This window comes from Camelus ferus, chromosome 10 (genome assembly GCF_009834535.1).
Source record: "Camelus ferus isolate YT-003-E chromosome 10, BCGSAC_Cfer_1.0, whole genome shotgun sequence".
Taxonomy (NCBI): domain Eukaryota; kingdom Metazoa; phylum Chordata; class Mammalia; order Artiodactyla; family Camelidae; genus Camelus; species Camelus ferus.
Window position 1 is genome coordinate 67,791,975 of NC_045705.1, and position 143,770 is coordinate 67,935,744.

The 143,770-nt window shown below is 44.1% G+C and overlaps 1 protein-coding gene across 20 annotated transcripts; it reads left to right on the forward strand.

Moving 5' to 3' along the window:
- Positions 1-541: 541 nt before the first annotated feature.
- PPP6R3 (protein phosphatase 6 regulatory subunit 3) lies at positions 542-115,105 on the forward strand. Of its 20 annotated transcripts, none has more exons than XM_032490036.1 (26): positions 590-670; positions 14,046-14,108; positions 21,368-21,465; positions 48,950-49,182; positions 53,635-53,821; positions 57,042-57,179; positions 59,760-59,825; positions 61,995-62,107; positions 64,849-64,962; positions 72,342-72,471; positions 74,538-74,690; positions 76,709-76,858; positions 78,003-78,067; positions 80,399-80,514; positions 82,189-82,274; positions 88,546-88,632; positions 93,156-93,253; positions 94,945-94,999; positions 95,732-95,862; positions 99,526-99,647; positions 101,008-101,161; positions 102,597-102,703; positions 104,089-104,239; positions 109,578-109,595; positions 109,864-109,983; positions 112,583-115,105. In XM_032490036.1, the coding sequence occupies exons 3-26, from the start codon at positions 21,418-21,420 to the stop codon at positions 112,605-112,607; spliced, it is 2,667 nt and encodes an 888-aa protein (XP_032345927.1). In that variant the 5' UTR covers positions 590-670; positions 14,046-14,108; positions 21,368-21,417; the 3' UTR covers positions 112,608-115,105. The 20 variants fall into 20 exon arrangements, with proteins under 20 accessions (XP_032345933.1, XP_032345938.1, XP_032345924.1 ...); XM_032490032.1 differs by having other exon boundaries at positions 591-670; positions 112,881-115,105; XM_032490035.1 differs by having other exon boundaries at positions 591-670; positions 93,174-93,253; positions 112,881-115,105.
- The last annotated feature ends 28,665 nt before the right edge of the window (positions 115,106-143,770 follow it).

The window sequence follows — 143,770 nt, forward strand, 5'->3', positions numbered from 1 at the left end:
ATGCGGGCATCGATCCCGCTACCTCTCACATGCTAAGCGAGCGCTCTACCATTTGAGCTAATTCCCCAGCTCCCGACGACTTCCGCCGCCGGAAAATATTGTGGCTCACATCATCACCGGCTTCCTCCAGGCCCTCCGACCAGCCTGCCCGCCGCTCTCGCTTCCCCATTGGTTCCCTTGCAGCTCCTAGCTCTACGGCCATGACTGGTTTGGCTCAATTTAGTTTTGAAAAGCACTGGCTATTGGATTGGTCGTCCGAAGCGTCCGTCAAGCGGAGGCCCGGCTGTTGCTACGGCGTAGGGGGACCCGGCCAGGTTTCTCTCGGTTTCTGATTTGTTTCTCCAGACTCCGGGGTCCTAGAGGTTCCGGATCCGTCAAGTCCATGGGAAAAGAATGCACTTGACTGACGGGGTCTCTGATCCAATCACAGTGGGTGCAATGGGGACCGCAGGGTGAGCCAATAGGTTGCAGGGGGCGGGAGAGGAAGGCCAATGAGCGCGGATCTGGGGGCGGGGGCAGGGCCGTGATTGGCTACGAGGCGGCCGGAGGGAGGGCGGGGGGAACTCAAGGCCTGCTTGATACGTCCGCCATTTTGGGCGCTTCGCTGATGGTGTCGGTGAGCGCGTTTCCCGCCTGAGCGCAACTAGCGGCGAGTCGCGGGCACCTCCAGGTAATGGGGGAGGGGGCGGCGGAGCGGGCTGCGGCGCGAGGTGCGCGGGGTGCACGGCGCGCGGGCGGCGGCGGCGGGGCCCCTCTGCCGGGCCTCGGCGGCGCGGGGAGGGAGCGTCCCGGCCCCCTCCCCTCCCCCCCGGAATTCGCCGTTCGGCGGCCGGGGAGGCGCTGCGCCGAGGCTCCTCGGCCCGTCCCCGCCCGCGCCTGTCAGCCGCCGGCTCGCCCGCCACGGGCCGCGGGGGCCCCGCCGGGCCGGGCGCTAGGGCGGGACGTGGGCCGGCGGCGAACTTTGCGCTCTAGTTGAGGTCCGCGGCCTTGCTCGGCGGGCGGGCGTCCGGGGCGCGCCCCTAACCGGGCCGGGCCCCTCTCGGCTCCGCTCCGCGCCGGCCTGTCCGCCCCGAGCGCCGCCCGGGCCCTGGAGAACTTCTCTCGGCGCGGGCCCTGGAGCGTGTCAAGTTGAGGCGGCAGCTCGCCGGAGACTCGCGAAGCCCATTGTTGGACTCCGTTCTCCGGAAAACAAGTTCTGTGGGTTTCTGTTCATTCGCCGCAGTCATCGGAATACGCCAAAACCAGCTCGGAGTATTTAAATCTCCTTCCGAGCGATTTTTTGACTCCGGTGTTGCGACTCCAACGTAGACCTGGTCACGAATGCCTCCCTGGCGAATATGAGCGAGGGGGGTGGTCCTTCTTTCGGCTGCAAGGACCTCCCTCTTAAAGAAGCCCTCTCGCTGTTAACTCGGAGGGGGTCTCCTAGCTCCTGCTCGCTGTGATCACAACGGAAACTTGGTTGTAGGTGGACAGAATGAGTCCGTGGATGTACCTGTGTGTCCTGACGTTTCAACCTCAGAGCTTCGTGTAATTTTCTCGGTACTTAACAATTTCTCTGTGGGTAGGCTGGAGCTTTGTTTATGTTTTGCTTTTATGGGAGGAGCACTTGGTAGTTGTTTCCTTTCATCCTCACAGCACTTGTTAACGTGGCCATTGTCCTAGTTTGTTAATGTGAAGTTTACTTTGATTTTGTCCTCAAGGTCATGTTGCAGGTAGGCAGCAAGTGGGAAAGGGACTCCAGATTTCCAGCCACAGGGAAGTCTCCTAAGTGGTGGTGGTGGTGGTTGCGCTGTCTTGGCTCTCGAGTTAGATAGCCTGGATTCAGATCTCGGTTTCACCACTTCTAGCTCTGTGACCTTGGGCAAGTTACTCAGTCTCACTGCTGCTTCTGTAATGTGGGAATAATCATAAGTTAGTCGGAAGTAAATGCGTTAGTACGTGCAAAGCAGCTAGAAACGGTGCCTGGCACGAAGAATCAGCTTAGTAATTAGCGGCTGCTGTTAGTTTAAATTTGCTTCTTAAATGTTTAAATATTATTAGGAAGTCAGGTCAGTATTTAAGTCCTGGCTTTGGGTGACTGTCTTTAGAAAGTTCTGTATTTAGGAGTCATTTGGGCTGAGAAAATGAACTGGGACTTTAACTAATTTTTTTCAGGAGAGGGGTGGTTGAAGAGTCATTTAATTACAAACGTTTTCTGGAGTATTTAGTGGTGGTGCCTCAGAATTTTAAGAGATAGTTAAATAATGAAAAGCCCATCAGGACCCCAGTCGAATTCTGTTCCCGCTGTACTTTTGGATCTTACTTAATCAGTGTGATTGGCTCCCAAATCAACGACTCCAGAGTTTCTCCGTGTACTCCTAGGTTCTTAGTGAGATTTGAAGGGTTACTGTGGATTGAGATACACTTCAGTGAAGATAGTTTGGGGAGTAACTCTTTCCTGGATGGACACTTTGGAAACTGTTTTGCATTTCAGTATGTGTGATCAGGGAGTCTAGAATATCTAACAAAATGCCATCCACTCAGTCACACACATGCTCACCATCTTTTAGTTCCTGCCCTGAGCTCTTCCCCCTGTACTTGAAACCATCCTTGCTCTTCCCCTGTATTACTTGTTTGGGACCTGGCCTGCTCTGTTGCACTGGGGAAGTGTTATTTTGATAGACTCAATCTTAAGTAGAGATGAGCATCTTGCTGGTGTAACTTACTCAAGAACAGAAAGAAGATTGTTTTAGATTAGAAAACTAGCTCTTGTGTAAGGTATAGCAAAACAAAAACTTGCTAGTTTCAGTTAACTACTTGGGAATTTGAGAATCAGACCACAACAGAAGACAAACAGGGATAAAATTAAGGCTTTAACAGAATGAGGTTGGCTTAGCCTCTTTAAGATACAGTTTTGCATCAGTTTGGTTCAGAGTTAATGTGCTTATTACAGATAAAAACATCTTTTTAAAAATACTGTTTGTAGGATTGGTATTTAGTTTATTTCTATGATAAACTTGTATCTTTCCATTTTATATTTTAGATATTTGAGAGAGCCTGTGAGTATACATTGGTCTAAAATTTTACAGTATTTTATTACTCTTAAGAATAATGATAGTGACAGTGAAGTTCTTCTAATCATCTGCTCAGCTGAAACGGCATTGTTTATTTCATAAAAAGCACAGGAAGCTGTGGTTGGTCTTCCTCAGAAGTCAAGATCTGAGCCCTGGTGTGGGCTGAGTAGTGTTCGCTACTTTTTCTTAGGTGAGATGGACAGAAAATACAGACCTGGCCTTTTGGTTTTAAGCACTTTTCTTATTTCTTTCCTTTCTTAAGGGAACCTCAAATGATTGGTTTTTGATTTACTCTAGATCAGTGGTTCTCAGCTGGGGGATGATTTTGCCCCAAAGAAACATTCGGCAATGTCTGAAGACACTTGCTTGTCACACTTGTGGAGTTGGTCACTGTACTGTTGGCTTCTAGAGGGTAGAGACCAGGGATGCTGCTAAACATCCTATGGTGCACAGGAAGGCACCTCACACCCCCCGACAGATGAATTCTCAACCCCAACTATCAGTAGTGCCGAGGGTGAGAAACCCTGGATAAATGCTACACTGGCCTACATTATAGTCATTTGGGATACTGTTTAAGACTGTGGGTGATGGACCCCACCTCTAGAAATTTGTGATGAGAGTTTTAAAACCTCCCCAAGTGATACTGAAGTGCAGCTAAGTTTTGGAACCACTGTTCTAGACCACAGATTTTGGGGACTACTGCTGGGTCAAGGAATCCTTTGTGTTGTCTGTGAACTCTGTCTATACCTAGATCCTACCTTGGAGATTACTTAGTAGGGAAAGATATGTGTATTATTATTTTCAGATGCCCTAAGACTGAACTTTAAAAGAATTTTTAAATGAATTTGTTCTATAAAGTAATTGAGAAACTTATTTTTCTGTTGCTTTATGAGACTACATCCCATATTGTGCTGAAACTTAGCACTCTCAGGTATTTAGGTTGTCTGTGCTAAATAACCTCATCCTGCTGTGACTTTTGAGTTTTGTATCTTTTGCCCTCTTCCAGTCAGTCAGCTGTCAGTTCTGATTTTAGATGCCAGCTTCATCATCATCTTGAAGGCCTGTTTCCACAGAGCCCTGAATCAGTTTGCCAATTCTGCCCTTTGAAGACAAGAGAGAGGCAAGCTCTGTGCTTAACCTTTTAACACAGTGACTCTTTCTGGCTAGTAAAGGGGGCTCCTCTGTGCCCCGGACCCTGACCCAATTAGTCAAGTGTTTTTCCTCCTGGAGAGGTGAGGCGCAGTAGAAGAGAGAAGAGCAGAGGTCCTTTTCTCATACATACTTAGAATTTAGATGATCTAGTTTATTGAATGGAAGAATGTTAGTATAAAAACTATACACATTTTCAGCAACTGAATGTTAAAATCTGGACATATGAAGGGGAGAAGAGCAGGAAGGCACTTTCTAATCCTTTGTCCTTAAATTCAGCCTATGGCCATGTTGGAAATGACAAGTGACCACTCCAATCTTCTAATCTTCATTTATTTGATCAGCAGCTATATTGAGTCCTTACTCTGTCAGAAACTGTGTTAGGGATTCACTCACGAACAGGCACTTAAGGACTTGCAGTCTGTAGGGAAAGGCAGCTTTGACAAGCAAGATGATGTCCTATTGGCTGTGAGACCAGACAACACAGATTGTTAGACTTGTACATGATTTAAATAAGTTTGTGACTTTGTGAGAGGCCCTAGAGGCTTCAGAGGAAAGAGCTTATGTTTGTTGGTTGGGTGGTTAAGATTGCCAGAAGTTTCTTGCCGCGGAATAAAATTGTTACACTTTTGTTTTTCCTATGTATTAGTTACTTTCACTTGCCTCCTTGGTTTGGTGTGTCTTAAAAAGTAATGCTATTCTTCCCCAGCTGGTGAAGCTGGTTAGTAATGACAGACAGAATCTACCTCTATTGTCTTTGCTTCTTGTATGTTCGTCAGTCACTGGATCTAACTTGCACTGTTGACTGGTGCAGTGAACCTAGACATAGTGAGCACCCTTGAAATCGATGGTGCTTCCTGTGGGAATGGGTTTCCTCTGCTGCAGTCTGGGTCTAGGTTGACTGGAGATTTGTTTTTGTGGCCTTTTGACTTTGGCTTAGATTTAGTTGCCTTGGAAACCTCTTTCTTTCCCTTTCCCTCCCCCTTTATTTTTCTTTACCCGGAGAGAAGAGAGAGTTACTAGTCGGATCAATGCCCAGTTTGTTTCAGGTTTTGAATGATTATGAACTGACATCTGGATACCAGGCAGATTGGCTAGATGGTAAAGAAGCAAGCAAAAGGGAATCTTGGCAGTACTTGAAAGGCTTCTTACCTTAACTAGGACACTTTTTTGTTACAGACTTGGCAAAGATCTGGGTTTGCTCTGAGCAGAGGAGGTTTACTACTTCTCACTTCTAGTTGACTAGTGTTGACCTGTTTTATTAAGTATTAGTGAAGACTACATGGTTGACTGATTTTATGCAAATAAAGTTTGATACTTTCTGAACATCTTTTTACTGATATAAGGAGGCTCTGATTTTGTACTTCTCAGCAACTCTGGAGAAAACTAGGGTATTATTAGCTCTAAAATTCTTACTGTGGGAATATGTATTGACTTAGAATGTTTTATGTGCCCCAGAGGCTGACTACCATGAAATCTGGTGGCCCAAAGAAAAGATGAAGGAAAGTTTTTTGGTTTTTTTGAAATGTTAGGAAGCAGAACTAAAAAGGCTGCAGAAAAATAAAAATAAAAAGGCTGCAGAAACAAAAGTATGACTGAATGTTGAGTCAGACTTGGAGAGAAAGCTGTGTGGATTGCTAGTCGGAGCCTTGAGTTCTATGTACCTGGTTGTAAATCCGAACTGTAATGCTGGTAACAGAGACACTGACAAGAAGAGAAAGGGGAGCTTGCCGGAGAATGTGTGTCCCCTGAGACCCTGATCAAGGCACGTAAGGCAGCAGGTACATTAGCCACTGAAGCACATTCCGGGATGGCTTTGCGTAGTCAGTAGACATTGGTGGACCTTGATGAAATCTGGGCCTTCAGTTCCCAGATGAGGCAGTGATGGGAGGAACACTGACAGATTGACTTGATTGGTTGTTTGGGGCTTCCTTTCATGAGAATCAGTGGTTTTGGAGCTGGAACAGAACTTAGAGGTCATTGATTATTAGAGAAAAATTTAGGTCGTGCTAGAGAATGGACCTGTAGGCAACAGGGAAATCTCAGTCCCTGGGTGGTTCCTTAGGGTTTTGGTGGCCCCACCAGACCATAATTCCACGTGTCATTTGTTTCAGTAGTGACATCACAGCTGAAGCTCACTGAGAGTTAAGAGTAAATGGTGAACTTTTTTTTTGTGGTATAGTACATGTCAGTTTTTGCCATTGTAGCAGATGAAGGCGTAGTGTCTCCTGGTTCTCTTTGTTGGTGTAGAGATACACAGGGTTTCTGTTGCCTCTGAACTGTGGGCAGGTCTCACTTGCCTCTGTTGCCTGTGAGTGAGACCCTGTACCTTTCTGTTTAAACAACATCCTTTGAACGACCCCCACTCCTCTCCGCCAACTATGGACCTCTTGTCCTCGATTTATTATACTCCTAGATGGATACAACAGCTATGCATTTGGCACCTATTATTGGCATAGTCTTTTAAGCTAAGGGAGTTTTCACAGATTAATACCTGTTCTCTGTTCTCAATTTGGAGTGCCTTGTGGAGGTTAAGAGGGCACAGGATCTAAAATAGCTGACTTTGAGTTCTGGCTCCCAGTCTTCCAACTGTGTAATTATAATATTAGATGACATCTGTTTTTTAGTTTCCTTATCTATGAAATGAATATTAAATTTAAATTAAATAGCACAATGCCTAGCATGCAGTAGTATTTTAATATTGTTACTGTTATCAGTCTTCCTAATAACAATAGAAGTATGTTCAGAAATGACTCTAATATAAGTTGTAGTGGAATACCCTAAAGAAGTGAAATGGAATACCATGGTATCATAGAGGACCTGAGAGGTCTAACTGCCTGCTTTGGGGAAGTATAGGGTGATGGTGACGTGGGTCAGGGGAGGTTATGGGGTTAGGTTTTCCCCCCACATTTAGATTATGTTACATAGATTTTACCTGTATAAGTGTGATAATATTTTCTTAGTGTGGTGAGAGAAGAGATCGTAAATTTTGTTTGCACTTTGCTTTCTAAAACATTCATCTTTAAAGTCTCTTTCCAGAGCTTACGACAGTATCAAAACTCTGCTTTGGAGTCCCTCATGTTACATAGAACCATCATTTTTCAATGTACTGTGCTTTTGGAGATAATCACACATGCCTTGCAGGATCCGTGTATTTTAGGAGATGATTAGGTCTTTTAAATTTTGCTCTTACTTTCTTTACATATTTCGCATTATAACCAGATGTTTTTCTGTAAAGGTCTAGTTGGTAAATATGTTAGGCTTTGCAGGCTGTGTGGTCTCTCTACTGACTGTTCTGCTGCTGTAGTGTGAAAGCCGCAGTGGGCAACATGTAAACAAATAAAGGTGTCTGTCCTCTAATGCAGTCTTATTTACAAAAACAGGTGATTCTGCTGGGTTTGGCCTGTCCTGCTGGAAACTATTTTTTATTTTAATTCTTAGTGAGATTATATATTCAAAGAGTATATACCAGCATGTGTAGAGATGTTTAATGTTAAAACCAACAATCGTGTGCGCATTAACCAGCGCATTAAACAGAATGTAGTCACTGCTTTTGGCTCCCTGTGTGTCCTCCCCTGACCACTCCTCCCTTCTCTGACTTCCCCAAGGCAAGCACTACCCTGCACGTATCATTTTTGTTTTACTTTATGGTGTTGCCATCTGTGAATGTATCCATATATAATGTAACTTAATTTTTGCATGCCTTTATATAAATGCAATCATTTTGTTCTGTAACTCACCCACTCCCCTCATATTGTTTTTGAGATTAAGTTATTCAGATGTTTTGAGTTCTTATGTTCTGGGCACTAACACATATGTTCCAATGCTGGGTGTATTAGCAGTGAGCACAGAAGACATTGTCCCTGCCCTCTGGAACTTACGTGTTACTGAGGAAAGACAGTTAACAGGTCAAAGATACAGCAGTCCTGTGGTGAAACAGCTGGGAGCAGAGTCAGGCTGGGAAGTGGGTGGATGGCGGCTGTTTGCAGGTTGAAATGAGGTGGTCAGATTGGACCTTCCTGAGAGGGGCCCGTTGAACACAGGAGGTGAGGGACGGAGCCAAGCCATGTGGTACAGGTCGGGGTGCGGCAGGGGGGTCTGATAGAGTCCAGTGTATGTGAGGTGCTCAGAAGAATGGTACCTGTTGTGTTGGAGGGACAGGAGAGACCAGCCTGGCTGGAGGGAGAGCCAGAGGGAGAGTGGCAGGAGGCAGGTCACAGAGGGTAGCGATGGGGTGGGAGCCAGTCACACAGGCCATTGTTGGGATTTTGTCTTTTTTTTCTGAATGAGATGGGAAGTCATTGTAGTGTTTTGAGCAGAGATGTGGCATGAGATCTGATTTATGTTTTTTAAAGGTCCCTCTGAAACTGTTAATAGCTGCCCAGGGCTGCCCAGGATCCAGCAGAACAGTAACGGCAGCTCAGACGAAAGTGAGAAGTGGTTGGTTGCTGGGTGCATCTTGAAGGTAGAGCCGACAAGATTTGTTGACAAATATGGAACACGGCTGTGAGAGCTGAGTGAAGGGTGACCAGGGATTTTTGCTTGCTGTGGAAGGTGGCGGGAGGCACGGGCTGTAAAAAGAAAGATCACCAATTGGGATTTGGACCTGTTATGTTCGTGAAGATTTTAGAGAGCGGACTGGAGGCATGTAGGATTAAGGTGTTTGAAGTTGAGGGGAGAGGTCTGGGTTGGCGATAAAAATGTGAGAGTCTTCAGTGTCTTGATGATACTTAAAAGTCCTAATGTTGAGAGGGCAGTGAGGAACGAGGGCTGTGTTGGCAAGGAAGGTGAGGAGGGGCAGCTCTGAGGTAGAGGAGAGCCAGGTGAGCCTTGCATCTTTGAAGACAAGGGCAGTGTTGTCATGGGAGGGAGTGGGGAGGGAGGACTGCGCCAGGGCTCGCTGCACAGTCAAGTGCAGTGTGGGCCCGGGCTTGTCCTGTGGCTTTGGCAGCACACAAGTTGTTGATGATCTTGACAAGAGCGGTCCCTGTACGTGGGGCAGTAAAAGCCTGAAAGGAAGGGTCACTGGGGTAGAGAGGAGAGGACGGCAAACAGAGAAAGCCCTTTCGTGGGCACTTGTCATGATGCTGCAGGGAGATTTGGGACCCGGGGAAGGTTTTGTTGAGTGGCAGAAATTACAGCATTTTGTAACACTGGTGGGAAATGGTTCTGTACAGAGTGAACAGCTTGAGGAGGTGGGAGAAGGGGGCTCTTGCTGGGACCATGTCTTTGGGAAGGCGTGGGCCCAAGTGATAAGTCCATAGGCTCTTCCTTGGTGAGAGGAGGGAGAGCAGAGTTGGGGAGCTGGGAGAGTGGGAGCAGCAACGTTTTCTTCTTTCCCTCTCAGTGAAATAGGGAGAAGCCACCAGTCAGTGAAAGTGAGGGTGAGTAGGGGCAGGTGGGGTGTGAGGAGACAAGAAGGTCTGGAGTGTCCTATGGGAAAGTAAGCATGTGAACGGATGAGCAGCACGGAGTGGCCTCCTGAGGGGAGCCATCCTGGGTTTAAAGTGAAAAGAGCAGTTGTGTTCTTTTTACTGGAAGCAGAGTAGGCAGTGTTGCAGTTGTGTGGGAGTTGTGGTTTTCTTGAAAGAAAAGTGGCAAAGCAGGAGAGGGTCAATGGGGCGATTACAGTGGTGAGGCGCAGAATGGAAGCTGGGAAGGGAGGGAAGTGAGGCCATGCTGATATTGAGTTTTGTCCACATTGATGTGTGTGGCTGTAGTTTATTCATTTTCATGTCTGTGTTCTACTTCAGGCTGAATATCTCATTTTAATCTTTGTCCTAGCATTGGAGGATAGGATGGTTTCCACTAAACAGGCAGAGAGGCTTTGAACGAGTGCAAAAACAGCTCTCGAGGGAATAGAGCCTGGAGAGGATCGGAATTGCAGGGTAGCAGGACCTGTATAGCTTTCACTTCAGTGATGGTGCAAACTCTATTCCAAAATAGTTGGACCAGTTTACCCTCCTACAGGCATTGTTGTTCTGCATCCTTATCAACTCCTGGTATTGTCAGACTATTATATTTGCCAATTTAGTGGGTGTCAACTTCCATCTCATTTTTAAATTAATAGCTTTATTGAGATATAATTCACATATCACTACAATTTACTCATTTAAAGCATAACATTAATAGGTTTCAGTATATTTACAAAATTGTGTAATGATTACCACAGTCTAATTTTAGAACATTTCATCATCCTAAAAAGAAACCTTGTACCCATGAGAAGTCACTCTCCATTTCCATTTAACCCCTAGGCAACCACTAATGGACTTTCTATGGGTTTGCCTATTCTGGACATCTCATATAGGTGGAATCATCCAGAATATGGTCTTTTGTGACTAGCTTCTTTCACTTAGTGTATTTTTAAGGTTTATCTGTGTTGTACCATGTATCAGTATCAGTACTTCTTTGAATTTGATTGCTGAATAGCATTCCATTGTATGGACATACCACATGTTATTTATCCATTCAGCAGTGATGGACATTTGACTTGTTTCCACTTTTGGACTGTTATGACTAATACTGCTGTGAGCATTTGTGTACTGGTCTTTGGATGGACATATGTATTTCTCTTGGTGTATACTTAGAGGAGTGGAATTGTTTGGTAGTGTAACTCCGCTTTTAACATTTTGAAGAACTACCAAACTATTTTCCAAAGTAGCTGTACCATATTACAGTCCCACCAACACTATATCAGGGTTCTAATCTCTCCATTTACTTACCAACATTTATTATCTTCCATTAAAAAAAATTGCAGCCATCCTAGTGGTTGCGAAGTGTGGTATCTCGCCGTGGTTTTGCTTTGCCTTTCCTGAATGACTAATGCTGCTAAGTGTATTCGTGTGCTATTCGCTCTTTGTATGTCTTCTTTAGGAGAAAGTCTATTGAAATAATTCTATGCCCATTTTTATTAATTCATTTATTTCTTCATGGTTTCAGTGTTCTTTTTTTTCTGATTTCTTAATGAAGTTGAGCATCTTTTTGTCTGTTTGGATTTCTACTTTTGTGAAATACCTGTGTCTTATTTTTTTCTATTCAGTTGTTTGGGTTTTCTTATTTGTAGGAATTCTTTCATATTCTGGGTTTTATTGCTTATCTGTGTGACAGGTATCTTTTCTCCGTTTGTGACCTGTCTTTCGCTGTGTTTATGGGATTTTTTAAAAAGTGTTTCATTGAAAGCATGGAATAAAAGAGCAAAAAAGGGTCTTAATATCTTCTAATCTTTTTTCTAGTCCTTATACTACCCAGGTGGAAGAGGAAATAGATTTTTGGCTTACAGATAGTTATCTTTTAAAAATTAAAAAAATTTTTTGTTAGATTTATTTTTTGGTTACTTCATAGTTTTTGTTGCTGTTGTAAATGATGTTTTTAGGTTAAATTTTCAATTTGCTGGTAAATGGAAATGCAGATGACTTTATATGTGGCTCTTATATTCAATAACTTCTCTAACTTAGTAATTTTCTCATGGACTTCTTTTGTGTAGATAATCGTCTCACCTTTGAATAATGACAGGTCATTTCTTTCCAGTCCTTTTACTTTTTATGTCTTACTTTCATCTTACTGTGCTGCTTCCGGGCAGCCATCACCAGTGGGCAGTGTGAATGGTAATGGCAGGCCTCCTTGTCATGTTCCTGGTTTAAAAGGAAAATGCTTTTATTTTGCATCATTAAATGTGTGGATACTTTTTTATTTTCTTAACAAGTTGACGAAGATTCCTTCAATCTTCGTTTATGGAGAATTTTTTAAAAGTCACAAGCAGGTATTGAACTTAATTGAATGCATTTTCTACATTTATCGCCATGATGCTAATACAGTTTTCTCCTTTAATCTGGTGGCGTGAAAAATTGCTCCCAAAGGAGCAGTTAACATTGGAATTAACTTTATACTCCTGGGATAAATCCAGCTTGATCATGACATACTCTTTAAAAAAAACAAAAAACTTTTGTCTTGTTTTCTTTTTGTCATGTATTTTTGGTGTTTATTTTACTTGCTAATATCTTAGGATGTAAGTATCTATGCTCATTGGTAAGATTGGTCTCTAATTTCCCTTTTTTTGTATCAACCTTGATGAATTCTGCTTTCAGGTCTAATAAAATGTTATTCTAGTCTAATAAAATGAGCTGTAGTATTTCCTCCTTTTTATTCTCATAGAGAATTTATGTGTAAAACTGGAATTGTCTGTTCCTTCAGTGTTTGTTTAAACTTGCCTGTAAAACCATCAGGGCCTGGTGTTTTCTGCCTGAGATTTTAAAATTATTGATTTGGTTGCTTTAATATTTATAGGATAATTAGAGTCTTTATTTTTTCTTGAGTCACATTTGGTAATTTCCATTTTTCTAGATTTTATTTTGTCTGCATTTTCAAATATATTGGCAGAAAATTCTAATTTCTTATCTTTTGAATCTACCTGATTTGTAATTAATTACTGATGTTTATCTTCTGAAAAGGATGCTTAGATCGTTAATTTTCAGCTTTTTTTATGTACATAATTTGTACACATATATGTAAATAAAGTAGTAATTACCCTTTAATTACCACTTTAGCTACATCTCAGAAGTTCTATGTAAAATTTTTCTTTCAGTTCTGAATATATTCACATTTTCATTTTGATTTCTTCTTTGACTTAGTATATTGAAAAACCTTGCTTTCTGTATCTTTTAACCTTTATCTTTGTTATTGATTGCTAACATACATTGTGCTAATAAAATGTGCTCCAGTGTGATTTTAATTTTTGAAATTTGTTGACGCTGTTTTTATAGTGTCTATTTTGTGGCAGATTTTTATCAGTATTCTGTGTGTGTTTAAAGATAATGTATGTTTCCAATTTTAAGATAAAGTTTTCCCATGTCTATTAGATGAAACACATTAATTGAATTAACATTCAAACTAATCCTTAACTAATATTGTCTGCTTGTTCTGTCAATTTCAGAGAGGGGTGTTGTTAAAAATCCCATTATGATGGAATATTTGTCAGATTCCTGTAGTTATCTCAATATTTTTGCTTTTTGCCTGTAAGTTAGAATTATTAAATTCCCAGTGACTTGCAAAGTTTGTCATTTCTGTAATGAATCTTCGTTTTTAGGAATATTTTTTCCATTAAAGTATATTTTGTCAGATAATGGCATAACTGTACCCAGTGACTTTTAGTTAATGTTTGCCTGATATGTATTTTTCTACCCTTTAACTATCAAGTTTTCGGTTCCCTTAATGTTTTAGGTGTGCCTTTGAAAGCAACACATAGCTGGATTGCATTTTTATAATTTGACTGTAAGCTGATGAGTGAGTCTGTTTATGTTAATTGTGATCAAAATATTTGGTTTATTTCTCCTATGTTATTTTGTGCTTTCTAACTGGTCTTTTCTCCTGTTCTTTTTCTTTTCTTGCCTGTGTATTGTGAGATTTTTTTCCCTTCATTCCTGTTTGCTGTTTTTACCTACACCTCGTAAGAGATTAGACACTTCTTTTCTTGGTAATCTTATATATTTCATATTTAATTTAGGGCCTAGAGCTATTTGATATCTTGCACTCTCATAAGAATCTTTGATTGCTTTTAGTCTTAGACTCTTCCTAATTTTTATGCAACTATTGTCTCATTTTTATTTTGCTGCCCTTAAAATCCCATAAATAGGTCATTTTTTTATACTGTCATTCTTGAGAGACAGTTTTGCCTAATACCTGATTCTAGGTTGATTTAACAATATTTTCTTTTTCCATTGTTGCCACTGAGATTAATTAGAGGTTAGCTGTCAGTTGTTCCTTATCCACGAATCTGAGATATTCTGTACCTAAAGCACTATTCATGTTGGCCAGTCTAGCAGATAATGTTTACTCTTTAATTTTTAGGTTGCTGGTCTTATTTTGGATTGCTCTTTGGTGTCTTGCTACTTCTGAATAATCAAGTACCAGGTATTGTTTTGGATATTTTAAAAAACTTTAAAAATTACAAGTAATAGAAGATGTTCATTTTGTTAAGAGCTGGCAAATATGTTTTTTTCCCTCCTTTAATGTGGAGTGTTTCTGTGTTAATAAGGGATTTCTTAGAGATTTTCTTCTCCTTCAGATTACTTAGTTCATTTTTATATCCAGAAATGGGAAAGATTTCAAGGAAAAGTACTTTTTTAAAATGGTATCATTTGATTACTAGAAAACGTTTATCTGAACCTTAAATGTGACTCCAGCCACGTATAGAAGACCAAAAGCAATCTGGAAAAAGGATGTGGATCAAAACAGATTATGAACCAAATTTGTCTTTGGGAAAGAAAGAGAGTGGAATTCAGCATTTATAATATGTGGCCTATCCTGAGGGAGAGGAGGAATGGTTTTATAACTTTTTAATATTTAAAGTCTTTTCTTACTCTGACTAATAAGTGAAAAGAGGCAATCAGAAACAAAAGAGGCATGGAGGGACATAATAATGGCCTGTAGGCTGGGCTAGGTTGGAACTCCCTTTGTGACACTGTAGTTAGCAGACCATATCAGTTGAGGAGGGTTAGGGGGTTTGGTGCCAGCGCTGCTGATCCCAGGAGCAAAGAGTTAATAACTACTTTTAGTTTTGTCCCAGGAATTTTCAATGAGGCGAAGGAGTTTGGAAATGTATAGGCATTGTAACTATTGTATTCAAAAAATAAAGCTTGATAATCTTCTGGGGCAATGAGGAAAGAATGAAAAAGGATTGTAGGGGCACAGGGTAGAGAGAGAGCTGGTTTAGCATAATTGTTGTGAAGACTAAACATTCCTGGACATGTTTGTGTTTATAAACCCCCAGAAAAAAGTAGAGTCCATTCCTGCCATTAACTGTATTGTAAAGTTTTCTGGTTCTTGGAATGAGTTACTTTTTTTTTAAAACAAACTTTATTGTTGTTATTATTTTTGGAGGGGGGTAATTAGGTTTATTTATTTATGTTTAGAGGGAGTAGTGGGAATTGAACCCCAGACCTCGGTGCATGCTAAGCGTGTGCTCTACCACTTGAGCTGTACTCCCCTTCAGCTCAGTTAGTATTGAATTGCCTCTTGATTAGTGTGAACCTTCAGCAGCCTGCCTGTGCTCACCTACCTGCCTTACACTGGGAAGATGTAATTGTGTCTCTTCCTATTTTGCTTGCCCAGTCCTGTTATTACAGTTGTTACTTGGGCTTGATTCATTACTTAGATTATTTTAACTGTTTTTACCCCAAGAAGGCTCTTCATATTTTATATGAAGAAGGAGCCACTGGGAGGAAGTGAAGGAGGGAGACGTCTAGCCAGAATGATTTCGAGAAAGGGTCAGTAAGTTGATGAGAACTGAATTGGAATTTTGGTTTGACCACTGAAGTGATTTTGGGCAAAATGTTTCACTTTCTGAGCCCCAGTTTCTTCGTACACAAAATGGAAATAATGTTAAAGTTCTCCTCTCTTTTCCATAGAAAATAACTGGGTAATTTGAATTTGTAAGGGTTTTTTTTCTTGCAAGTGTATTAATGTAGAAGTCACAAACTTTCACAGAAAAAGTGATTAAGACTAAGCTGACTTTATTAATGATTAATATCTTATTTTATTAACTTTTACTGGGTTTGGTTTTGAAATCTTGACTGATGGTAGAATATTGTGAAATTTTCTTTTTTACTCGATTGCCATTTTTCTGTTTAGAAGTCTTAGTTTAAAAAAATTAGTCAATATGTGATTGTATTTGCTTTGAAAAAACAGTAAAGTTGATAAGACTAAAATCTCTTCTGATCACATTCCCCCAGTCCATTTCCACCTTATGCTGTTAATAGTTTTGTCTCTATTTTCTTGATTTTTTTTCTCTGTGTTTGTATACTTACATATGTGTTTATAAAAACTATATAGTGTTGGAAATAAACACTTAGTAAAAAATCATTCATCACTTTTCATGGAGTCCCCTGCAGTACACAGACATCTGCCCTTTTAATTGCTGTATACTGAAGGTGTACTTGGTAGCCATTTCCCGTAAGAGTGAGCTTTAGATTTTTTTTTTTAAATCACAAACAACTCAGCTTGCTTTCAGTTTGGTATAATAAAGCACTTTGTTCCTAGAAGCTGTTAGAAGTATAGTGTTTGGTACAGAGGTAGGTAAAATACTAAATATAAAGCTGGAGTCTTTGCATTTAAAGTACACCTGTAAGCAGTGAAATGAAACTTTTTTTTTTTTGAAGTCGTTGCTGTTTTTCTCCTTTTCAAATGGTGACATTGTTTTTAAGCTCTACTATAAATGAACAATGATTTAAGAAATCTTTACTGTTTTATTATAAAATACGCATAACAGAATTTACATTTTAACCATTTTTTAAAATTAATGAGCTTTATTTTATAGAGCAGTTTTAAGTTCACAGCAAAATGAAATATAGTAGAAATCATGCAATATTATGGTCTTTTCATACTGGCTTGTTTCACTTAGTAATATACATTTAAGGTTTCTCCATGTCTTTTCATGGCTTGAGAGCTCATTTCTTGTTAGTGCTGAATGATATTCCATTGTCTGGATGTAGCACAGTGTATTTATTCACTTGCCTACTGAAGGACATCTTTGTTGCCTTCAAGTTTTGGCAGTTAAGAAAAAGCTGCTGTAAGTGTCTGTCTGCAGGTTTGTATATGAACGTAAGTTTTCATTTGAGTAAATACCAAGGGGCATGATTGCTGGATTGTATATAAGAGTATGTTTTGTTTTATAAGAAACTGCCAAACTGTCTTCCAAAGTGGCCATATCATTTTGCATTCCTGCCAGCAGTGAATGAGAGCTCTTGTTGCTCCACAAGCTCATCAGCACTTGGTGTATCGGTATTTTGGATTTTGGCCATCCAGCAGGTATAGTGGTATCTCACTGTTTTAATTTGCAATTCTCTGATGATATATAACATTGAATATCTGTTCAAAAGCTATGTGTGTATCTTCTTTGGTGAAGTGTCTTCTTAGGTTTTTGGCCCATTTTTAAATCAGGTTTATTTTCTTATTGTTGAGTTTTAAGAGTTCTTTGTATATTTTCAGTAACAGTGCTTTATCAGATGTATCTTTTGCAGATATTTTCTCCCACTCTGTGGCTTGTCTTCCTATTCTTTTGACATTTTCTTTTGCAAAGCAGGTTTTAATTTTAATGAAGTCTAACTTATCAATTATTTCTTTCAGGAATCATGCCTTTGGTATTGTATCTAAAAAGTCATTGCCACACCCAAGTTAGTTTAGGTTGCTATAACACAGTACCATAGACAGGGTGGCTTATAAACAACAGGAATTTATTTCTCACAGATCTCAATCAGGGTGCCAGCATGGTCAGGTTCTAGTGAAGACCTTCAGAGTTTCAAACAGCCATTTTCTCATTGCATCCTCACATGGCAGAGAGAGGGTAAGAGCTCTCTGGGGTCCCTTTTGTAATGGCACTGACCCCATTTATGAGGGCTCCACTCTCATGACCTGATTATCTCCCGAAGGCCCTACTTCCTAGTACTATCACCTTGAAGGTTAAGATTTCCACATAAGAATTTTAAGGGGACAAAAGGTCCGTTGCACAAGGTCATCTAGGTTTTCTCCTGTGTTATCTTCTAGGAGGTTTATAGTTTTGCATTTTACTTTCTAAGTCTGTGATCCATTTTGAGTTAATTTTTGTGAAAAATGTAAGGTCTGTGTCTAGATGCAGTTTTTTGCATGTGATGTCCAGTTGCTCCAGCACCATTTGTTGAAACGGCTGTTCCAATATATTGCCTTTGCTTCTTTGTCAAAGATCAGCTAACTGTGTTTGTGTGGGTCTGTGTCTGGATTTTCTGTTCTCTTTCGTTGATCTATTTGTCTATTTCATCAGTTTCATAGTCTTGATTACGGTAGCTTTCTAGTAAGTCTTGAAGTTGAGTAGTATTGGTCTTCTGACTTTGTTTTTCCTTCAGTAGTGAATTGGCTATTTTGGGTCTTTTGTCTCTCCATATACTTTACAAACTATTTATTTATTTACTTACTTACTTATTTTTTTACAAACATTAGAATTAGGTTATCAGTACCTGCAAAATAACTTGCTAGTGTTTTGATTGGGTTTTGTTTGATTAGAATTGTTCATGATCTTAGTGGGAAAACTTTCTCACCATTGAATATGATGTTTGCTGTAGGATTTTTGTAAGTGTTCTTTATTAAATTGAAGAAATCCCCCCCTGTTTCAAGTTTGCTGAAGAGTTTTTATCATGAATGGGTGCTGGATTTTGTCAAATGCTTTTCCCGCCTCTATTGATATGATCATATTATTTTTCTTTAGCCTATTGATGTGATGAATTATATTTATTGATTTTTTTAAGTGTCAAACAGCCTTGCATATCTGGGATAGATTCCACTTGATGTATAATTCTTTTTATAGCATTTTGGATTTTATTTGCTAACATGTTGTTGAGGATTTTTACATCTGTATTTATGGGAGATACCTGTTTTTCTTTTCTTGTAGTTCTTGGTCTCATAGAATGAGTTAGGAAGTAGTCCTGTTCCTACCTTCTGGAAGAGATTGCAGAGAATTTGTATAATTTTTTCTTTAAATGTTTAGTAGACTTCAACAGTAAACCCATTTGGACATGGTGCTTTTTGTTTTAAAAGATTAGTAATAGTTAATCCAATTTCTTTAAAAGATATGGACCTATTCAGATTGTCTATTCTTAATCTGAGTTGTGACAGATTGTATCTGTCAAGGAGTTAGTTATCCATCATGTGTTATTTAGAGATGTGATATTTAACTTTTACGTACTTTGGATTTTTCCAGGTATCTTTCTGTTACTGATTTCTAATTTAATTGTATTGTTTTCTGAGTACAGACATTGTATGTTTTCTGTTCCTTTAAATTTGTTAAGGTGTGTTTCATAGACTGCATTCTATCTTGGTGCATAATCCACGTGCATTTGAGAAGAATGTGTGATTTGCTGTTGTTGGATAAAGTAGTCTATACATGTCAATTATATACAGTTGGTTGATGATGTGCCGTCGAGTTCAATTCTCTTTACTGATATTCTGCCTAGTGGATTTGTCTATTTCTGATAGAGGAGTGTTGAAGTCTCCAATTATCATAGTGACTTAATCTATTTCTCCTTGCAGTTTTATCCATTTTTGACTCATGTATTTTGATGCTGTTGTTAGGATTGTTATGTCTCCTTGAAGTATTGACCCTTTTTTATGTTGTAATAACTCTTTTTCATTGACAACATTCCTTTCTCTGAAGTCTCTGTCTGAAATTAATATAACTACTCCTTTGTTTTAATTAGTGTTAGTACGGTATAGCTCCATCCCTTTACTTTTTTTTTTTTAAACAGTATCAGTTTATTTTTAACTTTCAACGTTAATGCCATCAATTGAGAATGTTTCATCTTCATTAAGAGAACTTCAGGAAATAAAATGCTGAGGGGGGAGTCCATCCCTTTACTTTTAACCCATATGCATCTCTGTACTTAAGGTGGGTTTCTAAAACCCAATCAAAAATGGGCAGATCTAAATAGACATTTCTTCAAAGAAGACATATAGATGGCTAATAGGCACATGAAAAGATGCTCAACATTGCCAATTATCAGAGAAATGCAAATCAAAACTACAATGAGGTATCACCTCATACTGGTCAGAATGGCCATTATTAAAAAGTCCACAAATGATAAATGCTGGAGAGGGTATGGAGAAAAGGGAACCCTCTTACACTGTTGGTAGGAATGTAATTTGGTGTTGCCACTATGGAAAACAGTATGTTGATTCCTTAAAAAACTAGAAATAGACTTACCAGATGATCCAGCAATCCCACTCCTGGGCATATACCTGGAGAAAACTCTAATTTGAAAAGATATATGTACCCCAGTGTTCATAGCAGCACTATTCACAATAGCCAAGACATAGAAGCAACCTAAATGTCCATTGGCAGATGATTGGATAAAGAAGATGTGGTATATTTAAATAATAGAATACTACTCAGCCTTAAAGAAGAATGAAATAATACCATTTGTAGTAGCATGGATGGTCCTGGAGATTATCATACTAAGTGAAGTAAGTCAAATAGAGAAAGACAAATATTATATGATATCACTTGTGTGGAATCTAAAAAATAATACAGATCAACTTGTTTATAAAACAGAAAGAGACTCAGAGACATAGAAAATAAACTTATGGTTTATTCCCCAAAGGGGAAGAGGGGAGAGGGATAAATTAGGAGTTTGGGATTAGCAGATAAAAACTACTATATATAAAAGAGATGAACAACAGGGTACTACTGTATAGCACAGGGAACTATATTCAATACCTTATAATAACCTGCAATGAAAAAGAATATATATGTATAACTGAATCACTGTGCTGTACACCAGAAACTAACACAACATTGTAAATCAACTGTATTTCAATTGAAAAAATAAATAAAGTGGGTTTCTTGTAAGACAACATATGATATGCCTAGGTGTAGGTTTTTGGGTTTTTTTTTTTTTTTTTTTTTTTTGCTTCGTGTTCTCTGAGATTCCTGATCTGTGATTTGGTGTCTGACATTAATTTGGGGAAATTCTGAGTCATTAAATACTGTTTCTGTTCCCTTTATCTTTCCTTCTGGTATTGCCATTATGTGTATGTTACACCTTTTGTAGTTGTCCCACAGTTTTTGAATATTCTGCTGTGCCTCCCCCAACTCCCCAGTTTTTTTCGTTTGATTTTCCATTTTGGAAGTTCTAATGTCATATCTTCAAGCTCAGAGTTTCTTTCTGCTGCTGTGTCCAGTCTACTAATGAGCCTATCAAAAGCATTTTTCATTTCTGTTACAGTGTTTTTGGTCTCTGGCATTTCTTTTTGGTTCTTTCTTAGAATTTTTCTCTCTGTTTATGTTACTCACCTGTAATTGCATATTGTCTGCCTTTTCCATTAAACCTCTTAGCACATTCATCATAGGTTTAAAAAAAATTTCTGATCTGGTAATTCCAGCATCTCTGACATATATGACTGATTCTGATGCTTTTTCAGTCTCTTTGAACTGTGTTTTGCCTTTTGCTGTGCTTTGTAATTTTTTTTTAAAAGACAGACATGATACACAGGTAAAAGGTACTGTGAAGAACAGGCCTTTAGAGATGTAGTGGTCAATTGTCCAGGGAGGGGAAGTGTTCCATAGTCCTATGATTGAGTCTTTTGATGAGCCTTTGCCCCTGAACATGAACTTCACCAGTGCTTCTCTGCTTTTTTCCTTTTCTTAGGTGGGACAGGATGGCTAGAGTGGCCTGGAGTTGTGTACTTGCCTTTCCTCATGCAGAAGGTTAGAGGGGGCTGGAGTTGGATTTTTCCCTTCCTCCAGGTAGGTTAGGTTCCGGTAAAACCCCAGTGGGTTAGGCTCTGGTAAAAGAGTTTTTCTTGAAGGCAGGCTTTGTTAAGAACAGAATGTTCTGGTGTATTTCAAAATATGTTCCTTTTTCCCTCCCAGAAACAAGAGGGGAAGGGAAAAGTCTATCTACTCACCTACTGAAGGACATTTTGGTTGCTTCCAGGTATTGGCCAGTATGGATAAAGCTACTTTAAGCATCTGTATGCAGGTTTTTGTGTGAATGTAAGTTTTCAGCTCCTTTGGGTAAATACCAAGGAGTGGGATTGCTGTATTGTATGGTAGGAGCGTATTTAGTTCTGTATGAAACTGCTAAACTCTCTTCACAATGCTTGTACCATTTTGTGTTCCCAGCAGCAATGAATAAGAGTTCCTATTGCTCCACTTCCTCCTCAGCATTTGGTGTTGTGTTTTGGACTTTGGCCGTTCTGATTGATCTGTAATGGCATCACATTGTTTTAATTTGAATGTTTCTGATGACGTAATGATGTGGAGCATTTTTCATATGATCATATCATTTTTAATGACTATTTCATTGGATAGATAAAAGAACCTTGATATAGACGAAATCATTGCTATTTAGGTTCCATGTATTTGTGGATGACCTGGATTTTTGTCCTATGGTGGTCCCCACAGTGTCTTGTGACCTCTATATTTAGATATTTCTCTTTTTTCTGGTATAAACTCTTTGGACATTTTTATATATAAGACTTTTTACTCAGAATAAACACCTTAGGATGAACTCATAAAAGTAGAGTAATTGGGACAAAGGACTTACAGATCTTAACACCCTGTGATATCTGAGGCCAGAAAAATTACCCCACTTTATACTTTTCCCAGCAGTTCCAGCAAGTTTTATATTGATATATATTTAAAATCTTTCTTATTAGGGGAAAACTTTTAACATAGACAAGCGTAGACTAATATAATAACCCTCAGGTACTCAGCTCCAAATCCCAAATACCCAAGACCAATCCTGTGCTACTTCAAGCCCCACTTCTCCCTTATATTGTTACTATTTTAAAACTCCATTGAATTGTAATAGAAATACAGAGAACTACACCCATCATAAGTGAATTTTCACAATCTGAAACCCCTCTGGGTAATTAGTGTCCCAGATATGCCTTTGTCCCCTTTCAGTCATGCCCTCTCTGCCAGGGCAACCAGTATCCTGATATGTAACTGCATTGATTAGTTCTGCCTAGTTTTTTTCCTTAAGTAAATAGAATCTTATGGTATGTTCTTGTGTCTGAGTTTTTCTCTTGGCATTGCTTGTGAGATTGTCCGTGTGCTTGCAGGCAGTTGTTGACTATTTGTTCTTGTTTTATGTGAAATTTTATTGTATGAAATTATTTTGTTGTTGATGAACATTTGGATAGTTGCCGCTCTGGGGCTACTACAAATAGTGCTGCTCTGAGCATTCAAAGTTTGTGTCTTTTGGTGAACGTATGCATGCATTCCTTTGGGGGGATATACCCAGAAGTGAAATTTCTAGGTCATAGAGGTATGCATATATTTGATTTTGGCTGCATCTACTAAAGTGATTGTACCAAATTATACTTCCACTACCATATCCTCTTTAGTAGCTTGCATTTTACATCCTTTTCATTTTAACTACACTCCTAGCTGTGTAGTGATAACTTATGATAGTTTTAATTTGCACTAGTGAAGTCAAGCACCTTTTCGTGCTTTTATTGGTCATTTAGTTATCCTTTTTAAATGAAGGGTAATATTTAAGTCTCCTGTTCTTTTTTCTGTTGCATTCTCTTTTTCTTACTGTATTAGCTCTCTGTTGCTACATAACAGTTGTCCCCAAACTTAGTGGCTTATAACAACAATAAACATTTATTATCTCACAATTTTTGTGGGTTAGGAACTTGGGAACAGCTTGGCTGGGCTATTCCAGCTTGGATGTCATCAGCCTTCTGAAGTCTTGACTGGAGTTGGAGGGCCCTTCCCGAGGTGGCTCATTCACATGCCTGGCAAGTTAGTCCTGGCTCTTGGTGGAAGGCCACGGTTCCTTTTCATGTAGGCTTTTGTCAGGGATGCCTAAGTGTCCTGTCCTCAGGACATGGTGACTGACTCCCCCCCTGAGAGAGTGATTTGAGAGAAGGAGCGCCAGGGGGAAGCTATCGTTTTTCTGACACAGCCTCAGAAGTCACATGGCATTTAATTTTGCTGTGTTCTGTTTGTTAGAAGAGAGTCACTTAAATCATCCCAGCTTGGGGAGTTATGTTCCACTTTTTGAAAGAAGTGTCAAAAAAATTTGTGGGCTTATTTTCAAACACAACTTTTGGTAGGATTTCTTTTGTGTTGGAGGTGAATCTTTCAGGAGATATAGGCATGGTGACTATCTTTGTCTACTCTGTGGGTTGTCATTGTGTGAGGAAGAGGAGTTAATATTAATGTAATTCAGTTGATTAATTTTTCATTTATTGGTTAGCCCTTTCCATATTCCTTTGAAGAAAATTCCCAAATGCTTATTGTTTCTTCTATAAACGTGTCAGTATAGATCTTTCAAAGATAAACTTTTTGTTTTAACCATAACATAACCACAAAACTGTAACATCTAAAACAAACTCCCACACAGTAGTTGCTTAATATTATCCAATATCTAGTCAGTGTTGAAATTTCTAGTTGTCTCAAATATGATAAATTTTTAGTAGAGTTTTTTAATTTTGTCAGATCAAGATCCAAATAAGGTCTACCAATTAATACTATCTGCAGATTCCCCAGTTGTCACTCTTCCTCCCACCCGCCTTGCCATCTGTGTGTGAAAGACCTGGATATCTTGTTCTGCAGTGTCCTCACAGTGCTCTGTGTTAAGTAGGTAGCCATGGATTTTTCTCTCTGGGCCGTAAACTTTGTTGCAGTCTCACTGGTGTTTATTTTTCGGTTGTGATCTGTCTCTAAAGGTTGAATGTGGACCCAAATTGAAATTTTTAAAGGGCTTCCAACCTAAATCAGGTAGAAATTCATTCAGATCATAGTTCTGTACTTAAAATATAATAATGTTTGCTTTGAAATGTACTCTCTGTGTGTTTGGGGCCATCTGAGAGTATATTTTCTGTTTTCTGTAGATCACACATTGACTGAAAGCCTTTCCTCTTGAGGAAACCACACCCCCTCTGGTAGTTTAAATGTTGCAGGGCATAACATAAGGTGGTCTGACACCTTTTGGGGGGGTCCAAATCCCTCTCCCCAGTTTTTTTTTACTTGATGTATGGTTATATATGTACAATGTTATGTTAATTCAGGTGTACAACATAGCGATTGGACATTTAATTGCATGACAAAATGATCGCCACCCACCTCTTATTAATAACCATGTTAACCATCTACTTTTTTTTTTTTCTCCTTGTGTTGTCCACTAGCTGACTGATTTTTTGAGTTGTGATGACCAGTGTTTTAAGGGTTGATGACTCAAAATCTTTTTAGGCTACCTTGAGTTTCCAGTCTTCCTCAGTTTCTGTTTTTCCCTTCTAATAGAAATTTTAACAATAAAGAATTAGAAAAATTAATGATGACATGATTAGAATGAATGTTAGAGAATTAAACAAATCATTTCTTAAAATTCATATATGTATAAATTTAAAAGGTCATTTTCTTAATACCAATTGTATTCAAAAAGTGTGGTTCAACTTCAAGTAAGAAGTAAATTTTCAAAAAAAATTTTTTTTCAGTGTTTTATTTTTAAGTGAGTATACATAAAGGATACTGATTCATAATTCATTCAGCAAATATCTGGGTGCCTGCCCAGTACCAGGCTGGTGCTTCTAGGCTTTGGTCATAAATGGTTAAAAAGATGGCCATGGTACTGGTGACTTCAGTGAATCACAACAGTGTCTCAGTAGAGATACAATGCAAGCTACATGTGTAATCTCAAATTTTCTAGTGGCCTCATGAAAAAGAAACAGGTAAAATTAATTTTAATGTATTTTATTTAACCCAGTATTCCAAAATATTGTCATTTCAACATAAAAATTATCAATGAGATATTTTCACTTTTTGGGGAACTAAATCTTTGAAGTCAAGTATGTATTTTATACATACATACTTCTCAGTTTGAACTGGCTACATTTTATATGCTCAGAAACCTTATGTGGCTACTGTAGTGGACCACATAGGTCATGGTTATCATCATTGTTATCATTGCTCACATGGAGTGGCAGGGGACGCTGACTAGGAACCTAAGTAAACAGTGGCTAGAAGGACCAGAGGAGATGCAGGGAGATGAATTAGGAAGCTGTTTCTGTCCTCCAGGTGGCGGCAGAAGAAGATGGAAAATGAGAGATACTCAAGAGGTGGAGTTGGCAACATTTTGATGAATTTGATGGGGAGGGAAAAGAGGAACCAGGCTCTGTCTTTCACAGCTGGGTGTGCCTTTTCTGGGATGGGGAAGACTTGGTGAGGAAAAGGTTTGGTTCGTGGCTGGTATATGGTAGAGAGCAGAAGCTCTGTTTGGGGGATACTAGCTTTAATGTGCTTGTGAGACATCCAAAGGGAAATGTCTGCTAATAGTAGGATACCTGTGTTTGAAGTGAAGAGGTGGCCTTAACTGGCTTAATGAATTTGAATCTTAAATGTGATTATGGAGGTATTTTAAAAAACCCATGGAAATGGCTTCATTTATTCAACAACCCCCTTTTTTTTTTTAAAGTCTTGTTGGGTCTTGTTTTAGTTGCTGCAGCCACAGCATGAATTGAACAAGTGTAAATTGACACTTCAGCCAATGTCGTGAACTTGAGAGTATACCTAAATAGTGTCCACAGTCTGGACCCTGTGGGAACTTCTACCTTAGCAGTTGTGGAGAAGAGACAGAGAGTGGGGGCAGTGAGGAAACAAGGAGAGATGAGCTTAAAGAAGCCAAGTAAGGAGAATGTACCAATGAGGAGGACGGTGCCATGGTCTGCTGTACTGAATGCTCCGGAGAGCGAGTTTAAAACGAGGATAGAAGAGTTTCATTTGGATTTAGCCCCATCTGGAGGTCACTGGTGACTTGAAAGGTAGTTTCAGTTGAGTGGTACAGATAGACACCGGATTAGAATGAGTTGAAGAGGGAATGGTTTGAGACAAAGGGCTCCTTTTCTTACTTTTAAATAACTACTACAAATCATTGAGAAGACAAGCCCAGTAGAAAAATGGACCAAGGATATCAACAGAGAGTTGGCAGATAAGTGAAGTATAAATAGCTCTTAGACCTATGAACAGTGCTCCTAGGAGAAAAAGATGTTGTTGGCCAGGGTGTGAGGAAACAGGCATACATACCTCCTGTGCCGGTGGGAATACGGGTAGGCGTGGCCCTCGTGTAGAGCCATCTGGCTGTATGCATCTAGTTAGAAATGCATGTTGTTCACTCCAGCAGTTCTACTCCTGGAACCCTGGCATTTTTGGTGATAGTAAAAATTGAAAACTAGATGATCATCAGTGATGGCCTGGTTAAATGAACTGTACTGTAAAGTCAGTATCAACTAAAATGTTTTATTCTCCAAAAAGTAGAATTTGTTTTTGTTTTTTCTACCGTGCTATAAACCAAGCTCTTTGAAGAGTGATTTTTTTTTCTCCCTTCTTAAAGATTGAGAAAAATATCAGTGGGTCTGGTATAGGTCACAGAAGGTATTTGGAAATACGCTTTTGAAGAGCGATGTTAAGCCTGTCATTCTGTCTTGACTTTCTGCCTTTTAACACACTTTACGTAAGTTACTAGTCTATATTCCCTTGTCCAGATACATGTTAGGATTCTTTTTAAAGGACTCTGTCCTCTTTTATATGTTTTGGGTTATACACCACAGGAAAGATGGGTATAGCATGTCTTACAAGCTTCGTGGATGAATTCACACCCCAGTTTACCTTATTGCACCTAAAAGTAACTAGAGCTCCTATCACGAGAGCTTTTACTTGGTTTGGGTCACTGACAAGGCAAGCAAGCGTATGTTGTTTGAGGGCCCTAAATGGAGCAATGGTGGTTAAACTGTAGCTGTCTGACGTCAGAGGAAGACTTTCGTGGTCAACTTTCTGTGAGGGAAAGGGACAGGACAAGCCTTTGTAAGCTGTATGTTCTCCTGTCACCTATATTAACCTGGTTTTATTGACCTTTCCATAGTTTGGCCTTCTTCGGAGAAAGTAGCATATTCAGTTGTGGACTTACAGCAAAAATGAAAAACTTGGCACACCCACATAGACCAAATCAGTCTGAGCAGAGTACAGTGACAATGTGTAACTTTAAATTCTTTGTCGTTGGCACTCTCTACTCGAAGATCTTGTTTAAATTTAATTAATTTCATTTAAGAGCTCGAGATTGTGGTTATTCATTGATTCCTTTTTCTTTCTTTCTTAGAGTACCCTGGTTTCACTTCTATTTTATATTTCTTCGTAGAGCCCCAGGAAAGAAGTAGTTGAGGATTTGAAGCATCTTAAGTGATCATTTAGTCTAATCCTCTCATTTTACAAACATGAAAACAAGCTCAGAGAGATGAGGTTACTTGCCCAAAGGCTGACTGAACTGAATCAGTGTTCTCTTCGTCTTCCTCTTTACATCTGGTGAAGTGCGGGTTGTATGATACCCTGCATCATCAGGTTGAGGTGACCTGCCATAACTTCGGGGTGAGAGTGGATTTAATTTACATTACAGCAGTTCTGGTGAAGACTTTTAGGTTATGTGCTGCACTGCTTTATTTTTAGTCATGGAGACAATCTAATAGAACTGTTTTTACACTTTTTGGTTGAGAAAGTTGAAGCCTAGAGATGTGAGCTTAATTCATCAATGATTATAGACCAGAAATGTTTATTCTGTGCTTAGTTTTAAATGTGGGTCAGAGAGGTGCTGTTCAATATAATGATTTATCTGTGCTCACTGTGGCTATTAAAATGAAAAGAAATTTGAAAATTCAGTTTCTTAGTCTTACTAGCTGCGTTGGAGGTACTCAGTGGCTGTGTGTGGCAGGTAACTACTGTGTTGGACAGTGTAGGTCTAGAGCATTTACCTTAAAAATTTTTTTTTGAGAACTTTACAAGTGTTAGTGGGGGACACCAAGGCTTACGAGTATAATTCGAATTGCCTACTGGAAATCAGGTCTGTGTTCAAAAGTAGGAGAAAAAATTGCTCTTGGAGCTTATGACAGTGCTACATACAGCTGGTTGTGACTGTGGGCCTTTTCTCGGTTCACATTTCATCCATTCTTTAGGACAGTAACCAAGAACCTATATGAAGGGCTTTTTGTTTCCTGACTTGGAGGTGTCTTGTTTTGCTTGTTGAAAACCTCATCCTTGGGTTAAGTTTTCAATGAATACATTTATTCACCTTCATGGTACTCAGCATGTTTTTCAGTCTCTGTACTTTTATTTCACATATTAATCACTTGGTTACCCAGATGCCCTACAAAAAGTTGGATGTCTTTCTTGCTGTTGTATTCTAGATTTTGGAAGTTTCAGCTTTTACATCAAATTCATTCTGGTGTATACCATGCATGGCTGAGCTAGCTAGATATAGCTTTTGCGATTGGAATTGTTTAGTCTTTGGTACCATTGCTATGCATCTTTGTACAGTGTTGTTGTAACAGACAGATTGGTTCTCTAGGCTTTACTTTGGATGCTAATTGACTAATTTATGATTTGGCTCCATTTTAATAGCAATTTAGATTGGGTTGGCTTGATGCATGATGGCAGTGGATTTGAGTGTCCATTAGGGTGCATAGCCAGACGATGATGTAATCCAATCAGGTGCCAAAGTTTTTTACTTAAAGTACTTTACATACATGATTTTACTTTAAAAACGTGGTAGTATGGATTTACCTTGGGTATTCTGTACTTTAAAGAGTTGTCTTTTTGCATTCTTGGCAGAGTAATTTTTGATTAATTCTTTAGAAGCCTGGGTATTCTTGCTACCGTTTGTGTTAAATTGATTGGTGTTTCTGAAATTACATGTGTGTATATGTGTATATATATTTATATATATATATATAGAGAGAGAGAGAGAGATACCTCTGAAATCATCCAAATGATGTTACTTATTTAGGTTGTTTCTCCCAATTATGAGTGTTCATGCACTCATTTCTGGTGATTTTTGTATTCAGCATTTTGTGGATTTATTTTTTAATTTTTTAATTTACAGTGTGCTAGGCACTGAGGATAAAATGGTGAACAAGACCTCCTAGAGAAGGATTATCTTCCATCTCTTTGGTCTTAGGTCTTTGAAGGTGTGTGAACACACTTGCAGAAATAGGATCATTGAGATCCCCATTAAGATAATGCTCTGACTGAGCTGGTCTACCTTAGGACTCATGTTAGTAACAAGTAGAGCTACTTGCTTTTGTGTGTCCAGGCTCTAGGGTGTATCACCTGTCAGTAACAGAGAGGTTGTTTTTAGTTGTTTGTGTCTGACACGTGGTGTAAGAGGAAAATATTTTCTTGCATGCAATGTAATAGCTGTAGCTTCCTCTTGAATTTGCATCAGTAAACAGTATCATATAATTTATATTAAAAATTCATACTAGAGCATAGGGGTCAGGTTATTTTTTCTCTTTTCCCCAAAAGTGAGTTTTTAGAAAAAATAAATTCAGTGTTCTTGAAAGGATTATTTGGAGTAAATCCTTTCTTACTAGTCTCAACTATAAAATAGGAATAATACCCAAGAGGATTGATAGGCACCTGTATAATACGAGCACAAAGGGTTTTTGTGGGTAGATGGTCGTTCTTGCTATTCTTGAGTTTTGTGACTAAGCAAGTGCATGTTTAGATACCATTTAGTTGATAATATGTTCCTTGGCTGTTTTAGGTTAAAACAGCCTCATTCTTGACTGATTTTTGTAATTATGCTCTTACATTCTCTTTATTGGCCTTAATCAAAGTCAGTAGTATTGGGAAAGAGGAGACCCTATGTGATAGGGTTAATGTTGTATGGCTGTTGAGGAAAATGTGGCTCCTTTAAGGAATGATTGGCAATAATAAATACAAAAGTAGAAGTATATTATCTTCTTTTAAAAAAATACTGATTTCCTATTTTGAGGGGGTCCCTTTGGATCCATTTCCTCTGAGAGAATAATCTATTGATAACACTACTGCAGACTGAATATTTGTGGTCTGTCCCGTCCCCCCCTCTCCCCCCGCCACTGCCTCCCCTGCCAGATTCATATGTGGAAGCCTAATCCTCAGTGTGATGGTATTGGGAAGTGATTAGGTCATGAGAGTTTAGCCCTAATGGATGCGATTAGTGATCCCAGTGAGTTCCCTTGCCCCTTCCTGCCATGTGAGGACACAGAGAACAGGCAGCCATTTATGGACCAGGAATGGGGTGTTCACCAGACGCTGAATCTGCAGATGCTGTGACCTTGGACTTCTAGTCTGTAGAACTGTGAGCAATAAATTCTTGTTGTTTATAAGTCATCCAGTCTGTGATACTCTGTTACAACAGCGTGAATGGGCTAAGACATCACCTAGTAAACCACATAATATATATTCTTTATTAGCATATCTATATTTCTCCTCCTTTAGCTTGCACGACGCTGTGCTTTTGCTGCCACTGTCTTTCAGTAGTCTGCGCTCTGGCCATGCCCCTTTCTCATGTTTGTCCTTTAATTACGGTGTAAAACTTAACAGTTTCCTGGAAGTTAAATACTTGGGGAGTTCCTCCTTTTTCAGCTTCTGTATTCTTTGGGAAGAAACTTTCGTCATCCTCATGGATTCCACCATCATCTGTATATTTTAACTTTTAAAACAAACATCTCTTTCTACCTTAGGTTTTTTTCCAGTGGTCTTATGTCATACTTTGTCTGGATACTGTCAGTTAAATTCTTTCTGGGCTAGGATCAAGAACTCTTTGTTTTCATTTCTTAAACACTGCTTTTCTAATTTCTTCTGCAGCGTCAACATCATCTCAGTACACACAGGCTTACAGCAGAATATTTTTTTTTCCATTTTACTTTTATCTCCATTTATTATTTCACCAATTCCTGCTTAATTCTTTCTGTAATTTAACTTGCCGTAATCGGTAGCCACTGGCACCGTATTTAAAGCTTTGATTATTTTTATATTAGACTCATAAATTTATTGAAATTTGAGAGTTTATTTAGTTCAGCTCTTTTATTTTGTAGATGAAGAAATGGGTACTTAAGTCAAATGACTTGTCTTAGGTTGCACAGCTAGTGAGTAGCTGATGTTATAGTTCTTTGGTCTCAATACTTCCGGTCTAACATCCTTCTTAAAAATTTACTTAAAAATTTTTTGGGGTAAGTTTTACATCTGCAGTTAAGAGTGAGCTAGTTTTAGGATGTTATGTAAGACGAACAGCATTTCTTAGCCACCCTACCGTCTTTCCCTGCTTCCTGAAGGTAACAGTAATACTTAGAACTCTTTTAGCCAGTTAAAAAACACATATTTACCTCCATCTATCTGAAGAGCATTTTGGAAGAGTTCATACTTGTGTGCATGTTTGCTGATTTTTCTTAATTTTCAGCACATCTGTTGATTTCCTCCTATGTGGAAGATAAGGATTAGCTTTCTCTTCACCCCTCACTGCACCCTCCTCCCCACATCCTGTGTTCCCCATCTTTCCAAAATAGGTTTATAGCAGTTTTGGTTTAATCAATACTTATCTTTATCCATTATGACTCTGGATGCTATTTATGGTGTCAAGTGGTAAATTGCAAATACTTTTTAGGAACAACTTTCGGCTTTCCTTGGAAATGTATCTTTTTTTTTTTTAATGTAGTAATCACTAATTTGGGCTCAGACTTTTAGCCAGTTACATGTTCAGGTATTTCGCTAGCTTTATCTTTTTGAAGTTTTTACCTGCTCCAGCTTGGACTGCTGGCCCTCTGCCCAAAGCCTGGGGGTTCTTTTTGCCTCCCTCCTACATTGAATTTCATATTCCTCTTTCTCTGTTGTTCTCCCTCTTGTTTAGTGGAGCAGCCTCTAGTAGTCTTCTGTGAGAAAGGTGTGTGGGAGGTAAATCTTTTAAGTTTTCTTGAGCTTTTCTTAAGACTTTTCTGTGCTTCTTTCTGGGCACTATTGATTGATAGTTTGGCTGGGTATAAAATTCTGGGTTGGAAATTATTTTTCTTCTGTATTAGTGTGCTAATGATTCTTGATGCCTTTTAAAAATAGTATCACATTTTTATTTAATGGATACTTTATCTTCTCTTATTTCTGAGGATGTTAATCAATTTTTCAAATGTACTCTTTTTCTTGTACAGTCTTTCCTCCAACCTGCATTTTTCTGTTTGTTTTGTTCTCTACCTTTCATGATAGAGGCTTTCCTGAGATGTCTGGTAACCCTTGGTTTTTGTTCCTGTTTAAAAGTTGGGATATGCACACACTTGGCACATAGAGTTGAATCATAGGAAATTGCCATTCTTTCCCAGCTTTGTTCACTGTGAACATGCTTAGTTTTCAGATATTCATTTCTGTGTAACACCCTCACTAAAAAGGAACCAAGGTTTCTTGGAGAAATGAGTGATTTTAGAACTGGGACAGAGAATGTACAAGATGAATCTGGAACATGTTATGCAAGGAAATAAGAAAATGCTCAGAAAATATGAAAAGCATGTAGGCATCTGCTTGAAGGGGTTACCACTGGCCAAATTTGAGATAACTGGAGCATCAGAATGAATAGTGATATTAATTAATAAAATAAGAATCTGAGTCCATACTGTTAATAAATTAAAGGTAATTGGGGAGAAGCAGACATATCTTTACTAAATTTACAGTGTCAACTGATTAGTGCAGAAGGAACAGTAGATTTACAAAATAAAGATCATTTTATAACTGTCAGTAACAATTGATTCAGATATTACCAAAGGATACTAAAACTGTTGGGTGAATATTTTAAGAACACAATCTCAAAATATCTTCCTACAGATTATTTACTAGTTAATTACTGAAGGAAAAATGGTTATTTTACAGTGGAGAAATATTGCAAATATCATCTTAACCAAGTGATCAGAATTATCACCAACAATGGGACAAACTGACATCATCTTGCCTACTTATGTGGTACTGTAGGAAAAACAGATCTCCTTTATGTGGTATTACTGCTAGAAATTCATACCTTGTATTCTTTGAAAATGCCAGTGAAATGAAAGACAAAGAATTGCTTGAAGAGATAATGACATTCGGTGTGATACATGATCCGGGATTGAGGTGAAGTGGCATTGCCGTAAGGGATGTTATAGATACATGAATTGGCAGAAGTGGAGTGTGAACTATATGGTCTGTATGGGACCGTTAATATGTTAACTTTGTGACTTTGACATGAGTACTGTGGTTGTGGTAAGAGAATATCCTTGTTCTGAAGAAATACAAAGTGAACTATTTCAGGGGTTAAGGACATGATCGCTGCAGAAACTCAAAACGTTTGAGGGGTGTGTAGAAGGAGAGAGGGGTCGTACAGCAGCAGAGATAGTGATTAGTTGTGAATCTGGGTGAAGGCTCTGTGGGAGTTTCTTGAATTGTTCTGCAAGTTTACAATGAAAAGTTTTGTTTTGTTTTGTTTTGTTTTGTTTTTTTAAAGATTGGAGTAAGAGTGGTTGGTTGGAGGCTGATGAGTGTGAGCTTTTCAGCAGAGTGACTAGTTGAGCTCCTTTGGTTGGGAAGTCCCCAGTGTCAGGATTTTCCTGTCACTTTTTCTTGAAGTCAGTGATTAGAAGACACTTTGAGTCTTCAGCCTGGAACGTCAGAGTTCAGTGGGCAAATCTGGCTGAGGGTGGGTGGGCATTTGGGTGTGCCCATGTCTCTGTGCCCTTTCTGCAGATCACACGGTCCCTCTGTTTTTAGTGTGGCAAGCCCATCTTCAGCTTTGCTGGCGTCATCTTCCTTTTTGGCTTCCTCCTGTCAACTGCCAGTTTTGGGAGGGACAGGAGAAGGCAAGGAGATTGAGGGATCTAAGGGTTCATTAAATAACTTTTTCTATCAGTATTCCTTTTGCTCCCTTCTGGCACTCCTCTAACTTTGTTGGTCCTTGGGGTTGTGCCTTTAAAAAGCAAGACAGAACAACCCAAACAGTCCTTTTACTGTAGTTTTAGAGGCATTTCAGTGTGTTTAATATGCACTCTTTAACCCAGGAGTACTGCACTTCATTTTGTTTTGTGTCTACCTTTTGGTCTTGTTTCTCACATTCTCACACTTTAGAATAACCACATTTCTTATTTGCAATAGTGTTAGACCCACTTTTCCCCCTAACTAGTCTAAGTGAAAAGACTGAGCAATTAAACAAAGACCTTTTTCCAGAAAAGTGGATAATGTCTCAGCATAGTTGTTAGAGCTTAATAAGCACCTGGATTTGTAATGCTGTGAGCATGTTTGATAGCTGTTTTGTCTTTTGGCTTCCTTGGATGGGAGTGTGCGGCGTGGTGAGGCAGGCAAGTTGGTACAACTCTGCTGGGAGCCTCCGAGGGTCTGTAAGTGGGTGAAGTGGGTGGTCTTGGCTGAGGGGAGAAAGGATTGCAAATCTGTTGCAGGCCCTACAGCTATTCCAATTTAAGTGGGGTGTGTGTGTGTGTGTGTGTGTGTGTGTGTGTGTGTGTGTGTTATGTAACTTCATCAGATTTTAAAAGGGAGCTGGAACGCCTAACACAGAATGGTTGTGTTGGGACTAGAATTACCTATGACATTTAGAAATGCACTTTTTACACTAACCTTTTAAGTTGGTCATGTCTAAGGACTGTGGTGTCACATAATCTGTTCTTAGAATTTAAAGGAAAAATTTAGGTGATCGATTACACTTTTTTCAAGTTTTTGTTCAAAAAACATTTAAATGGTGAAATGTTTTTAGAATCAAATATTCTCTTTATTTTAAGCTAGGTTTGTGACTCTTCTTGTTGATTTTTGTTTCAACAAACGGTTAGTATTGTTTATATTTGGTAGAATTTTATGGAACAAAAGCATTAAATGAGCAGCATTTATTTTGAGATGCCTTGTAGACTGCATCCTCCTAGGACTTCTGATTAGTATATTGTCCATGTGTGTTGGAGTCTTTTTCCACAGTATTTAGTTATGAATGAAGTGCCCTCAAAAACCGTTTAAGTTTATAGTCTTTTCACGTGTAGCATTTGGTTAATTCACATTAGAGACAAGATTTGGCTACAGCTAGGACTTCAGTGAACTTAACGTTCTGCTCAAAATTCCTAGTAAGTTATGATTGTTTAAAGGTATTACATGAGGCTACTTGGGTGCATTTAGAGGGAGATACCTTTAAAATTTGTTTTAGTATTTTAAAGTATGGTAGCCTTGCAGTTAACTCTATGTTGGATGAGAATATCATTGATGTTTTCATAAGATAAAAGATAAGTGTATGTATTTTTTCTTATTTATTCACTGATAGCACTCTTATGACGACTCTGTTTCTGGGTTATTTTAGTAAGTGTAGGATAAAAGCTTTAGGTAGAGGGATGACAGTGCCTTTTTCCTCTTGTCACATAGAAAAAAATTCAATTAACTAGAACTTTTCAGTCCTCTGAGGTACAGTTCTGTGTGGACCAGCGCTCATCAGACCAAAAGAGAACATGTTGTGATATGCTCTTTTTTTTCTTCATAGGAGAGCTTCTGTTGCATGCCCACCACCCCACTTTATTCCTGCTAATGTGCTAATGCAATAAATTGGAAGACAACTGTTGCCAGGATAACCTGTAATGGGCAAGGAGCCACAGAGAAGAAAACATTTCTTTTAATTTTTAAACTTGGTTTGAAAGGTAAGGTCATCAAGGTTATGAAGTTTTCTTCCATGAGTTACATCAAGGAAAGCAGTTTTCTGTCATGAGACTAGGGAGTCTAGGTGGACCAGATCTAGCTCATCTCTGAGCCAGATACCACATGGTTCTGTGGCACTGTGGTATTTTTAGGAAGTTAAACGGCAGCCTCTGTAGTTTGCTCAGGTGTGTCTTGGAATCTGTAGCACCCATGGGATTCCCAGTTTTCCATGGGGTGGGGGGTTTAGGGGGTGGACTGGGCCTTAAGGACCAGACAGGCCTTGCAAGCTAAAGTAGCATGCCAGAGAAAGACTGCTAGCAGAGACCCAGCGCTGCTTCTAGGTCATCTGGCTCGCTCGCTAGCTCGCTCGCTCTCTCTCGCTCTCTCTCTCTCGCTCTCTCTCGCTCTCACTGTCTCTCTCTCTCTGTGTGTGTGTGAGTGTGTGAGAGAGAGGTTTTTGTTTTACACTAGCCAAAGGGCATCTGGCTTCTGGCCAGCCACCTGACTCTTGAGTTTTAATTGCTATCAGTTTGGAACTCTTCACTGAAATTTTTTGTTTGTTTGCTTGTTTGTGTGTGGGGGGGCAGTAATTAGGTTTATTTATTTATTTATTTTAATGGAGGTACTGGAGGTTGAACCCAGGACCTCGTGAATGCTAAGCGTGCCCTCTACCACTGAGCTATACCCTCCCCCACTGAAGTTTTTTTATTAAAGACCAGAGGTTTACTTTGCATATTTGACTTTTGGGTTGGTTGGCATTTAATAGATAGTGGCCCAGTAGGACCTTTTTGGTAACACGCACACATTCTTAATCCAGTTTCATTTGCTCCACAGTATCTCTAGGAGGAGGTGGGCGTACACCATTTAATCATCTGCCTTTCAGGCTTCGTTATCTCAGGAGATACTATAGCTGTTCTGTTGTAACAGCTCTCAGTTTGTAATCCCCTGGCCAGCATCTTTCCTAGGCGGTATACCACTTTGTATGTGGTCTCTTCCACCTCCACCCCTTTGTGAATGACTCTCCTCAACACCCCCTTCTGCTTACACAGTCAAGTGCCAGCTCTTAATATAGAGGTTCTCATCTAAATCTTCTGACTTGTCAAGCTTTTATCTCCATGTTATTCTGTATAAATCCTGACAAGGAGAATTCCCTTTCAGTGGTCATTCACCTCTTGGCACCTTGTCGCATGTAGGTTTTTTTTGTTTGTTTGTTTGTTTGTTTTTTGGCTAATGGAGCCCAGTTCTTCTTTTTCTCCACCATGGGGTATGCTCTAACCCCTTGGGTAGGGCCTCTTTTGTTGCTGTTGTTTGGTTTGGTTGGTTGGATTTTTCTATTTCTTTGTTTGCTGATTTTTTGTATATAGGAATCTTAAGTGTATGCAGTCACCTCATAATTTTTCTGTATGACTTAGCCAGTTAGGTAATCTTTTATGGTATCTTGATTTCAGATTGTGCTTGCATTTATAGAGCCCTTACTAAGTGCCAGGAATTGTACTAAGTGCTGTTATATTTTCTTTCTTTTCATACTTTTTTATTTTATAATACATCAGTACATAGTCTGCATAGGTGCATAGTTTAAATAGTCAAATGGTATCACAAGATTTATAACAGAAAATGACAACCATCTCCTTCATCTTTCCTATCCTGCCCCCTCCTTATCTACTCTCTAGGAGCTGCTACCTTCATCTTTTAGCTGTTTCTCATATTTATTTATTTCCGCATTTCTAAATCATATAATATGTATAGGTAGCAGTTTCTAATCTGTCTTACTTCTAACCATGAAGGTGAAGGTTTAGCTCTTATGTGCATAGCTCTTTCCCTCTCTCATCTCCTAACATAGTTAAAGCACAGCTTTGGTTAAGATCGGTAATAAAAATTTGTATATTTTGGTTAATTAGTCCCTAAATCTCTGACCAAATTTTTAAAAAATTCTTCTCAACATGGTAACATACCTCTGGCAATACACTTCCTTGAACATGTCCTTTCCAGAGCCCTCTGCCTCATGGGTTACTCCGGACTGGTTCCTCTTGACTTTCTCTGTAGCTGCAGGTGTCCCCCTTCTGGGAGTCGGCTGTGTTTCTGGGTGTGTCTTAGCCCTGGTCTCATGTTTTCTGGGTCTTCCCTCACGGCTTATTGCCGTGCTTTGGTGAAGCCTATTCTCCAGCAGCTTCCTGAAGAAATAAATCTTTCAGACCTTCCATGTCTGAAAATGTTCTTTTCTAGAGTATTGAGGAAACTGATGTCATTTTGATTTCCAGTCCTTTCATAAGTATTTTTTTTCTCACTAGAAAAGTTTAAATACTCTTCTTTATCTCTGATACCATGGACTTTCACACTGTCTTAAAGGATCTTTTACCCCTCAGTGTGATGGCCTGTGCAGGTCCTAAGAGTTAGTCGCATCTTTATGCTCTGAGAAAAAAACATTTTTATGATAAGAGAGGATGGTGGTAGATTATGATATGTTCTAAAATTTCTGTTACTTAGATGTTGGACTTCCTGAATTGTTTCTCCATTTTCTATCTTTTCATAAAATTTTTGGCCTTCTCATTGACTGTTCCTTTTCTTTGTCCTCTGTTGTTGTTTTAGTAGAGCTTCTGGAGAAGTGGGGAGTTGTGTGGGTTTCAGCTCACTAAACATCTGGAAGTTTGCATAATCCTTTTTCTGTTTTCTTGTTGAGACTCCATGTCAGCCCACATGTCACCATGCCTTTTATATCAAATAGACTTTGAAGAAATTCATAAAACAACATGGTGATCACTTAGGATAGCCTTCTTCTCCAGGATGGAGAGTTCTCTGCCCTTGTCCTTGTAGAGAATCATCCAGGCTCTGCCAGAGCGCCTCCAGCCTCAGGGCCTTGATGTGTTCCTCACCTTTGTCAGGTTTCTGCTTCTGCTGCTCACAAATGATCTGTACTTTTCACTCTTTGGCTCTTTATTCTTGGGAGCTATACATGGTAGTATAAAAGAGCTTTAAGATATTCAGAGCTAGTTATCTTTTCCTCCAAGTGGCGAGTCCTTCTGCCACCCTGGTCCTCTTTGGGCGCTGTGCGGTGGGCAGTCCCTCCATCCTCACCAGAACAGGGTATGAAGCTGCCTGGCGTGAGGTGACCTGCGCAGGGAAGAAGGCTGCAGCAGAGTTAGTATCTCCCGTGGTCCTAGACACGATTAATCTGTGGCTGCGGTCTGAGATAACTTGCTTATTAGTCACAGCATAATATAACTTTATGTTGAGCTTATAATTAACTAAAATCTTTGAACTTGTTTCTTTCTTCACTTTAACAGTTTATTATGCCTGGCCTAGTGCCCCCCCTCAACCCCTCAATATATTTTTCAGTTTTTATTTTACTTCAGTCCTTTATTTTAAAAGGACTTTGCAATTATCCATGTTAAGTAAATTTCTCTTGGTTTCATCATATCAAACAGTTTTTTGAATGCTGATTCGCTCTTGTTTTCTGTGCATTTTGACAAACCTGTGGCATCCTGGCCAATCAGCTGATAGCCACTGGCCCTCAGAGCGAAGCTGCTCCCTTGTCCCCAACCATTCTCAGGCTGAGCTGCCCAGCCGGCTTGTCTGTCAGGTGACTCTTTGCCCTGCACACGAAGACCGGGGGTTCCCATTCGTGAGTGTGTCCCAAGATTACATTAGGCTGCTGTGGTTTCCCTTCTGCAGGCTGGCCTAGGACCGGCTTGTGCTCTTGATTACTGCTGCTGTGACATTTGCTCAGCCACTGTCCCTGCACCAGTCCTGTGGCATGCACTGTAATGGGAAGAGTGCAGACTTCGGAGCTCAACAGATCTGAGTTTGGGTCCCAGCTGGCTAGGATATTTACTAGCTGTGGTCTTTGGTAGGTCATCTGACCTTTCAGAGTCTTAGTTTTTTCATCTGCAAATGAGAGCAAAACCTTGAAGGGTTGTTTTGAGGTACAGATAATGTATCTAAAAGCATCAGGCCCAGGGTCTGGCATATGATAGGCACTTAATAATTGTGAGCTGCTGTTAGTCATTTTTCTGCCTTTAATAGAAAGTTGCTGTATCAACAGTTACTGTTACTGTGGAACAGCTAGAAGAGACTGAAGACTTTTTCATAAGGAGCTGTAGAGACCTTGAGCACTGCTCACTTCTCATGTGCTGCACTGCACTTTTGTTCCTGAGTAGAAGCTCAACAGTTCATGAACCTGCTTTTCCTTTTCTTGCACATACTGGTGAAACATTTATGAAGGAGAGCACTTCCTGGAGGTTACCAGTTTATTACTGCTGGTCTAGGGACTGTCGAGGTAGCCCTGAGTGCTTTATGATCATACATGTTCGGATTGAAGTTTGTTGGACAAGGAAGATTGAAGGTTAAAAAGAAGTTGGGGGAGGTGCTTTTAAAAGATTTTTGTGAACAACCTGCCACTTCTGTGTTCTACTAAAGAATTGGTTATAACTCCAAATTAACCAGGATAGTTAGGTCATTCTTAATCTGAAGCCTGTTTCTTACTGGCCTTTTTTCAGAGGATCTCAGTATGTCTAGTTTGTATCTGATTTGGAAAGGCTGTTCTCTTTGGGCATCTTGTCTGTAACAGGTGTATGAATACACAAGTGGCCACTGTCACTTGTTTCAAGTTGGTTGACTCAAAAACTGTGTATGACTTGCTTTTACTTTGTGAAAATGTGGGTGAGTTGGATTTTCCAAGTCTTTCCCCTACCTTGTGTTAGTATAGAATTCTCTTCTAGCTGTGCGGTTTTCACCTCATTCTTGGCCTAGATAGGACCTCCCTGTAGTTTTAGATTAGAAACTGTTTTGGAGTGTTTCAGATAACAGCCGTTCTAATCACATCACGTTTCCTCTTGCTCTCCAGTTACATGTCACTTCTTTGTGATGTTTGAGTCAGATTTGTTGACAGCTCATAAGAATTTTCTGGTTGGACTTTCATCAAGCTCTCTTACCCATGCCATCCCTTTCAGCATGTGCGCGCGTACACACGTGCACAGAGTAGACACTTAGATCTAGCTGGGTTTTCCTTGTGTTACTGCTTTGATCTCTAATAAGGCTCCTGGCGAAAACCTGATTACCGTTGTGTTATCCTCATTACTTGTCCTTTTTCTTTCCAACTCCTTAGTCTCACTTTAAAAAAACAAGCACAAAAACAAAACTTCATTCTCAGTATAAATAAGTCATACTTTGCATATACTTGTATTGACGTTTTTGAAGTTGTGGAAATTATTCACACAAATTCATGTACATTTGCGTTTTCATAATGAGAATTTGTAGAGGAACACTTTATGTACTTGCTTTAGTGTGGACTCCGGGACAAAAGTGAGGCTGGCTTTCTCTTGATTGGCAGGTGGCTTTTTAAATGTAAAAGCGAAGTGGGCGATTTAAGATCTCATCTCTCCCTGTACATAGCATCTTAGAAGTGCATTTGGAGTAAGCCCCAGGGCATGGGTAGGCATTTGCTTTTTGAGGGCCTGTATTTCCCAGGTAGCTCAGAATTCTAGAGGCAAGGCAGAGATTTGTATCATCTGATACCGAAATACAGGTAGGAATGAAGAAAACATGAAGACTCTGAGGAATTTTGTTTGAAATTGGAGGGGGGATAGTAATTCAATGTGAAATCTGTCAGGGAATAATAATTTTCAAAATAGAGGCTGTTGCAGGGTCTCACCGTCTTCTGTGAGTCCTTAAAATGGTCTCTGGATCTCTTTCTGTGGCCCATCCCTCTCCAGCCCCTCGTTCACGTTTCTGACAGTATGCAGACCGTAGGTCTGATCTTGTTGCTGTTTGTCTTGCCTTACCTGACTCCACTGTTCATGTCTTAGTCTGGCGTGTGGTACCTGCAGTGTCCCTCCCTGGTGCTCTTGTCCCCAGCACTCCCTTCCCTATCCTGCATTTCAGTCCTGTTCAAATATGTAGCCATTCCTAGAACAGGTTTAGTTAGACCTCTTCCCTCTCTTGGCCTCTGTGGGAGTATGTCCATTGAAAATGGGCTTGCCACAGCTTAAATTTCATCTCCTTCAATGTTGTTCCCTCCTACTTCTATTCAGAATCATTTCTTTCTGTATACTTTGTTTCGTCTTTGCTATAGCTATTTGAATGTACGTCTGTTGCAGTTAGAACTCACTGGGTCCTCTTTGCTCCTGCAGCAAGCCTGCGCTGCTCCACTGTGCACTCACGCATGGCTGTTTGAGATGTGGCCTTGTGTTGCCTGACCGTTTCCTAGTGCCCTCCCAAAGGCTCTTTCTTCTTGTCATCAGGACCGTCTCCCTGCTGTGAATTTCCTGAAGCTACTGGGTCTACCTGTCGCCTGTGCTTGCAGGCTTACTTCTGGCCCAGAATACTGCTTGCTTCCAAATCAGCCTAATGAACCTTACCTATTTTTCAAGGCCTAGCTCAGGCCTTGTGTGTAATGAAGTGTTTTCTGGCCAGTCTCCCCTCCATTGAGCTCCCTTTCTACAGAACAAGCTTGGAGTTTGCCTTTCGTTTTCTGTGTTTTCTCTTAGTGTTACTGTGTTCTTTGGGGGCAGGCACCATTTATCGTATTACTTCTGCGTTCGTCGATACAGTGTGTATTAGTGCTTTGAAAGTACCTGTTGGTTAATATAGTGCACAGTAAATGGATTTGACTCTTATTTACTATTCTCAAGAAAAACTGAAATAGCAAATAAGTTTCATATTAAAACTGGGAAAGAGTCTGTAATGTCTGGGTGGTAGAAAGTTGATTGCTTTTAACATGTTCTTCGGAAGAAGCAATTGCAGAGCAAATACAATGACACTGTCTCTGGGTTTGTACTGCCCTTTACTCTAAAGAAATTTGTTATCTATAATAGACACTCTGATACTTGATTTGATTAGTCCAGCCTTTGGGTGGGGGTGAGGGGGTGACTGAGTGAAATGGATACCTTTACTAAGAATGGAGAAGCAGATACCGGGTAGGCTTCCCGGGCCTTTGTGATCATTTTCCATAGTACTTAAAGAGAACTGCCTGCAAAGGCCAGCAGTTATTTCTTCTCTGTGTTCCATGTTCTGCCTCTTCGTGTGAAAATTATAATGTTCTCCTAGGCTTTGAGCTTTGCTGTTAGGGGGAATAGTTTATCGTTAACTTATAGCACAGAGGTGATCTCCCTTTAGAGTGGCTCTGCCTTTTACTATTTATAGATTCTTTCCTCTCTGTCCCCTTCCTAGTGGTGTACTGCTTTCAGTGAGTGAGCAACCACCAACCCCTCTTGGGCTCAACAGTTCCCCATTTGGGTCTTGTCAGATGCTGCCCAGCTAAGTTCCCTGCATACCTGAATCCAAGCCCAGGGGTCCTGAGACTCCAGGTGTCTGGACACTGGCAGGAGTAGGTGAGCCAGTAAGAACAGCCTTTCAGCAGCTCAGTTTGCTCAATACATCTTGTTCTCAGGCTGCTCATAAACTCAGCCAGAGGTTTGGGGTAAACATGTCTGCTGCTCGTGGAATAAGCAGGTGGTTTTGAATCTAAATGGAGACTGTGAGGACTCAGTGTTCTCCAGAAGAAGGGGGGAGTTTAGTTTTTTTGTTTGTTTGTTTTTACATTAATCAAACATCACTGTTTCCCAACATGCTTAAGTGACCTAGGCATTTTTTTTCTTCTTCATAATAGTTTTGCAGTAACTTAGAAAATGAAATAAATTCCCAGAGACATGCACCTGTTTCAAAATTTGGCCAAGTATGTCTATACCAGTAGTGAGCCACTTGTGGCCCTCCTGATTTTAAGATGTAGCCTTCTCCGTTATCACAAAGTGAAGAATTTGAAAACTTATCTTCTATTTCTATATATATTCCTAGATATTAGAGGCTAAAAACCAGTTCTAGTATTTTTGTGACCTATTTTTTTAAACTGACGAATGTCCAACATATACACAAGAATAAACATGTTTCTCATGTATGTTTATATTTTAGAAGGAAGGAAACATGGCCCGTAACCTCTCCCCACTCACTCCGTGTCGACTCTTGTGTGGGAAAGATGATGATTAACTCCTGACTTTGGCTGTGGAAGGAGATGGGGAGGCTATTTTAGTACCAGGAGAGAAACTTGGCATCATAATTGTAGCAATCATATAATTAGAGCTGTCATGGCCACATGTGACTCTTGAGCACTTGAAAAGTGGCTGGCGCAAATTGCCACGTGCTATAAAATGTCAGAGCACCCAGATTTTGAAGACTAGTATCTAAAGAATTACATGTTGAAGTAATGATGTTTAGATGTATGAGGTTAAATACACACTTAAAATTAATTTCGCTAGTTTCCTTTTTACTTTTTGGTGTGGCTACTAGAAAATTTAAACTTACATGTGGCTCACATGGTGCCTCGAGTGTGATTTCTGTCAGCGCCAGCTTGGGCGATGGGTGGAGCCAGTGCGGTTCCAACAGTGGTGAGAGGAGGCCTCGAGGCAGTGCTGCAGGCGGACTTGAGGTGTGTAGGAATTTGAACTCGGGCAGTGTGTTTGCATGCTTTTGTATAAGGTCATGAAAAAATCTTTATTACAGATATTCCCTTCATGGCACATTTTAAAGAAATAGTATTAAAAATTTATAATACATTTTGTTGTCTTAAAGTGTTTCCCACGTGTTCTCTTAGGTGGAAGCAGTGGCTTCTTGTTTCTGTAGTTTGTGCTCCTTACTTTAGGTAACTGCAGCTGTTTAAACTGGAAGCATGTTACACAGGTTACTGCAAGACTGGAGCATGAGAGGAAGTATTCACGTAGGACATGGGGTCTGGGGATTCCAGTGGGGCAGGTTATAGAATGGTATGGATACATTCAGCTGGCTTCCTGGGTGCGCGCGCGGCCATGCCGTCTTGTGGGGTCCCCACGCCCAGACACATTGGCTTGAATGCTTAACATTGCTGTCCTGAGATTCTTCATAATCTTTGAATCTTTTTTTGAATCTTTGAATCTTTTGCCCTGGGCCCAGCCAGTCCTGGATATCACAGTTGGGATAGCAGTGTGTAGACTTGGGGTTTTGCAGAACACCGTTTATCCTACTTGGATAGAAAATTGCCAAATTTAGGCAGAGTTAGGAGTAGGGGATTTTGAATTTTAAATTCATCGAAGTTCTTCCTTGTCATTTCCAGTTTCCTGCTCATTTTTGGTATGACCATCAGCGGTTTCTCTCTCCAGAGTTCCAGTGGTTTGTTTTTCAGTGTGTTCATGGTGTCATTTCTTCTGGGCTCCTGTTGGAAAGTGATATGTTCTGCTCTGCTTCTGTCACATTGAAAGAAAACCCACTAATGTCAGTTTATCCACAGGGAGCTTCTGAAATAAATAACACAGTCATGTGTTTGCATGGTATGCTTTTCCTCTATTTCTCATGGTTATGTAATTATTTTGAATATACTTACTGCAGTTTATTACAAATGATCAGCAGTGGTTTAAGCCCAGGACAACAGCATCTGGGAACTTGCTAGAGATGCACAGTCTGGGCCTGATCCCTGCTTTCCTGAATCAGAGCGTGAGACTGTGTTTTAATCAGACCCCTAGGTGTTTCCATGCCCATGAAAAGTGTGGGGAGGCGTGGTTTACAGCTTGCCGACTCCGATGTGTTTATTGCACAGGAGGTTCCAGTTGCCGAGTGCCTGTGCGTTCCAGCTACGAGACCGGGCCTTTCTCATCAGCTACTCACAGCCCATTTACTTGGTGAGAGTATTGAGGCTAGAGAGGGGAGGTAGTTTTCCTGAGGATGCAGGACCAGCCAGTAGAGGAGCTGGCATTGGAATTCAGGTCTGTTTAGATGCGTAATAGTCCTACCAAGAGTTGAGGAGAAAATGATGTTTATTGGTTGTAGGTGGTTTACATAAACCACAGTTGGGCCTTGTGGGATATGCTCTACCAGCAGGGCCTTGGCGTAATCTACAGAGGGCATATTCCACGGAGGGACAGGCCTTCTCATACCTGCTGCAAATGATTTAACCACATCCCCATACCAGTTCCTGTGTCAGAGAGACAAGGTAGCACCTTTTCTTTCAGAAACAAAGTGACTCTGCTTGACTGCTTTTGAAATAAAAGTACTGTGGCCCAGATTTTGCTTCCAAGAAGGAAGGTATTTTAGTAATTTCGGAGGACCTTTAATTAAAACAGTTGATCTAAGATGAGTAAATTTGTGGATCCTTTGATTCTATCTTGTGCATATATGGTGGTAATTTACACTTGTGGGGAAGGCAGAGCATAGCAGAGGTTGTCACCTCCGTGGTACCAAGTAACGGTTAACTCCTCCCACGTCTTCTTCAGCTCTTTTGGAGAAAACCCTATTTTCAGGCTGCCTAATCCAATTTGCAAAATAACTCTAGGATTTTGCAGAAAGGTGGAGGATAGTTCTGGTTTTATCGTTTTCCCCCTTTGTCAATATTGATTTAAAAGGCTATAATTTGGTTTGTAAAAAATTGTATTTCCTCTTATCTCTAAATCCTTCTGAGTGCAGCTAGGGTAGCAGTTTTAAAGTGTATTTGTGTTTACTAAAAATGAGCTGTTGACGTTCTGACTTTTTTCAGTTTTTCTGAGTATCTTAGAGTAGTTACAGTATTAAAAGAACTCCATTCTACCTCCTGGCCCTGGGCAGTTGAACTTTGAAACTGTTAGTTCATACCTAGCTTGATTCTACTTCAGAGGGCACAAGTTAGGGCCAGGCCAGAGGTAACTAATTTACTAGTGCTGTTCGTTTTCAGTCCAGTTTGCTGTTTGGCTAAAAGATAAAATACATAATGTTTGCTTACGGAGTCTACTGTGGTTATATTTTATTTTTAAGTTTGTAGTACACCTACCCAATTTAAAGAAAATGTACTGTGGAAATGTATATTTCAAAGTGTTCTGATTTAAAAAGGTGCTATTCTGATTTAGGATAGTGGAAAGTAAAAGGAGTTTGGCATTTTAAAAGATAGTTGCTCAAGAATTCCTTTTCTTGTGTTTAAAAAAGTATAATAAAACAAGAAGTTGTGGGCTCGGGAGATCAGAGGAGCTGGTTGGTCAGGTAGGCCATCCTGCTGGAGCACCCGGTCCAGGTTGGGACGGCTCATCGTAACACAGCCCAGGGCAGCCTCTCAGGTCAGCAGGCAGCTTTCTTACACATGGTGACCTGGGGATGGAGGCACCTTCCATTTTTCAGCTCTTCTGTCCCTTAGGGCCCTTTTTGTCATCAGCATCCAGCCACATGCAGGGGAGAGCTCATGAAAGTTTTTATGGCTCACAGCCTATTGGAAAAAACTTTGTCACGTGGTCATACTTACCTGCCCAAGAAGTTAGGTACGTGGTCTAGGTGAGTGCATGAGGGAGAATGGGTCTGGTAGACAGTCCCGCCTGGCACCACGTGGCTGCATCCCTCCAGGCAGGCGGTGAGGGCTGGGGGGTAGGTGCCTGTGTGGGTGCAGAGATAGCAGAAAGGAATGTTAGTGTTAGTGGGTACTCTTTCCTCTTGAGCAAGGGACGCTAAACTTTTTCTGTAAAGGACCAGATAGTAAATGTGCAGGCCACATATGGTCACTGTTGCATATTCTTCTCTTTTCCTTAAATAGCCCTTTAAAAGCCATCAAAACCATTCTTAGCTTGCAGGCTGTGGGCTTGATTTGGTCGGTGGGCCATAGTTTGCCAGCGCCTGCTGTTATTTCATGACTACTAATTATCAATTTTTTCCTGTATATCCAGTATGTAATAAGTTACCTTTATAAGGCTAACATTTTGGAAGTCTGTTTTTATTTGAGACAGATATGAATGATTATATCTCAATCCATATTTTAGAAGTAGACATTCATAGTTTTCACTTGATGGGTATAAGTGTTTATCTTATTTATAATTAATCAATAGTAAGGGCTCAATATCAAATTTGCTTTTGTGATTTATTAGTATTATTAAGTATACCTTGCCTTTATATGTAGGATTACCAAAAAAAAAAAAAAATAGACCATGCCACTTTAGATGAGACCTAATTTAAAAAGACTTATGGCTAAATTATTAACTATGTCCAGTTTTCTGACTTCAGGTGGAGAGACTATTAGATTATCAGAAATTTGTGTTACAGATCAAAATAAGTGCATACTGATCTGATAAAGCTGGGGTGTGTGGGAAGGTATTTGAATACCCCTAGTAGCTTTTCAGTCAGTGACTTTGCAGAAGTATTTAAGATAAGTGAACTATATTGTCAGTCTGTAGTCATCCTAGTATTGAATTTTCCATGATCAAGTTTGAAGACAAGGTAGAAGACTGAAGACAAGGTGAATAATTGTTCTTTAAAGTGATTTTGCTATTTCAGTCTTTAGTTTTCTTTGTTAAGAATGGCATAGGTTTTTTACCATTTTATGGCTTTCAGATTTTCAGCTGTGAAAGTACTCAGTGGCTAAAAGTGCTGGTTCGTGGTGGTTATTTATTTAACTTTTTAGCATTCTAAAGAATATCTCAGTGCTTGTCATTTATTGCTGCAGATATTAGTTTTATGTAAGAATGTGTTTTTCACCCTCAAGAAAGGGTTTATTTTCTTCCTTTTTCCCAGCATTAAATTCTTAGCTACATATGGATGGATTAATTTTATAGGCTAAAATCATCCCCAGTTTTAGCTTTCTTCTTTCAGCATTTTCAAGTAAAATTTTTTGTTATCAATAAAAATATTTTCTTTTCTAAGAAGGGAAAAATCTTGCCAATTTTACTTATTTAGAAAGTGTTTTATAGATTCAGTATGAAACTTGTTTTTCTTATGTGACCCAAGTTTGCATTTCAGACTAAAACTAAATGGAAATTTGAAAAATTAATATGTGATGTTGAAATTTTATTTGAAATACTCTTTGCATTTTGTTTAGACCAGCATGTTTTGGAAATTTGATCTTCACTCATCATCCCACATAGACACACTTCTAGAAAGAGAAGATGTAACCCTGAAGGAGTTAATGGATGAGGAAGACGTCCTACAGGAATGTAAAGCTCAGAACCGCAAACTTATAGAGTTTCTGTTAAAAGCAGAATGTCTGGAAGATTTAGTCTCATTCATTATAGAAGAACCACCTCAAGACATGGATGAAAAGATCAGATACAAGTAAGAAAATTCAGTCTTCTGTTTAGGGTGGGACTAAAGCAAAGTGGGGGTAGAACCTGGTCATTCTTGTTGGCCAGCAGCTCTGCAGGGCTGCCCTAGACAGTTGCAGAACGTTAACGTGCTTAGGGGCGCGAGGCTCAGGGAGCAAACAACCTATTCTAGAACTAAGTCCAGTGAAGTCACAGGATTTGAGAAATGAGTGTTCTAAATTTCACCAGAGTGTTTTGTCTAAGGGTGAATTGCATTATAAACAGTGATGAAGTGTCTTAAAATAGGAGGACGATCCAAGTAAGTATTTTCTCTTCTTTACAAATAGGAAGAGAGTGATTATGTGACTACCCAAGATCACATGGCACATCTAAGCCAGAGCTTGCTTTATGAATGGCTTTGCTGATAGAATAAATTCTGACCTTTTGCTAACTGAAAATAAGGGTATGGATTTTGGTGAACATCAGCATAGCTAAATTTGAGCAGCGAACACCTTGGGTACCTACAGTGGCTCTGTCTCCATCACTAGTTTCATCAGCTTCTAACACTTTGCATTCAGACCCCTGGAAATTCTTTGTGAATAAATACTCTTATGTATTTAAAGTATTGGGGTTTCAGTTAATTATTTTTCGATCTTCAACTCTATTGAAATATTTGGCTCCCCTCCCCACCTGAAAATAGAACCAATTCAGGAACAGAAAGTGATTGATTATGTGTTAAATAAGCTTAATGGACTAGGAAGAATTATGGCTTTTAGTAGATTCTCCTTTGCCTTTTCTCCCCTAGTCTGTCCCTCCTTTCAGGTATCTTTTCATTTCTTTGTGGGGAGAATTTTGCTGTCAGAGAAATAATACTTGTGAATGCTTTCAAGTTGTTGGTGGCTTGGATCCTCAAGGAAGCCCTGTTCTTATCCAGCCATTACGGTTGACAACTAGTATTCAGCAAGTCTCCACTTAGAGATCAGAGCCTTACGAAAGGAGAGGAAAGAAATTTGGCAGCAGAAATACTAGTGTACTCTCATCCTCCAAAAGACAGCTGCTTTGCTGTTTTGGAATTCCCTTCCCAGTGGACCCGCATGTGCGGGTGCTGCTTGCTGTGGGGCTTATCTGGGCAGGAGGCACTATGGTGTGGGCTTTGCATCAGACCCACCTGGGCGGGTGCAGCCCTCTCTTCGTAGAGGCTCTGAGAACTTGAGCAAGAGACTTAGCCTTCTTGGGTCTGTGTTCTCACATACTGAATGAAGCTATTACTTCTTTAACTGGGAAGAGCAGTCACACCTTATGGAAAGTGCAGATTCTACCAGAAAGTAGCTGTGGCGTTTGTTGTAGTGCCATGCCAGCGGTTTTTGTGTGTGTGCGCTACCTTTGAGGTTATGAGAGCAGGTGTGTTTCCCTGGACGTACAGCCTTCTGGTTGGCACCATTTTGAGGGAGCATGACTTGAGCTGAGCAGAGCAGTTCTTTGCTGCACTTCTGGCTGGACTCGCAGAGAGGGATTTTTCATATGGGATCTGAAAAGCTTTTAGGGTTAGAGTTGACTCTAGGCATCTAAGGAAATTTAGGCTAGTGTTTGTAGTTTATGGAGTGACTGCTGCACTTTGTGAACTTCGTAACTGTTAGTCACACTTGTGATTGATCTCATCACTGTTTTAACTTAAATCAGTGATCACATACAAGTAGTAACGGTCTGTCGTTTTACGGTAGCCTTTTAATAACAGATACCTCAGTTTTAAATAATTTGACAGAAATTTGAACTAACAGGACTTTGAAAATAGGTCCTTAAGTAGTATTGTAAATTCGAAGTCAGAGATGCTGTTGGTTGGGTCATGGTTCCTGCTGAAGGGCTGCCACCCTGAACATCAAGGGAAGACAGGCTTCAGGGGGAGGGACGGGACAGGGGTCAGGGGCTGCTGCTGGCAGGCCAAGTGAATGCCAGCATTTGCCACTTGGAGCACATGGGCCCTGTCAGTGCAGGTTCCTTGGAGTAGTAGACCCGGAAGCCGGCTGAAATGCTTTTGAGGAAGAATTAGAGACAGAGCAGGGAGCTCTTGCAAGTAGTTTCCTAGAAAAGGAGCAGAGAGAGAAAGTGGGAGCTACAGGCAGGTGCAGAGTCAGCAGAGGAGTGCTGTTTGGTTTTTTCCTAGATAGAGGAAGCATTGGGGGTTTATGTGCTGTGAGCGGGAGATTCGGTGATTTGGTGACATGCTGTGCTTGAGTCGGTGAAGGGAGTGCCAGCCATCAAGCTGCGGTGGCTTTAGGAGCAAGGATGGCTCCTGTGCAGCAGGAGGAAGGGGCCCAGATGCAGGTCAGGGATGCAGTTGCACTGGGCTCTCTTCTGATTAGTTCTGTGTTCTAGGACAGGACAGTCAAGGTCAAAGAGTTGGGGGTGGGGATGGCCTTGCTGAGAGGTGGAGTAGAGGAAGTCTCTGGGTGTTTGAGAAGCTGGTTTAATCTTAAGGAGTAGGGAGGGAGAGCGAGAGTAGTCCAGCCTGTTCTCAACCAGAACTTGGAGCCTTTTGTATCAGTGCCTGGGCTGGATATGCCTTCTTCTTCAGCTAGATCCTGCCTCCAAGTCATCCATGGAAAACGGTGAAAAATTCATGAAAATTTAAAAAGATACCTGTGCCCTCCACTGGACCTTGCGTCAGAATTTTGAGAATACTCTCTATACACTGGGTTTACAGTCAGGGTTGAGGTCTCCTACCTTTTACCAATCCTTTGCCAGCAACTTTGAAATTGGGGCAGTTCAGACAATACCCTCCCCCCAGCATAGCAGTATTTCTGCAGTTTTATGAAGTACAAAATAAAGCAGAATTAAAACAGCTAGCATGTATTTATTTCAGGCCTTTTTTTCCCTCAGTATTTTGTGTGTATTCTCCTCCCCTGTGAGGTAAGGACTATTGTCTTAATACTGCGTTCTTGGAAACTGAGGCCCAGAGAAGTTAAGTAACTTGCCTAAGGTCACAGAGCTTATAAGTGGTGGAGGTAGGTTCTAGAAAGCTGGATGGTGTGACTCCAGAAGCCACACCTGTAACCACTGCATAATCCTGCCCCTGGCATAATGGTGACTTTATGTTATGGCATCTTTGAGCCCATATGTTCTATATAGCGAGGGAGACTTTAATTTGGCTGAGCCAGAAGCCTCTAGAAGACAACTATTTGATAATGTGATCTTCATGCCCTCACAACTGCCAGTTCTGTTGCCTGTCTTTTCAGTTTTTTCCTCCCTACAAAGGTTCATTTGGGGATGTTCTCATACTGTTCAGTCTTCCGACCAAACAGCAGGTCCTCTAGGTTCTGCAGCTTTGTGCTCTGTTGCCAGTTGCTTCTCAAGCCAGGGATCTCCAAACAAGCAGCCACTTGCTTATCTGGGACGCCTGGAGGGCTGTTGCCTGGGTTCTAGCCCACAGTCTCCTGCGTTGTATAGCCCCTCGGGGCTGTTTTGTCACCTCCCTGTTAGCATTTGAGCTTGCCACCCTGATGACTAGTTGGTTCTGGATCCTGGCTGCTCGAAAGGGAGGAATAGAGAGCAGAGAAGTGAACTGTGGGTCGGGGAGAGTGTAGTCTGGACATCCTTGGGGGGGGCCCGTTGTTGTTGTTGGAAACAGATGAAAAGTCATTTGTGGTAAAAGAAGTGAGTGGAGAAAATGGGTCTACTGCCTCTTTTTCAGAGAGAGCGAGCGCCCTGGTGCTCAGAGGTAAATGTGCTTTCGGGGTGCAGGTATTTCTAGGGCTGTGGGGTTTGTAGAAGAGGACTGTCCCACAGCAGGGAGATCTGATGATGGACGGATCCCCGGAAGAGCCTGGAAGGCTGGTGTGGAAAGCGCATGTTTTATACACAGCTTTCCCACTGGGTGACTCAGGCTGCTGTCCTGTTCTCCACTTCAGTATACTGGAATGTGTAGAATCTTTTAAGATGTAATGTAGACTGAACACTTGATAAGCCCCCCAGAAGAACTTTCTGGTACCGTTTACAACCCCTCTGGGACTGTAGCAGCCAGTCCAGGGACTTGGGTGTGTCCTGAGCGGCTGCAGGGCGCTGTGTGTGGTGCGGGTTGCTGGAAGCCCGCGGCCGCTGTGGTGGCGGCCCGCAGACTGTGCCGCTTTCCCCGCCAGAGGAGGCCGCCGCGGGCTGTGGCTCCGGGCTCTGACTGCGGCATCCCCCCCAGCTGAGGAGGCCGCGCCCTGCAACACGACTCCCTGGACTCTGAGTCCTCGGTGTGCTCTGGTTTTCTTTGGGGAAATGTATTCCTATTAAAAGTGGGTTTAGAAACCATTTTTTTAGACACACAATAAAATTCACTTTAATGTAGAGATTGGACAGAATAGATTGGAATTATTTTCTCATCCCCAGAAGATGGTTTTTTAATTTTTCGCAAGTTTTAGGAAGTTTTTCTGATTTGTGTTTTACTTTATGTAATTAAACTGTTAATATAGATGATGATGTAAGTATCCTGTTCTTCTAGGTATCCAAATATATCTTGTGAGTTGCTCACTTCTGATGTCTCCCAAATGAATGATAGACTGGGAGAAGATGAATCCTTGCTAATGAAATTGTATAGCTTCCTCCTAAACGATTCCCCTTTGAACCCACTACTTGCCAGTTTCTTCAGCAAGGTGCTAAGTATTCTTATCAGCAGAAAACCAGAACAGGTAAATATTGTTTTCCAAAAGGTAAGTATTAGGGCTGATCATCCTCCTGAGATGATCCCCCGGTAATTTTGTTCCTTCAGTGTTCTGAGTTGTGCCTTAAGTCCAGGCTCTATAAGAGAATATATTTTAAACATTAAGCATTCAAGTGCTTGCTGACTTAACACTGACTTACACATTAATGAATATGCTTAACTTGACCTCTTCTTTCTGAGTGCCTCACATCTCAGTTTTTTAATATACTTCCATTTCTTCTTTTGACAAGTAGTCAGAAGCATGAGAATGTTGGGTGTCCGTTTGTGAAGACAGCATGACGGTGCACACTGAGTGCCTTGAGTGTGTGAGTGGCTTCTTAGTGACTCTGTGATAAAGTGACTTTTTTTGTTTGTTTGTTTCCCCTAATGATGACCACAAATGAAACTTATAAAGCTTTCCCAGAAATGTAATTGATGGTAGTTCACACAGATGGCAATTACTTCTATTTTGATTCCACTCAAAAACTCGAGACATCTGGGTATTGACTGTCATAAACATACATGTGTAGCTCTTCTGTTCTTTCCAGTAGTACGTGACAGAAGTTCATACCTGACTGTTACGGCAGGAACCTCCTCCCCCTCTCCTCCTCCTCCGTGGTGTTATCTGGCATGTCCCCACGTCCCACCCTGCCCCCTATGCTTTGTTTTGTTCTTAATTCTATATGTAGTTGGGAAGTTGTTTTCTTAAGTGTCTGTTGTATGTGTAGTGGTTCTTGAATGAGGGCCACATGAGAATTTGTTTGAAAAGCAGGATCTTGAGCCCCATTCCAGACTGACTGAATCGGACACTCGGGCTGGAGCCCAGCATCTGGGGTTTTAACAAGCCTTCCAGATGACTCTGACGCTGGCCAGAGTGTGAGAATCACCGCTCTAGTGGGTATTGGTGAGGAAAAGGATCTGCTTACAAGGAGGTTGTGATCCACTTATGGAAACAGGCGCCCAGGGAGCAACAAGAGCCTCAGGTGCCCGAGGACAGACTGGTAGTTCTGCCAGAGTGCAGCCAGTGAGGGTGTGATGACAGGGGTGCAGGCGGTCAAACCAGTCGGGCCTGGCATCCTTCGTGTGGAGAACAGGCTCCGTGACCCGTCCTTGCTGTCAGCAGACTGCAGGGACTGGAACTATTTTAGGCCCAGTCCGTCCATCCTGTGCCATGTGGGTACATGTTGTATTTTAGGAAGACGAGGTCGTTCTTTCATGTTCTTAATTGAGAAGGATTACCTTCCTAAATGTATTGGAATTGAGATTCTTTTTTCTTAGATAGTAGTCCCTGAATCACAATCACTCTGATAGATTGTCTTTCCTCCTCCTGTCTTTTGATGAGAAGTGACAGCACTGCTGACTGACAGGGGAAAGTGCAGGTCATCCCGTCAGTGTAAGCAGTGTAAGTTACCAGTCAGTTCCAGATGCTTGTAGCCTTGATCGAGACTGGTCTTCACCTTCTTCGTGCTATTTCTTCTCACTCTGTGCTAGGGAAACCCAGATTTGTGGGTCCTGGTTTCAGTGCACCTTTAGTACAGAGTGATGGACAGTATTTGTATTGATCTTTAAGGTCAGAACTTAGCGTGTGAGGACGATGGCACATGCCAGGTGAACCCTGAGCAAAGGCCCTTCACTCTGTTGCTTGTTGTGCTTCTTGGTTCAGCCCTTAGTAACGAGAGGATTCAATAACCCTGCTCTCTTAGCTACAGGAAAAGTCAGACTGGCACCTTTCTATCCTTTTGAGAATTATGAGTGTAAATAAAGGCTTCCCATCACATGATAAATTAGTAAGAATATATGTAACTGCAAGTAACGAAAAAACCCAGACTCAGTCTGGTTGACCCAGTGCTGCGTGGGGCCCCTTCAGTGCAGTCTGGCTGACCCAGTGCAGACCTCTGCTAGCTCGTGGGGCACCGTCAGTGTTGGATGGGCAGCGCCTCAGTGACCTGGGTCGTCCTCGATACAGGAAACCTTGCTGTCCTTGCTGTGCTGTCCATGGAACTGGCTGTGACTTGTGCCTCTGGCTCCAGATCCAGGGCTTTTGCCATTAAGTAACGCAGTATTTTGGTCAGTTGTGACTTTTTCTTCCTCTCTCCTCCACTGCTTTTAAAAACTACTGTGTGACTCAGTTGTGAGTGGATTAATTATGTATACCTTCTTGAGGGTTTATGTTACAGTGTTTACCCTCACAGTCTAGAGAAGCAACGGGTGACGGTTAATCCCGTGTTTACACCTGCTTGTGTGAAGCAGTTTTAGTTGTCACCTCTTGCTGTTAGACTTCTTCATGTGGGTTAATGGCAGAATTGTGGCTTTGGGGACATAGAAATCTAGGTTTACATCTCAGGGCAGTCACTTTTTAGCTTCTAGTGAGATACTTAACCGATCTGAGCCTCAGTTTCCTCATCTATAGCATCGAGTTAAGCAACCCCAGTTGACAGGCTTTGAGACTCTTCAGTGAGACTTTGTCAGGGCCATGCTGCTTCTGGGACTTTTGAACAGATGGTTCGTGCACACGGACAGAAATGAGGAGGTGTGCATGGGTGTTTAGGACAGGACAGTCACATTCTTCCCCTGCACAGTGGAGACCCAGGTGGCAGCCATGACTTCATTACTGTTCTCATGTCCCCTCAGGGTGACTATCAACCTTGTCCACACTCACCCTCCTTGTATTAATCTGATCAGGTGAATTGCTGAAATAAAATCCAAATGTGATTATTCTGTAGTGGGTGAGTTAGTCACTTTGATGTAGAAATCTTCATGTTTGAATTTTTTTCTTAACTTGCATGAGTATAATTAGGATTTTGAATATTAATCTGCATTATAATGCAAAGCCCAGTAGACTTGCTTTATGTCCATGAACTGATAAGTGGTATATTCTCTTGCTCTTTATATGTATAAGGCATTAAATTTGATCCTCATTCTTTGAGAGTTAATACTGAAAGTCAACAGAAATAAAAGATTCTGTTATGGTTTGTTTGTATTAGGGAACATGTGGTAACTTAGGAGTTTTTTCCAAGAGTTTTTTGAGTATTGTAACAGACGGCTTTCCAGTTTGGTATCTTACGACTAATTCAGCATTTGCCTTTCCTCACCTTGAAGTGGTGATGGGATTTTGGAGGGGGCAGCTGGATAGGTCAGGACTGAAAGCATCCTAAAGTTACATTTTGTTAAGTTAACATGTCTTTCAGTTGTGGCCTGTTCTCCTCTAGATTGTGGACTTTCTAAAGAAGAAACGTGACTTTGTGGACCTTATCATCAAGCACATAGGGACGTCGGCTATCATGGACTTGTTGCTCCGGCTCCTGACGTGCATCGAGCCTCCGCAGCCCAGGCAAGATGTGCTGAATGTGAGTAGATTGTGGCCAGTGTCACTGGGATGGGGTGGTGCCTGAGCCGCGGGGCTGCTCAGTTTGGGCGGGATTCAAGGGGTTGGTGGAAAGGTGACTGGGAAACTGGGGGTGGAGGGGGTGGATTTCCAAGATAGGAGGAAACTTAGACTTTGCAGGATTAGGATCCCAGGTGTGCACTCTAGGGACATGGGCTGTTTCCTTGTGGGGTTCTTTTCCCTTTGCTGGTTTGTTCTTCAGCGGGAGTAGGAAGGGAGAATGGACGGAGGCTTTGTCCTAAAGCTGGTCTGGTGGTAAGAGCAGAAGTAAGACGGCTGAGAGCTGCGCGTCTCACCTGAGTATCCTATGAGGCCTTCTCCTTGAGAAGGTGGTCACGCTGCAGGGTTACCTCTGAGAGTCAAAAAGCAGAGGCGTTAGTATTTGTAGGGAGTCAGGCTGCAGAAGTAACATTCTCCTTGTGGATACCTCGGAGCAGGGGGTAAGGAGAATGGAGTTTATGTCCAAAAGGGTACATATTTTAAAATCTGGGGAGATGGTCATTTCAGGATATGTGCTCTTGAGGAGCTGTCCTGGGTGGCATCTGGGCGGGCCGAGGAGGAGTGTGAGTGACTCGAAGACGCGCTTTCTCACGGGCGCTCTCCTTGGCTTCCCCTTCTTGTCTGTCTCTTCCCCTCTCATTCCCTTCACATCCTCCTCCCAGAGCCATTCCCAGTCCATTCTATCTTTGATACTCAACCTCTCACACCTTAGAATTTTTCCCTGGAACTGAGTTTTATTGAAAACGTTAATTAAAGACGGGAAGGATCAGGAGGAGAGACAGAAGGGCCTGTCAGGAGGTTCCCCAGGAAAGGACGTGTTCTGCCGAGGTGGGCAGGCAGTCCTGTGTTCTTGTGACTGGGAGCATTGAGGGATGGGGTCAGGGCCGGAGCAGTAGAACCGGGCAGAGGTCTACTGAGAACTGTGGTCATTGTGAGGAAACTGGCTCAGAACCAGGTGAACATCCTGGGAGCTACCCACGGGAAGAGGCCCCAGACTGGGGCGCTGGTCCCCTTTAGGTGTGTTTTTGTATATGTGAGTCTTTCCCAGTAGAGGTCAGGGATTCCAGGGAAGCCGTGGAGGATAAGGAGGAGGGTCATCTTTATATTTAGATTATTATAGGGGTAAGTTATTCAGTATGGTTTCTTAGAATTCCCTTGGTCACTTCCAAAGGAATTGTAGGGCCCACTTCCAAAGGAATAGACGTGCTTTTGAGGGGGAATGTAGTGGTAGGTGGTTAATAAAAGCACAGGTCAGGGGAAGGGTGGTTAGAAACTCCTAAATGTCTTACACTGATTTGGGAGCCCAACATGGGCTTGGACTGTAGGTGCTTGTTAATAGCTGTGGAGGCAGTGAGCGGGTGGAGGGCTGACTAGTTCACTGCCCACAAAGTTTCCTACATTTTCCCAAGGTGTTCAGGCCCCACTCCCTCTGTAGAGGTGTTTGCATCCTGTTTCAGGACTTTGCTACTCAAAGTGTGGTCCCAAACATCACCTGGGAGCCTGTCAGAAATCCCAAAGCTCAGGTCTCACCCCTGCCCCACTGAATCAGAGTCTGCATTTGAACAAAACCCTTGGGGGGTCAGGTAATTCGTGTTCACATTTAAAAACTGATCTTAAAATGTAAAGTTGGGCCTCTGCCTTTGTGGTAGTTTCCTAATGACTTTTGTTTGCATTTTTCTTTGATGTGTTCTTCCTTAAGGAGGGGAGACATACCTAAGATTTTTCTCTTTGCGCCTTTAGCAAATTGTGTTTGATTTCTCGCCACCCAGCCCTTACTGCCATCCCCCATCTCCTTTAACCTTTGGAGTGTGTGTGTGTGTGTGTGTGTGTGTGTGTGTGTGTGTATGTCCCCGTCCGTCCTCTCTAGGTTGTAAACACCTTGTTTGTTATAGTGTTTGTGTTCCTTGCAGAGTTAATATTGATTGTACCAGCTGATTTTTCATTCATTCTTATTCTCATGCCCTTCATATTTCATTCATGGCAGTAGTACGTGTGTAGATGAGGAAGAGTGTCCTCGTCATGATAATAGCTCTTTGCTAATGTGTGACAGGGCAGATACACTCTGTTTCTGTGGTGCCCCCAGCCGCCACATTTCCTGTGGTGGTTTTGGTTTTGGAATCTAAAAGTTCATCATGTTTTAAGCCAGAGGCTTGATACTAAATACTGCTTTTCTAAAGCGAATGCTCTCTTAGGACAGAAGTTGTATAAATTCCATTCCCCTCTTGCCCTTAATAACCAAAGCACAGACCCTTTCAGTGCCCAGTGTCTGAGAGTTACCCCACGGCTGAGAAACTGATGTGTAGAATTTTCGTATATGGGTGTTGTGATTTGGGGAGGAGTTGGTACTGCAGCTACTGTTAAAGTAACATATTCACTGGTATTTTCCTTGGGGGACTTTTAATTTCCTGTAGTGTTCAAAGTCCAGAGAAACCTGTAACATTCTACTTAAAATGTGATGGATATTTCCGAATATGTTAATCTTCATTGGGGCTTGAACCAGAGCTACTCATTGCTATGATTCCTTCTACAATGTGTTTTACAGTGGTTAAATGAGGAGAAAATTATCCAGAGGCTTGTGGAAATAGTTCATCCATCGCAAGAAGAAGATGTAAGTTCTCTTTTGTGACTATAAACTTGATTTTTTAAAAAAAGAACCATGTTTATTTGGGCCCAGAGCATAATTGTGCCAGGTGTGGATGAAGGCAGAGGGTAGGTAGGACAGCGATGAACTGGCATTCTTCAAGTTGGCAGTTTCCTGGACACTAAAGGCTTTTTAAAATACTGCATTTTACTGATACCCAGAAAATTTCCAGAAACGTGAAACAGTGAGCCCTGGGTCTGGCACCGTCGTCTCTTTAGAGCTGGGACTCTGTGCTCCATCTGTTCACCTTTGTTACAAACCTTCATCCATACTTGTTTTTTCTTTTATACCCATCTTCAGCCCAAATGATGTGGTTGCATCTGTCTGCATTTATTTTTTCCATTCTGGCTAAAGCTTTCCAGGCAGCACAGCAGGACCTTGGTCACCAGTGAATCCCTCACTGTCAGGCTCATTCCTGGCTTGGGCTTTTGTGCTCTGACAGGTTTGGCCTTTGTCCTGGTGCTACAGATGGACTTGGCAGTAGAATTGAAGCCGCTTGTAGTTTACAGATTGAGCCGTGTCCTGGGGGAGGCCTGTCGGGAGGCGGGTCACCAGGACAGCGGGTGTGCTTCTCTCCTGCTACTCCTGTTGCTGCCTTCAGTAGCAGACTGGGCCACGTGGAATTGCCAGCTTCTGCAGAAATGACAGTTCTGTATGGCTCAGTCTAGTGTCTACAGAGGAGTTGGCTCAGACAGCATGCAGGGTATGTCATGGATTACGGGGACCTCCTTGTATGCCTATAGGCGGTGGCTTAGTTGGAGAGTGAGCACTACAGAGGAGCAGGGCAAAGGAAGGAGCGTGCAGCCTGAGGGGTTCTCTCTCGTGAAGGCAGATCTAGCCCCTTCTACTCTGGTCTGTTAAAAATCTTCTGGTACCTGGAGTTTATCTAAAGTGAGCTCCCTATCCCGCTACCCCTTTTAAAAGAACAAACCAAAACAACAACGGAAAAAAACCAAACTAACCGTTAAGGGGGCTGTTGATCCCTCCCACTCCCCTGCAGTATTGTTACCTCTGACACTTGGGACATTCCAGTACGTACCCGTGTCGGGTGCTGGAGTGTGAGAGCCCCTGCTTCGAAGGAGCCTTTGGCCTGCTAGGGTAATGAGCCCTCCTGCTGGGGCTGGGGGAGCTGGGTGGATCTAAGGGCACACTTCCAATGCAGTGGCAGTGTGGCTGGTGTAGGTGGTGGTGAGTGAAGACAGGAGTGTGGGCTGCCTGCTCTCAGGGAGGGAGGGCACATCACATCCTTGGACGAGGCTTGTTCGTCTCTAAGTTCACGTTCTCGAGCAGAAGAACATGATTGTTCAGCAGGATACCCTCCCTGTCTGGAGGGTCCAGGAGGAATTGACAGAGGAGAAACCCAACTCTCCAGCAAGTTCTTTGCAAAGAACAAAGCATTTGGGGCATTAGCACCATCTCTGCTGTACTTGCAAGAAGTTAATTTTGTCTTTTGGGCAGTCCTGTTGGTACTTCTGTTTTGTATTAAATGATGAATTGCATATTAAAATTATACTGACTAATTTGTATTTATTAAGGAAATGTTAGACTCTTGGTTCCAAATTGTGGGTTTTGATATCCGGGTGTGCACTGTCGTCTGTGCAGGAATCTCCTCCTTCTCCTTGCACTGAGCACGCTGCTCAGTCTGCAGGGAGTGCTCAGTGCGCGTGCCACGGGACACGCAGTGTTTGGCGCCAGGGTTTTCAAGCTTTCCTGTACGCTGGGAGAAGACGCACTATTTCTTATCCATTACTGTATTCCAGGAAGCTGGATTTTTGTTTTTAAACCGAAGAAGTGTATGCATCTTTCTGTGCTGATAAAAGTGTATATTTTGAGGATGTATTTTTCTTCAAGTATTTAATTGTAGAAATTTTTCCTTGCCAGAACTTTAATCAGATCTCTGTACGCAAAGTAACATGTACTATGTTTGCGCTCTTGTTAAGTAAAACTCTTCAGCCTGGCACGATAAAATATTCGTGCTTTACATATGCTATTTCTTTTGACCTTGGCTTTTTTTTCTTTTAACTGTAGCTTACGGTCAGTATTAATTTGTGTTATTAAACAATTTTGCCTAACTGTTTATTAAAAGTTTGACTTCTGATGTGTTTTTGTAGTTAAAATTGTACTTCTTTCCTTTAGCGACATTCAAATGCATCACAGTCACTTTGTGAAATTGTTCGCCTGAGCAGAGACCAGATGTTACAAATTCAGAACAGTACAGAACCAGATCCCCTGCTTGCCACCCTAGAAAAGTATGTTTGAAACTCCCTTCTTGTTCTTTTGTATTGCTGCTCTATGTTATGTTACTGTTGTAAGTGGTTGGTAAGTTTCCTTATGTGGGAATCTGGTCTCTGCAAAATACTCTTGGGTAGGTAAGAAGGCAGGAAAATCTGTTTATCTGATCTCAGCCACTCCTGATGTTCAGCAGAGACTAACAGGGTAAGAATGTAAATAAATGATATTTACATGCAGACTTTGAACGTTTCCAATAGTTATAAACTAAATTCTATAAAGCTGTCTTAAGATGGGGCAGTCACATCATTACTGCAGTCACTGCCTCCGTGGTCTTCAGGGGGGGAAATAGTCTTACGTATGAACTAATTTGACCCATTTTAGTCAATGATTTTTATTGGAAGTTCTTCTTAGGATTTACTTTACTGTAGCAGCTGACTAGAGGTCACCTGACCAGATTGATTTGAAGAGTTGCACATCTTGTATGTTTTATTTCTTTGTATTTCTTACTTTCAGACAATTCCTAGTGAACAGATATCTCACGTTTAGGTGGAAGACAGCCTGGGGATGGTGTGCTATTTTGAAGTCTGTGAATGGCCAACTTTCACATACTGGTTTTTCTAAGTTCACACATTTTCAGAAGTAATATCTACCGTGAAGTATGGGCATACATTTGGCCTGCATCCATACAACTGAAAGTTATTTTAATAAACAAAAATAAGACATTTCCCCACGTTGAGTGGATAATTGGAAAGAGTGTGAACAGTTAGCATTGTTACGTACGAGTGGTAGTCTTGCTTCCGTTTGCTGCCACTGTTCTTGTTCTTTTTAATGTCTTTGTTAAACATGGTTACATTAGGGTTGGACTGTGCAGCTCTCAATTCTTGATACTAATGAGCTTAGAATGAGTTGGAGTTGGATCTCAGTTGAGCCCGTTAATTTTATAGAAGGGAGTCTTTACTCTTAGCTGCCCATATAAAAAAACAAAAACAAAACAAAAGCGAGCCTATCTCAAAAGACTTGGAGAGAGACCCTGGATGGCTTCTTGCGTAAAACAGTTCGTATCATGAATTTTATCGATGCTCATCCAAAAACTCATTTTTTTTTTGTTTTTGAGGGGCGAGGTAATTAGGTTTATTTATTTATTTAATGGAGGTACTGGGGATTGAAACCAGGACCTCGTGTACACTAAGCATGAACTCTACCACTGAGCGTATTATACCCTCCCCTCCAAGAACTCCATTTTAAAAAAATGAAAGTGAATATATTTTCTCACTTGTAAATAAATGCCTAATTATTTAAAGAGTATGAAGGCATTTATTTCTTGTATCCTGTTCAGCAAGCTCAGTCCTTCAGTTTATGATGTCCTGTGTATTTGGTCATCCTTACATGTTTACACAGGGCTCAGAATATGGCTCAGATACTGTGTTGCATCTTGATTGTCAAATTTTGCTGGTTATTGTATCATTTTTGCCCACGAGTAGAATGCTTTCACGGATACAGTAGATTTCCGACTGGATGCAGCCATGAAAGAGAGCCTCTTTGTTGGCCGCTCCCTCCCGTCCTCACGGAAGCGTGGGCCTGCGCTCTGGGGAGCCGGAGTGCGGCAGCTGATGGACGCGGTGGGTGTCTGCAGTCGGCCTTGTGTCCATCCGTCCCCTCTTCCTGGAGCCGGGCTGCTATTTGAAGAATATGCATATTGACTGTAAAAAAAGCAGTCTGTTTTCCAGAGCTCAATCCCAAATTTAATATTTATTCTATTGACTGCTGTGTGTTGAGTGACTTCTACAGTGCTCTTTTGGGTAGAGGTCTTACAAGTTTAGGGCTGGTCTGGGAGTACTTGAAAGCTGCTTCCTGCAAAGGGCTCCTCTGAAGTTAGGTGAGGTACCAGTTTTATTTGCTTCCCCCAAATAGAAAGAGATTCTCTCCTACTTGCTGCCCTAACCTGGCAAAGGAGCTGTTGCTATACCCAGTGAGCACAGCTGCACCGTGGGACGGCTGGCGTGTCTGCCAGGGGAGCAGCAGGGACAGCCCAGCTGCACGCCATGTTGTAAGGGAGGCTCCATTTCTTAATCCACATGGATCCTGAAAGTGACTGAGACCCTAAGAAACCGAGGTTTCCCTTGAGAACATGCACATAAATTTACCTAACAGGTCACCCTTGTATCTTACATTAATTGTGACTTTGTTCACGTGTGGGCGAGGTGTAACGGGAAGGGCCTGTAGCGAATACTTCTGGGGCAGTGGTTCAGTCACATCCATTTCATTGCTGCCACATTGTTAGGATTTACCAGATTTTAACTGTAGAGCAAAATGCAGCAATTGATGTTTTCTTTTACCTGTTTTAGGTGTTTATTAATTATACACTCGTGCCTTTGTGGAAAAACATTTATAGTTTCTAATTAGAGCCTTTTTGAAAACTTCCCTTTCTTTTGTAGGGGTAAAGGGGTAAAGGGTTCTAAGTCTTGTTCTCTAATACCCCCGTCTGACATCTAGTCCAGGGTATTTTCTGGCTCTCCACAAGATTGGCAAAGGCAGGCAGGCCCCAATGATTTTGCTAAAGGCAGGGGATAGGAATATATACGTATGCCTACTTTAATAAATGTACTAGAAGTGAAATACTGTTAAGTAAAACAAATATGCCCAAGTGAGCATATTTACTTGTACTGCTTGCTTTATTGATACCATGATCTTTTTCTGTGAAGTTGCTGGTGTTAAATGGTGCAGCAGTTAGCACTTGACTGTTGGTTTTTTTCCCTAGGCAAGAAATTATAGAGCAGCTTCTGTCAAATATTTTCCACAAGGAGAAAAATGAATCAGCCATAGTCAGTGCTATTCAGATATTGCTGACTTTACTTGAGACACGGCGACCAACGTAAGTTTTTCTTTTATCCTACAAAATAAGCCCTTTGGTTTTGCTTTTAGAATTTTTAAAAACTAAGAGTTAAGTTGTTAGTTGATAGCTGCAGTATCACACCCTTCATTTTCAGGTGCTGAATCTTTTTTTACTATACAAGCTATAAGTTTTATATGAACGTGATACATAGATGTAGTTGAAAAATACGGATTGGTGAACACTGTTGGCAGTATTTGGATTCTAGTCATTTGGGTTTATGAAGTAGTTACCAAAATGCTACTGTAGTAAGCCAAAACCATGTAAAATCACTCAAACACAAAGGAAGCTTATTTTTTGCTTATGAAAATTGAAAATAGCCGTTCCTGGTTAGTTTGCAGCTCTCCTCCAAGCGACTTTCCATCTTGTGGTTCTTTCCAGTGCTTGCTGACTTGAGACTTCACGTTTTCTGGGGAGTTTCAGTGTGAGGCACCACGGTTCATCAGGCTGCTTAAAAATGGGTAGGCAGGTGGCTTGAGGCACTAAAGAAAAACTTGTACTATGTGTTTCGGAATCAGAAATATAGTCTACTTTTGTGCCTCTGGACAGCCATTTAATGTTTTGTCATATTATTTTTTTACAGTTTTATACCCAAAGCTAATTTGCTTATTAATTGTCAGAGTTTTCTAATTGTTACCTAGAGCATGAGAATTTGAAGAGGTATGTATATGCAAGTGTCCTAGGAATGTGTGGTTTATATTCTAGAATTTGTATTTTCTTACTCACTTTTGGATCCAACCAGTGAACCAGAGGGCATGAAGAAGAAGGACAGGTCTGCTGTCAGCAGGTGACAGGTTTAGCCCTCCGGGGTTTCTGGATTTACTTTTAGTAACATCATTTTTGTTTCTAGCAAAATAGTAAACACAGCCTTAGCAAACCCTACTTTCCGCAGTCCTGCTCTCTGTTCCTGGTCTTTTAACCTTTGCTTAGTGATCATGGAAGGGCAGTGTCCAAGTTTGTCATAATTTGGGGATTGTATCTGCAGTTTTTGACTTTGTCCATGTCTTCCTTGGTAAGTCATATTTTAAATAATGTAACCAATGACTTAAGGTATTAATCAGGTGGTACCGGACTGTTACCTTCTACTCACACTGCATGGCAATTGCATCATCTCTTAAAATGGTTTAAACGCACGTGAGCTGGTGCTGTGAGATTTATATTGACTGCTCTGGCTTGAGAAAGGAATAAATCTGAGAAAAAGGATGCACATGGAAGAGGAAAAACCCCACATAATCGCACAACTTAGAGCAAATGGAGACAATACAACAATAAAAGAAATAATAGGGGGAAGTTTTTGATCAGAGGGAACGTATCCCCAGACCATAAAGGTTTATCAGATACTAAGCAGGATTAAATTGAGGGAGAGGGGAGGGTGACGACTAATATCTTAGTCTTATCCTTATGAGATTTCTGAATCTCTAGGATGAAAGGTAAATCTTAAAAATATTTGGACAAGAAGAAATGGGTGTACTCCAGAACAAATCACACTGCCAGACATCTCATTTGTAAAGCTTAATAAACACTGAAAAACAGGGCAGGATTGTGACCCTGAAATACTTTTCTTGATGTGTAAAGGCAAGAGACATTTTCAAGTGTGAGACCTCAGTGTTCCATCTGTCTTCTGTTCCTGGGGTGAATTACTTGAAGATGGACTTTACCAAAGCCAAACAGAAAAATAAGTTAGAATAAAGAACTTAAGGAAATATTTTGGTGAAAGTAATGATAAATGAAACAGATAGGAATGTGAAAATTAATGTGACTATTAAGAGTGAATAACTGAATAAGCCAAATGTTGAAAAAATGCAGTAAATTCCAGATTATTTTAATAAAACTCAAGAAGTGAGGAGAAGAGGGTGGGTTAGTGCACACTAGAGTTCCTGTCTTCTGCTGAGGGGCTGGGGTGCTTTCATGTGCAGTTTCATTTTTCATCCTGAAAAATCTTGTAATTCAAGTATGTTTTTTATGAATGTAGAATGATGGTAGGTTGTGTAACTCCCAAAGCATTTTAAGGGCAAGGAGAGCAAAGATACCCCAAGAACTGTAGACACAAGGGTAGTTGGCACGTACCTGTAAGCCCTTCTCAAGAGGTACAGGCGACTGGTGAGAGACTGGAGAAAGCTTTGCTTGCAGAATAGGCCTGAGGAAATGCAGCAGCAGCCTTTGGGGAGATACATGATTCCCCATTAGGATCCTTCTCTGTTTTTGTCCCTATTGAATAAAACCCTTAAGCCACCAGGGAATGGGTAGCAAACCCTATTATCCTAAAGACCCAGGTGAAGACCATTTGCAAGTGAGAGCAAGGAACCAGGGAACCTCTTTCCCACTGGACGAGCAAGGACATGTTCAGGGCCCAGACTATTAGGGTTCCCCTACCCCTGAAGTCAGGGCAGGATCTCTGAGGAGCCCCACCCCTGAGACCCAGGGACACTGGCTGCCTGAGACTGAGGCTGACCTAGAACAACAGAGCATTTCTCCCCCCACCCTGCTGCCACAGCAGTCTGCCGACAAGGGAAAGGCTTGAGTGTGGAAGCAGACCCTCAAGGCGCAGGAGCAAGCTTAAAGGGAAGGACTTTAGCTAAGGAGGGAGCAGACATTGAGAAAAACTTGGCAACAGAGCCCTGACTATAAACACAAAGTAACTTGAGACAAATGCGAAGTCTTTAGTGCACTGAGAGAAACCAACCATAGCAACAACAAAATCCAGCCTCGCTCAGCTGCTGACTACAAGTTGGTCTAAAAACCCCATACTAAAGACCTGGGGGGAAAAGGACCTTTGTCGTTCACAGCAAATACTATTCACATCAGTTTCTGTGATCTTACATAAGATATCCACGTTTCAACCAAAAATTGCAAGACAAAGAAACAAGATAAAAGAACCCTAACAGAGGTCTAAGGAGAAAAGGCAATTAATGGAACTAGATTAAAAAATGTTGAAACTATCTGTCCAGAATTTTAAATAACTATGATTAACATGTTAAAGGCTTGTGGAAAAAGTGGACAATATGTGTAAAACGGATGGAGAATTTTAACAGAGATATGGAAGATCAGATGGAAATGCTAGAAGTGAAAAAATACAACAGAAGTGAAGAATGCCTTTGGGCTCATTGGTAAACTTTGACATATGCGGGAAGAGAATCAGTGTAGGATGTTAGACATCGCCTGTCCTGAAATACGGAGAGTTAAAGCACAGGGAGAGTCGCTCTGTGAGCTGTGAGGACCTGCAGTAGTGACCTGCCACGAGGAACAGGGGCGCTGTGCCCAGGCCGCAATTTCTAATACTCTTCTTCAGCAAAAGGACCCAGTGCTCCGTGGAGAAGTGGCTGGTTCTGCGACTGGGGTACAAGATACTGGGCTAAGATGAGTGTGGAGGGTCAGGTAGTGAGGAAAGTAAGGGCACGCTCAGAAACCCCGCGGGAAGAGGGCCTTGGGAAGGGCAGGGAGCCCTCTGCAAGAGCTCCCATTGGCCAAGCTGGAATTGCTTGCACAATAAAATAAAGTAGTATCTTATCATAACGTAAATTGTAAAATGTCCGAAAGTCCATACTGCTGTAAATAAATGATGAATAAATAAGTGAGGGAAGAGAGACAAGTCTCCCATGGAGGAGAGTTCAGACAGTTCATAACCCCTTCTCAGGAGCAAGAACTAAACCCTCCACTCTTTACGTGCTGACTGCGGCCGTGACTTCCTCCTGAAGAGCGCAGCACAGGAGCAGAGGAACGAGAACCTGGCAGGTCCTCGTCAGTCGTGGTGGAGAAACCTGACAGACACTCAGCCAGACAGTCAGAGTCAACAGCCAGTGATAAGTTACGTGGATGGTCTGTGCCCTTGATACGATATAATGAAAATGGCATTCTCCCTGTGTGGTCTTCCTCTCAGAGACCCATGATCATGAGAAAAACAAGACCAAATCCCAGTGGAGAGACAGCCTGCAAAATACCTGACCAGTAGAGTAACTATCACAGCCAAGAGGAGGCCAAGGAAACACGACAGCTCAATATAATGTGAAGTCCGGGATGGATTCTGGAACAGACAAACAGCTTTAAGTGAAAACTAAGAAAGTCTGAGTGAAGTGTGGATTTCATGTATGAGTATCGGTTCATTAATTGTAACAAATGTAAGATGATAATGGGGGAAACTGGGTATGGGTCATATGGGGACTCTGTACTATTTTTGCCATTTTTCTATAAATCTAAGGCTGTTGTAATAGAAATTGGCATAACACGTAGGCAGAAAATCAGTAAGAACAACACTAGCAAATCCACAAGACGTGATTGACAACACCAAATGCTGGCCAGACTGCCAAGCAACAGGAACTCATTCATTGTTGGTGAAACACAGAATGATACACCTAATTTGGAAGACAGTTTGGCAGTTTTTACTAAAACTAAACAAACTCTTACCATACGATCCGGCAGTTGTGCTCCTTGGTATATTTACCCAAAGGAGTTGAAAACTTATATTCACACAAAAACCTGCAAATAATCGTTTAGCAGCTTTATCCATAGTTGCCAAAACTTGGAGGCAACCAAGGTGAGTGGATAAATAAACTGTAGTTCAGACAGTGGAATACTATTCAGCACTAAAGAATGAGCCCTCATGCCGTGAAAAGACATGGAGGAACCTTAAATGCAAGTGAAAAGAAGGAAATGAAAGAAGCCAGTCTGAACAGGCTACATACTGTATGATTCCAACTATATGACACACTGGAAAATGTCATATTTTACTGTGGAGACAGTGAAAAAATCAGTAGTTGCCAGAGGTTGGCGGTGGGGGCAAAATTAATAGGCAGAGCACAGAGGAATTTTAGGGCAGTGAAAATGCTCTGTGTAATATTGGAGCGACAGATACTTGTCATTATACATTTGTTCAGACTCCTAGAATGTACAACACCAAGAATAAACTACAATGTAAACTGGACTCTGGGTGGTTATGACGTGTCCGTGGAGGTTCATGGATTGTCATAAATGCACCACTGTGGTAGAGGATGTTGGTAATGGGGTAGGCTGTGCACCTGTGGGAGCAGACAGTATATGGGCAGTTTATACCTTCCCCCTCCATTTTGCTGTGAACTTGAAAAATTGCTCTATAAAAATAGTTTTAATAAAAATCAATCAATATAACTCTTATCAATAGACTAAAGAAGTAAAAACATGTGATCACTTCATTAAATTCTTTTTTATAAAATGTCTCAGCAAATTAGGAATAGAAAGGAACTTGGAGACTGATAAAACCCTCTAAAAAACAAAAAGAAATAACCCATGATGGCCACCATCGTTCTTAATGGTCATAGCGTGAAATCAGCTCCTGAAATCAAGGGACTTGTCAAGGATACTCCCTATCACCAATCCTGTTCGGCCTCATGCTAGAGGTCCTAGCAGCACAGCGAGACAGGAAAGAAAGAGGCATCCAGATTGGGGAGCAGGATGTGAACATAAGTTCTAGGGGCCACCGTTCATCCCACTAAGCGTAGCTAAACCAGACAAACACCATAGACGAATACCCAGTGCTAGTGACAGTGGGAAGCACCTGGAAGCCGCACATGCTATTTGAGATGTAAAGTCACGTGGCCGCTTTCTGAAAGCACTTGGCAGTTTTTAAATAAAATTAAACAGATCTTTATTGTATTACCCAGCACTCTCTTAGATGTTTATCCAAGGAAATGAAAGTGGTGTCACACAGAAACTTCTAAGTGAATGTGTATGCTTTATTCATAATCACCCCAAGCTGCAAACAGCCAGAGAGTGTCCTTAACTGATGAGTGGATAAAGAGGCTGTGGTCCATTTGTACAGTAGATTGCTATTCAGCAGTGGGAAGGAACGGACTGCTGACACCTAAAACCATCATCACGTCTTGTGCCTTTCCAAATCTGAGTTCTGAATTTAACATAGCTGTACTTGGAATATCAACATGGTTTTTGTTTTGGATTTGGCAGATTTTTACATGTATTTGAAAGACTAAAACTATGAGAAACACAGTGGATATTGACAACAGTACATAAACCAAAGCTAGTACATAAATTGATGCTAAGTATTTATTAGATGTACAAATAGAATTTGTATGAATGACTAAGGAGCTTTAGTATATGCTTTTGCATGGCTTTTCACGTAAGTGGGGGGAAAGCAGATTATTCTGTAAGTGTGGCTTAGTGAGTCACCACTTGGGGAAAGAATATGTGTATCCCTGTTATGAGTAAGAATAAATTCAAGATGGATTAAATAAAAAATATCAGAGGGAAAGTATGCAAATGTTCAGAGCCGTGGCATTGTTAAGAACCTTTAAGCATGGCTTCCTGTACAGAAAGTACAATGGAGAAGGCTATATTTGGCCATATAAATTATTAAAACCCCTACACATTAAAAAGCACTATAATAAAAGCAAAAGGCATTTCCTTTACCTACCCCCCTTCTGGTAATCGAGTTTCTGAATGCTGTTCCACGCAGCTCTTAGAGATCACTTAGACGTGTGAGAGAAATGTCTTCTAGGAACAGGCGTAACAGCAGGCCTCTGGGGGCCAGCAGTCTGCCGGGACGTGCGCTCAGTCCTCGGCTGCGTCAGCCTGACCCTCACGGCAGTCCTGGGAGATGCGTTCTAGGGTGGCTCCCATTGTCCATGTTAGAAGCAGTAACTAACTGGGGAGTGAAGAGCCGGGGCTTGGGCTCAGGCAGTCTCGCTCGAGCAGCTACATTATTGAGCACGAGTTGGCACTGATGTCCAGCTGCCACACCACTCTCAGGTACACCTTGTCATTTGAGCTGTATACCCACGTTTTTAGACCCCTCCTTCCTATGCCCTTCTTCCCCAGCCTTGAGAACCACTGGGCCCTTGTGCTTATTACTGGCACTGATTGGGGTTTGGGAGTCTCCTTCCGCTTGTCATTGTTTTCCTGTGAAGAGGGGTTTTAGTGAGTGGAGATGGAGCTTAATATGGAAGAGTGTTTTAAGCCTTTTAAATAGGAGGCCGCATTGATCTTCAAGGAAAAATATATAGAATAAGCACATGCCTGTTTGTCATTAACAGCCCTCCAGTGGCAGGCAGTATGCTACGCCCTGTAGTTCAGGGAGCAGATCTGTGGTTTTCTAAATTTTCTGGTGTTAGTGCAGTAGGTGTAAGGAATTAGAAGGTTTAGGAAACTGGGAAGAAAGGGCGTGTAATTTCTCACCTGACACAGCAGGCCTTTGGATTTCAGGTCGTGTTGGCTGATCCCCGTCAAGGTATTACTACACCCTCTTCCTTTCCCTCCAGAGTCTTCTGTATAATTATTATATAGTCTGTAGCTGTTACATATATACCTATGGACTGATACGGAGCATCTTGAATGGTTGTGAAATAATAAATAAAATTGACTTGCTTTGTTTCAAGATTTGAAGGTCATATAGAGATCTGCCCACCAGGCATGAGTCATTCAGCTTGTTTGGTCAACAAGAGTGTTCTAGAAGCCATCCGAGGAAGACTTGGATCTTTTCATGAACTCCTGCTTGAGCCACCCAAGGTAGGGCAGCTGCCTCAAGCGTAGCTGGCCAGCACGGTAGTTTGATTTAAGCCGTTGTTGGAAAGTGTGTGAGCCTTGTGAGTCGTAGAACTGGCTGTGACCAATGTGTACAAAGCATGTTACAAGGTATACACTGACTGTTTTTATTGCTTTTGAGCTAGTTTTTAATCAGCTTTTATCTATATATGGTATCTAAATTGATGGATGGGCTAGAATTAAAATTAAGTAAAATATTGATTATCTGCTTAGCAAACTTTAGCTTTTTGTTCCTCCTGTAAATTCTGGGTACTTACATGCTACTAAAGTAAACAGCTTGCTTCTCACAGCACGGTATTTTCACATCTTTGGGATAAAAGTTAATCTTTTAGGAATTAATATTTGAAATTGAGTTGGACCATTGTAACTGCCTGATGGACAGATACCTTGTTTAAGTAGTCAGTTGAATATGACTTGGAGTGTTAGTTTTTCTGTTAGGAGCACCCGTGCGCTAACCTAAAAACTACTGTTTACTCAGACAGCCACTGAAAGCACAAACAGCAGATGGCAAAGACCTACAGAAGAGGGGTGTCTGCTGTCCGTGGTGGTGTCCTTCCGTGACCCCCGTGACCCTCGGGTGGGTGCAGATTTAGGTTAGGGGAAGAGGCTCTTCCTTCTGGAATCTTGCGGGTGGGAGGCTCAGTTCTGAGAGTTCTCCCGCCAGCACCAGCTCTTACACTTTCTTTTTCCCCTCTGCCCTGTGTCACTGAGGCTAGCACCCTGGACACCGTAGTGCACATCTCTGTGAGAGTTTAGTATGCTAGCTTCTCCCTTCTAAATTAGATGTCTTCTGTTAATTTAATCATTTTGTGGAGGAGGGGAGCACAGAATAATTTATGTCCGTTACTTGGGGAGTCCAGTGCAGCTTCCAGATTGTCCCTTCAGACGACAGGTGCTCCCACCTCTGCCCTGCTGTCTCCCCTGCATTCAGCCCGTGTGGGATACAGACCAGAGTGTTCGGCGTTTCCCGCCTTGGAAAGGGCCTCTTGTGGTGTTCAGCAGTGGCATCCTTCATGCCAGACATAGGAAGAAGAAAAAGAGAGTAAGAAAAGAAAAGCATCGTTTGGGAGAAACAGAGAGGACATGGCAAGTGGGGAAGTTGGAGGAGGAAGGGCCTGCGAGAGGAGAGGGTGGTGGTGAGGAGCCCTGACCTGTCTTAGACGCCACCATCTGCTTTCTAGGTGGACAAAAAAGAAGCATCTGGTGTGGGCTCTCACACTGGTATTCTTAGACCTGACTAAGAAGTAAGGCAGTGTCCTGTTTTTACTGCTAGGAGTGAGTGAGTTCAGTTAGTAACTGGTTTTACTGTACGATGTGTGTGAGAAGCTCCGGGAAGCTTTTTAAGCTGTCTGCTAATTAGAGCTGTCCTACATGGAGTAAAACTGAGCCTGGCGGCTCCATTAGGCCTGGGGGAGAGCAGGAGGGAGCATGGCCACTCGCTGCATGGGCGGGGCGTTGGGAAAGGGCACCCCCATCACTGCATTACCGGTCATCATCCTTTCCTGCCAAACTCCTGAAATGTTCAGTGTCTGTCTTTTGTGATTCCAAAGTATAGAAACTCCCTTTTATGGAAAAGAACAGGTTTGAGGTTGGCCCTGTTTCAAGGTCATGATCCAGAGGCAACTTCTGAGTTTGCATTTTTATTGCATATTTGGCAGATTGAGGACTGCGTTCTAACACCGCTTGTAACTTTTCTTAGTTTCTGGTCAGGTTTAGAACATTGTAGTTCTTTTTTCATGGACTTCTGTGGCTGTCTGCTTTTTTCCTCTGGTGTTTGTAATGTTGAAGATGGGGATACTTGATTTCTTATAGAATTTATAGTCCAAGGAAATTGTTTAATTTTTTCCCTCATGTTTATTTCATCATACCTTAAAGAGATCAGTAGGAGTTTTGTATTTTCATTTGTGTATAGAATTTAAGCCACAATGTTTGCAGCATTCGTTTACCTGGTGTTATATGTTAGTATGTACTCCTCTACCCTTTATTTGTGTAGTTAACTGAGTTTAATTGGAAAGCCTTTTCTTCCTCAGAAAAGTGTGATGAAGACTACATGGGGTGTGCTGGACCCTCCCGTGGGGAATACTCGGTTGAATGTGATCAGATTGATATCCAGCCTCCTTCAGACAAATACCAGCAGTATCAATGGGGACCTCATGGAGCTGAATAGCATTGGGGTCATATTGGTAAGATACTCTCTGAAAGACGTTTTTATTTGTCCTTGCTGTTTTACGGATACATAACTGAAGCTTAGAACCTCACAAATTTAACAGTATATGTCAGTGACTTTTCTTGGTCTGAGCATCAGCAGTCTCTTATATAGTTTTCCACTTGAGTTTATCATTAATTTTGAATGCTTTTAATTTTTCAGTAATAATTTACTGTTGCTGTGTGTAAAGGACTATACTCGAGAATTTCAAAGATGATTTAAGACAGACGTTTCCCTCAAGAAGCTCAGTCTCAGGGAGACAATGGAGTGAGTGTGGTCACCTCTCCAGGGGACTGTCTTAGCTGTAAGCACCTGCTGCTTACAACATTGTTTTCTCTTCATAATTAGCAGAGGGTTCAGTCTTTATCTTCTTTCCACTGAGGTAGATCAGTAGGAGACATCTGAGACTGTCTTTTGAAATTGTTCCTTGAAACAGTTGTTAGTCTGTTACAGTGGAAGCAGAGGAAATGGAAGGAAGAAGGAAGAGCCCAGAATTAGCTGGGGCTCCCCTGACCCCAGAGCTCCCCAGCTCCAAGGTCTGTGCTAAGAACCCTCGGGCCTGGCTCTGGTGCCTGTGCTTGCTGGGTCCTGCTCTGCACAGAGCAGACGGCTCAGGGGTTGCCTCTAAGCAGGTTACCCAGGACGTCTGGTCATACTGCACACATTGGGGAAGTTGGTGTGTGCTTCCAAGGAGGGTCTGGTATTTGCTCTTTACATGAAAGACCTTGATCCTGCACCTCATCTACATTGCTCATGTGATACTGAGTGCAGAACCCTGTGTGAGAAAGTACCTGGTTTTTCAGATCATGCCCAGAGAGGGGATACATTCCATGGCTAGTAAGTGGTGGAGCCAAGATCTGAATTCACATCCTGTTTCAAACTCATGCGTGCTCTGTCAGCCACGCTGTGTTTTCTAGTGTCATTGAGATATTCGTAGTTACATTTCCGCTTGGGTTAAATGACATGTTGGTAGAGGGCGTCGAGAGCAGGAGCATTTTTGGAGAAAGGTGACAGCTGCTTTGGTAGCGGAGCCGTTGCCCTCTGGGAGCATAGTTTTCGCTCTACCCTCTGACTGGGTATAAAACTCCAGGATTGTGTCTTTCTACTCCTGTCTCTGGGATTCTCCTTGAAGTCATCAGTTACAGTCTTTAATCTTGCTACCAATAAGTATACCGCTATTGTTAATTCATTCTATTGTTACTCTTGGAGCTACTTTTGAGGGCTGACAAATCTGATAAAACGCCTAAATGGATCATTAATCATTACTTTTTCATTTTGAGATTAGATAACCAGACTCAACAATATCCTGAATACATACTTCAGCTGTGCATTTTATGCTTTTAGGAATTTTCTTCCCTTTTTTTGGTGATACTGTTAACCTTTTCAGGTAATCAGGAAAACTCTTGCAAACTTCCAGGCGTTCCATCCGTCACTGCCTCTCACACCTTTCCTGCTTTGCTCCGTTCGCTGGTAGTTCTGAGTTTTGAATGCCTGACTGGTTATTCTTTCTTAAGGTGTAAGCACCTTGAAATTGGAACCTTTATTTTTGTCTGTCTCTGTCTCCCATATTGCACCTGGAACTGTGCCCTGCTCAAAAGCCATCAGTAAATATTGAATCAAAATGAAATCCTCAAATTTCTTTGAAAATTATTGGAAATTTATTGAACTTAGTATCTGTATTAGTTGCTTTGAAAATATAAAAAGATATTCCCTTTCTCTTTGAGAAATTTACTGTTTTCTTTTCTTTGTGTGTTTATTGTTAGTCTCTGGATTCCAAGCAAATTCTAGCATGTTGAATGAGCATGTATTTAGCCTATGTTCAGCCTATGAAGGAATTTCAAACTGCCTTAAATAAAATGTGCTCCTTTTAATTAGTCCTTTTGGACTAGGAACATACCATTTTTACTTTATTAATTCACTGGTAAATGTGTTAAAGCAGCGGCTTAAACCTTGAGGTGGCTGAGTAAAACAAAGCATTGCTTTTCTTTTTTGTAGGACATGTTCTTCAAATACACATGGAATAACTTTTTACATACGCAAGTGGAAATTTGTGTTGCACTGATTCTTGCGAGTCCTTTTGAAAACACAGAAGACAGCACAATTACTGATCAAGACTCCACTGGTGACAATTTGTTACTGAAACATGTGAGCTGACTTGGTGTCTTTTTTTCTGCCACTCCTGGTTATAACGCTTTTCCACTAAAGGTGTAAAGTGAATTGAAGTTTAAGGGTGTGAGGTGAAGTTTCAGAGTCTAAATATTTAACTGTCTTTTCTTCATTGTACTTTTAGCCAGTGATTCTATGAGACATATCCTGGACAAGTAACCAGTAGGTGAATTTTTTTAAAAAGGTTAAATGACTTGCTTATTTGGTAGAATTAATAGATTGGAAGATTTAAAAATCTTTTGGAGATTGAAAGAACAATAGAAATTTAAATACTGCAGAAAACATTTGCATAATTATTTGGCTTGCTAGAGTTTTAATTTCTGGTGCTGAAAACATGACTTCTGGAAAGTTGGGAGAAGTGAGTTCTGTGTGGTGCTGAGCAAGTCTCTTCTTGGGCTCTCTTTTCTTTTATTGAATATGAGGTGATTTTACTAAATCAGTCATGAGGTTTCTTCCTGCTCTGAAGTTCTGTGATTGTATGACGTTGTCTAGCTCACACTGGGTTACTTCCAAACCGTGAAGATGGGAGAGGCTACCTGGAATAACCAAGTAGACGGGGAAGACAGATGACATTTGATTAAAACTGGCCTTGCGCGTACTGATAATGCAGCCCACAGCACCTGCCTGCAGAATTTTGGCAAGCCACAACTATTTTTAATATGAATGCAGTAATGTTAGTTCATCTACAAGTAAGCGTTGCTCACATTTTTAAAAAGTACAAGTATTGCTGTGGATTGTGAGTTGAATTTTTGCCAGGGCATAATTTTCTTTACTCCATTGTCATTTTGGTTGGGCTCTGTATTTCTGGGCCCAGTTTTTGTGGCTTATCAAACCCGACTTTTCTTTAGGTCATTGCTCACTGGTGGTGGGACTTGAAATAACTATTTCCCGGTAGAGGCGCAGCTGAAGACCCAGAGCCTGTCTTGAGTCCCCACAGTGTTCTGAGGGTCTTGAGTACATTTATTATCACATTACATCTGATTTAGCCAGTAATTCACAGCTGTATTTAGCTTGCTGGGTTTTACATATCACTTGTCTGTTTATTAGAGTTGTATTTCACTTTGAAATTTTGACGCTTTTGACATTTATGTGAATGTTAACCAGAGCATTCTTTTTTATTCAGCTCTTTCAAAAATGCCAGTTGATAGAGCGAATACTTGATGCCTGGGAAATGAACGAGAAGAAACAGTAAGTAAATTGTTTTCTGATAGGGGTTCAGTGTGATGTTTTTCCTTGGAAGAAAATAGCCGCCCTTGCCCTCTACAGAGAACAGTGAACATAACTGCGCGGCACAGGCCACTTCACAGGCACACATGCTTCTCTGAGGACTTCCGGATCATTTAATTGTGACAGATAGCTTTGTAATAATTTACTTTTAGACTTCCCTGTCTTTCAGCCTATCTTGATGGGAATCCAGGGGTTGGGAGAACTCCCCACCTCTTTCTGTCTTTGGAGCTTCCAGTCCTCTGTGAATGGCAGTTTGTCTGAGCAATGGGGTGGTGAGAGGAAAGAATTATGAAGTCAAGTCCTCCTTGATTATCAGCACGTTTGTCCTTGTTACCCCAGCTTCTCATTGTAGAGAAGAGTCGCTCTGTGCATGGAACTAGAAGGGGGTAAAATTGCCTAGTGTTTCTTTTTTTAGGAAATTTCTGTTAGCCAGTTGGCAAGATTACTTGAAATACTAGCCAATACATGTAAGTAGCTTTGTTATGTAGACTTTTTCCTTGTGGTGGTGTCTGGAACAAGCGTTCCTCTCTAGTACCCTGGAGCTTTTATGCCATCCTGCAGATTCTGAAGCAGGTGGGGATGCTTGGAAACAGTGTCAAGGCATACTTCTTGTGTTTGTGTTTAAGTCAGGTTTATTAAAGTGCACGGTTTTTGGTAGACGTTTCTCGGAGTTCTGACAGATGCCTGCAGTCGTGTAACCACCACAGTCAGGATGGGGAGCATTTCCCTCATCCCCCGAAGCTGTCACACCTCCTTACAGTCTAACCTTTCTCAGGAGCCTCCCTACTCTGTCTCTTTTCAGACTTAACTTGCAGCGCCCGGGAGAACGAGGTAACTCAGGGGAGGTGTCAGCTTTATGTTTCTGAGGTTTGGTTTTTTTTTAAATTGCTTACTAAGTATTGATAGGGCTTTGCCTTGAGTTTGTGTGAGGAAAGGTGGCATTTAGTTGGAGTGTGGCAAGGGATTAGTCTTGCTGGACCTCAGATACGTCCTTCCAAATGGCGCCCCTTTCAGGGGGCTGTCTGTGGCCAGACTGACACCTCTTGTTATGTGTCTGACCTTGACCTCCCTTCCTATCTCTGCCTCGTGTCACCAGTGCTGAGGCGTCCCTTGCGCTCTGCTCCCCACAAGCTGTATCCTCTGGAGGCCTCGCTAATAATCTCATTTTTTTAAGGAGTCCTGAAAGAGCTTTGCAAGGTTTCCTCGTACAAGAGACCTAAAAAGCATCAGGGGCTTGGGCCAGAAAACGTGGAGACGGGTGTGTGTTTTCACCCAGGGGGCGGGGGAGGGTGGCACTGGGGGAGCACAGCAAAGCTTCTGACTAGGACGTTGCCCAGAAGGGACACTGGGGTCTGGGGTCTTGTGAGACTGGAAGAGGCTCCTAGCAGCTGCGCTGAGATCAGCCCTCTGCCCTCTGCCCCTTAGGTACTCAGCCCTTCTGAGATTATTAGCAGATATTTTATTTTCCAGGCAAGCCTATAAGCATTGTATGGTTTTTTAAGTGACTCCTGAGTCTCCCTTTAAGCAAAGTTCTGTTCGGTGTGTTCCCTTCTATCTGCAACCAAAAGTGTTTTGTTGCATAGAATTTAAAATCTTGACACGTAGTAAATACTCGGGCAGAGAAATCACAGAGATGTGAGAAGTCTTGTGTGAATGTGAGGCAGGGTCGTAGTTGTGAAGATCAGACCCTCCAGTCAGGGAGAGGGATGAGGCGCGGTTTGTCTGTCTGTGTCCCCAGCAGTGTGTGGGCAAATACCAGCTGACCGCCTCTCATCTCTGCCAGCTCCTCAAATCAGCCAGTATTTTAACTTGAGAAATGTAATTGGTAGATAATTATCTATGATGATTGATTGATATGATTAAAATGTGATGTCTTTAAGCAAGGTGAACCAGCAGAATTCTCACCTCAGTCCCATACAATCTGTTTAAAATCTGAGAAGCAGTTTCATAAAAAGATACAAAGGAAAGTCACAGGAACATTAGACATCAGTGAATGTTTGCTTTTTTGTTTTTAAAGATAATGTTATTGAAGGTTAATGGTTGGCTTGTATATGTGGGTAAAATTTGTTCTGTTGAGTGAGGCTGCAGTAGACTCTTGGAGCAGACAGTTACTGCCACGCTCCACCCTGCCCGACCCTGACCGGGTGGTGTTCTGGCACCCTTCTTTTCTGTTTGTTCTTGTCTTTAGTGCCTCAGTTTTAGAATATATGCTTAAATCCACTGTAGTTATCAAGCTCTTTCATCGCTCTGTCCTCTCAGGAGTCTGAATATTTATTTGTTACCCCTTGTTAGGGCCGAGGGAGGAAGACGGCACGGCTACATGGGACACCTGACGAGGATAGCCAACTGCATCGTGCACAGCACAGAGAAGGGCCCCAACAGCGCATTAGTACAGCAGCTGATCAAAGGTAATTGCTTATGGACTTGTAATGACATGTTGTTGTTGGGTTGGAGAAAGGATTGAATGCATTTCATAACATTTCTAATAGCTATCTGAGGAGTTTCCTTATATTCCCCAATTATCTGGAGATGTGAATGAGGTTGTGGAGACTGTCTTTCAACACTAGCTCTCTACTGTATCTCTGTTCTTCCTGCCGCAGTCCTTTAGTAAGCATTGGCAGGCTCGGCCGGTCACTGGGGCCACGCCCTTCCATGCTGAGAGCATTCACTGCTCAGTGAATTGTTCCTGTGAGCTTGAAGTGCTCGTAGGCTGACAGTTGAGCCACTTGAGCTGCAATTACTCTCGCTTTCTGTTTTCTTCTGAAGGCCTCCATGTAGCCTGTGGATTTAGTTCCTTTAGCTGGAGTATTAATGCATTTATCAGCACTTCTTCATCTCTCTATTGCTAAAGTGAAGGTATTAGCCAGTGTCCTGGAGGACTCCTGTACTAGCGTTTGAATGTTACCTGCCCAAGGTTAACTGGAAGAACTTGTGTGAATGCTATTTACGTTGGCACCCCGGCCATGAGTCCATGTCCTCCCAGGTGTGACCTCTGTGTGCCCTAGGTTTGATGCCTGTGGGGTAACTAACTAGTCCTGTGACTTACTCTGAAGGTGAAAAATCCTTAACTTCTGTGGTACAGCATTCGTTCAGAGTTAACTTGCTGAAAATCATTTCCCAGTCTGTTCTTCTGTTTCAGTCTTAAGAATGTGTGTGTGTTCAAAAGGCTGTTGTTACCTGTTAAATGTGCACTGAAAGCATAGGTGTGCCCAGTGGTGGAGATGTTGGGACTTGCTTGCCTGTAATTTTGCTTCTTGAGAGAGATACAAGCCAGTTCATCACACTTTATGTCCTTACCAAGGAGAACTGGCCATGTGAATGCTTGTTTTTAGATTAGTCTTCGTTTTATGAAGTTGTTTGCTAGGTGGCGTGTGTGTGTGTGGATGTGTGAGGGTGTACGCATGTGTGTGATTAAATTGTTAAATGACACCTTGAATCTAGTAAGGTCTCCAGGATTACAGCTAGAATTTCATTTTCTCAGCAAAGTATTTGTATATCCTTTGCTTCAGAATTTCTCTAGGAGGTAGAACTCACTGTTGCATATGTATCCATATGTTGACCTATGACACAGACTTTTAGAAAACGTTATCTTTGAGCGTTTCGAGAAGCCAGACTGGATTTGGTTCCATGGAACATTCATTAGCCTGGTGCCATTCAGAGTTTATCAAGAAGATGTATAGGAGGTGACATTTGCAGCTTTTTCTAAACTTACATGACCATGGAACACGGCTGCTCTTACCCCACCTTGTAGGCTGTTACCTTTCCTGGGGAGTTTATTGGAATCATTCACGTTTTCCAGGTTACATTTTGACGAAAAGTTCTTTAAAACCTTGTTAAATTCATAGAGCTGTTTAGGGCTCTTGGCGTCAAACGTAGACCACTGTGGGGAATGTGGTTCCTGAAAGTTCTCAGGGTTCAGACTGAGCAAGGCTGTAGACCTCGTTCCTCTGGGAGCCGGGTGCTCAGCTTGCTCCCCTTTGACAAAGCACACGGGTGGTGCGCGCCCGTGTTCCCTGTTTGTTTTACTTGTCTGTGTGTAAGTCACTGTGGTGATGACGCTCTTTCCTTTTCTCCCCCTGAAGATCTTCCAGACGAAGTCCGGGAGCGATGGGAGATGTTCTGCACAAGCTCCTTAGGGGAGACTAACAAGAGGAACACGGTAGATCTAGTAGGTTCTGCAAGGTTACATTTCTGTGATTTCATTGCCCTTGGTCTTTGCCCACTTATCCAGGAAGATCTGAAATACCTTCCGTTTGTCCTGTTAATTGTGGGCCAAGGATAAGTTCATGTTTCTTTACCAGAAAAAGAGGTCAGTGTTCACAATATTCTTGCTAATTTGTCTAGTCAACTCCTAATTCCTGCCTGGGAGGACATAAGGGTACAGAGAAGCTACTGGTGTCCACCTCACACCAGACTTGTCTCCACCTCCCTCAGTGCCCTGCTCCCTCAGCACCTCGGCAGGCAGCCTCCGGCCTCTTTTCACTCTGTTGGCTTTGTTGCCTTGTGCCTCAGGTCATCCCAGGTGGTTAGAAAACCTAAATACTCCTTTGTATACTTGCTAACGTTACTGAGTTGAGTTCACCCTCATTTCAGACCATTCCCAGTGGGGGAAAATTTTGTAGATGACTTTGAAACCCCAGCTTGAAAGTTTAACAGATTGGTACTTTGAGCCAGGGAATAATGGCATTGATAATATTTTAAAAAATTATATTGGACTTTGGAATGTAGTCTTTGTGTTTTTTTTAATGCAGTAAGTTTTAAGGTAAGTATTACTTTTGCTTTTAAAGATGAGGAGAAGCATTTCCTTTTGTAAGCACATGCCAGCTGATAATAGAGATGGTGGTCTTGACTCTCCATGGAAATGGATGTGTCAGGCATTGGATTCCATATTTGAAATTTAGCAGCTACAATCTTGAAATTCTAATACACAGTCACCGCCCGATTCTTGGACAGTAAAGCATCCGGATCTGCTGAGGACAGAATTTAGAAATGAGGGCAGCAGAAAGGCTCTGGCAGCTACAGAGCAATCACTGGGTCATCCTAGTCACACCCCAGCGGGCCTGTTGCCCCCTGCCATGTGATTGTCTAACAGGTTTGGTTATCTTTTTCCAGACTCTTGGCAGATTAGTGGCTTGGTGGATATACTGATAGAATTACTAGGTATTAGGAGTTGGAAGAATTTTGAAGTTAAGAGACAACTGTTAAAAGGGAGCTGTGTGGGGCCATTTAATTAAAATAGGTTTAATGGTCCTTAGTGTCTCAGTGTATCCTAGCCCAGTGGAGAAAATGACATTCACTTTGACAGCCATGGGTCGTCAAGGAAGGGTTGAGTAATTTTTAATGAATGTATTACCCAGTGTACATTGGTTTTTTTCCTCCAATCAAATTGGTTAGAGTTCTGGATAATCAAGGTTTTATTATGGGGGAAATTGTTCTCCCATACTGTTAAATTGAACCATTTAATTTTAGAGGCTCCCATATTGATTCCTTGTTAAGAATGTAGGCCATGTCTTCTCCTTGAAGGGGATTTTTGTCTTGTTTTATTATTTATAAAGGAACAGTTAAGAATTTAAATTCTGATCTTACTTGGGAAACTTCTTTTAAAATTGTCCTTTGTTTGACTTCGAAGGTAGAAGTGAAAAACGTCCAGTTAAACTTGTTGTTATCAGGATTTTAAAAGACCTTTCTCTCTGGTAATTTAAGCAGCTTTCTCTTGCGAGTAGTTACATATAAAGAAGGACTTCATTGCAGTTCAGGTGACACTCTACTTTGCATGATGCTGTCAGCGATCTGGTCTGTGGCTGTGTAAATGGTATGTACGTCCACTGGGAGGAGTGTGGGCGTGCAGTGCAAGATGAAGGCACGGCCCTTTTGGGTCAGACTCACCCAGGCATATTCGCACCTGTGTTGAAGGGGCGCGGTCACCCTGGGCTCCGCCCCTCAATCTAATTGAAGCTCAGTTCTCCTTTGCCTGTTGCGTGTTCCACCATATTACTTGGACCACATTAATAATCCACGGTAAAACGAAAGAAGTTGGCTTATGTAGTCAAAGTGGTCAGGTAAACAGAGACCTGCTAACAGTGCTCATGTCCTGTGTTGACTTAGCCCCACTCTGTCATTTTGTTGTTCTTGAGACGTTCGTATTCATCTCTCAGGATCCCTCTTCACTTCCTTGGTCTCACATACCTAGTACTAAAACACTGCCTCCAGTTAGTGTTAGGTCTTACAATAGAGAGTTTTGCTTTGTAGCATTTTTAGGGATATAAGTGTTCCAAGTTTTTAATTAATCGTAGACCACCAAGGGGACTTGAGCTACAGCCTCCAGGATCTCCATTTTTCTACCCAGAATGTTCCAGGCTTTATCTCAGCAGGATTGGGTACCACGTTCCAGGGAAAATGCACTGTTGTGAATAGTGGTATAAATACAACTTGGTAAACGCAGTGGGTCTTGCCCTTGTAGAAATGTCATGCAGAAAGCGTGCCCACCTCATAATGTAGTGGAAAGTCCAGATAGAGCATTTCCCTTCTGATTGTTTCAGGTACATTCACTCATCACTGAAATCGGCAGTTAAGTAATAGATTGCTTATCCCCCACCTCCCTCCCCAATTAGGTAGATTAGATACACTGCTTTGACTTAGTTGGTTTTTGGATGATGGCTCAGATACCTTTCTGGGAATTATCTCAGGTATATTCATGAGACTTGAGTCAGCCTGTAGTTAGCACCAAATGCTTGAGTTAGTACATTGTTAGGTTGCCCTGGTCTGTTCTTCGTTGTCTGGTCACAGCAAGGATTTGTCATTTACGCAGCAGACAGCCACTGTTGTGCTGGCTGCAGGCCTGGGGACTGCTCGTGTGTGCAGGCTGAGCTGTGCTGCCCCAAGCGCCCGTGTCTTCTCGGGCAGCATCTTTCTTCAGGCTCTGGTCACTTCCAGGGCAACATGCTGATTACCTTCTCGCTGAGATCTTTGAAGTGCTTTAATCTTTTGACCCCATCATGCCAAAGTATATGCCCAAGAGATCCATATACTCCTTATATTTTTATGTTGGGAGTTTATTATGAATAAAGTTTGGTCTTTTAATTACATCCAGAGACCGCGCTGTTTTGACTAAGCCCCCAAACTATAAAAACTGGTGAGGATTTAGAGTAAACAGAGATGATGCAGGAGACGTTTTTAAACTGACTTTGGAAAAGAGGATTGTTTCATTCTCTGCCTTCCTCTTTAAGGGGGAGAATTTTTTTAAGTGTTAAGGTAGTTTTTGAGCTAGTTTATGGAGGTTGTATAGAGTGATACAGATGCTCCAGCAGGTCGGGGTGGAACCTCGGAGAGTGCGTGTCTGACCAGCCACAGGCATGTGGGTGCTGGGAGTCCATGGTGGGGCCACTGCTTCTGCCTCTCACTCAGAGCTTACCAGTCAAGTCATGCTTTCGGTGTTCCTAGCACCCCTAATCAGCCACAAGGAGGAAGACTCTTGTTTGCTTTTCCCTGTAACAAGAGTTAATGAAACTGAAATTTTATTGTGAAAGAAAGGTACGTCTCAAAAGTTTTTTTTTCCACTGCTGCATCAAGAGTATAGTTTACTTAGACTACATCTTGCTTGGCAAGAATGTTCTTATATATTTGTTACTTTTTAAAAGGTTATCATTCTGTATTCTCATTTAGGGATTTATTATGATTATTCATCAATTCAGTAAGTATTTGCGTGGCTGCTGTGTGCCAGACACTGAGGAGATTGCACTCAACAAGACTGGCAGAAATCCTTGCCTCAGTGGAGGTGGGTGAACAGCTGGACGAACCAACTAGGGGAAGAGCAGGTGTGTTTGGGGTGGATGTGCACCTTAAAATTAGGTGGTCTAGGGAAAGGTCACTGAGCACTGTTGTGTAGAGGCTGAGGGAGGTGAGAGAGGACAAGCGAGCACAGAGCCCCAGGAGTGGGTTGTGCCTGGTGTGTGCAGGGTTTGGCTTGTCGGCAGTGTGGCCGAACCAGAGCGCAGGGGGAGGGAGGGACGTGAGGTCTATGGGACTCTGCAGGCCAGGTCTCATGAGCCTGACGGCATGCTCCTTGGATTGTGATCTTAATGAGGTGAAAAGCCGTTAGGTTTGGAACTGAGAGCTACATACTTTGATGCACAATTTATAAGACCATTACAGAGTTGCTGGGTTGAGAGCAGACTATATTGGGGTGAAAGATCGAAGCAGGGAGACTGATTAGCTGCCTAATACAACGTTAATCCGGACAAGAGAAACTTTCCAGAACTGTGGTTACAGGCTTGCACCAGGAGGGGATAACGGACTTGATGAGAAGTGATGGGATTTGACAGTAGCGTGGACAGGTGTGAGCGGGACAGGAGCAAGAAGATGGCCTGAGATTTTAGCTAAGGAAGCAGATGAATGACAGAGGCATCTGCTGAGATGGAGATGCCTCAGAGGGGTGTGTTCTGGAAGTTTGGATCAGGGACTCCATGGTGGATACACCTGTGTGATGAGCTAGTGGGATTCCAATTAACAGGTTTCCCCCCTGTAGGTAAATCGCATCATCGTTTAGCTCATTTTATTAATGACGGGTTCAGACCCGGCATGGAATGGGTAGAATCGAATCCCATATCCTTTGGTAACATAATTGAAGCTTGCGTGCATTCTGTCGTTATTAATCATAACCTCTTAAAGCAGTAGCTTATTTTTGGAGAAAGGAATTGTTTTAATTGCTTTGAAGATACAAGTTAAGGAGACTGTGAAGGGGTCACAGTGTCTGGCACATAGTAGTTTCTCAACAAAATCTAGTTTCTTATCTTAATGAGCTGATAAAATCTTATTTTGTAGCAAAAAGTGTGAATGAGGATACGTGTGCTTAGACAAGACATGCTGGGAGTAGCCAGCTCTTCTTTTTTGTTCTCTCTTGTGCAGTTCACCTGGCTTGCTCTTGCAGTTGTCTTCTACTTTTGTGCCCCACATGGGGTTGCACCCCTAAAACACACATGGGCTTAATATGATTCTTGTATTAGTCTGCCAGCCAGGTAGCTCGAAGCTCCTCTAAATCCACTGCAGTAGAACCACTTGAGCGGCTCTCAACTGCAGCCACCCCGTAAGATGTCGGCTGCCATGACCAAGCAGTGTTCCACCACCTCCCTTCTGCGTTCTGTCTGGGCTCTCCGGGAGCAGCCCATCCCCGTATCTTCCCCACTGACTTGCTAAAGCCATGGCTGGCCCTCAGACAGTCTCCCTTCATCGACCAGGTTCTGCCTTTGATTCTATCAGGCCAGATTCAGAATACCTTAGGGAGGATGGAGAGGGAATTAACTGGAAGCACTGGGTGATTCACTTGAAGTTAGTATCTTTACCAGAGATGGCTAGACAAAGGGAAAAGAGATTGATTTTATTCAGGCAGTGGTCTATTCAGAATTTCGTAAGTCACACCACATATAGACCCATTTGGATTCTACTTTGGGCTTCTTGAATCAGTGTTGGAACATCAGAAAGCAAACCAGGCCAGTTTCTGGAACTCTGTGCTGTTAGGCACCGCTTTACGGGTCAGCAGGCAGCAGCCACTCACGTCTTCCTCTGATGACAGCGCCCTCTGCCCAGGACACTTCTGCCAAGAGTACAGGATGAGCGACTCAGAACACAGTGCGAGTCGCCCTCGGAAGCATAGTGCTTGTTTTTAGAGTTTCCTGATGGTTCACGTTGACCGCTCACTGCATCGCGGTTACTGCTGCTAGTGCTGTGTTTAGTCATTTGTGTGTTCTCGTTTCTAATGGTTAATACACTCATGAATTAACAGAAATCACTTACCGTGAATTGATGAGCAGTTTGTGTTTATGTTTTTGCTTATTTAATTAATGTGAGTTGGTTTTAAATTGTGAGGGCAGGGGGTTATGTTTTAAGGAGCAGAAGATTTTGGGTCTTTTTTGAGCAGGGGACTATTCGCTCGAGTCATATTGAGAGCCTATGAACAGTGATTTTCTCAGAATGTTCAGGAAATGCAAGAATTTAAAGAGAAATGGTTGTATTTAAACCCGACCTTTCTACTGGCTCATTAGTGATCCTTAGGAATTGCAGTTTACCCTTCAGGCTTGGCATATTTAATATTTTTATATTTTATCTGAGCCATTACTTCTCCCTTCCCTTTGTAAACATTTAATTGGAGAAAATGACCAAAATCACTTAAACAGAGTACCTCATCTCTCACGTGTTTTCTGGTGATGTTACCAGTGAGTGAAATGACCACGGGGGCGGAAGGACAGGTAGCCACGCCTTCTGGTTGAGTGAAGGGTACACTTGAATTATTGGGTGGATTTTACAACTTAGCTGTTACTTGTTCTTGTTCTTGCTATTGTTACACATTGAGAGAAAAACTAAATGTGATTTTTCCATAAAAATGCTGATACAAATGTCCAAAACTTCTCTCTGTTAAATAGTTTTTTACATTTTTATGCATATAGGTTACAACCTGCCATATTCATTCATCCAGTGATGATGAAATTGACTTTAAAGAAACGGGTTTCTCACAGGATTCTTCTTTGCAGCAAGTGAGTCATGCCTAAAGTTTTGCTTTTTGTTTTTGTTTTAAATGCTTAGTTTAGTTGCCATTTATGAATCAGCTTTGGAGTCAGACTGTGCATTAGGGTGTGATTTGGGGTTACTTATTAGTTAGGCAAAAACTTTTTTTTTTTTTTGAATTGTTGGGTACGTGAGAGGAAGGTTTATGCTGATCATGTAAATCTTAATCATGATATTTTATAAATTATCCAGGGAATGTTTCAGATCTGGTAACAATGATGAGTTGGGTAAATTTTCAGGAGTTTGAATGAACTCTGAATAGCTGAGTAAGTATCTCAGATGTGCTCATTATGCAGACTTTTACAATAGATGAGTTGTTGCTTAAAGATTCCTATAGTAGAGATCTGTGGATAAAAATAAGACTTCTAATGTCAGTGAAAGTAACTTTCACAAATATCCCTGAACCAAATTGATCTCCATTTATCAGCTGCTTGTTATCTTTGTGAGGGAGAAAACAGAATATAAAAATAAGGATACTAATTTATCATCCATTGGTGCTTCTTGGGGAGGTGACAGATGATTTTACTGTCTTGACTGGATATCAGGTTGGGGTGCTAATTTGGAAGCCCCTTTGAAAGTTACCAGCTCCTCATAGGGAAAGCTGCCCTTAGTCAGGACCGGGTCGCCGTGGCCTGTCGTTTGTTTTGTGTGGCAGTGGAATTAACACAGCCACCTTCCATCTAGCACTGAATGTTACTTAGCTGCTTTTTTCTCAGTCTTTAAGCCTCTTTCTCCAGGGCCAGGACGAAGCTTCTGATGATTACAGTAGCATCTAAGTAGACTGACATACTCCAATGTAGGTTGAGCAAAGCAACTGCTTGGTTTTGATACTAAGGCAATTTAACATTCGTGTTTTCAGAATAGGTCCAAAGTAGCATTTTGGCAGCTAACTGGCTTCTCTTGATTCTTGACACTGCTGCCCTTTGGAAACCAGCTTTCCCAGGTGAGGGGCACGGAGCAGCCAGCCCATGAGGGGAGCTGCTGAGCAGCCTGGGGACCTGGAGAGTGCAGCAGCCCCTCCCTCACAGCCCCTCACCGACACCCTCTCCCACCCTCGCACCCGGGATGGCCCTGGCTCATCCTGAGCTCTCAGGCCTACGAGTGCTTTCCCAACCCTGGAGTGCTCTGCTGCCGCCCCAGGAAGCACCTTGACGGCAGCCTTCCTCTATGCTGAAGCACCTGGACAATATGGAATTAGTCCACTCAGCCTAGTGTGAGCCCCAGTGCTACACATTGCTCCACCCCTGTAATGACGCTTGATGATGTAAAATGTGCATTTTCAAGGTGATTTTGATCTGGTGAATAGCTTTAAGGAAAAGAATGCCCTAAACATCTATTTGTAAATTAACTAATAAGCTTGGAACTTCTGGGCCACTGATAATTGAGGATGGTGACATTTCGGTATCTGGAAAGCAGACCTCCTCACTTCTCATGAAATCTGGGTCCAGGGTCATAGCTTTTCTGGGGAGAAATTTCTGTCTTTTTTTGCTTTGGCTGACTGCTGATGTACATATGAAGCAATCGCAGTCACAAAACTGCCTTACTAACACCACGCTCCTATTCCTGTGGGCTTACCCACTTTTGTAACCCTCCAAAGGTAGGAAGGTAATTACCGTTTTCTGATTGACAGGCTTCCAGTAAACTTTTCTTTGCACGTTAAACTATAGATCAGTCATGGAGCATTTTGAAAATAAGAAATAGGCTCCAAAGCATTTTTTTTCTTTAAATTCGAGAATACAAGTCTGCCTTAATTTACGAATTTCATGCTGGTCTCCATTATAATCAGGTTAGTTTATATTTTATATATATATCAACTTCGAGTTCCTGTTCACCTTTGAAGTTAGCAGAATGTTGGTAAAAGCCCGAGTGTAGGGAGCTTAGGGCAGGCCGCTTAGCAAACCTGTGGGGCTGGCTTGGCTCCAAGTACCTTGCAGCGCTGGTGCCCTTCTGATTTCCTCGCCTCCGGTGCTGGGCTCTCCCGCCTTCCTGAGGAGGTCCTCCTTGTGCGGCGGCTGGACAGTCGGGGCTGGCTGCCGCGGGTGGGCTCTGGAGCGCTCATCTCACTGCCCCTGCTGCGCCCTGCCCAGCAGGCGTGCTCGGAGGCGGTCAGGTCAGGTGAAGCGGACAAGGGTGCTGTTGCCCAGCCGGCACCCCACAGAGGCTCACTAGTGAAGCTGTGGGCTCCCTTCTCAGTGAGTTGAACAGTCCCAGGCTCTGGAAAATGTGAGGGAGTTTTTTTCCTTTTTTTTTTTATAATTAAAAATTTTTAATAATTACACAGCCATATGGTGCTTTCCAGATTTGGATTTCTCAGAGTCCAAAGCACTTTTTATAAAGCTTTAAATAGACTACAGTAATAGTCTTCACTTACGTGGGTTTAATAAGCCACGATAGCTTTATTAGTGAAAGTCAGATTTGAAACTTAAGTTCCTTGCTGGCTGTATCTTCCTAGAAGCTATAATGGAGTCAGAACCAGAAAGGACTAGTTCGTTGGTTTTCTTTTTCCTCTGCATTGCTGTGTGGAGGCTGGCTGTCAGCCGCCCCGTGTCTCCCTAGAAGGCAGACGGTGCAGATGTGTGTGCGCATATGCATGTATGTGTGTGTTTTCACATCTGCATGTACACACATGTATGCATTCACACATGTACTTATAAAACGCTTAGTATTTGCATTCTGTTATGAAGCAGTTAAAGTATTATGAAGCATTTAAAGGAATACTTTTGGAAACATTTCTTCCCTTTTATACCCAAAAGATTCATAATATGATCTCTAGAGGTACAAAACATTTAAAAGAGAAAAAAACGGAAATCAAAACAGTTGGAAAGGACCTTTTGCACTTGTTCCACCAAATTTCTAATCTGTAAGTAAACTCAGAGCCTGGTTTATGCTGCTCGCTCAGAAGAATGACTTCGTGATTCTTTACCACATCTTTAAAGTTACCAACCGTCCATTCTGCCTTACAGATAAAGCTTCAATTCAGAGGAATTGGTTTCTTTCTACTTCTGTTTTCCATTCATATGTCCAGAACTCAGCCCAGCCTCCCAGAATTGGTCCCTCCCCTTCCTTCTACTTTCACCCCATCTCCCACAGCCTTGGTTCCCTTACCAGATGCAGCCCGTGAGGGTGGCCCCAAGCCTCCATGTGATATCGTCTCTGGGCAAGAAGGGGGCAGCATGAAATGTGAGGGTGAACAGAGGGGGCAGTGGGGTACCTTGAGTGAGAGAAAAGTGAGGTTTTAGGTCCTCAGTGAGCTCGATACAGCATTTTCTAGACCTAAGGAAAAGATGCCTTCCAAAGCCAAATATAAGGTTTATTTTTAAAATTTTACACAATTTGGATTATCCATGCCATAATTCCCTGCCACCAGAATGAGTAATCAGGAGTCATCGGCAGAGGCATTTCTGCAGTGTGTCTGCAGGGTGGGGTCCGTGGGCTCTGCTCAGAAATCGGTGGAACTCAGTTACAGCTGCCTCCTGATACATGGCCTCAGGAGTGATGCCTTTAGTTCAGCCACCGGCTGCTGCCTGCGCCCCTGGCGCAGGCTCACCTGGGGAAAGAGCTGTCGCGTCATGTGCAGCCCCATCTGTGTGGCAGCTCGCATGCTGTTTGTCTCCAAGCCTGTCACTTGGGGAAGAATGAGGAGGGGCACTCCTCCTCATGTGTTCTTTACTCCTGGTCGAGAACGGAGGACATGTTTACCGATTTCACTTGCTCCCCTGGGCCTGCTTATTGCTTTGAATTAGAATAGTAACATTTCTGTGGAGTACATCTGAACATTTGCCCATTTCTCACCTAAGAAAACCCACGTGAGCATGGTGCGCTCCAGAAATGGTGTAGGAACTGGCTCCTCCATGGAGCTCTCAGTGTCGTAGTCTTTTCAGAGTGATTCTGGATCAGTGCTAAAACTTTCTGTCCTCTCTCTAAGGTAGGATAGTAGTTACTTTTCTTCTCTTCCGGGCCTGTAAGACTTAAATCTTTTTTTAAGAAAATGAAATGTCCCTGAACGTTGTGTTGTAGGGTTGTAATAGTGATGAGTAGTCATTTTTCCTCTGGTGCCATGTTGCTGTAGTGGATTGGGGGTGGGGAGATGCAGAGAGGGAGGGTGGGTGGTTACCAACGTGTTTGATCTTAAGGTTGGTTGTGTTCAGAGGTGACTGATAACACCTTATAATTTCAGACTGGCACATGTCACTTGATCACCTTTTTTGAACTAGACCCAAACCTTTCTCTAAAGATAATTGGGAATAGAGGTCACTTAACATTTCTTACATGACATGTGCATTAGAATAACTTGTGGATCGAAATCCAAACTTTTCCTTTTGGGAGTAAATTGTGTCTGAAATTATTTGACTTAAAAAAAAACACACACACACCAACTTTCTAAGCCATATGGCTATATAGATAAGATGGTTTCTGGAACACAAATGGGCAAATAGTATGTAGAATGTCATTAGAATCATTATATCACTGTCACTGGTCCTGGGGTTGCCAGGCCTTTTCTGATTATCAGATGCAACAAATGACGTCCAATTTTATTGACCAGTTTGGCTTCAACGATGAGAAGTTTGCAGATCAAGATGACATTGGCAAGTGAGTATATTTTTCTGTTTCCATAACTGTCTAGTACACTCTGCTCTTTGTGAGGTATTTTGTGGTTCTCCTGGATTCTTAGAACTCTTGCATTCGTGAGTTGGGAGGAGCCTGCCCTCCCAAGTGCTCCTTTAGTTCCAGCCAGTCCAGCCTGAAAGCACTCAGAGGACAAGCAGGAATAGAACGTCACTCCCACAAAGAGGGCTTGCCTTTGGGCTGGACGTTGGTCACAGAGGTTAATTTTTATTCGATTTAGGGACTCACATCATTGTTCCACTCGTAGGTTACAGCGCTAGATAGCGGCATGCAAAGCGGTGAGCCGTGCGCTGGTTTACTGGCGTGAGCAAGCCTGGCTCTGCAACACACAGTGAGGAGGGCTTTAGCTCACGGCTGGAGCGGTTCCCCTCACGTGCGAGTGTTCTCCTGTAGGCAGCTAGCCGGAAGGTAGAGTTGGGTTTTTGTTGTTGTTTTTTGTCTTTTTCCCGCAAGAGCCAGGCAGGCAGGGTAAGAGGAGTGCACAAATGGGAGTCTTTGGTCCTGGGCAGAATTGATGAGTAGAAGGTGTGTGGTCTGTGTACCACAGACATGAAAACGACCATTTGGTCAAGCACCTGACCTTGGGAAACAAGAGGTGTTCATAAACAAAGTATTTACAAGATGGGCGTTACGGCTCCCAGGGCACAGGGATCCCCCCCGGGGACTCCCCGGTGATGGGTGCGAATGCCCAGCGTCGCTCTGGTTCCTGAGCACTGGCTGCTCAGTAGTTGGTTGCACTGCAGCCAGTGGAGGCTGCTGTTTGTCGCAAGTTGTGGTTTATACCAGGCGAGAAGCTAGAAGACTTTTGTGGCGCATTCTGATTGTGCCGCACAGCATGCCGTGTTGGCGCAGGGGCCGGGGGCTCCACTGAACAGAGCAGGGGTTGAAGGCCCTCAGCTGCCCTAAGAATCGGCTCATTTAAATCCAAAAGGAGCAAGGACCCACCACTCGGTGTGTGTCTACACCCAAGAGCGCTCACACCAGAGCCTGCAGGTCTCCCCACGTGGCACGTCAGCACCTGCCTGTCTAGACTCGTTATTTGAACAGTTGCTAGGTAGGGATCCACACACAGTCTTTAGAATTTGTATGGGGTACTTGGAATAATGATTGATTAGAACAGGTCTTGTAGAAATTGTAAGACAGCCCCACCCACTCAAAGATTATGTTCAATAGGCTATGGATTCTTTTGTTCCCTACTTTCTTCCTGATTATGCCACATTATAACATAAGATTTCAGGAGGCTCTGTGTATTTTATGTATGCATTTGGCTATATCCTGAGAAAGTTCAGGGTCTGACAGCTTCTACGACCCTTTTCACGTTTTAACTTGTTTCTTCTTTGCAAGTAACCTTTTTCTTGGTTATGTAAGTGTGGCCTCTGGAGCCAGGTTGCTACCATGGATGTTAAAAATCTTTTGTAGGAAGGTTTCAGGGTATGTTTAATATGTCTTAGAAGGCTTCTGTTCCAGCCTTCCCATCTTATATAAATTCCTTAATACCAAGGGAGGAGATATCATTTCATGCAAGCACAGTTTGTTTGTTTTCACTTACGGAGATTTTAATGACAGTGTAAATATTTAAATTTGGAAAATTTCATGAATGCTTTTTCTGAGGCTGTAGATAATTAACTAGTCCTACACTTCTGTTTTGTTTACAGTGTTTCTTTTGATCGGGTATCAGACATCAATTTTACTCTCAACACAAATGAAAGTGTAAGTATTAATGCCTTTCATGAGCAATAAGGCATATGGGAGATGGACAGGTGGGAACAGGGTTCTGCTAGAGCCTGCATATGAGTGCTGTGTTCAGTGGGACCCTTGCCAGTGTAGACATGGTTGTAGTGTAAGTTCAAAGGCTGCAGTTTGACTCCAGCCTGCTGCTTTTTACATCTGAAAGTTTTGAAGAGAGAAACTTGGGCTAGATCAAGGCCAGCCTCTCATCACCAGGCAGTTGTGAAATGCCAAGTCAGCCACACCAGCAGATTGACATGAGAATACTGTCATTGGAATGGGCACAGTCTTGATTTTTATGTCAGTTAGCATGTGAGACCACCTGTTGATTTGCTGTTGTGATAAGGTATAAACTGACTGGTCTGGACTGTGAAAGCAGAGGAAGTGGCACAGGTTGCTTTTCCTGTTGGGGTAAATCTGTGACTGCATCTCAGGTGGGTGGGCAGGGAGGCTCCTAGATTTCAAATGGTGCTTTCACTAGATGAAGGCGAGTTATACATAGCCAGTCGCAGTTTCTTGTATGCTAGTTTTGAAGCCAGTCTTTTGGAGGGAACTTTTTGTTGTCACTTACACAGAAGTTGACATTAGATGCTTACATTTTATTTTGGTATACGTAGTGAGGAAATGGAATAATGTAATTTACATTGGTAATTTTTAGAGAAAATGACTTGATTTTTAAGTTTGTTTCGCTCTTTCTCTCTTGTTTTTATTTAGGGAAATATTGCCTTGTTTGAAGCATGTTGTAAAGAAAGAATACAGCAGTTTGATGATGGCGGCTCTGATGAGGAGGATATCTGGGAGGAAAAGCACATTGCATTTACACCAGAATCCCAGAGACGGTCAAGGTGAGAGGCAGTTCGTTCTGGCAGTGACCCAGCCACTGCAGAAGCACGTGGTCATTAGGAGGCATGCACTGTGTCCTCTCCAGACGCAGATACGTGGCCTGGAGATCAGTGCTTTCGTCATGACCAGAAATGCCCTTGTTAATTGACACGAGTTGGTGAAACTGCTCTTGTCTGCAGTGTGACAGGAGTATGAGCAAGTCACGGGAGTCTGCTTGAAAATGCTGTCCGTGTTGAGACGTAGTTCAGGAAACGCTGTGACACAGCCTCTTCTGAATGGGAAGTGATGCTGAGGAATGTAGTTGTGTAGTGCTTGGAATAAACGCCCCCTTACCAGTAATAACAGCAGCAGCTGAGTTTATGCACTGTGTCTTACAGAAGACTGAAGGTTTCCCTGGGGAGGGGAAAAGTCGTTTCTGAAAGTTCATTTAACTTGGGGAGATGGAGTCATGGCAGTTGATACCCATTGGGATCAGTCCATTATTTGTTTGGGTTTTTTTGTCCCCTGATTTTTAAAATTCACTCTATCCAAAAACCCCAGTTAAAATACAGAGCTTGTCAGATTGCATAAAAGTAAGATGTGACTTATGCTGCCTGTGGGAAATAATTTAAATTATTTAAAAACTTAAATTTTATTTTTTTAAATATTTTAAAATCTAAGTGTAAAAGATTTAAACAGGTTAAAAGAAAAGTTGGAGGGGTCTATATTAATATTAAAATGAATTTCAAAAGAAAGGGCCAAAGAAAAGATCATAAAGGGATCACTAGGAGGACATAGTAACAATTCTAAATGCCTACCTACCTAATAATAGGGCTTCAAAATACACAGAGCCAAAACCGTTAGAACTGTGAAGAGAAGTAGGCAAATTCATAATTATAATCAGGTATTTTAACACTCCTGTCCCATAATTGATAAAACAACAGGCAATAAAAATACAGAAAATGTAAATACTGTCAGCCTGCTGGGCGTTTATAAAGCACTCCACCCAGCCTCACGGCGGAGTTCGTGTTCTTTTCAGGTGTACGTGAAATATTTACCAAGAAAGACCATGTTGGGGCCATAAAGCAAGTCTCAGTAAAAAGATTTCAAGTCATATAAAGTATGTTCTCTGATCCTGGTGGAATTAAATGAGAAATCAATAACAGACCTCTAGAAAAACTCTCAATCTGTGGAGCTAAATGATAATGAGTTAAAGAAGAAATCAAAGAAGAAATGACACAGTATTTTGAATTGAAAGAAAATGAAAGCACGGTATATCAGAATTTGGAGGGTGCAGCTGAAACAGTGCTTGAAGAATTATTTCTAGCACTAACTGCTTACATTAAAAAAAAAAAATCAGTGGCCTCAGCTACCACTTTAATAAACTAGAATGAAAAACAAACAAAAAAAAAGCAGTACAGAAAATCATTGTAATCAGTGAGTCGTGATCAAACATTGGTCTCTGAGAGGATTAGTAAGATCAGAACACCTCTAGATGGGATGATCGAGGGAAAAGGAGAAGATACGAATGCCTAAGACCAAGAACGAGGCGACGTCACTACAGATTCTGCAGAGACTAAAAGGGTAATAAGAAATATTAGGAGTGACTCTGCCAATAAGTCTGACAACTTAGATGAGTTTTGAAAGATACATACTACCAAACCTCAAGCAAAAAAAGATAACCTGAATAGTACTGTATCTATTGAAGAAGTTAAATTTTTGGTTTAAAACTCCCCCCTCTCCACACACACAAAAACTCAAGGCCTAGAAGGCTTCTCTGATGAATTCTACCAAACATTTCAGGAAGAAATTACAGAAGCTTTCAGAAAACTGAAGAGAGGAAATAGTGCCCATCTCATTCTATGAAGCCACTTTATTGTAACCTGATGTCAAGGACTGGCATGACATGACGTGACATTATAACAAAGGTGACCTATTATTCTCATGAACATAGATGCAAAAGCGCCTGTCAAAATACTTAGCAGATAAATGCAACAGTAGTGCATCGTGACCGTGCAAGGTTTATTCCAGCAGTGCAGAGTTGTTTTAACATTTGAAAATCAGTCGGTAAGCATGTCCAACAGCTATTCCTGATAAGAATGCCTGGCAAACTGGAGATATTTCTTCAGCCAGCTTAAAGCTGCAGTAAACCTACAGTTAGCATCATACTTAATGGTAAAAGACTGAATAATTTCCCTCTAAGATCAGAGACAAAACAAGGATATCTGCTCTCACCACTGCTTTTCAGTATTGTGCTGGAGTGAAGAAAAAAATAAATGGTATCTAGATTGGAAACGAAAAGTAGTATTAACTTTCTTCATAGACAGTATGACTGTCTATGTAGAAAGCTGTTGGAATCTACAAAAAGATGGCTGGAACAATTCAGTGGGCTTGCAAGATGGCAGTCATGGATCAGTATCACATTTCTACATACTGCAGCTGACAGTGGTATTGATATTATTAAACAGCACTATTCATAGTAGCATCAGAATATTAAACATGTAGGGATAAATCTAACAAAAGATTGCAAGGCCTACTGAGTGAAAGTTGTAGAACAGCCGAGAGAAGTCAAGTCTGAATAAATGTTTGTAAGCTGGAAGGCAGTATTGTTGAGATGCCAGTCCTCCCCACATTGATCTAGGTTCAGTGCAATCCCAAGCAAAATCATAGCAGGTTTTTTTGATAGCTGTTAACAAGTTGATTTTTAAATTCATATGAAAGTGCAAAGGACCTAGAATACCCAAAACTACTTTCTTAAAGAAAAAGATCAGAGTATTAACATTACCTGATTTCAAGATACAGTAATTACAACAGGAAATAGATTAGGGGGACAGAATAAAGAGCCCAGAAACAGGCCCACACATACAGACATCTGATTTATGGTGGTGGTGCAAAGGAAGTTCACTGGAGGAAGTATAGTCTTTTGAAAAATTAGTGCTGGCATAGTTGGTCGCCTATATGTGTAAAAATGAACTTAGTCCATACCTCTTGCCATGTATACACATTAACTCAAAATGGATCTTAGACCTAAATGTAAAACATGAAACTAGAAAACTTGTACTAGAAAGTCTGTGACCTTGAATTAGGCAAAGATTTCTAAGATACAACACTGAAAGCACTATACATTAAATTATATAATTATATATGTTAAACTTGATCAAAATTAAACACTTCTGTTCTTCAAAGGACATTTAATATTAAGAGAATGAAAGGACAGGCACACACTAAGAAAACTTTGCAAATCGTGTATCTGATAAAGGACTTCTATGTAGAGTATATAGAGAACTCTCAAAACTGTGGTTATAAGAAAAAAGGTAACTCAGTTTTTAAACTAGGCTAAAGATATGGAAAGACACTTGAGAAAAGAAGAGAGGTGGGTGGCAAAAAAGCACTTAAAAGGAAGCTCAGTGTCCTTGGTCGAGAGGGAAATGCAGTGACACCACCATAGGATACCTGCGCACACCCACTGGGAGGCAGGTTTTCAGACTGCTATCTGCGTCTTTCAGCAGAGCCCACACGGCAGAGCAGCTGATGCCTTAGGTAGGATTAGGCAGCATGAAGTCTTAACAGTGACAGGCAGATGTGGGCCAGTGTAATGTTTTTGTTGTTAGATGACCTCAAAAATTTTTTGGATTTAGCTGGTGGCTGATATGCAGCACCAAGTATTTTGGTCCTTTTCTTCTTAGCTCGGGGAGTACAGACAGTGAGGAAAGTACAGACTCAGAAGAAGAAGATGGAGCAAAACAAGACTTGTTCGAGTCTAGCAGTGCCAACACAGAGGATAAAATGGAGGTGGACTTGAATGAGCGTAAGTTGTACCTTTGCCGCTAGAGCATCTCTGTGGTGTGGCACCCACAGGGTGTTACTCTTTCTCCAGGCTGAGCAGTATTCTGGGGTCTGTGTGTGTGTGTGTGTGCGTGTGTGCGTGCGCGCGTACAGTTCAGTGGTGTGGCTGTACTCACGTGCAGTAGATCCTCTACAACTTTTTCTATCTTGCAAAGCTGAAGCTGTACCATTAAACAGCACTCCCATTCCCCTCCCCAGCCCCTGCGACCCCTTCAGGTGCCAGCCACAGGCCGGGGCCTCTGGTACTTCTGACCAGCTGGCTACAAATTGGGAGTTCCCACGACCTCTTTGGGTTGGATTATCTGCTAGAACTGCTCATAGAATTCAGAGAAGCATTTTACTTACTGTTACCAATTTATTACAAACAATACTTTAAAGGACACAAATGAATAGCCAGATGAAGAGATAAATAGGACATGGCCCAGAAGGGTCCTGAGCACAGGGGCTTTGTCCCTGTGAAGTTTGTGATGTGCCGCATTCTGTTCATCGGGCCCGAGGCTCTGCGGCTCTGCAGTTTGGGATCTTATGGGGGCCTCACTAAGCAGGCAGGGTTGGTGAAGTCATCTCTACTTCCAGCTCCTCTGTCCTTCCAGAAGGTTTGGGGGAGGGGTGGTAGGGTGGGGTGGAAAGTTCCAACCCTCTAGTCACTTGGTTGCTGCCCCCCACCACCCCCATGCTGAGACTGCCCAGGAGCCCCCAGCCACCAATCATCTCATTAGCATATGAAAAACCTTGTCACTTCAAAGATTCCAAGGAGTTGAGGGGGGAAGCAGGGACCAAATGTGTATTTCTTATTAGTCGCAGGAAGCTTGCTGCTTGTGCTAATAACTGCAGTAGGCTGCGGGAGGCCAGGGAGCATGTGCATAGGAAATGGGGCAGATGTGGACTGGGAGGCATCAAAGTTGTTTCCAGTTTATTGCAGTTGACTAGCCAGCATACTTTAAAAAATTAATAAACCTTTTATTTTGGAACAATTTTAGATTGACAGGAAAGTCGCAAAGCTTGTACAGGGAGTGGCTGTGTACCCTTCTTCCGTCTTCCTCCCAGTGTTAATACAACCTTGGGACCTTTGTCAGAATTAAGAAGTCAATATTAGCATGTTCTATTATGTGTGGCTTTGTATTCTTGTGTGATACCTCTGTTAAAAAAAAAATCATAAAAAAAGGAATTGCTAAAGGATCAGGAGATAATAGGACAGATGCTATCGAATTGCCTTCCAAGTGATGGTGCCACGTCCATTCCTCCCAGCAGTGTGTGAGAATGCTTGTGTGACATTGAACTACCGAAGTATTCTCAAAGTGGAATTCCTCTCCTCTTTGTAGCACCCAACTGGTCAGCCAACTTTGATGTCCCCATGGAGACAACCCACGGTGCTCCCCTAGACTCTGTGGGGTCCGACGTCTGGAGCACAGAGGAGCCGATGCCAACCAAGGAGACAGGCTGGGCTTCCTTTTCAGAGTTCACATCTTCCCTGAGGTGAGCACACATGCTAGCTTTCTAACCTTTCCACACGAGAATTGGGGAGGATATCTGTGTACTGTTGACACCGCTTGTCACCTTGAGTTTTTTCCAAGTTGAATGTAGTGCATTGAACAGGATTGAAAATCAACATGGCAGAGATACCAACACAGCTGGGAGTTGCAAGAAGAGCAGTTGTCCTCCTCCTTCCTTTGATCCAGGGTGAGCCAGGAAAGGGAGAGACTGCTAACACAGTAGGCTGGGAGGATACAGCCCAGGAAGGTGATCAGCAGAATGCTGATGAAGGTGGTGTCTTCAGAGCTTGTCTGGTCTCACCCAGCTGTCAGGACAGGATTGGGAACGAGGTGAAGCCAAGTAATTCCTGACAGGCACCTCTGTGTGGAGTATTACAGAAAAATGCAGGATGCATCTTGAATTTAATAGATAATATAAGCTTGTAGCTAGTCTAGTGCTGTAAATTAAGGGTTATGACAGCTGTGGCTGTCAGTCTTGATCCTTGTGTTATTCTCGGTGACAGCAACCTGTCATTTCATAATTTTCCAGAATAACATTGTTAGCATTTGAGTATTAACCATGGATTTCATGTCTTGTTAGGCTTAGTTTGATTTGCTTAACGTTGCTTTATTTTGTCTACTGAAAAAATTAGTCTCTACCACTCCATCTGAAAGATTTTGTTGCTTTCTTGTTCTAACAAGTGACTTTTTAAACAATCACTGTTGATGGAAAAGATAAAAAGACAAACTATTACGCGTTAATGGTTACCGTTGTACATGAACCAGAGAGTATACTCGGCTAAAACCCATGTTGCTTCGTAGCAGCTCTAATAGTGGCAGTAACCTCTCGCTCAGAGGTGAAGGTGAGACTGGTGGGAAGCGCCTCCAAAACACTACGAATCATTTCACTGCCTCTGCTCCGGGAGCGGACAGTCACGTTTCCACCTCTCTCTGGCTGAGAGTTGTTGAAGCAGCTGCCTTCCCTTTACAAACCCCTGTGCACAGGCTGCTTTCTCATGAAGTGGCATTAAGAGGGCCAGGCCCTGTGGGCAGTTTGGCTCGAGGTACTGAGGATTCTTGTTGAAGATGGCACAGTAGACACGGTTGATGCTGTGCAGTAGGTGCACTGCCGTCCCAGCCCCAGGAGCCTGGCGGTCACGGTGCGCTCGAGGGGCTGGGAGCATTTGAAACTGTCTAGAAATTTCTAGGAAGTCTCTGTGTTACTGCCCTGCTGGTTTAGCAAAATATTTAGAGATTACCACACTCATTACCAGCGCCAGGCTGCTCTCAGTTCTTAGATCTGCGTGTCGTTGGATATTTAACCAACTGCTGATGTCTCCCCAGTGGAATCGGAACTCATTTTCAGAGGTTTTTTGTGACTAATGGTAACCGACGGCTATTTCCCACTGCTAATATCTGAATTTTCTCTTTTCTAAAAGTACAAAAGATTCTTTAAGGAGTAATTCTCCAGTGGAGATGGAAACCAGCACTGAACCGATGGACCCTCTGACTCCCAGTGTTGCTGCACTGGCAGTCCAGCCAGAAGGTGGGTGCAGAGACCACCAGGGTGCCTGGCCTATGGACCGGTCATTTGGTAGTTGTTCAGACTTTAACTTTTGCTTAGTTTTCTAGATCTGAAAAGTTGTCTTTGGCCTCATAGCAGGTTTGTAAAACTAGACTTGACTCTCAGGCTCAAAGGACCCAGGAAAATAAGATGATGGGTCTGATGTCCACAGGCAACTGATGAAAAGGAATTGTGTATTTAGTCCAGAACTACACCATGTTGAGTCTAGAAGGGGTTAGGTATCAAAGTTATCATTCAGTCCTCTCAGTGTACAGAAGAGGAAAGATGGTCTTTGCAGTCCCCAGGGTGAATAAAACCAGAATTAGCCACGTGCATGCCAAGCCCAGCCTGCACCCAGCTCTTCTGTCCCTCAGAGTCTGCTTTGTTGGAGCACGTCTGTGTATCTGGGCACATTTCAGGCTGTGTGGTTGTTTCTGTGCTTCTCTCCTTTATGAACAGATGAAATGGGCAGGGGTACCCAGTGGCTGTCTTGTTACTTAAAATATGCACATTGTTCCTTGCATAGGCCCTGAACCATTTTCCAACCTGATGATTAGGGCTGCGGGAGGTGAGTGGAGTGGAGAAGGGGGTGTTGGTAGTGTGGAGGGAACAAAGAAGCGAGTCTTTAAAAGAAGAAATGATGCAGCTAGAGGGCACAAGAACCAAGGGGCAGAGAAAAGAACCCAGTAACTAGTAGTTTGTATGTCACTCTTCTAAACATTCTCTCTGGATGACCTGATCTGTCCCTCAGCAGGTCTCCATAGGTTCAGTCACCCCATTTTGTGGAAAAGAAAACCCAGGCACAAGTGGGGCACCTTGTCCCAGGGCTCTGAGACTAGTAAGTGGTCAGGCTGGGTTTGAATTTAGGGAATCTGACTTCAGAGCCTAAGCTTATAACCAGTATACCCCTCTTATAGAACAAAGACATAATCCACAGGGAACCACGAAAAGGTAACTTGAAAAAAGAGAAAAGAATGGGACCCAAGGGGCACAAGTGATAGGAAAAGGATGACTGAGAACAGTACACGGATGAACCATGAACAGTACATGGACTGTGGTGGCTGGAGGCTGCAATGTGCAGCCGCCGCCTCTGTCCCGTGCTGGAGCCAGAGAGCATTAGGAACAGGAAGGTGGGCTGGGAGGAAGGTGGTGGGCTTGTGGGCAGCTGGGGAGACAGGGGCACCCAGGCAGCTTCTCTGCCCTGGGTCCCTGTGCCCGTCAGTCAGCCCGGGAGCAATAGGTGGGCCATCTCACTTTTCTTCTTCAAGCAGTGGAGGTAACGCTGGGTGGATGGGTCTGCACAGGACAGGGGTAACCGTTCTTGTTTGGTTTGGTATACGTGACCATCAGCTGTGTGTGCTTTTCAGCGCCAGGCAGTGTGGCCATGGAAGCCAGCTCTGACGGAGAGGAGGATGCTGAAAGCACGGACAAGGTAACTGAGACAGTGATGAATGGCGGCATGAAGGAAACGCTCAGCCTCACTGTGGATGCCAAGACAGAAACTGCGGTCTTCAAAAGGTAACTAGGGGCTCAGTCATCCTGGAGCTTCTGGTTGTTGGGAGGGTGGTGGGCGAGAGGCTGCAAATACTAACGTCTTTAATTTGCTTCAAATGTGGGTTCAGACATTAGCCTGACATCTTTCTGATATCTTCATTAATTCATTAAATCTTAATGAAGAGATGGAATTTTGATCCCTAAGTTTGCGTGCTCCTCCTCTTTTATAATGTTCAGAAGACTGTAGTTTAATCTTACAGATTCAAAATACATAAGTATAAAAAATTGACAGGCCTCTAGCCATAATAGGAATTGCATTGTATACAGGCCACATAGCCTGGTGCATCTAAACCAGAGGTTCAGTGTTTACAGATCATTTTCTCCAGGCATAATGCAACCAGTAGAATTCAGTAGCAAAGTGATAGCTTAAAAAACGTATTTGGAAATTAACCTCACTTCTAAGTTCATGGGTATCAAAAAAGGAATCATAATGAAAATTTAAAACTTAAAACTGAAGGAATAATGAAAAAATTCTATCAGAACCTACAGACTGCAACTAAATCAGTGCTTTGAACTTCGGTCTCCATCTTATATTAGACCCTTTCAGATCATGAGAAATAATGGTTCCCAACTTATGAACCAAAAACAAGCAAAGCATGAAAGAAAAATTAATTGTAGGTTAATATCTCATGTATAGGTGTATATGCAGAACACTTTAAAGATAAAAGTGAGCAAACCAAATCCAGCAGTGTGTTTTTAAGTCATGACCAAAGATGTTTGACATGAATGTAGGGATGTTGTAACATTGTAAAGATTATTGAAAGTAATTCATAGGTAAAGGGATGAAAGCCATTTGGACCTTCAGTAGACAGACAGAAAGCATTTGACAAAAAAATAAAGCTGTTCATAACTGTTTAGCATCCCAAGAATAGAAAGTAGCTACCTGAAACTGAAGTGTCTACTAAAAATCTGCAGCAGACTTTATTCAGCACTGAAGCATTGGAAATAGTCCCTTCAAAGACATGACCCAGATTTAGCAAATGTAGCAGAAAATAAAAGTAAATTTAAAGTATAAAGATTTGAAAGAAATAAAATGGTTATTGTTTGTAGATTATGGTTTTCTACATAAAAAACTCCCAATTGAATCTATAGGCAAATATTAGAATTACTAAAAAAGTCTGGCAAGTTTACTGGATACAACCACAAAACAGTTGTGTCTTATAAATCAACACAAGATGTCCTAGGGTAGGCCTCTCCCTTTTTAAAATTAGAATGTTAAAAACCTTGTCTGTAACGCAGGCTGAAAGATACAACAAAGGCCTAAATAAATAGGGAGATATGCCATGTTTGCTAATGGGATGATATCTTTGGCATTTCTTAACAAATTAACCTATAAAATGAACATACTTCTCCACAAAATCCTGATGGAGTTGTTGTTGTTTTTTTTTTTTATGAAGGGGAGATGTTGATTCTGATACTCACAGAGAAGATCAAGGAAAACCAAGAACAGCCTAGGTCACTTCAAAGAGGAAAGTGAGGGGGTCTTCACCATATTAGGTATCAAGGCTTATTACTGAGGTGATGTGTGTGGCCTTGGCACAGAGTTATACACACAGGCCCCTACAGTCACACGAGCTTGATACATGTTAGGATGACATAATTTGAGGAGGGAAGACTGGACTAATAGTGATTATCCATATTAGAGAAAAATAAAATTAAATCTCTGTCTTAACATAAGTATGGAAGGCAAAGCTACAGCTTTCAGAAGGCAGCATGAGAGAGGGTCTTTAATGTTGTGGTAAAGGATTTCTCAACCATAAAAAAGCCAAACCATTAAGGAAAAGACTGGTAAATTTGGCTTTATGTAGTTTCTAGTGTTCCAAAAGATGCCGTGAGATGGAAAGACGAGCCATAACCAGCAAAGGAACACGCTGTAGCAGAGCATAGGAAGAGCCTAATGCCAATAAGAAAGAGACAACAATTTAATAATTTTTTTAATGGACAAAGGACACAAACAAGTTGCTGTCTGTGGAGGAAAGTAAGGAGCAGGCTAGCTCCAGAGCAGGCCAGCCTCTCAAGTCAGCTGGTGTGTTAGTGACAGTGATGATTCGGTGCTATTCCGTGCACAGTAATCTACTAACTCCTATCTTAGGTTGTTACAGAAAATGGAAAAAGTACAAAAACTGCCTGGATCTTTTTATGAGGCAGTGAAATCTTAATTGCAAAACCAGGTAAGTATAATTACAGAAAATGATCAGCTCATGTCACTTACAAGCAAACTAAATGCAAAAATCCTGTATAAAATATTTGCTATGAACCCAAAGGCTTACTAAAAATAATTCATAATGTTCAGCTAGAGTTTATCGCTGGACTGCAAGGATGGTTCAGTCAGAAAAATCTATCAGTATAATTCACCAAATATTAATAGAATGAAGGAAATCATTTGATATTTTTGAAACTTGTGAAAAATTTTTATACCTATATATGATTAAAACTCTGAGCAAAGCAGGAAGAGAAGTGAGTTTACTTAACTTGGTAAAAGTTAAATACTGGAATACTACAGCAAAAATTATACCTGATGAAGAAATTTTAGATGCGTTCACTTTAATGTAAGGAACGAATAAGGCTGCCCATTGTCATTGCCACTTGCAGGCAGTTCTGGGCAATGTTAGTAGGAAAGAAAAAGAGGTTTAGGTAATGATGAGACGGGGAGTGATTTGGAGTTAATAATGATCAACTGCAACCAGGTCAGAAGCAGACTTGTAACTAATAAGAATTCAGCAAAGCTACCAGGTAAGAGAGCAGTTTTAAAAATCAGTAGCTTTTCTCTACTTCAGTAATAAACAACTAGGGTGTATATATAATAAAAGGAGAAGTACCAGTCACATAATATTTCAAATTGTAAGTTATTTAGGAAATATCTTAACCCAGATATCTATAGAGAAAACTTGGAAGTGGTAATTACAGCAGCCACAGAAGAAGCTGTGCACAAGGGCAGGCCAGCACACTGAGCGACGTGCCAGCTCAGTGCTGCAGAGACAGTCGCCGTCACCAAGTTAATCTTTAAGTTTAATGTAGTCCCAGTCACAATTTCAGTTGGATTTCTTTTTTCAGGGCATTTTTACTGTATTTATTTATTTCACATAAGCCTAGAGCTGATCTGTACTCTTTTCATTGGTGATACTGTTCATCCGAAGACTGAAATATCCACTAGCAAACTAACAGAATCACAAAGGCTTTTCACCTTGCAAATTGTGTCCTAAAGTTCATTCAGTAGGACTTTTAAAAGACGTTTGATAAACATGCTCTAAAGTTCATGTGGAATAAAAAGTTTCCCCAATTGCCTAGAGTACCATAGGAAGATTAGTAACAGGCTGCCCTGGCAGGTACTGGTCAGGCTACAGCGTCAGAATAATTAAAGCACAGATAAAGGGGCTGGTGTGATGGGAAAGAGCTCGGTCACAAGACCGGTGGCTTAACAGGTGCTGGGGCAGGAGGTTGGCCCTGTCCAGGGGAACAGAGGAGACGAGCCATCCAGATGGACTGGAGCCCGACTGTGAAGGCAAGAGCACGTGTGCAGTGCCTGCTGTGTGCCGGCTGCGGTACCACTTGTCTCACATGTGTCCCCTCGTGTCTTTCTCTCAAGCATCCTATAGGATGAGTAGCACGGTTATAATCCCACTTTCCAGAAGAGGAAAATTAAGCACTGGAGTTAAGTGATGTGGCCAAAGTCTCATGGTAGATAGAAGACAGTGCAGTGTATCTTTCTGACCCATGGGTAAAGAAGGACTTTTTTCCAAAACAAAAACAAAACAACAACAAGCCTCCAAAAGCATAAACCTCATGCAAAGAACAGAATTGGATTACGACAAAGTTAAGAATTTCTGGTTGATAAAGTACTGTAGACAGAATTAAGAGGCAGATGGCAAATTGAGGGGGGGAAAGCTCATAGTTCTAAATCAATAAAAAGAAAATTAGCATTTAATAGTCAAACCAATAAGGAAAAGATAGAAAACCCAAATCACAAAATGGGCAAAAAATATCAACAAGCCGTTTACAGACTAGGAAACCCAAAAGGGCAAAAACAAAACAAAATAGACAAACAAAAAACCCAAACCCAGAAACCTAAGAAGAGATACTCAGGACTCACTTGTTATCAGGCACCTCTTGCTAGACTAGTGAGAACTGGAAAGGTGGGTGATGCTGAGTGTTGGTGGGGCCACAGGAACCGTGTTGCCCTGCTAGCGGGGCAGTTGTTCTGGAGAATGACAGGGAAAGATGACCAGCATTTTCCACTCTGAGGTGCAGAGCCCTGGGAAGTGCCCGGGCAGGCCCACTGGGGCCGCGGGCAGGGGAGGTGGTTGCAGCGTTGTGCCAGAGGTGTGGGGGAGAGACAGTTTGGTGCTGGTCACCGTGGGAGGCTGGAGTTGGGAGGTGCACCCGCACAGGGTGTGTGCCAGGTTGGCAGGAACAATTGCTCTTCCAAACTGCTGTCACAGCGATAAGTACAGTGAGGTGTGTGATTCGAGGGCTCATTGTGTGTCTCCAAACACACACATATGCATTGACTGTTCATTTCACAAGAGTGAAAGTAGTAACATGTCAGACACATCAGGATAGTTGCTCTGGCCGGCAGGGAGCAGAGAAAGGGGATAAAGTCATGAACTAGACTTCAGTTCCTTTTCTTCCTTATAAATTGCCCAGACCCATCTGAAAGCTGCCGAGAAGTCATCTTGAAGTGAGGTTTTCTGTAAGCAAATCTGGGACCCAACGCTAAGAACGATGGACCATCCAGAAGGGAATCTCTGGCTGCCCTTAAGCTCAATTTAATGCCATCTTGAATTGTGTCAGAATGGGAAATCCAGACAGAACAGGCAGAAATCTTTTAAGTTTCCAGCCCACAGACAGTTGAGAGCATTTGCTGTTTGTCTTTCCTCCCAAGAGCCCGCTTAAGGGGAAAAAGCATCCTTTCATGTTTTATTTCCCTGGCCTTTGACCCCTCAGGATTGGTTTTTATCTCTTTTGGCCGCTGTGGTTGGCTCTCTTTTCCTTCATGGCGTTGTCGGGGGGCCACTTGGGAAGTTCATCCCGGCTCAGGCCGCGCGGCATCTTGCTCAGGTGGTGCCGGCCAGCAGGCTGCTCGGGTCTGTCCAGCTGACTTCAGATGGTGGGCTTGGCCCTGAAAGCAGGTTGCTCTAACTGAAGACTCGTTCCTTCAAACAGGTTCATTTGACACCTTCACCGAGTCTGCAGTTTTGCTTATGTGCAGTCATGGACATGTTATTCCCCAAAATACCCCATTTATAGGAGTATTCTGAAACTCTTGTACATTTCTTTTTCTGTTTTGCACACTTGGCTTCAGAGTATTGGAATCCTATCGGTATGTACAGCGATGTGGACCGCTCTTTACCAGACACCAGCCGCGTTGCATCGTCCCTCTTCTGGCTCCCACTTGTGTGTGGTCCTGCCCTTCCATGATCGCCCAGTTGTGTCCGTGGTCCCTGTGATCCCTCACCTGAGCATGCTCGGCCCCAGGGCTTGGGTCCATGGCCGCCATGACTTCCAGAGCCACCTGCATGTGCCCTCATCCTCTCCCTGGCACTGCTACCTAGGGCGTCTAATGCTGCCTGCCATCCTCTTTCCTGCAGTGAGGAAGGAAAACTGTCTACCTCTCAAGATGCTGCTTGTAAAGATGTGGAGGAGAGCCCTGAGACGGCAGAGGCGAAGTCTGCGGTCCCTCGGCCCCCCAGCAGTAGTCCGGAGCAGAGGTAACTGCCCACTTCTCAGATCCTGTCTAGGCTCTGCTCTGGCTTTGGCTTTTGTCTCTGGGGAGCTGGAAGGGAAGTTGGCCTGGATGGGGGCTGGGAGGGAGGAGGGGGTCATTACAGTTGTTCTCAAGCGCTCGTGACTTTCCTGCACAGGAGTGTTTTCTCAGTTCCCTGTGATAATCGGAGTGACTGAACTGAGCAATTAAGCATAATTCGTCTCCTACTCCAGAAGCTGAAAGCTGGTTTTTGGAGATTGGATAATGTCGCCGACTCTTTGAGAGATTATTGGGAATGGAAGGGGCTCTCTGGCTGGCATGTCTCCCCTTAGCCGTCCCCCTGTCTACTTGATGAGGCACTTAGTTGAGGCTGACATTGAGCCCCTCCACGATCGAGTTCCCATGAAGTCACCCAGCTGCCAGGCACAAGCAAGTCCCGGTGCCCACTGTCCCACGGGTGTGTCCATGTGACACGGGGAGAGCACTGTCCTGACGACCTTTTCATACAGGTAGCAAAATGCTCTTAACTCAGGTGATTCCCCCTTTGGGTTTGTTCAAAAAGTATCTGTTGTCTTGTCTGGGTGAAGTGTCGAAATCCCACCACCAGAGCCAAGATATTTGAAATGTGGTGTCTCTCTAGTCACCTGCTGAGACTGAGCTGGTGGTCTGAAGGGATAGGCCCAGCCAGAGCCTCAGCCCCCAGTTGCTCCAGACCTTGAGGATTTGCCCTTGGGCCACAGGGACCTTTGCTCCGCACTACCCAGTATTAACTAGTTTGATTAAGTATATCCAAGCTTGTGCATTCCTTCTATAAGGAATAAAATAACCTTCAAAACCATTTCAGAGAAGTTGTACTTCCCCCTCACCAGACCCCCCCAGATCTAGGCCTTTAGGGGTACTGAAGCCAGTGGAGCCAGCAGGGGGCACTGTCTGTCCACCAGTCAGTAACCTCTGTGTTCATGGAGGAGCAGACCCTGCTTTTGTTTTTCGTGGAAATTACAGCCAGAACGAGGGGTTTGCCTTTGCCAATAAAAATTGTGTGTGTATATAAAACAAATTAATTATAAGAACTACTTGGTGTACGTGGGGAGGCTTGGGGAGGAAGAGACGGTGTGACACTCCAATTGTTGGGCGTCCAGCCCCAGCAGGGCTTCTGAGGGTTTGGACAAGTCGCTTTCTTTGCCTCAGGTCTTCAGTGTGTGTTTTTTTAAAGACCTTTTATAGGTCTAATTCCTAATCAGTTGCACCGTCTCCCTCGTATGTAAATGCCCTTTATACCGAAAGCTGCCTGGAAGACAGTCCCCCCACTTGGGAGTAGTTGCTTCGGGAGCCTGTTCCGGGTGTCTGTGACAGAAGGGATACAGGCCTGTGGGTGCAGTTACGTGGCTGTCTGGAATGCGGGACTGTCTGCCTCAGGGGAGCCCACTCGCTCTTCTCCCTGCACAGAAACATCTGCCTCCCCCTACCTGTAGGACTAGGATCTGGAGGGACAAGTTGGGGGCAGTCAGTGGAAGGAGAGGGGCACCCTCGTGACCACTCATTTGCCTACCTGCCCTTCCTCCAGCAGCACACATTCGGATGTGGCAGCCGCTGGTTCGGGCCTGGTGATAGCAGTAGCACAGGAGACACACGGGCAGCATGGGGCCGGGAGGGATCAACGTGCCTGGGTGAAGGAGTCGGAGTCCCGGCTCAGACAGGGCAGTGGGGAAGGCCTCTGAGCAGGCTGGCGTTTGGGCCGCTGTTGGGGCAGCGGGGATAAAGGTGAGTTTCCAGTGTGTCACGTTTGCTTTCTAAGAGTAGTTTGTAGCAAGGCTGAAGGTTAAGGTAGCTGTCTGGGACTTCCTGCATGTAGTCTTAGCCACACGGTTCCCACCGCAGCCAGGTATCATGGTCCTTCGGCTTGACAGATGAGCACTATTGCACTTAAAAGATTTTTGTTGCCACAGAATTTTATTTTTCACTGCTAATCAAGTATGGTCCAATCTCTGTGCCCACAGTGTGCTAAGGAGGCACTTTGCACATAATCATTGCTTACTAATGCTGGTGGGGAGGAGTGTTGTCCCCCTTTCACAGGGGAGAAAACTCAACTGAGAGAGGTTAGGAACTTTACTTACGGTCACACAGCTTGTCCATGGTGAAGGCAGGATGTGTACCCAGCTGTGTCTGGTTCCAGAACTCCAGGGCCGGTGTCCCTGGTGTATTGAGACACCATCGAGTGTGAGTAGGGCTCGTTGTGTGTGTAGCTGACCTCGTGGTTCTGTTAGGTTAGCAGTACCAGAAGTATCCGGTTTGTGAGTTCTGAGTGCTGATTGAGAAGTGCTTGTGCTTCCCAGTTTCAGCTCTAAGCATCCTTCCCCAAGTCTACTTTATAACCATTCTGGTAACACCGTCAAGAATATCGTATGTTTAGGTGGCTGTTTTGGCAGGAGGGTCCTGGGTATCCTGTCACCACTTTGTTCGTATAGCGTCCCTGCCCCTCCTGCTCCCAGGTTCACCTGACGTCTGCTTCCCGGGAGCACATTTATTCATGTGCACGCCTTTGTTCTCAAAGTTGGTCCTTTTTACAAACTTTTCTTTTGTTTCCTTTTTTTTCCCTCCCTCAGTAGCAGAATCCTATTTTTCAAGTGAAATTTTATGTGGATTCCAATCAGTGGAACAGATAAAAAGCTGCTTGGAAGGAGGGATGAGCGAGTAGCTCCTGAAGGCTGGGGGAGCAGCCGTGTAAAACCACCGACCAGTCCGTTCTGTGCTTCCGAGGGCCGAGGCAGGGAGGCCCTGCAGCACCGGCTTTGGCCGCCCTTGCCGAATGCCTCCGTGACCCAAGCTGTCTGTGTCCGCCTTCTGTTTTCTGCCCTGCGTTTCTGCTCTAAGTGCCTCAGGTGTCCGTCTCTCGCTCCGCAGGACTGACCAGCCAAGCGTGCCCGGCGACGCGGCGGTGAATGGCCCCGTATGATGAGTGAGCTCCGCTGCTGCTGACCGAGGACCGCAGGCTGTCACCAATGGGGCTCCGGGGCCTCGTCTGCAGCCCGCCGGGCCGCCACGCTGCGCTCACTCTGCGAGTGATCAGGACCAGCAACCTTTATATTCTAGATTCTAAGACATTGTACAGAGAAACTCAGAAGTGTAAAAATATTGCACATTGACGAATACCAAGAGTTTTTGCGTATGTTTATATTGTATTGTTCTAAATAATGGGTAGCCTGTGAAATAAGATCTTGCCACCCATGTAATAATAGTAGTAATACTATAGTTAAAATGGCTGTAAGAATAGTTTTATAAAAGTGAATACACAGATCTATTGTATTTGAAACATAACTATTTGACAATTATTAGTGTGACCAAAGTACTAGGCAGTTTTCATACATTTTTTCACCTTGTACAAAATTCTGAATTCATTTTTCTTTCAGGTTGGCGAGGAGTTGTAGGATTGAAATGCCCTCTAAGTGTTATTTTGGTTGTTCTAACTTACAAAAGTGATTTTGAATAAGAAATATTTGGTGTTCTTTTTATAACCAGTTTTTGATTGGTAACTGTTTTCTGTATTGTTTAAAACGGATCAAAAAATGTAAGTCTATTGGTAGAGATTAAGTATTTATTGCTACAACTTAGTTGATAAATTGATGTTATTGTAAAGCCATATGTTCTGTTGAAGTCTTGTTTGCTTGAAATGATTATTCCTACAGGTGAAACACTAGACTATTTGGAGTGTACATGGCTTGTGGTTTGGGTTTTTTGTTTTTTTTGTTTTTGTTTTTCGTTTTGTTTTGGTTGTCCATCTGCCTTTTAACCCATTCACCAAAATTTACCTTGTTAACAGGCATCACCAATGAACATTTCAGAGCGATCTGCATACTTAACACACCTAAAATCATATTAGGCAAGGCAGTTGAGAAATGCTCGTGCTGCTAATGGAGTTGGAGTGCGTCCATTCTACAGGCTAGTATTTCTAAACTAGAAATCAGCCCCCGGCACCTGAGCATGTTCGTTGTTTTACTGTTCCTTGTGAGGTTTTCACTCGTAAATCCTAAACCAGTGTATTTTTTTTTAGAGCTGGTTTGTGTACATATATAGTGATTATGGATACTAATTCAATGTAATTTATAATTTTCTATGTCAATATAAAAATACATCACAGCCTTCTCAAACAGCTGAAGCAATATATTGTATATTGCCATATTGTCTGGTGAAAGGGTTAAATTACTTCACCTCTTGCACTTTTAGATGCAAATCAGTTTTTCATTTCTGTAATAGAAAATTATTCACGTATTTTTACATCATTTGTTTTTCCTGACCAGTATTTAAAACCAAAAGGATATTCTGAAAAATGGCCAACAATTTTTTTAGAAATAGCATCCCAAGCAGCGTGCCTAAACATTACATTGCATATGGAAATAAAAAAATCAAATGTCTGATGCCTTATCTCTCACTTACTTCCCCACTGTAAGCGGCGTAGACGCTCTCAGCGAGGCAGACCTAGCCCTCGAGTACCGTGGAGCCGGCAGCGCGCCCTGGGACACACGGCAGGGGCGCTGACCTTGGCCTCCGCGCGCCTCCTCAGGAACCCTTTCTGTCGTGAGCTCCTCTCAGAAGAGACTGTCTTCGAGCGTTCTCCCCGGATCCTCACGCTGCCGGAGGACAGGGCTCCCTGCGTTCGTCTCAAGGGTGCTGCCCGCATGTGGCCCGGGACCTCGGGGACTGCTGATGGCTGGTGCGCTCTCGTCTCGCCGGGCTGAGGGCTCTGGTGGCCAGCAGCTTGCTCCGGGGGCGCGCACACTGCCCCCGGCAGCTTGGATTCGGCTGCGTCTCCATCCTACCCAAGGTAAACCCAGTGTCTTGTCTCATCCCACCCACTGCTGACAGAAGGGCATTTGGGGCTTTCCTTTGGGGTAGTGTTCTGCGTTGCTTGTCTTGCGGGGCGGGGAGAGGACGCGGGGTGGGCAGAACAAAGTCTGTTGGGGGTGGAGGGTGCCGGCCAGGGAGCGGGAGCGAACGCACTCTCATTGAATTTCGACTTTCATTTCTGTGGGTTGGCCATTCTGAACTGCAAGACTAACATGTCTACAATACAACACCTGTATTAAAAATAACAACCGCAAAAATAAAGCCTGATTCTTTGTTTCTAGAAATCTTCTCTTGTACCTTGATTGGGCTTTAGTAACCAGACCAGGGTGTGGGGGCTGGAATGAGTGTTTCATGGTTCAGGCTTCCCGACCCCCGCTCTCCCCACTCCCCTGCTCCGGGCCCGAGTCTGGGCCCGCGCGATCAAGGCTGAGCCGCCGCGTCCAGCCTGCCGTCTGCAGGGGGGGGGGGCTCAGCGAGCCCATGTCTCCGTAGTGTATCTGTCCTCGGCTGTGTTGTCTTCCCCGTCTGTAACACCGCCCCAGCCCGGGTTTTTTGGCTTCCAACCCTGCCGATACCTTTGGTGGTGACCCTTCTCAGGCGGTCCATAAATGTCCAGAGCGTGGTGCTGTGTCACAGCTGCTCGTTCTCCATCCTCCTGTCTGTCTGCATAAACAATGGGTCCCCGGTGGTCATCCCAGCACCTCCGTGCTCATCTGTGCATACACCTCTAGACACTGGGCATGGCGGTCAGGGATGTGGGCTCCAGGGCCTGGGGCCAGTGCTGGCTCACAGGCCACCCCACCCATGCAGGACAGCGACTTCCCCCTTTGTCTCAGCTGCTTTCTCCATCAGGTGGAGAGAACGACAGCAAGTCCGTGGACTTAGTGCAGGTAGAAGCTCTTGACTCCCTTCTCAGCCCCCCAGTGTCACCTGCTGGTGTCTCTAAATCCTGGCTTCGAGGCTGCAGTTGTGTTCACAGTTGTACCTACTGGAAACTCAAGCGCCTTCACTCCATGGGGGTTTAACAGTTTCTGCTTTGGGGTCAACTCCATCCCATGTGCCAGCTCTGGCCTGCCACCTGAGTTTGCAGGTGGCTTCACGGGGACAGAGCTACGTCCATCCGTTTGTACATTGTCTGCTGCTCTTACACCATGGTGACAGAGGCCAGGAGTGGCATTGTTTGGATTGTTCCATGGCCGCTGTTCATTCTTCCCTTTGATTTCGTTTCTTCTCTCTGGGTCCCGTCCCTGTCCTTGCTGACGCCTTTACAGCTGCCCGATCTCAGCGTTCAGCGCGTGCTGGCTTCCTTTGCCCTGCCGTCTGCACAGTCAGCATTACTTCCTGGCATGACACGCAGACGGCGTGGTCAGTGTGGCCTTTGCGTGTGTCACCCTTAGTAGGTTCTGCATACTTTAAAAGCAAGGGCCACACCGCTGACAGTGTCTGATGCTGCCTTACTTAAGGCGCTGGGTATTTTTGTTTCTCCTGTACAGTCCTCTACTTCGTAACCTGAAACTGCGTTCTTGTTACATGCCAGGCACCGTTCTACCTTTTCTTCGCAGCAGGTTTATGAGACAGATGGCTATCCCCATTGTACACGTGCGTAAGGGGGACACAGAAGTAAGGCGTTCCGTCTGAGGATGCCCAGCCAGCAAGTGACGGAGCTGTGACAATTAAGTGTAACACATCTAAATATGTAACAGAACAGTGCTCGACTATGTAAATACTCAATTAATCTTAGCTGTTACTATTAGGGTGCATGCCCAATCAAATCTGGTATTTTTTTCCTCAAGAGTTTGACAACTTGATATTAAAGTGGAACAGTGAGTAGAGACTCAGTGTTTGATAGCCAGTAGGACCATAAAAATGTTACGGGCAGAGCAGTAGACAAAGACCGAGAGTGTACAAAACTGTCAAAACAGACCGATACACATGAGAGTTATAGCGGGTAAGCTTACAGGAGCGGGGACTTCTGAGTGACTGGTGGGGACGCCCCTACTTGATACTGGACCCGACCCCCTGGCTGCTGTCATGATACGTTGGCAGAGTTGAGTAATTGCAACAGAGGCCATGTGGCCTGCAAACCCCAAAATCTTTACTCTCTGGCCCTTACAGAAAAAGTGCCAACCTCTGAAATAGATCGATGAAATGGAATAGAATCCAAAAGTGGACCCACAGGTACAGTCAGTTGATTTTCAGCAACATTACTAAGCAGTCACATGGGAAAGGAGAGTCTTTCCAACCAGTAACTGGATATCTGTTGGGAAAGAAAGAAGCCTTGACTCCTACGAAACACCATATACGAAAGTGAATCCAAAATAGACGGTAGGTCTAAACATGCACATCGAGACAAGCTTCTAGAAAAAAAAACAAAAATGTCTGATCAGCTTTGGAACAGGCAAAGATTTCCTAGAATACAAAGCACAAATCACAAGAGAAAAGAAATTAAGCTTCCACCAAAAGTAAATTTTTTCTCCTCTTCAGAACGAACAGGTAGACCATGGGCTGCCAGGAGATAAGTAATCTGTGTCCTGACAGAGGGCTCGTAACTAGAAGATGGACAAATGCAAATGAGAAGAGATGAAAAGCCCAGTTTAACAAAAGGACAAGAGGCTTGAACAGACCATCAGAGAGAAGGTGCATGAGTGGCCAGTAAGACCTGAGAAGCTGCTTAAAGTCATTAGTCACTAGGGAATGCAAATGACAACAAGCTGCCATTTCCCATTAAGACCAACAATATGTCAAATACTGCTGAGAATGTGGAGCCACCAGAACTCAACCTAGTCCACAAAGCACATACCAGGGTGTTTATTGCCACTGTTCATACAAACAAAAGATCAAAAACATGTCCACCAACAGAAAAATGGGGGAGCAGATGGTGGCATGCTAATGCCCTGGAGTATCACCCAGCTGAAGACAGGCGTGAGCTGTCATAAATGCCACGTATTGTGTGAATCTCAAAAACGCATTAAGCGAAAGGAGCAAGACACAGCAGAGTACGTACTGTGTGTCTGCACAAAACTTTACAACTAGCCAGACTGATTTACGGGGCTGAAAATCAGGATGTTGCTCCTGAAGGGGGAGAGGAAGGGTTAGTTGGAAAATGGAAATCTGCATCTGATCTATGATCTTGGTTACGTAAGTGTGGATATTTGTCAAAACTCACTGAACTCTGCACTTCAAACCTATGCATTTTATTATACTTTTTTTTTTTTTAAGATAAAGGAGAAGAACAGTCACACTGGGGAGAACACATGCCCGTGTCACACAGGTAGTCAGGCTCTCCCCAGCAGAAGAGAGGCCCGCTGCTGATGGGTCTGCGAGCAGGGCCTTGGGCTTGCCTGGTTTCGTGTTTTCTGTAATCCGTTTGGATTGCCCTTTCCGTACAACAGGCTTTTTGTCCTTGTGAGGGGAGAGGTCTGGTGCGCCCTGTGACCAGGTGTCAAGTATTAGGAAACATCCAAACCGTGTCCTTCAGGAAAGGTTCATTACACACAGGTGGCCAACAGGCATGTGAAAAGATGCTCAGTATCACTGATTATCAGAGAACTGCAAATCAGAGCTACGGTATCACCTCACACTGGCCATCATTAAAAAGTCCACAAAAAGGAGAGGGTGTGGAGAGAAGGGAACCCTCCTACAGTGTTGGACGAAATGTAATTTGGTGCAGCCACCACAGAAAACAGTGTAGAATTTCCTTAAAAAACTTAAAACTTAAAAACTAAAAATTGCTTAGAGTTACCATATGATCCAGCAATCCCACTCCTGGGCATATATCCAGAAAATACAAAGACTCTAATTCAAAAAGACACATGCACCCCAATGTTCACAGCAGCACTATTCACAGTAGCCAAGACATGGAAGCAACTTAAGTGTCCCTTGACAGATGACTGGATAAAGAAGCTGTTGGGGGGGGATGTACACATAAACATACATATATGTGTATACACTATGAAATATTATTCAGCCATAAAAAATGAAATAATGACATTTGTAGCAACATGGATGGACCAAGGGATGATCATACCAAGTGAAGTAAGCCAGACAGACAAAAGACAGACATGTATCACTTATATGTGGAATCTTTAAAAAAAAAAAAAACAGACTTATTTATAAACAGACTCACAGACATAGAAAACAAACTGATGGTTACCAAAGGGGAAAGAGGAAAGGAAGGGATAAATCAGAAATATGGGATTAACAGACACACACCACTGTATATAAAATAGGTAAACAACAAGGCTTCACTGTGTAGTGCAGGGAACTGTATTCAGTATCCTGCAATAACCTGTAATGAAAAAGAATCTGAAGCTGTCTGCCTGAAACTAAAACAGTATTGTAGATCAACTTGAGTTAAATTTAAAAACCAGCTAAAAAAATGGTTCACCAATAAAATTAGTGTTTTGAATCCATTTGTTTGCTGTGTCTTATTTCCCAGAGAGGTGCTTTTAGAAGGTTAGGAGGGGGCCCTGTACATTGCCTTCTCGGAGACTCCAGCCAGCCTCCTCCCAGGAAGAAGCATGAAGGGGCAGGTTGAGGGAGGGCCTGAGGTGGGAGCAGAACTGTCCAGGGAGGCCGCAGCCTCCCTCAGGCACAGCCACGCCCACTGTTAAGTCCAGTGGTTTAAGAGGATGGACCGTTGAGTAATATTAGGGGTGACTGGCGGGGAGGAGGGTAGAGCTTGGGGGTAGAGCGTGTACTTGGCATGCACGGGGTCCTGGGGTCGATCCCCAGCACCTCTGTTAAATAAACCTAATTACCTCTACCTCCTCCCAAACAGATAAAAAATAGTAAGGGTGATTGTTGGCCTCAGGCTTTTCTGTGGAATCTCAGTGCAAGAGTTAGCACTCTTGGCCTCTCTCTACCTCATCTCTCAACTCGTAGGCGACGTCACAATGATTTATCTGATTAATTTGGAGAGGGTCTGCGTTTGTGTTCAATGCCTTCTGCACTCTTTCTTGCATTTGCTGGTCTACCGAGGAGTATGTTCTGGTCTGTACCTATCTGCAGTCTGCCTGGCCCGCTGGACGGGGCCCGCGGTTGTCCAGCTCTGCCGGTGGTTAGGTATGCCCTCGTCTAAATCAGGAGTGAGGCGTTAGCAAGCCCGTTTGGCCACACATCTCAGCTTAGACTTTCTAACTAGGTTTTCTCCACATGTCTCCCAAGTGTTAATTCTCATTTATTTCTGAACTTGAGCTATTGATTGCCCTAATCCACTCCCACCGCACCCCCCACCGACAAAGAAATAAGAAAGGATGTAAGTTGCTACCCTAAATCTGGATTTTCTTTCAAAGGCGTGGTCAGACTGGAGTTCAAAATAAAACCCAGCAATTTGTTGTTTGTAAGAAAGTCATAAAAACGAGAAAGGCTGAAAATAAATGAAGAGAAAAATAAGAAAGCAAACAAAAAGAAAGCATGACAGTATCAGACAAAGCAGAATTTACAGTTAGACACTGTGCAGGGTTAAGAGACTGTGCATCAGACTAAAAGTTATAGCAGCCAAATATAATTACAAAAGCAAGGAAAGGGACTTATGTTTCCAGCTCTGAGTGGTTTTATCAGATTATCCTGCCAACAGCATCATCAAGTTTTAAGAGCAACTGTTTGAAGGCGCTGGAGAGCTTGCAAGGCTGTAAGTACTCAAAGGAGAAATGCATTGAAATAAACCTGATAATCAATGCCACCTTTCCCCTTGTGGCTTTTTGCTAATTAAGTAAGATGAGGCCCAGCAGAAAGCAGAGGCTCAGAGCTTTCAGCAACCTTATAGGGCTGGGAAGACTTGGGAGTAACCAAGGCTAACGGGACAAGACCCTGGAGGAAAGCGGATTATAAAGAAGTGAGCCTGGCGTTCACTGCTCGTCCTCTTAAGTAAGGCCTTTGATGAGTCCTAAGCTGTGTAGAGAGAGATGCCAAAAAGCCAAGGAGGAAACAGCAGAGGCCAAGGAGAGTCTAGATATGTTCGTTTTGGGGAGGCAGAAGTTGGCGTTCAGGGACTCCCAGGGAGAAGGGACTCCGGTCCCTGTCAAAACCACTGAAGGCCCGCACCCTAGGAGTGAGACATCAGAGAAAGACCAGCCCTACACGCCGGAAGAAACAGGTCCCGCTCAAGGAAAACTGTGCCCCCCAAAGCTGCTTCTATTTTTCATATACAGCGTGGGCATTCAATGAACATTTCTGAGACGTGTCAGGAGACAAAGCTGCCAACTGACTGAAAACTGAAATTGATGAGTTGATCCAGATACTAGAGATTTTAGATTTTAAAATCGGATTAATACACTCGACAATAGATGAACAATTGGAGAATTTTTACCAAAGAACTGGAATCTATTACAAAAAAAAAGTTCAAATGAAAATTCTAAAACTGAAATATACAGTAATTGGAATTAAGACCCTAATAAATGAATTTTAAGGCAGATTGGACAAAACAGAAGATAAGATTTGTGAACTTATTATTGTGAACTTATTGTGATAGGTTTGTAGAAAACATTCAGACAAATAGAAGAGGAAACAGATGGAAAATACAGAACAGCAGCTGAAAGATTCATAGGTTACAGTGAAAATACAGCACGTGTATTTGGTGTCCCGGAAAGGTGAGGAGAAAATGTGGTTGAAGAGACACCAAGAATTTTCCAAAACTAACCAGTAAACATTACAGATTGAAGAAATTCTGCTTATGCCCAAGGAGAATAAACTCAAAAAGAACCACAGCTAGCAGTGTCACAGTAAGGCTACCAGAACGAAAGAGAAAATCTAAAAGCACTTGAGAAAAAGGCATGTCTTTCATAGACATGCTATTTTCAGTAGAAATGATGAAAGCCGGAAGACATGGAATGACATTTTATACACCAAAAGGAAAACGTGCCAGCCTAGAATTCCGTAATTAGCAAATTATCCTCCAAAGTGAAAGCAAAATTTAAGATATTTTCAGACAAACAACAGATTTCAACACCAGCAGAGCTGCACTCAAAGGAGTTTTCCAGACAGAATGAAACCCTCCTGGATGGAAGCCTAGTGATGCAGCAAGAATTGAGAGTCCCAGAAAAGGAAATAAACTGTAAAAAGAGATGAACATGAACATGTGTCCTGTGGGGCTGAAAATACACTTGAATTAAGATAGTGCTGGGAAAGCTGGAATCTACACGCAAAAGAATGACATTGGACTCTTATACCATGCACAAAGATCAAGTCAAAAGTAAGATTTAAGTATAAGATCTGAAACTGTGGAAGTCCTAGATGAAACACAGGGGGAATGTTTCCTGACATTAGTCTTGCTTGGCAATAATTTCATAAAAATGACACCAAAAGCACAGGCAGCAAAAGCAGTAACAAGCGAGACTACATCAAGCTAAAAAGCTCCTGCCGAGCAAACGAGACAACAAGGTGACAAGCATCCTATGAGTGGGCGTAAATGTTTGTAAACCATGTATGTGGCAAGGGGCTAATCTACAAAATATATAAGGAACTCCCACAATGCAATAGTTTTTTTAAAAAATTAGTAACATGGTTAAGAAATAGGCTAAGGACTTGAGTAGACATTTCTCCAAAGAAGACACACCAATGGCCAACAGGTATATGAAAAATGAGCCTCATTAATCATCAGGGAAATGCCAGTTAAAACCCCAGTGAGTTATCACCTCATGCTGTCAGGACGGCTGTTATAAAACAAACAAAATCAAAAGACACGTGTCGGTGAGGATGTGGAGAAACGGAAACCTCTGCACATTTGCTGGGAATGCATTAGTGTGCAGCCACTGTGGCAAACAGTGTGCTGGTTCCTCAAAAAATTAAAGAAAAGGAAAAAAAGAACTGTTACATGATCCAGCAATTCCACTTCTGGGTATTTATCCAAAAAAAAAAAATTGAAATTGGGTTCTTGAAGAGATTAGCACACCCATACTCACCGCAGCATTATTCACAATGGCCAGGATGTGGAAATCACTTAAATGTCCATTGATAGACAAATGGATAAAGAAAATATGGTGTATATATTAAATGGAATACTATTTGGCCTTAAAAAAAAAAGGAATTCTGCTATATGCAACAGCATGGGTGAACCTTGAGGACATTATGCTGAATGAAATAAGCCAGTGACAGAAAGACAAACATTGCATGGCTCTGCACACGTGAGGTATCTGAAACAGTCAAATTCACAGAATCAAAGAATGGAGTGGTCGTACCTGTGGTCCTGTAGTCACCCATAATGTATACTTAAAATTTTTTTAAGAAGGTAGATTTCATGTTAAGTGTTCTTACTACAATTCAAAAATAATTTTTAAACGAATAAGCAAATGTCCAGTTTCACTAGTGAACTAAAGGACTTCAAAAAAAAAAAAAAAGATGTTTGTCTACAGCACAAAAGGTAGAAGGAGGTAAAACAGTTTACCTTTGAAGGTCCTGGCATCATCTAGTTGGTGTTGAAAATACTAGTGACCTTCTAACAAGGACGCGTGCTGCCGTCTCTGGGGTCACCACTGAAAGAATATGTAACTAGAAGTGAATAGAAGGGTGAAATAGAGTTATGCTTGATTGCAGCAGACAAGACGTGCTGCTCTGCTTGAAAAGGACTTCAAAGGACTTGACGTCCATCTTCAACGAATGGGCTTGGCTGACAACCCCTAGCTCCTTCAAGGTCTGCCCCAGTTTTCTAGTCTAAGTCATGCTCCACTGGCCCTCAGCCCATCACTGAGCAAAATGGTGATCCAGAGGGCCTAGCCAGTTCTGCCAAACGTGGGACTTCTCCAGACAGCGATCTTCACTCCAGGACTCCAGCTCCTCACTGGGCTGAAAGACACTCACCACGTCTGCATCACAGGCTGACAGCACCCATCCCATCTAACGTCTTCCCTTCTCCTTCCGCAGGTGGTCCAACTGCTGAAATGGTCGCCAGCGGTGTCTTGATGAGATGGTGCGGGGAAGTGTGCTGGCCGGGGAGGTGATTCAGGCACTTGAAATACACAGCGGAGTGGGAGAGATGACGATCAGGACCGTGGAAACATGGTTGTCACTAAGCTGCACTGAGACCCTTCAGAACCATTGAAAACTAAGTGTGAGAGTCAGAGGGTCTTTGTAGCAGCTTACAGACTCCCTCACCTCACAGAGAAAGCGGCTGCACTTCAGGGATGGTTGAATGCTGGTGCCGTCAGGTTTTTCGTGTCAGTGCCAGCACCCTGGTCGGGAAAATCTGGAATCCTGACTCTTGGATGCGGACACCTTGGCAGGTGCCTATGGAGAATCTGACCCCCTCCGACCTCTCTGAGTCTAGACATGGCCCACCCCACCCCCACTGTGCAGAGACAGAAGAGGAGTCTTTCCCACCAGGCGTCAGGTGGCCCCCTCAGCTACATCCCCATTCCCTCTCCTGGCTGCCAGGCCTCAGACCTGGGTTCAGTTACAGCATAAGCTGTTCAAGGACCTGGGCTTGATAACGGGAGGGTGACAGGGCTGGGAAGCACCCAGGGATTGGATTCTGAGGGTCCAGCCAAGGGGCTCAGAACTTAAGACTAGATAAGGGAGCATTTGTTGATTTGAGGGCACTCTTTTGGGATCTGGAATTCAACACCCTGTCAAGGCGCAAACCTGCTTAGAAGTCTGTGAGAAGCAATGGCCGGTGCTGAGAAATGGCCTGAGTGGAAGGAAGGGCCTGAACTGCGGTGCATACGGTAGAGCAAGGCCCATTGGCCGGAGCGCGCTGGAGTCCTCGTGATGTGCGAGGCCACGAGGCCCACCAGAGTGTCCCGTTCCAGGACGGCCCAGAGGACTTACCATTCACCACGGCCATCAAGGCTGTACTGCTCCCAAGGGCCTCCTCTGCAGGCTGGGGCTGACAGCAGGTGTGGCTGTCACAGAATTGGCTGTGACAGCAGTGGGACGTGAGCCCCGAAGCAGTGGAGACCAGGTGTGAGCACTTACCCCCCAGAAGCCGGGGGTTGCAGGTACCGCCACAGCTGGAAGGGTCAAGGGGTGGCCTTGAAAGACAATGACCAGGGAAATCCTCCCACTGGGCAGAGCTTCACGTGGAGCCCCTGGACGAGTACTTTGTGTGGAAGAAGCGGCCCGAGTTTAGAATATATAGACTCACATTTGGTGCCAGATGGCTTGGCTGGCTGGTCCAGGACCTAGTAGGAGGAAAACTGATCAGGGACGAGAGTGTTTGGAGCAGAGACATGCGCCAGGCGTGTGGGAGTGGACACAGTGTGAAGAGCGCTGCGTATCAGGGTGCCAGCAGCTCTGACGGAAGAGGCTCTAACAAGCAAGCACACAAAAGCCCTCGACCAGTGATGTTACCCAGCACCAGCGACCACACCAGCCCCAAAATGATGGCCACAGGAGTAAAGTGGCCACAGCCGCAGAGACGGAGGACGCAGCTGGGCCCAGCATTGTAGACTCCTGTTTTCCAAGGCCAACCTAGCTGCTTCTCCATCTGAATGTCCAACCTGCCAATAGGAGACCATCCCTGAGCCACCAACCTGGCACTATTCCTCAAGGAGACAAGCCAGCCACTTGGTGGCAAGTTGGCAGTATTTGGCCCCTTTTATTCTGGAAGGGGCAGTGGCTTGCATAAAAATAGACAGCTCTTCTAGGTGTGGGTTTGACTTTCCTGGCTCCGGAGTCTCAGCCAGCACCACTCTCCAAGGGCCTGGGGAATCTCTGACCCATGGGCATAGACTTCCTCACGATAGAGCTTCTGACCAGGGAGCGCACTTCATAGTGAAGATATGGGAATGGGCCCATGGGCACGAGACTCACTAGTGTCTTCCATCCAGAAGCTGTCAGATGGGCGGAGCATTGGAATGACCTGAATGGACATCAGAAGGACGCGCTTGGAGGCAGTGTCCCGTCCTCACGTCATCCAGGACCCAGCATACACACTGACTCACAGACCTTGAAGACGGCGCTGTGTCCTCAATAGGAGGAACATGTGGGACTGGGAGCCCAGAGCTGGAAGCAGGAGGGGCCCACCTAGCGTGCCTCCCAGGGACCCACAGGCGGCTTGGTGACTTCCATCCCCACAACTCTTGGCTGTACAGCTTTAGAGGTTCCCCTTCCCCAGAGGGGATGTTTGCTTGCCTGGGAACAGACTAAGCATTCTTCTGAATTACAAGTTACATTTCTTTCTGGGCACTTTGGGCCCCTTTTGACCCGGGGTCAGCAGGATGTAAAAAGAGTCACCATCCTGAATGGGGTAAACTACTCTGAACAGCAGGAGGCAGCAGGGCTGCTGTGACCCAGGTGGCCAAGGGGAACGAGGGTAGGACTCCAGTGCCCCACGTGGGCACTTCCAGTACTTGCTCTTCCCGTTATGACGGGGGTGGGGGGGGTGTGTGAGCAGCAACCCTAACCCAAGAAGGGTGTGGTCACCGGGAGCTCAGGATCCTCAGGAACCAGGGTTGGGTCTGGTCACTGGATAAGCCTGGGACCCACAGGTGATAGTTGGGTCTAAGGGAAATGCAGAATGGACAGTGGAGGAAGGAGATGGTGGTGACCACAGTGGCCCCAGGACTGCCACAGTGGGGGCTGATGCATCCCCCTGAGGAGCTGCTCCCCAAGGAGTCCGGAAAAGTGGACCCACACAGCCAGGAGTGATGAGGGGTGGACGCAGAGCTGATACAGATTCCTCTTCAGGCAGGAGTGATCTGCTGCACAGCTGAAAGAAACGTGGTTAGGTGACAGCCTCCAGCTGTGAGCCCCCTCAGGGGCCCCCTCACCTGCATGGTGGAGCCAGTGAATGAGCAAGGTGGTGGGACCCAAGGTCACGTTTTCATCAGGGTGCTCCCTCACCCTCAAGGATGAGCAAGACCTTGGTCTGTGGGCCCAGCCATGTCAGTCCCATATGGAACTGTTCTATGGGCAATCGTTGTTTTCAAATGCCTAGCTGTGCTGGGGGAAACTTAGATCTGAATCATGGTTTGATACCCACCCCCACCCCACCCAATCCTACTTCCTCCCCTTTCCCTGCAGTGTGTTAATCCCCAATAAACCTTTTGTGCTCTGGCTCAGCACTCTGCTTTTCACTGACCTTAACTGGAGCATTGAAGAGGGCAAATGAAAAAAAAAAAAGAAGAAAAAGGAGGCAAGAACAAATAAAGAAAAAAGGATGGAGGATTTAAATCCAAATATGTTTAACTAAATGTAAATGGACTAAATTTTCCAATTAAGAAACAAATGTCATGAGATGGAAAAATGTACTAAGTCCAATCACTTGGTGTTTACTAGAGACACCTGGGAGTGTTTGATGCGATGGGGTTTTAGGTAGCTTTTTAAAAAGTGATTTGAACATTCAGTCAAGTTGACACAGAACATTTGCCACACGATCTCGACGTTGCCACAACATAAACTCATTAGACACAGCTGAGAGCATTGAAAAGGAGAAAACTGAAAAGGCACCACGGGACTCAAAAGGAAGGAAGACATCTCCAGGACCAGAAACGAAGTAGATGGGAATTGGAGAGAAAGGCTGAATGTCCAGGTCTAGAAACAGGTGGTGGCCCCTGGGAATTCAGACGCCATGTCGGGTAACAGGTATTAACAGAGGTCTGTGCAGAGGGAGGCTGAGGCCAGGGCTGGGGTGGGACCACTGGGTGTGAAAAATGCGGGAGGAAGGAGCCGACCTCTGCTTGGGGCTTTGACAGAGCAGCTGCGACCTGAAACAGAAAGACATGCTGGGGACCCGAAACTGGATCCACCTGCCCCACACTTGATGACTACATCCAGGACCTTCTAGGGTCCCTAGACAGAGCAGGCGCTAAGCACCATCATCGAGAGTTAGTTCGTAGCCAGGACAATCACAAAACCATTAAACAAAACAGTGAACCCAGAGGAGAAATAAAAAGAAATTCATGCCCTTCAGAAGACCTTACAACCCCAAATTCCAAAATACACACAGAATTCCAATGTTAACAAAAAATTGCCCAGCTCAATATTCAGGACCCACTTTATTTTTTCATTTTTCTTAGTGGAGGTACTGGGGATCGAAACCAGGACCTCATGCATGCTAAGCATTGAGCTATATACCCTTTCCCCCCAGGATCCACTTTAGATGAAACTGATTTTGTAGAATAGTCTGATAAAGGCTAAAATAAGCATGCTTAGGAGGCTCAAGGAGAGAAATGAAGGTACATGGAAATACTCCTCCCCATTCAAAGAAACACAAAATTACAAATAAAACAACAAAAAAGAGGGAAACAAAAGCCAATTTGAAAATTTGGAAATGAAAAAATATAGTTGTTGAAATTTAAAAAAATCGTCAATAGAATAAACTCTAGGTATAGGTAGGGGACTGATGAATCAGAAGATAGTTCTGAGAGCTTCAGCCAGAACACTGCATGAAGAGAAAAAAAGTGCTGAGAGAGCTCGTGCGGGGCTTGGAGGAGGGCCTAGGAGGCTGAAATGTGGTCTGAGGAGAGTTTCAGAAGACTGTGGAGAAGCAGTATTGGAACAAATATTAGCTGGTAATTTTCCAGAATTAGAAAGACATGACTCAGATTGAAGTTGTGTTTCAAGTCCTAAGCAGGATAAAGGACAATCCCTTAATGCTTGCTCAGTTGACCTGAAGGGGTATCTGCAGGATATTTTTGAGACAAGATGGCATTTTCCAGAAAGTCTATAAAATGTGGTCTCATTACAGTACAAATGGGGAGGGGGAGGGTAGAGCTCAGTGGTAGAGCTCATGCTTAGCATACACAAGGTCCTGGGTTCAAGCCCCAGTACCTCCTCTAGAAATAAATAAGTAAATAAATAAGTAAACCTGATTACCTCCCCCCTCCAAAAAAAAGTACAAATGGATGGTGGGAAACCAGTATGCAATGACCATATGGTTGTGGGAGCATGGGGGAGGGGTGCACACACCCGATGTGAGACACCATATTGATAGAATGAAGGAAAAAAACCATTCAGTGATCTCCATAGATGCAGGAAAAAGCAACTGACAAAACTCAACATCCTTTCATGGTAAAAACACTCAACAAATCGGGTACAGAAGGAACGTACCGCAACATAGTGAAGACCACAGATGACAAGACCCTGATTTCATTTCCTTCCGATACTTGCCCGGCTTTGGCACTGCTGGATCATATGCTAGTTCTAGTTTCAATCTTTTGAGGAAACCACATACAGTTTTCCAGAGTGACTCCACCAGTGACTGCACATTAACGGTGCCAAGGGGTCCCCTCTCCCCACATCCTCGCCAGCGCCTGTTGTCTCCTGTCTGTTTGACAGCAGCCTTTCTTCCAGGGGTGAGGTGACAGCTCACTGCAGTTTGATTTGCATCTCCCTGGTGGTTAGTGATGCTGAGCACCTTTTCATGTACCTGCTGGCCACTTGTATGCCTTTGTAAAGATGTATGTTCAGGTCCTCTGCCCATTTTTTAGTTGAATTATTTGGGGGTTTTGCTGTGCATTGAGTTCCTTATATATTTTATAGATTAACCCCTTATCAGATACAAATATTTTCTCCATTTGTAGGTTGCCGTTTCATTTTGTCCATGGTTCCTTTTACTGTCCAGAAGCTTTTTAGTGTGATGGAGTCGCACTTGTTTATTTTTGCTTTTGTTGCTTATACTTTTGGTGTCAAATCCAAAAAATTATTGCCAAGACCAACATCTTTTCTATGTTTTCCTCCAGGAGTTTTAATTTTCAGGCCTTACATTTAAGTCTTCAATCCATTTCAGGTTAACTTTTGCAAGTGGTATAAGATAGGGGTCCAATGTCATTCTTTTGGGCGTGAATATCCAAGATTCCCAACACTATTTATTGAAGAGAATTTCCCCGTTGAGTATTCTTGTCTCCCTTGTCAAATATGAGTTGACTATATATGGATGGGTTTATTTCTAGATTTTCCTTTCTTGTCTTTAGTGTATAGTTGCTTTTTAAAAACCTCATCCGACATCTGCCTTTTGATTGGAATATTTAGCCCAGGGGTTGGCGGTTTCCTGTACTGACCAGTACTGTAGACTTTCCCAGACAGGCTTGGTCCTCAGTGCGCAGCACTGCCGTTGCGTTGCGGCGTGAAGTCCGCCGTAGGATGCAAACGAGGGGGCATGGCCGTGATCCTTCTGGGCCTTCCTTTTTCTGCCGTGATGTTTCTTGGGTGACTCCTGCTCTGCGTTCTGAGCATCCGGTTCACCCATGACTTCAGAGTGTGTCCATGTTCATAAAGCCGAATAGGATGTGCTGGTTTCTCCGGAGCTGGTGTTCTTTATTTTTAAAACTAGCCAACACAAAATGTTTTGCCTCAGCCCTCTATTCTCTGCCTTTGGAAAGAGAACCCAGCTGCCGAATGCCAGGCAAAAAGGGGACCCTTCTGAGAGAAGGGCACAGCCCGGAGTCCAAAGCCTGAAAGCAGACAGAGCCTGAAGACAGATGCAAAACCCCCTCCACGTGGAAGGCTGTAGGCACCAGCGACGCTCTTGGACGCAGGACTGACCACGGCTAATGCTGGTGTTTTCAATTAGCCTCATTAGCAGAAGCAGCGGGCGCGCAGGGGCGCATTACTGTCATTACTGCGAGCAGCTGTTCGTTTGCGGAGAGGGTGCATTTCCACAAAGGTTACCCTGCCCGGAAATTAATCCTAACCTCCGCATTGTTGGAAATTCAGGAAAACGGGGGAAAAAAGGTAAGAGAGCAGATGAAAGACAAAGGTGAGGGAAGTGGCACGGCGATTTTCACTATGATTTTTCTACCATTTTATTTTCTCTGCCAAAGTGGATGAGGGCCATTGTATTTTTTTTTTTTCCAGAAATCTGTGAGTGGGAAGAAAAATTACTCTCATTAGAGTTCACCCAAGGCATGAAGGCTGTTAGGGAGGCAGTGCAGAACAGGGGCTGGGAGGGGCCCTCTGCCCAGCCCTCTGCCAGCCCCTGGCCCCCTGGCTCTTCCCAAGGGGCTGCTCCCTGTCTGCACCCTGAGCTGCTCCGAGGGCCTGTCACAGGCTCCCACCCGCCCATGCTGTTGATGGGTCCCTGCTGGGGTGGGGGGTACACTGTGGACCCAGACTCTGCCCTAGAAGCCAGGTCCTACCCCCATGCCCTCAGCTCCAGCCAGAGGGGCCCTGCCCCAGGTGACACGATGTGTCTCCGGAGATGGGACAGGACACCCTGGGCTCATCACAGCTCCCCTCACCCTCTGGTCTCAGCGTGGTTACTTGTGCCGCATCCCGTCCCCCACCAGGGCCTGTTATGGGTCATTTCAGGGCCTGGACCCAAGCCCTGCTCCCTTCCTCCTGAGGCAGGCCCCGCCATCGAATTCTGCATCTTCTCCTTTTGGGAGTGGCCTCGTCCACAGAGCAGGAGAGGCGCGCTGGCCCGCCCTTAACCTCCCGCCCAGGTCCAGTCTTGGTCCAGTTTGGCTCTTGCTGCACCCCAGGCCCTGACTTACGGAGCTGACACTCTGCGGGGGGCCCTGGTCCTGGAACACATAACAGTCAAAATGCAAACATGGCATGCTTTGTCACGAGCCCAGAACCACAGACTTAAATATTTGCAGCACAGCGTAGATGCGATGAAGTGGGTTTCATGAGGGCCCCCCCAGATCGCTGCAGACGCCCTGAGAACACTGCCCAGACCCGGGATCCCCCCAAGAGGTTGGAGGTGGCCGTGGGTCACTGGCTCTCAGCTCTCGTTGCTCTGCAGGGTTCCTTGAACAATCGACCATGGTTTGCTTTTCTGTCACTGTGTGGAGGGACACATGCGGCAGATAGGTGTACTTCCATCCAGACAATACAGCGAGTGGCTACTGGGTGATGAGCAGGCCCCCCGAGGAGGGAGGAGGCTCCGCCAAACTGGAGAGCCCGGCCCCCCCCCTTGCCCAGCCTCCCTCCTGCAACCCGGGTGGGCTGTCCTGAGGCTGGGGCTTCCGGGCGCAGACGGGGACACATTCTCCTGCACAGACCGGGCCGTCCTCCTTGCCTGCATTTATGCTGCAAGGTGACATTTAAAGGCCCCAATAGTCAACATGCTAGGTGGGAGCAGCGTGGTCTCCTGCCACCGCTCCTGGGGCATGCCGAGTCCCAGAACAGCTGCCTTTGTTCTCCATGGTGGAACGCGTTCCTGGGGGAGTTTGCTCTGAAAACAAAGCCTGTTGGTGCAGCATCGCCGTGGTGACCAAGAGGGATTTCTGGTGGCCATGGGGTGATCCCACACCCTGGGGGACGCTCACACCAGACGGGCCTCAGCAGGACAGCGCCCTGCCAGCCTGGATGCCTGAGCCACCTGTGTGCCCACTACCTGGCCTCAGGTGCGCCTCCCCCAAGGCAGGGGCAGGGGAGACTGAGCCCTCTCTGGGGAGGTTACCAGGCCCAACCCTGAGGGCAGCTGGTCCCCGGCTCTATCCTGGGGAAGGGTGGTGGGAGGAGGCCCAACACCCGATGTCTCTGTTGAGGTGGGAGACACAGCCCCTCCCTCCTGTGTCTGTGTCTTCAGCCTGGGAGGCGGGGGAGCCCAGGCGTCCTCCTCCCCTCTCACCCTGTGGGTTGTCCCGTCCTGTCCCATCCCACCCCACGGGTGTGGAGGGCACAGGCCGAGGCAGGGGCCTCCAGGACATGCTGTTCAATCCATGTCACAGCCTCTGCAAAGGAGCTCCCTGCAGCTCACCTCCTCGCAGGCCCGTCGCGAAGACTCCTGTGGTGGTCGAGCTGGGGGGAGGCTGCCTCTGGCCTCCGGGGTGGGGGGAGGCCAGGGAGGAGGCTCACCGTTGTCGATGAAAATGATCCGTAAACCATCAGTAAGAAGAACAGAAAAGAGTTTTATCTGAGCCAAACTGAGGACAAGCCTGGAAGCCCACTTCCCGGATAGCTCTGAGGAACTGCTCCAGAGAAGCAGGGTTTTCTGCAGTGATAAGCCTCGTCAGAACAAAGAACATAACACCCACAGCCGACTCCTCTGGTCCGCTGTCCGGCACCTGGGCTGTTCCCAGGTTTGACTGCTACACAGGAGGCCCTGGTGGACATTCTGGAAAGTGTCCTGGCAAGACCATCAAGGCCTGTGTCACCTGAAGTGCCTCCACCCCCACCAAAGACCCCTCCCCTTGGTCTCCGCCTCCTCCTCCCAGCCGTTACTCTTTCCCCCATCAGCAGGTAAGCACGTTCCAGTGTCCCCATCCTGATTTCTCAGAGGCTTTGCCAGTGGCTCAGTCCTGATGCCTTTGTCTACAAGGAATAAAAGGCTGGGCCAGCAATGACTTAAAGCAGAGACATGAATGACTCCTCTTCCCGAGCAGCAGGCCAGGCAGGGATCATCTTGGGGATAGCTCCGTGGCACCTCAATGACCCGGACACCTCAATGGCATCCTCTCTCTCTGCTGTCATCCTCAGAATGCTGGCCCCCCCATCCTTGTGCCTGTGACTTCGTGGTCTTAAGACAGCTGCACAGCTCTCGCCATCACACCAGGATCCCAAACAGGGAAGAACATTTCTCCTCACTCAGCTGGGTGAGCCACAGGGTATCAGTCACCCAGGGAGTCTCTGCTCAGGGCATGACATCGAGTTGGCTCCCAGGAGGAGTTTGTGGAATAAATGAAAGAGAAAGTATAGCAAGAGAAAAGCACTGAAAGCCTGTGGATGTTCCTGCGGCTGGTCCTGCGAGAATGTGGAGCAGGCCACTGCGGGCACATCCCTGGGCTCCGCTTCCCAGACCCAGGGGGGCAGGCGGGCTTATCAGGCCCCCAGGAGCCTGCTGTGGGGACGCTGGGGTCCTGGTCCTGCTGCAGCCCGTCTGCCATCGGCTCTGGCCTGAGCTCCCCGCAGCCTTGTGCCCACCTCTCCCCAGCTTCCCTCGCCCCTGTCCACCTCCTGATGCCCCTCAGGTCACAGCCCCCTTCACCTTTCATGTGGGGCAACCCAGAAGGGTGGGGTCTTTAAGAAGAAGAGTATAAACTAGCTAAAACCGGATAGGAATGGGAGTGAGTATCATTCAGAATGAATAAGAGATGAAACCACCACAGATTACAGAGCGTTAAAAGTCGATTAACATCACCATCGTCACCACGTGCAGGGAAGTCATGATGCTGGTGACGGCCTGACTCGCGCGGCGACGCGTGTGCTCGCCCACTCTTCTCTCCGGGAGCGGGACGCGCGTTACTGTTTTCTGGGGAGAGAATACAAAACTGACGCAGCTCTTCCTCCGGGGCGGCTGCTGTGAATCCCTTCTCGTCATCCACGGCGTGGGGAGAGATTCTGAAGCCTCAGAACTCCTCGTGGTGACACCTGGCGCTTCGAGGATTGATGGGGCCTCTGTCACAAACGAGCTTTCACAGATGTGACTCTAGTCAGCAGTGGCCGCCGCAGGTGTGTGTGCCCCAAACGCAGGCACCTGATGAACTGCAGTCCCCTGGGAACAGCGGAGGCTGGCCCGGCAGGCCCTGCGTGCGGGAGCACGGCCGGGCAGGAGGGCGCTCGGGCGGACTGGGCACCAGCACAGACTCACCCGTCCCCTGAGACTCACACGTGCTGCCCGGAGGGATGGAGGGGCGGGACGTCCCGCAGACCGGCTTCTGGCTCCACACCCCACGTCCCGCTCCCCTGAGCTCCCCATGCGACCCCCAGGGCTGGGCACCCAGAAGGCAGCTGCGTCCCCGGAAACTACTCCTGCGAGGGGGTGGCCATCAGCCCACTAACTGCACAGAGTCAATGGGTTGGATCGTGTCCCCCAGAGAGATGGGTCCAAGTCCCACACACCATGGAGCTGAATTCTGCCAAAAACCTACAGGAACTTGGGGGACCACCCCGACAGCGGAAATGGGATTCCGACTGGGTTGGCAAACTCTGGCCCTTGGGCCACACCCAGCCCGCTGCCTGATTTTGGGAAGTTTTACTGGCACGTGGCTGAGCTGGGTTGTCATGTGTGGTCGCCATGGCTGTCACGTGTGACAGACAGTGTGTGGCCCACAAAGCTTCCGCAGTCACTCTCTGGCCCTTTGCAGACCCGCCTGCTGGCCCCTAATGGAGGTGTAGCCACTGCTCCCAGGGTTGCTCCCCTCTAGTCCTTACAGGGGAGACCACCTTGAACTGAATCCAGGCCGGGCCTGGGCTGGCCCCGGGCGGCCCGAGACCTCTTGGCCCTGAGCCCCTCCGTGTATAAGCCCGATCAGGGACCAGAGATGAGTCTTCCCCTGCAGACTGCTGTGAGCTGGCCCTCGCTCGGAAGGGTCAATTCTCCAGAATGTTCTCAGCTCAAGTTCTTAATTCTGGCCAATATCCTTGAAATGTGTTTTTAATAGTTTCAAATGAAACTCAAATCTTGTTAGGTGATGCCACAGCAAATTCAGATATAAATCTCCATTTGTTTTTATCGTTTGCAAATATTAAAGTTATCAAGGGAGAGGCAAGTAAAGGAATAAAAATGCAAAGTAGCTGGGGAGAGAACTGCCCGCGGGCGGTGGGCGGCAGGTCCCCTCCCGGCCGGGCACTGGTCACGCCTGGCCGCCTGGCCGGCGGGGCTGTGGGCCGCCCTGCAGCCTGAGCTCCTGGATGCGGGGGAGGCTCGAAGGCACAGAAGGAGCTTCTACCTCAGCTGCGGGCGCATTAAAAAGACAGCCCAACACCAAAGTATCACCACAGAAACGCTGCTCCAAAGAGTTCATCTTTATCCTGTGTTCGGGAAAAGCAGTCATCAGCCCACGAGCTTCAATGGCCCAAATTACCGATAATTTCAGCATAAATTAGGCCATTATGTGCTCCCACTAGGCTTCTCTCCCTTGCTGATGAAAGCGAGCGCTGAGCCTTATTATCCTCTCCAGACAGAGAGGCGCGGGGAGGGCGTGTTTGGTGTCTGTGGCCCAGGGGAGGGGGCTCGATCTGCTTTTTGGAGGGGAGGGGCCGGCTGAGAGCCTGGGCCGCACACACACCCTCCCCCGTCCCCCACCCCGGGCCGGCCCCAGGCGAGGCTCCGGGAGGGACCAGGCTCACCAGGAGAGAGGCTCCCAGTGAATCCGACATGACTTCTGGAGCCCACGGGGTGGGGGGCACTGCCCTTTGGGGCTCCCTGGGGTGGGGGTGACCAAGACACAGGTCAGGCACCCTCAGAGCGGGAGGGTCTTCTGGAGACAGAACTCAGCAAAGGGGGGAAGGGCGAGGCTCGTAGCTGGGAGCTGTGGGCCCAATGCGTGTCCCCCCGGCCCCCAAGGCGCATGCGGAAGCCCTAACCCCCAGTGTGATGGACTCTGGAGGCCGGGGTCCCCCGGAGGTGACTGGTGGGGAGGCCATGAGGATGGCGCCTGCCTGCCGGGAGAAGAGGCCTCAGGGAACCTACTCTGCCAGCCCCTTGATCTTGGGCTTGTGGCCTCCAGGACTGAGAAACTGATGTCTGCTGTTCAAGCCCCTTGGACTAAGACCTGGGGAAAGAGGACCCGGGTGTCGGGGCGAATGGCTGGATGAACATGGAGGAGGAGGAGGAGAATGAGCAGGGGGCCGCGGGCCCGGGGGAGGGGGCCGGGGGAGGGGGAGCCGGGAAGGAGGCCGGGCTGGGGGAGGGGAGGGGGAGGGTGGGGAGGAGCCGGGAAGGAGGCCCGGCTCGGGGGAGGGCTGGGAAAGACCCCGAGGCCAGGCCGAGGGCTCTGCCTTCACGCTGTTTGTGGGCTGTGGGGAACCACAGAAAAACCAGTTTTAGGAGAAAAGTGCACCTTGCTCTGGCGCAGGGAAAACCGTCCTTGTCACCTGCCTCTCCTTGGCCACGTTGGACCAGGCACATGCTCTGTGGCCTCTGGGTGGCTTCGTTGTTGTGGGCTGTGCTGTGTGTCACGGGATGTTTCAGGACCATGGCCTCCAACCGTAGAGGCCAGTAGTAATGCCACCCACCCCCATTGTGACAACCCCGAGTGACTCCAGGCACTGCCACATGCCCCAGGGACAGAATTGAGAGCCTGCTATAGGGGATGAGGTGGCCAGGTCTGTGACCGTCCTTTGGAGGCAAAGCAACCAGGTGATGCGGCGAGGTGGGGGGCAGGAGGTGTCCCCAACTCTGCCAGGTGTGGTGCTGGGCAGACTCACCTCTTAACTTGTCACAGGATAAAAAAGGCCCTGGGACAAGCTTGTCCTCTGAATTTGCCATCCGGTCTGGAGCTTGGTGTCGTTTGAGTAGTCAGGAGTGTGACCTGGTGGCATCGCTGTGCCTTGGGCTGTCCTGCACGGGGATGAGGTGCCCTCTGTTTTGGGGGAGATGCTGAGGCAGTGATGGGCATCCACGGGGTCCCCTTGGGTCCAACTGATGCGGAGTTCGACATAAATGAGCTCTCGTCTCCCAGGCACGCCCAGGAGGTTCTACAGGTCTGTTGGGTGGGTGGCATGAGGGCAGGTATGAGCTATACCGGGGACTGCCGCGGGCGAGGAGCTGTTCCAGCGCAGGAGACAGAGCCCAGAGAACCCCACAGCCTGAGATCCCACCTGGCTCTCCCTTGTCCCTCCCCACCCCGCTTTCCCCTCCTCGGGTGGCCAGACCAGGCTCAGCCTCCCCTGTTTCTGTAACAGCCCCAGACTGTGGGCCACTGGGAGGGACGGCAGGGCCATGAAGCTGCCCTGTGAGTCCTGATCTGACTGGTACCCTCCCGGATGACCTGGGCCAGCTTGGAAAGTTGCAGCTTCTTTCGTCAGCCTCTTCCCTGGCCAGCTGGGTGCCCCCTCACCAACCAGCAGCCAAGCCCACTGCAGAGGGAAAGGAGATGCCCTAGAGGAGGCTGGCCTGAGCTGGGGGGGAGTGCGGGCTGCTCCTGCCCAGAAACCCAGCCCTTCCAAGTGCACAGTGTTTTCAGCCGGTTTCTTTCTTGCTCTGAATCCCCTGGTGGCCTGTGGGCTTTGACGTGTGGGAGGCAATTTTCTCTGCTAAGGAAGGGGCTTAACCGGTAGGACAGGAGGCAGACAGAAGTAGCCTCCTGCCTCATAATGTTTTTAGGGGAATGGCTTTTTTTCTTTCTCTTTTTTAAAGAAAAGTTCATTTGCTATATGTTATTCAATTAGGAAACTTGCCAGGCACGGTGACGGTTTTTGTTAAAGGGCAAAAATAACCTAATAAGTCAAATTTGATTTGGCAAACTAGAGTCTGTCTGTTTTCCAGAGTTGCCGAAAGACCGTGTGGCCCAGATCAGGAGAGAGGGACTGAAAGGCGGGGAAGTGAGTGGGGAGTGGGGGGCGGAGAGGTGCGGTGAGGCTGGGGGACAGATGCCCAGAGCTGGGCCCACCCCCAGCCCGCCCCTCCCTCCACAGGCCCCTGCCCAGGACCCCTAAGCTCAGAGGGCAGAGACCTCAGGCCTGGGAGACCTCATTTCCTTGACCTGAGGCCAGGCAGAGCTGGAGGGCAGAAAGGGTCTGTCACATCTGGAAGAAGCAGAAGGAATTCCAGGCAGGGCTAGGTGGCGGTGACGCAGGGGTTGGGGGGGGGGAACACCCAGGGATACAGCCAGGACACGCCTGTACACACATTCACTTACACACACTCCGGGAGGCAGGGCCGTTATCTCTTTCTTAGTCCCAGGACCAAATTCTAAGGGAGGAGTTCTGACTCGCTCAATCTGAGTCAGGCCCCCAAAGTGCTCAGCCCAGTCCCCTTACTCCTGGCTGTTGGAGCGGGAACCTCATGGCACATAAAGGCTGCCAGGCACTAGCCTGAGCAGATGAGAAGGAGAGGCTCTGGAGGTCGCTGTGAGTGGGTGAATGGCTCGTGTAGCTCATAAGATCTAAGACTTGAGGCCAGGTCTTAATAACTTCAAACTCTTGGCTTTTCCCCCCTGCCCTGTCTTAAGGGTCCCTTGAGCACATCCTGAGACCGGGGTTCTCATGCAGGTGGATTGTGAGGCAGTGGTCTCAGGAGAAACCTGCAGGCAGTGAGGGAAGCAGGACAAGGCAGGAGCAGAAGCCAGGCGACCCTCAGCCTGGCCCCACGGGAGCTCCGGGTTGCTTGTGGCCTCACAGGGCTCTCCCCTCCTGAGTCGAACTTTTCCGCCACTCACCAGGGGCCACACAGAGGGAAGCATGCCCCCCTGGCCTCTCTGGGCAGAGGGCAGCGCTGCAGGGAGGGGGCAGCAGCAGGTGTGGGCACCCAGGACGGGTGACAGTGTGCATGGCGAGGGGTGGTCTGAACGCACCCCCATCTGCTCCCCCTACCCCCTACCCATGATCTGGGGGCTGCAGGTGGCAGCTGACAGACCAGCACCTGAGATCAAGGGCTTGGCTAGACAGGAGAAGGGGCCCTGTGCACCCCTCCCACCCCACGTGGTCCCCAGGTCCCTAGGAGGGGGACCCTTGGGACACAGCACCCACCACACCTGGAAAATGAAGGTCCCCTCGCCCCCCGCCATGCTGTGGAATCAAAGCAGGACAAGTGCACATCCAGATCTGATGAGAAGCAAGCAAGGGGCACTCGCTGGTGTTTTCAGATCTAAACTACAATATTCATCTACGAATCCTTCCATCACGATGACCCAGAAATGGGACTTAGAGAAGTTGGGATGGTGCCATCAAAAGGGTCACTCCGCCCTCATGAGTCTCTTGACAGGAACAAATTATCTAATAATCAGAAAGCATTTTCTACATTAAGGGGCCTGGCAGGCCTCCCAAGGACAACAATGACATTATTCACACAGCGTCACTGCTCAACGGCCTGTCGCTTTGTCACTTTGCACCAACGTTTCCAACTTTTCTGAGAACACAGTAGACCTTGGAAGCTAGGCTTTGAAACTTGTAAAAAAAAAAAAATTTCCAGATTACTTTCGGGGAGACTTTGTAATGATGCGCATCACTTTGCGGATAATCGTAGCTGACCCATGAAGAACGCAGGGGTTGGGGCACCAGCCCCCTACACAGTTGAAAATCTAAGTATAATTTTGAGTCCCTCCAACCTTAACTACTAATAGTTTACTGGGGACTGTAAATTTTACTGATAACATAAACACATATTTTGCATATTTTATGCATTTTATATGTATTCTGTGCTCTATTCTTACAATTAAGTGAGAGAAAAAAATATTATTAAGCAAATCATAAGGGGGAGGGTGTGGCTCAGCGGTAGGTTGTGCGCTTAGCATGCATGAGGTCCTGGGTTCAATCCCCAGCACCTCCATAAAACAAAGCAATAAATTACAGTATTTAAGCTCTTTTAAAAAAATGTCCATATTCTGTCACCAGTAATTTCATTGTTAGGAATTTATACAAAGAGAATCAGGACACACCCAGAGAGGTGGCTGACAGCTTTACCACAAGTGGGGTTCTAGGGACATTTGTTTATAGACAAAAATTTTTAAATGCTTCTCTGCGCAACCAAGTTGGGGTGTGAGTTAAATTTGCTCCCCATGGCGTCTCTAATGATATGTATGTGTGCAATCTGGGTCATATATAGACTTTTCGTGATTCACCTCTGTGACCTGTCCAAGAGAGAGGCTTCGGCTAGAATGATAGCCTGAGGGAGGGGAAGAGGGAAAAGCGCATTGCTGGGTAAGACCCATCCGCAGGGACCCAGAGGGGCATCCGTGACCAGGCTGGTAAGGGGCCTCCCTGTCTCTCCCCACCTGGGTGCACTGTCAGCTAAAAAGAAAAGCTTCTGCAAAAAACTACAAATTGGCAACACATTTTTGCAATCAGATGAAACACTTCCCACCTGTGAAGATGGACATTACCCTTCCTTTCCCCGGGGACTGGGAAAGTGACCTGCCCCAGGAAAGCGTCCCCCACACCAGCAAGTAGCTGAGTCCCTCCCCGGGGCCACCCTGGTTCCAGGGGCCCTGGGACTGGGACTCCACAGAGCCCTGGAGGGCTTGGGTTCCGGAAGAAAATGGCAGGTGAACGTCCCTGTAATGGCCTTTTCATGTCCCATGCTAGGTCGGGAAAAGGGAACTCAAACCAAAAAGCGACCCAAGGAGCCAAATCATGGTATTTCAGAAGCATTGCAAAGAAGGCGGCCTCTAATGCGACGCCAGCAAATGGTCCACCCGAACTGGCAAAGGCGCCCAGCCCTTCGGGCTTAGAACTGCGGTAACTTCCCCGGCTCCGAGCTCCATCAGCAGCAGCTGCAGCTGCGGGAAGGAGGTGCCTGGTTTCCGCATGGACCCTCCTGCCCCGGCCTGCCCACCCCTGGCCTCTGCCCTCCACCCAGTCCCCCAACCCCAGCCCCTCCCCCCAGCCCCCCGCCTCGGCCTCCCTAGGAGACCGGTCTCACTGTGTGCGCTTTGTCGTTCGCTCTGCTTTAAGAGCTTCCCTTTCTGGACATTTCATTCTTGGTGAAAATACATCTTCATTACTACACACTGTTTCTTAGGAAAGGGAATATTTTAAGATAATTTCCAAACATCATCTTGGTTAAGAGGCGATAAGGCAAACAGTCGTTTTCACAGCTAAACTCTTTTCCAACGGGGAAAATAGATGCTCTTTCCTCCTCTCCCTTGTCACCGTTCTGAGGCTTCATGCAAGACTAAATTACCCGGAGGTCACTCTGTGACTGTGTCAGTTACAAGGACTAACCACCGTTCTCACAGGATGTCCCTTCCTCCATCAAACTAAAATGGCAAAATGAGCATAAATATCCCAAAGTACATTAATCTCACTGTGTTTGGACGATAATGAACCTGAGACACAGACAGAGCCGCCTCCTGTGCTGTGCGAGGGGACACGTTCAGGGACCCAGGGCCCCCGAGGAGCCTGTGGGCACCGCTGCTGCTCCACCCCCACCCGGAGCCTGAGCCCCAGCCCCGAGAGGCCGGATGAACAGCCTGGAGCAGAGACAGAGGCCCCTGCGAGTGCGGTCCTTTGGCTTGCCCTGCTTGGGGGCGAAGGGCTCACAGGGCACAGGGGGAGAGATGCCCCAGAAGCTCAAAGCTCCCTCCTAAGCCCGCTTCAGAATGAACCTGGAGTGCATAAAAGCAGCCGGAGACACAGCCACACTTTGCCCACTGAGGGGCAGCGTCTGCTTCTCCATCCCGCTGCGTCTGGGCAGAGCCGGGGCCTTCTTGGACCACCCTCCCCTCCCCTTGAACAGGCGGGAGTGCGGCTGTGGGGGTCCAGGCCGCTCCTCCTTTTGGGAACTCAGGTGCCATACTGTGGGGAAGCCCGAGGGGCCGCGGGGATGCGCCCACATGGAGAAGCCCCAGGGGCCTGCGCTGCACTGCCAGCCGAGCTCCAAGCTGCCGGCCAGCACCCACGTGCCCAACCTGTGGGTCCAGGTTCTTGAAAGTGAGCCCTGCAGGGGATGCTACGTGCAGCAGACAAACCCCTGTCCGAATTGCGCAACTGGAATAAATAGATGTTGCTGTTTTAGATAGCTAAGTTTTGGGGCAATAAATACCTGAAACACTGGACATAAGGAGGCCTGGAAGGAGGACTTGGCTGGACTCCACTGGTGAGCACGAGCTGGGGCCAGCACAGTGGCCGGGGGGAAGCGGGGACAGGTTTGACAGCTGTTCCCAAGTGTTGCTTCCTGCTGAAATCACAGCAGCCTCCTCCCCACCCTCGTGCCCACAGCAGTTTCCCTGGCGATGTGGCCAGGCTGGGGGGCCAGCTGTCGGGCAGGGGGCTGCCGTCTGGGCAGCTTGCAGGACAGCTGGGCTCCCCGGAAAATGATGGCCCTGGAGATGGTAATTGGCAGTGTCCTTCCTTTGGGAAGTCAGCCTGACTCTTCAAATAAAATAAACAGGGTTTGAGAATTTAATTTTTATTCCCAGGGTCACGATTTGTTCTGCTGTCAACGCATTACAGGGGGAGGAAAGCTCTGGCCACGGAGGGTCTGTCAACCTGATTTCCTCTTAATTGCTGCACACATTCACTTTCCTGCCGGATCTGCGTCTTCTTTTCAAAAAAGCCCACATGGGCCCTTTCCTTCGTCTTCAGAGCTGATCTTGACCCCAAATACTTATCTGTGGAAACGAGAGAAGCTTCGCTCCGGACCAGCTCACCTCTGTGACGGAGACACGAGGTTCTGGTGGCTGAGGTTTCCCCCACCTCCCATCTGACCTCGACCACTAGGGCTGCCCAGGAATTCAGGACACCTGGTTAAATTAGAGTTTCAGATGACAGAAAATAAGTTTTTATTATAGCACATCCCAAATATTGCATGGGACATACTTAGATTCAAAATGATCTTGTCATTTATCTGGAATCCAAGTTTAATTGCGTGTCCTGCGTTTTTATTTAACTGCACCTGTGTCAGCTAAGGGAGCCATTTGGGGTGAAATGGAACTGACTTCAAAGCAAGAGGGACCCTGAGGGACCCAGATGTGGCAGGAACGACCTGGGGGAGGCAAGGAAGAGTCCAGGGAGAGTGAGCTTGGCCAGAGTCCAGGCCAGCCAAATCAAAGCGGGAGAGGAAACAGCGAGCAAAGAGATGGTGGGAGCCGGGTGGCCAGCTGTCCCAGGAAGCCCGGCCTTCCTGGAACCACGTGGCAGCGCTATCCATGGTGGCCAAGAGGTAGAAGCCGCCAAGGGTCCGTCTGCAGGTGAACGGGTAAAAACGCAGTGCATCCTTGCAGCAGAGACTCATCCAGCCCTAAAACGGCGTGAAGCGCTGAAGCAGGCTATAGCTGACAAGAGGCTGCTCAGTGGGGGCACAGCAGGCCACGGGTACCGTGTGATTCCGTTTTGTGAACCGACCAGAACAGATCCTCCCTCAGCCTTAGAGGGAACCAACCAACCCTGCCGACACCCTGACCTCAGGCTTCCGCCTCCAGAACCATGAGGCGTTACACTGCTGTCGTGTGAGCCGCCTGGTCTGGGGTACCTCGCTCCGGCAGCCCCTGCAAGTGCCTGCGGGCCCCCACATCAGGTTGGCAAAATCTGAACTTTTGGTGGCACCCGGCCAGGATTTGGGGCAAAAGGCACTTGGACTCTGTAAGGGGACTTCCCACAGCTGTTTGTGTTTCTAATAAAAGTGAAGATGTGCACGCCCCGCGTCCCGGCCCCACGGCTAAGACTCCATCACTAGATCGTGGAGGATTCTGCAGGAGGGCAGGACACTGGGAACCGGGTGACGTATGTGACCAGGGCGGGTC

Coding starts and splice junctions, on each gene's coding strand:
- PPP6R3 (XM_032490033.1), top strand. CDS start 21,418: ATGCAGAAGGTTAGAGGGGGCTGGAGTTGGATTTTTCCCTTCCTCCAG. Junction 57,180..59,759: donor CCAGGCAAGATGTGCTGAAT/GTGAGTAGATTG, acceptor TGTGTTTTACAG/TGGTTAAATGAGGAGAAAAT. Junction 109,984..112,880: donor AGCAGTAGTCCGGAGCAGAG/GTAACTGCCCAC, acceptor CTCGCTCCGCAG/GACTGACCAGCCAAGCGTGC.